General features: G+C 36.1%; 5 protein-coding genes across 13 annotated transcripts; 3 read left to right on the top strand and 2 right to left on the bottom strand.

Moving 5' to 3' along the window:
- Window positions 1-44,988: 44,988 nt before the first annotated feature.
- Window positions 44,989-52,897, top strand: KRR1 (KRR1 small subunit processome component). Its single transcript, XM_026699363.2, has 10 exons — window positions 44,989-45,126; window positions 46,331-46,506; window positions 47,287-47,421; window positions 47,576-47,701; window positions 47,850-47,933; window positions 48,727-48,783; window positions 49,957-50,127; window positions 50,711-50,788; window positions 50,912-51,005; window positions 51,813-52,897. Exons 1-10 carry the CDS (start codon window positions 45,057-45,059, stop codon window positions 51,956-51,958), a joined length of 1,137 nt encoding a protein of 378 aa, XP_026555148.1. The 5' UTR covers window positions 44,989-45,056; the 3' UTR covers window positions 51,959-52,897.
- On the bottom strand, window positions 52,238-58,246 carry LOC113435510 (glioma pathogenesis-related protein 1). 2 transcript variants are annotated; one of them, XM_026699392.2, is made up of 5 exons: window positions 57,913-58,246; window positions 56,029-56,274; window positions 54,848-54,957; window positions 53,087-53,169; window positions 52,238-52,874 (listed from the first exon to the last, which is right to left on the bottom strand). In XM_026699392.2, the coding sequence occupies exons 1-5, from the start codon at window positions 58,093-58,095 to the stop codon at window positions 52,735-52,737; spliced, it is 762 nt and encodes a 253-aa protein (XP_026555177.1). In that variant the 5' UTR covers window positions 58,096-58,246; the 3' UTR covers window positions 52,238-52,734. The 2 variants fall into 2 exon arrangements, with proteins under 2 accessions (XP_026555177.1, XP_087790595.1); XM_087934469.1 differs by having other exon boundaries at window positions 53,090-53,169; window positions 57,913-58,226.
- A 2,458-nt stretch (window positions 58,247-60,704) lies between these two features.
- On the bottom strand, window positions 60,705-78,558 carry LOC113435506 (GLIPR1-like protein 1). Its single transcript, XM_026699379.2, has 6 exons — window positions 78,240-78,558; window positions 75,394-75,639; window positions 68,322-68,428; window positions 61,866-61,954; window positions 61,451-61,483; window positions 60,705-61,127 (listed from the first exon to the last, which is right to left on the bottom strand). The coding sequence occupies exons 1-6, from the start codon at window positions 78,420-78,422 to the stop codon at window positions 60,973-60,975; spliced, it is 813 nt and encodes a 270-aa protein (XP_026555164.1). The 5' UTR covers window positions 78,423-78,558; the 3' UTR covers window positions 60,705-60,972.
- A 6,524-nt stretch (window positions 78,559-85,082) lies between these two features.
- CCDC107 (coiled-coil domain containing 107) lies at window positions 85,083-93,287 on the top strand. The gene is made up of 6 exons (XM_026699451.2): window positions 85,083-85,392; window positions 86,313-86,518; window positions 87,125-87,191; window positions 88,686-88,776; window positions 90,081-90,190; window positions 90,586-93,287. The coding sequence occupies exons 1-6, from the start codon at window positions 85,239-85,241 to the stop codon at window positions 90,858-90,860; spliced, it is 903 nt and encodes a 300-aa protein (XP_026555236.1). The 5' UTR covers window positions 85,083-85,238; the 3' UTR covers window positions 90,861-93,287.
- Window positions 93,288-93,376: 89 nt separating this feature from the next.
- Window positions 93,377-130,484, top strand: CAPS2 (calcyphosine 2). 8 transcript variants are annotated; one of them, XM_087934465.1, is made up of 20 exons: window positions 94,054-94,135; window positions 95,171-95,260; window positions 97,364-97,410; window positions 99,756-99,801; window positions 102,836-102,961; window positions 104,063-104,095; window positions 104,383-104,571; window positions 105,498-105,620; window positions 107,149-107,216; window positions 109,861-109,980; window positions 111,817-111,891; window positions 112,703-112,798; window positions 112,890-112,983; window positions 117,281-117,399; window positions 120,121-120,197; window positions 120,636-120,790; window positions 122,078-122,197; window positions 122,750-122,846; window positions 124,974-125,057; window positions 128,019-128,257. In XM_087934465.1, exons 2-20 carry the CDS (start codon window positions 95,198-95,200, stop codon window positions 128,105-128,107), a joined length of 1,821 nt encoding a protein of 606 aa, XP_087790591.1. In that variant the 5' UTR covers window positions 94,054-94,135; window positions 95,171-95,197; the 3' UTR covers window positions 128,108-128,257. The 8 variants fall into 8 exon arrangements, with proteins under 8 accessions (XP_087790593.1, XP_087790589.1, XP_087790592.1 ...); XM_087934463.1 differs by lacking the exons at window positions 94,054-94,135; window positions 128,019-128,257 and adding an exon at window positions 93,550-93,655 and having other exon boundaries at window positions 124,974-125,310; XM_087934468.1 differs by lacking the exons at window positions 94,054-94,135; window positions 104,063-104,095 and adding an exon at window positions 93,874-93,992 and having other exon boundaries at window positions 128,019-130,484.
- The last annotated feature ends 13,695 nt before the right edge of the window (window positions 130,485-144,179 follow it).

Genomic DNA, 144,179 nt, shown 5'->3' with positions numbered 1-144,179 from the left:
GAACCCAATAGAAATTCCTTGTCAATGGTAAACAGCACTTTAAGAGAGGGTGGAAACAGAAGGAAGAATGTTCATGCTTTCTACCAACTTTCCAATTATCCAGATAATCCTGAAGTTACCAAGACTTCTATTATGTTAAAATATGCATATTGATTGCATTCATAAAACTTACAGCCATTTGGACTCTACATTACTGTAACTTAGTTCTAGCCATACAGTACTAAGATGAAATCTTATGAGTAGTTTTTATTTTGTTTTGTTTTGAACAGCTGGTTTAGAGATCTCATGGAAACATGGCAGGCTTTCCAGATACAAACAGACAGATTGCATCAACCTCTCACTGATGCTATATATAAAGTATATTATTGTTTCTGCTATGGCAGTTGGGAAGTCATATTTTGGAGCCAGGAATAGATCGAAGTATTTCTGAAATATCAACAAATTCCTCTAATAACAAATCCACAAAACAAACTAGATACAACTTGTTAGATTGTGGGTAAGAGAAGACATGGGAGGCTCCGATCGATTAACTTCTTTATTTTGCTATTGCAGAACTGAGCTTGGCAACCACAGCAGCACCTTTTACAGCAGAGCTGCTTGCGGCTTAAACCAGTGAAGGCTGTTCAAATTCCTGCCGCCGTGGATCAACCAACCAGAGGTGAGTATGCTAATACCTAACACCCCTCCCCTCCTGGTTCGGTCCACCCAATCCTGTCCTTGCCTACCTTATGTAATCATGTAAGTAGGTGGGGCTTTTGAGGGTGCGACTGGACCTGCGTAGCTCAGTTGCGAGTTGGTCTTCAAACGGTTTGGGTGGATTTACTGTCTCTCCTGTTTTTCCCCTTGGAACCTCCTGGAACTTTCTGGCTGGGGCAGCCATGTAACAGTTTGTCTATTTTGGCTTGTGTGTCCCTGGGCCCTAGCTTTTGGAGGGTTTCCTTGGTGTAGCATACTATGTGTTTCATTTGTCCATTCATGGAAGGGTGCCCTGGTGCTGTTAGGGTGTGCCTTATCCTGTTCTGCTCTAGAAACCCTTCAAATTGGGTATCCATGAACTGGGGCCCATTGTCAGATATGATTATGTCTGGCAGGCTGTGTGCTGTGAATAGTTTTCTCAGATTTCTAATGACGGCCTCTGTTGTGGTGGACTGCATTATGCTGACTTCCAGCCATTTAGAATATGCGTTTAGAATATGTGTTATTTAAAATGTGTGTCCCCTAACTGGCCCTGTGAAATCAATATGTACCCTTGACCAGGTCCCCTGGGTGTTTCCCACTCGTGGGTGGGTTCTATTGGAGGTGATGACCTGGATTCCTGGCAGGACTTGCAGGTTGCTACCCAGGCCTCTATTTGTTTATCCATCCCTGGTCACCACACATAGCTCCTTGCCAGGGATTTCATTTTTACTATCCCCGGGTGTCCCGCATCATTATATCATCCTTTAGACTCTCGGGAATTATCACCCAGTCCCCCCACAGTACGCACCCTTTCAGTATTGATAGTTCTTTTTGCCTGTTCCTGAATAGTTTAGACTCTTTGGCTGTTTCCATATTGGGCCATCCCCTCACGACCCAGTTCAGTATTCATGCCAGAGTTTTGTCTTTAGCGGTTGCTCTTGAGATGTCTGTTGCTGTTGCTGGTGCTTCCTCAAGTGTCTCTATCAGGAACGTGGATGTGACTGGTGCTGGGTCTTCATCCAGGTTGGGTAGGGAGCATTGACTGAATGCGTTGGTGTGGACAATGTCTTTTCTGGGTCTGGATATTAAGTTGTAATCATAGGCATCTAGGAATTCTGTCCAGTGTGCATTCTGGGTGACAGGATGTTCGGTGTGGCTCTATATCCTGCAATGATTCCCAGTAAAGGTTTGTGGCCGGTGACCACGGTAAATTTCCTTCCATAAATGTATTCATGGAATCGCTTGATTCCAGTGACTGTGGCTAGGGCTTCTTTGTCGAGTTGACTATAATTCCTTTCCAGTCTGGACAAAGTCTTTGATTAAAATGCTATGGGGGCTTCTTTTCCATCCAGTAGCATGTGACTGATGATTGCGCCGACCCCGAATGGTGATGTATCACAGGTTAGGTAAGGTCTCACTGTACTGGATTAGCACGTGGTCTGATGTGATTATATATTTTATTTCTTGGAACACTGTTTCTTCCTTTTTCCCCCAGGCCCAGGCCGCCTTCTTGTCAAGGCATCCGTGGAGTGGCTCTGCCACTGTTGCCTTCTGTGATAAAAATATATTGTAAAAGTTAATGAGACCAAGGAAGGCTTGCAAGTCTGTTTTGTTTGTTGGCCTGGGGGCTTCTTTGATTGCTTTGATTTTACTGTCCATGGGGTGGATCCTTTCTCTGTCTATTAGATAGTCCAGGAATTCTACTTTGTTGGCTGCCACTTGGCATTTTTCCTTTTTTGCTTTTAGCCCCACCTCTTTGAATCGGCTTAGGACTTCCCTTAGGCGTTCTTGTAATTGTTCCTTGTCCTCTGCTGATAATGAGGACATCGTTGAAGTAAGGCAGCACCCCTTTAATCCCTTGTAATAGGCATTCCATGAGGCTCTGGAATAGTCCAGGGCAACACTGACCCCAAATTGCAGGCACTTACATTTAAAAGCCCCTTGGTGTATTACAATTGTCTGGGCTTCTGCTGTCTCAGTGTCTACCAGTAATTGCTGGTAGGCTTGTGTGAGATTGAGCTTTGAGAAGATCTCCCCCCGCCCCAGGGAATGTAAAAGGTGTTGCACCACAGGAATGGGATATGCACTCTGTTGTAGGGCGCAGTTCAGGGTGGCCTTGTAGTCAGCACAAAGGTGCACAGACCCATCTGGCTTTATAGGTGTGACAGTAGGTGTTTCCCATTTAGCATAGTCTATGGGTTCTAGGATTCCTTGGGCGATGAGCTTGTTTAACTGCTCATCTATTTTGGGTTTAAGTGCAAACAGGACTCACCTCACTTTTAGTCTGATTGGGGCTATGGTTGGATCTAGGTTAAAAGAAATAGGGGACTCCGAGTATTTGCCCAATTTTCCGTCGAACACATCCCGGAATTCCTCCATCAGATTGTCTTCCTATTCGCTTCAGTGATGCAATGTATTCCAGTGAGTTTGATTCCCAATGGCTTGAACCACTCGAGCCCCAGCAGGCTTAGCCGGTTCCAGTTGACGATGGTTAAGGGCAGGATTCTGGAGTAGTTCTTGAAGGTCACTTGGAATCTCCCTATGCCTATGATGGGAATCTTGTTCCCTTGATAGTCTTTTAGGATTAGTCTCTGTTTGCTCAGCTGGTCTTTGGTAAGATTGGGGCTTGGACATGGACTTTCCTAGCGTTCGTTGTGCTGGAATGGCCCACTGTCACTGTCTGGTGCATTTCACTTCTCGCGGGGGCCGACTCGTTCCGCCGGCTCTGGCTGAATTGGCTCTGTTGGCTCTCAGATTGGTTTTCTTGGCTACATGGAGGTGTGCTCTGTCTTTGTCTTCTGGTGTGGAGTTTGGATGCTCGGCAGGCCCTCGTGATGTGCCCTCGTCACTCGCATTGTTGGCATATAGTGTCGCGGAAACAGCATTCTGATCGAGGGTAGTTTCCTTCTCATCCTTCTCACACTAGAAATCCTTTCTCTTTCCTTCTAGACTTCTTTGGCGTCTTTCTGAATGGAGTTGGTTCACTTCCTTATCGTCATCCAATCCTGACTCAGACTTGAGGTCCTCGTGGTGAATGGCAGCGGCTTCTTTCAGTGGGGGTTGAGGTGTCTTATTCATTTTCCTCATGGCTGCAGCAGATTTGTGGGATGCTTCTATGGCCGATGCTTCTTCAATGGCCTCCTTTAGTGTTATTTTGGGCTTTGTCAGGAGGTGGCTCTGTAGTGCCAGGTTTCTGAATCCCAGGACTACACGATCCCTCATCGCCTCATCCATGTTCAGAAATTTGCATGCTCTGGCAAGTTCCCTCAGGCTCACAACGAAATTGTTGTTGCTCTCTCCAGCCTACTGATCTCTCCGGTAGAATTCATGCCTCTTGATTAGGCAGGACACCAGTGGAGTGGAGTGGGCTGTCAGGATTCTCTCTAAGTCCAGCCAGGCCATCATTTTTATATTGTTGGATGCCGAGAGAGCTTTGGCCATTTTGAAAATGGCGGGGCCACAATGTGTGAGGAAGATGGCTTGCTTACTCTGCTCCGAAATGTTCATCAGGTTGCCTCCTTCCAGGAACATGTGGAATCGGCCGATGTACAATTCCCAGTCCTCGGTTGTGGGATCGAATGGTGCGGGTGGCATGTTGGTTCTGGCCATTTTTCATTCTTTGTCCGGTTCATTTGCCACATGCTCGCTGGTCCCACTTGCTTCAGAATCCCATCTTGGTTGCCAGTGTTAGATCACGAGTAAGAGAAAATGCAGGATTGATTAACTTCTTTATTTTGCTATTGCAGAACTGAGCTCGGCAGCCACAGCAGCTCCTTTTACAGGAGAGCTGCTCGCGGCTTCCACCAGTGATGGCTGTTCAGGGGTGGATTCTACAGGTTCACACCTATTCACTAGAACTGGTTGTTAACATTCTAAGCAGTTCGGAGAACTGGTTGTTAGAAGAAATTACTGGTCTAATCCTGTAAGGAAGGCAGGAAGGAAACATTCTGGCGTTGCTTACAGAAACTGCCTCTCTGTTAACGCTTATTACATTCTTGGCAGGACTAGACTTCCTGTCTCTGGAACTTCTCTGGAGTTTTTTTTCCTCCTTTGCTGGTACTTTGCTTGTGTGGAGTGACCATTCAAAGTTACAATGGCACTGAAAAAAGTGACTTATGACCATTTTTCACACTTAAGACTGTTGCAGCATCCCCACAGTCATGAGAGGCCAGGCAAGGAGATGCATGCCTCAATGTGAGTGATATTGAGTTGGCCACACCCAGCCAATAACATGACCACCAAGCGATGTCAACCCAGTCACATGACCACCAAGCCATGCCCACCATCTAAGCCATGCTCACAAAACCGGTTGTTAAAAATTTGAATCCCACTGCTACGGCTGTTCAAATTCCTGCTGCCATGGACCAACCAACCAGAGGTGAGTATGCTAATACCTAACACAACTCTTTTCATACTGTCGCACCTAACATTGTACATGCAGAGATGTCTACCACATGATACATTACACTGTGTACAATACTAAATTGGTTTGAGAGCTTAACACCAACCATTTTTATGATATTGCCTAAACTTTTCTAAAGGTAGCACATTTGTTTCTGCACTTGTGTCTATCTTAAATTTTACTATCACTTTATCACTACATACTGAACTTTACTATCTTTTCACCTTTACTGAAGAGTGAAGGACAGATTTTACACATAATTTACCCCTAATTCAACTATCCACCCATATTTATATGCTGCAATGTCCATGGTCTTTGCTCTCATGTTTCCACTTGCCACATGAAATAAGTTCTTGGAAATATATGATGGAAGGAAAGAAACAACTGGTGGTAAGTGGAAGGAACACTGTCATTCTCTGCTGTGACATATCCATTGCATTCAGTTGCAATGATGATATCATGTCTGGAATTATGCTACTATCTCCAATGTATTTTTTCTAAATCTTTAAATGAGAAATCAAAAATCTTTCAAAAAGGGACTTCCGGTTTGGGTCTCTTCAGTGACAGACCGAAATCCGCGATCGTGTGCCGTTTTGATCTGTGCTCACTGCTGGAGTGCCCCGATCCTTTGGATTCAGGGCTGAAGCCACCCCGTAGAGGTGGTGAAGAGTGGGGAGATTGCTAGACGAGTGGAGGGGAGCTGCATCTCTCCTCCTTGGCTGGTCTAAACTCCTTTTCCCAAAGGTGGTTGCAGCAGTGGTCAGAAATGGCCACTTCAAAGAAGAACCCAACTGGATAAGATTGTGCAGGAGGAAGACAAAGAGGAAAGCAGGACAGACTGGGCTAAACAACAGAGAACATCTAAGCAAGGTACCCTGAATCTAAAAGTACCTAGAGGGATACTTCTGAAGGAAGATCTTTAAGTGGCGAAAGAGAGAAAAAAGGAGGTTAAAAACCCTTTCTTTACCTTTATATTGACAATTACAAATGGTATGGAAAGAAATTTATATTAATCTATTTTGACACTAATAGGCAACCTTAAGCTGAAATCTAAGTGTCAAAAAAAGAATAAAGATTTTTTCTTGGTCATTTTAAAGCCCTAAAAAGAAGAGTGGAGGCAAAAGGGTGGGACTTGGAATAATGGAAAAATGGAGTGCCACCTGGAAAAATAAAGAGGATTAACAGTGAAACTTTGAAAAGACTCCCGAGGATACATTATAACTGAAATCTTATTAAAAGATACAGTAACCCACAGAAAAGAAAAGTAAAGGAAAGAAAATAGAAGGAACAGTCTGGGATCATTTGGTGATTTAAAAAAAAGTTTTTGGCATTGGTTTTTTTCTTTCTTTTTCTGTTTTTACTTAAAGTCAATCGGGTAGTTGTTCAAAAGTGTTTAAAATGCCATCACTCCTGGAGGAATTGAAGATGAGTCTTAAAAAACCGAAAGAAGATGCAGAAAGGGGAGGAAGATCCCTTGGCTTCGTATTTGTTTTTTTTGAAATGGAGATCCTGAACTATGAAAAGCAAAAGGAAAAGCTTCAAGAGCAAGAAGAAGGGCAGGACAAAGAAGAAGCCATTTTCAATGATCAAATAATGCAAAGTGTGGTAATAAGGGGAAAAGGGGGGGAAAGGAGTTAAAAGTTTGAGATCAAAGGGAACAGCCAAATAGAAAAATAGTCTGAAAAAGAAGTATAACAGCAAAGAGAAGCAGAAAAGAAAACTACAGAAGGGAAAATTAGAGAGAGAAGGGTATAAAAATGAGAAAAAGGGGGGGAAAGCTAGAAAGGGAAAGAACTTATGAGGGACAAAAGCAGGAAATAAAGAAAAGGGGGAAACGTATTAGGATTAAAGGTATTTGCTCAGCTAGAAAACACAGGGACAATGGATAAATTAAGTTAAAAATAAGGATTCTGCAAAGGTACAAAAGATAGTGTTGTGACAGTAGAATACTATAATGAATTAGAAATGAAATAAGTAAATAATCTATGAGATAAAACTGTATTGTTATGTAATGGTATGTTTATTTATAATTAATGCAATAATAAAGAAGAGAGGGAAATATTGCAATTGTTTCTAAAGATTGATAAAATATTGAAAAAAAATGTGAAAGATTTATAGGGAAATTTAATGAAGTGCCAGATTGGGAAGCTCCTAACAGCTGCATCTTAAAAAGCTAACTTGATAACTAATATAAATCGTATTGTAAACATATTGCTATCCATCTGGGCCATTTCTTATCTTCTGTAAAAGAGAACATGAGGATTAATATACTTTTATAAGTGATCAGTGGTGTTTTGCTGTAAGTATAAAAATTGTTTAAAATCCCAGAAGAATGTACTTCTTGTATGTTCCAGCTCTGGACTCTATGCTTTATTAAGCAGCAACTAGCTTAACAGATTGAGAAATGATAGGATGTGTACTAAATGCATTTAGTTCAATTATATTTCAGTAACTTGGAAAAATACTAAATCTGAGATGCAATTGTGGATATTAGGCAAAGCAATCAAGTCAATGACACGAGCACTATAGTATAGCACGGTATGCTGCAGCCTTTGAAAGGTTTTACAGCATAATTGTGTGAATGTATCTTGAGACACATTAAGTCTAACTATGTTAATAGTACATGCATTTATTTCACTTCACCAAGCACATTGTCTAAGCAAGCAAAGAAAACAAATTCACACGACAGAACTGAGCTGTTCTCTCAGAAGACCCTCAAATCTTTATTTTTTGGGTGGCACCAGAAATCCCTGTAAAATAGACTAAAATAAAACTACAGGCCTCCAAACATCTTCCTGAACTGTGTAAAAATGGAAAAACTCAGACCTATCTATATGCCTGGTCTCATCAATAAAATAAAATAAAAGCCTGTAAACATGGCTCTAGCTACCAAAACGTTGCCTATAAGGTGGAAAAATTCTATAATAGAGAGAATGTTTCCTCCCCTCTCAACACACACACACACACACACACACACACACACATATTTTGGTTTTCTGTCAGGCAGGAATTCCCTTCTCCTGATAAAAGAGAAGAGCAGCAATTTAGGGGCACGAGGGAATAGGCATTTCGGTTGGCATCAATGAGACGGTAAAAGAAATGGAAACAGCTGGTAGTATTCAGGAAGCAGGCACAGTGCCTAGCAGACTAGGTGGGAACATGAGACAGGTTGGCAAGATCATCAGAAAGAAAAGCATTAGGTGACTTTGTTGAAGTGGGAGGTGGGAGACCCCCGTTTGAAGAGCTCAGAGGAACATCAGGGAATGGAGAAGAGATCTGGATTAGATGAACCAGGATGGAACAGGTACATGTTTACTTATACACTTATTACTGCTTTAACAGATTGTTTTTAAATGACCTGCATTTATTTATTTACATTATGCCTTGATTATTTTTATTAGTAACTCAAGGTAGCAAACATGTACAATACTCCTTCGTCCTTCTATTTTCCCCACAACAGCAACCTTGTGAATAACTGTGCCTTCCTTAGCAATAAGCAAGGTCAACGCAATAACTTTTCTGTTTGTGAAACACTGTTATGGTGCTCTTTCCTCCAACCATTACTATCATTTAGTGAACTCATAAAAAAGAATGCGGTGGAATATTCACAGTGCAACATCAGACTACGTCATCCTTTGTGGCAGGTTAACAAAGCTTATTTGATCTGAAAACAAAAGAGCAGATTGAAGCATGCATGAAGGCGGTTGTGGAACTCCTCATTTCTGCAGCTTCATCACACATCACAAAGCAATGATGATTTGTGATACATTCTTGAATGCCTTATATTCCCTCGCCCTTTGCAGGAGAGAGCTTTTACAAAGATTACTATTATTTATTTTCCATTCCTCACCTCCAAAGGAGGATTTTGTGCAAATCCTCCTTTGGATTGAGGAAAGTGACCCCTCCTCCCCCATCATTTCCCTTACCACCAGCCTTTGGTCTGCAACAGATGAAAATTATGCTGACATTCAGCAGGCATCTGGTTGCTCCCTTACCTGCAGTGGGATCCACCTACAGACACTTCATGCAAGAAGATATGTGTTCTACAGTATGAAGCAGTTCAGAGATATCAGCCTAAATCTAATCCATCCTACCCCCCTGGCCTCTTCTAAAAGACAAAAAAACTAGTATTATTTCTTTATGCATTTTATGGGTCAGGTGGAGAGAACAAAGGCTTGTATAGCAATGAAACACAAATGTAACCCAGTAACAGACCACTTATGATGCCATTACTGATGTTTTCATGTGCCTTAGTGAAATTTATCAGTAGGAAATCATTTCTAGACAAAAAGTTCCCATCCCAAATCTAGGATCTGTGGCCATGGCCACAATGAGAGTTTATTCATTATGAAGGATGATTGTGTACAGGTAGTCCTTGACTTAAAACAGTTCATTTAGTGACCGTTCAAAATTACATTGGCACTGAAAAAAGTGACTTATGATGATTTTTCAGTTACAACCTTTGTAACTTTCCCCGTGGTCATGTGATCCAAATTCAAATGCTTGGTAACTGGTTTATACTTATGACCATTGCTATGTCCCAAAAGGTCATGTGCTCACCTTTTGCAACCTTTTGACAAGCAAAGTCAATGAGGAAGCCAGATTCACTTAACAAGTGGGTTGCTAACTTATCAACTGCAGTGATTCATTAACAAGCTGTGGCAAGAAAGGTTGTAAAATGGAGCAAAACTCACTTAACAAGTGCCTCACTTAACAACAGAATGTTGGGCTCAATTGTGGTCATAAGTCAAGGACTACCTGTATTGACAAATAAACCAAACATTACAAAACCTATCATTTGTACTTGGTCTTTGAATGCTTCCTGTTTCTACCTATAGATATTCTCATACAAAGCTATAGCAAAATGGCAGATAGAATTGACCATGCTCATCCACAACCAGATTTTCTGAAGATCAAACGCAGGAGTTACACCTTCTGAAGTTTTTTTTCTGCATAAGGTCCAAAGCAGGACAGTCATGGCTTTATGCCATTTCGAAACCATGCAAATGAATATTTGATGAATGTGCTCATCCACTTTACACTCCAGGAATACTAACCAATAAAGTTCCAGACATTGAAGTTCACTGTGTATCTACTACCTGCAGCAACTGTACAAGATTAAAAAATTCCCGTCAGTGGATTGTATAAGATAGGGGAAGTTGATATTTCAACTTGAATGTGGATTGCTTGCTTAATGATGCAATATTTAAACTGCACGTTCAATCAGTGGCCTGCAGGTAAAAAAAGAAAGGATCATTTAAAAAATATTTTATAAAATGCAATTGAATATATATATTGTCACCAGGGTTCTCTATATTATATTAAGGGCTGTTTGGTGAAGTATCTCTGCATAAGCAAAGAAAGCAAAGAAATGTACGTACTGTATAGGTTAATGGAGAGCACATGAGAATTATTGCTGACATTAAGCTATAAATACATACAGATTGTTAATATAATTTTCTTTGTGTATGTTTTTTTCTCCACTAAATAAACTTGCATCCAACAAAATATTCACATGCTTTTCTCAAAGAACATATGAACATCGTGAGTGTTACAGATATTTGCATCTACTACTCTGGCCAGATACCAGAAAAATTCTGAAAATTTCATGATGTATAGTTTCTGCTTAATATATATATTAATTATTAAGCATTTGTCTTTTATTACCTCTGGAATGTATTTTGAATGTATTATATGAAGCAATTTAGAAATAATGCTTTGTTTTTTTATATTGCAGTAATTAATATGGGTATGGGCTCTTAAACAATTGTTGAATGAATATTGGATATGTGGAATTTTGGGCTCTGTCTATTACATACATACATATACATATACATACACACACACATACACAGACATGCACACCCACCTACCACACAGACACACAGAGACACTCTCATTCTATTCACCTGCATTTCTGTTACATGTTTTTGCTAAGGGCCATAATATTTACATAACATAAGATGCATATTTTAGCTTAATATCTTTTGAATGTAATCTGGAAGATGCCTATGTATTCTTAAAGGGCCTCCACATAACAGCCTTTCTTTCATCCCCCGACGTCTGCAGAAACCAGCCAGTTGTGGACCTTTGAAATAAGGTTGTTCTCCCGGCACATGCTATTTGCATGAAGTGGAGTGCTTTGGTCATCATGAACTAGAACTTGACAGTGTATGGTATCTGCTCAATTCCTATTGGCCATTTTCAGTTGATGCAGACAAACCCCTTCCCTCCCAGTGGCCTACAGTGGGTAGAGACTGAGATGTGGATCTTACAATGACAAATACAGTGATAGGACCCCTTGAAATCACATTTGCCCTCCAGTCCCAAATCTGGAAGGAACATCAGCAGCTTTGACAGCAGGTTGACTCCAACCAATGAGCCAATACAGATGCCAACAAGAATAGCAAGTCATGCAAGGGATCGTGGAGTGACCCAATTCTTGTTGATCAGGCACTGCAGGTGATTACACCCCATCCCCATGTCCCATCAACAGCCAAAGCTGAATAAACTTCTGATAATCTCTTGGTCATCCATTCAGGGAAGGGCTGAAAAGCAGATGGTTCAATATGGTGCTTCTGCTGCAGCATTCTGTTTGTCAGACTTTAGGGTTCATCACCACTTCTTGATGGATCAGGCACTGCAGCATGATCTAGAGATGGGGTCCTGGGAAAGCAGGGTGGGGGTTGGGAAATAGCCTTTTGTGCTTTAATGGTATCCCTCTCAGATCAGGCTCTGATAGATAGCCAATCCCATCCTCTAGCTTTCTATTGGTAAGTCCCAATTCTGGTCTCGATGCTTTCCCCATTGCTGGGACTATGACAGAAATAAGATTCCTTTCTCCTTCTTGCCTGGTGGTTTCTTACCATAAGCACACTTAGCAAGCAGTTGCAACAGCTAGTTGTCCCTTCTGAAAAGACAGGGAGGGGCGAGCCCCTGACTATTCTACTGCCTCAGCAGTAAGTATTTTAATGTGTTTAGAGAAACTTGCAGGTGATGAGATGTGGGAGCTTTGTGGTTATTAGAATTCTACTTTTCCCTCCTGAATAGCCCTCTCTGCAAATGCTTTGCAAGACCAATCTGCTATTTATGAGCCTGTTTTAGAAATATAAGCACGTTAGGTGTTTCGAATACATTTGCTTACACAAGAGGATTCTGTACTCAAAGCCCATATATAATAAAGGTTTTTAAAGGCAAATATGTAAAACAAGTCTCTCTCTCTCTCTCTCTCTCTCTCTCTCTCTCTGTGTGTGTGTGTATGTGTTGCATGCATATTCAAGTCTGGCTCAATTTTTTTCATCTGAGCTAGAAAGCTATATCTGAAGTTATATTTATTACAAATGAAGACTAATTTCCCCCAATTTACCTTTCCAATTATTCACGTAGAATATTTGAGAATGTGATTTAAACCTTGTTTTTACACAAGATTGCATTAAATTCACTATCATTTTTCTTTGAGTAAATGTGGCATTTATTTTCAAAGTACTGGTCAAAATACTAGCAGAAAATCAACACTGAGGGGAGAGTGGCAGGGTGGGAAAGTCATAATTTGAGTGACCTATTTCACTCAAAATCTGTCTACAACTGCAAAAGTATTTTTTTTTCCAATGAGGTATTTTTGTAAACATTTGTTTTTAGATCAAATATGGATTGAAATTGAATGTATAAGTGCATGTAGAAATTGAACCTGTGGTATCTACACTAGTATGAAAAATCTTTTGCCCCGTATTGTGTTATCTTGAAGAACCAACCATTTCCTTTTTCTATTTCTTGATGAGAAAAAGCATTTAAAGATTTCCAACAACTGTGATTGTGGCTGAAGAAGACCTGCAATAATATAGGACAGTTAATTATTAACATCTCTCTGCATGGTTTGATATGCCAGTTTTATGATGTGCAGGTGGTCTCAATTACAAGATGAACGGATGCCCAGGTCTTTCTGGAGATTGCCGTGTATTTATTGAGTGACTGTTTATCATACATAACAAAATATCTCTTTCCTTTAAAATTTAAGGGACTGAATTCAAATTTCATTTCTACATTCTTAATTGAAGGGAAGAATTCCACACACAAATACTCCTCCCTCTCTCCTGCTACACACACTTTGGGCCAAAGAATTGCCCAAAACAAAAGAAGTCAGTGTGTTTTCACAGCTGCTAGTAAGACATCATGCATTAGAATCAACATGTCATATTAAATTGTTAAGAGTTAGCAGTGGAAATTTTTGGAAAGTATTAATGCTCGTGCTGATAAATTACAGCCCTAACCCACAGGGAATGCCAATTGTGGATGGCTTTCTCTCACAGGTAGGTAATACCATCGTTTGCTCTCCCTCACATCTTCTCAATTAAAAGTGAAACAGTAGCACTGCTCCTTGGTTTTTAAAGAAACTTTTAAATGAGGCAGAATAAGACTCAGCATTGATGGCTGCATCTAGTATGCCAGCCTAATTTTGTATCACCTCACAGCCATGAAGGTAGCATACTAGTGCAGTTGTAAGGAAGAAACATCAGTATCATATCCTTTTCTAGCCTCAGACCAACCTTCTTCTTGCTTTCATGGCCTGCAACTACTATGGGAAGCCATCATAATTGGAAACATTTTTTGTAAAGTGCAATAAATATAAAACTCATATGGATTTTCTTTCTTACAGCATAACACAGTTCACATTGATTCTGAACATAAAACTTATTCAGTTCAGTAGTTTCATTCTCTGGTAATTATGTGCAAACTAAACTACAGTACTTGCTTTTAAAATTGAGCAATCCAGTTTATGGCTACATTTCCAGTATTACTGGCAGAATATACAATTAAAGCTTTTGATAAAATGAAATGGTTTCTTCAGACAAAAAAGGAGGAATACTTTGCATTAGCCAGAGGATGATGGCATGTAGTTTAATTATGTGCTTTTCTTTTCATGGCTCCAGACAAAAAACCCACCTGCAATGAAACAGGTGAAGAGACTAGAATGGATATTCAAGAACTCTTTCTTGTCCTTTTATATATAGTAGGATATCCAATTGGGCCAACTCCATCCTAGCAGGAAGCCCATTTGAGTAACAGGAAATAGATGTACTGTGGCATCCAAGATCAATGCAACTTTGATTCATAAGCCATTCAAGTGTTAATCATGAAAGCTGCAGCTGCACGGAGAGAACTCTTGATGTGAATGCACCTGCTGTTCTCTCAATTTCTTTAAGTTTCAGAATCTCCAGCAATCTCTTTGGGCAATGAATAAATAGCAGAGCCCAATATTTAAATTAAAAATGCTCAATTCTTTCTCAGGTATAGACATTCTGGCAGCCTGTAAGAACTGTTTGGGCCAGAGACAATAAAACAGAAATATGAAGGCAGCTATTGACTTGTTTCCACTAGATTTTAATAGCATTTTTTTCTATTTAAAATGCTACTTTTACTTTAAACTCAGTGTTGCCATTTTTGTTGTTTTAGCAAGGAATTGTATCAAAATGCTTTAACAGAATGCGCAGAAATAAAAATTAAACAAAGAACCAAGATCTGTCTTAGTTATGTAATATGGGAATTGGACAGAACTATAATTGTAAATAGTGCTACGAATCTAACATTCAGTTATTCAGTATGTACAGAATGAGGATTTGTGGTGGGTTCATAGCAGTGGTGGAATTCAAATTTTTTTACTGCTGGTTCTGTGGATGTAGCTTGGTGGTCATGTGACTGGGTAGATGTGGCTTAGTGGTCATGTGACTGGGTGGGCATGGCTTGGTGGTCATGTGACTGGGTGGGCATGGCCAACTCAATGTCACTCACATCAAGGGGTGCCTCACCTGGCCCCTCCCCTCCCAGCCATTCCTGGTCACCCAGCCTCAACTTATTTACAGTTCTGTAAAAATGTTGTTCACCTTTCTTGACTTTATTATCTGCATACTATAGATGTTCTTTCATGGACTACTGAAAGGAGGAAATGGCTCACATGCTTTACTCAAGAGTGTGATAGGCAACAGGCTTTTAAGGGGCTGCCCCAAAGAAAGGGGGACAATATATTTTCCAAAGAAGCAGAATGCAAACAAGAAGCAATGGATGGAAACTGAACAGAGAGATGCAACCTAAAACTAAGGAGAAACTTTCTCACAGTGAGAACAATTAACCAGTGGAACTGCCTGTCTCCAGAAGTTCTGGCTGCTCAGTCACTGGAAGCTTTTAAGAAAAGACTGGACAGCCATTTCTCTGAAATGGTATAGGGTTCACCCCAAGGTCCCTTCTAAGTATTATTCTGACACCTTTCCCAGGATTTCTACTCAGAGTTTGGCATCCTCAGTTTTCTTGCCTGAGCTGGGGGTTGGACGAGAAGACCTCCAAGGTCCCTTTCAACTCTTGTTAAACACGTGTATTTTATGCTCTGGACTATTGACATTGAATGCATGTAAACCCTGAAAAATATGTGGTAGCCCTGGGCAAAAGAAAGGCAGAAAAATCACTCTAGGTGTAGGGACAAATATTAACACATGATATATTATAAAATATCATAAAATATTAACACATGATAAATAATGGAACAATTAAAAATAATAGCACAGAGTTTTATCTCTCTCTCTTCCTATTTTTTCTTTCTTTCTCTCCCTTCCTCTTTCTTTCTCTGGTTCATAGACATCATATATGTAAGGATGAGGACATCAGGTGTCAACTTTGCAGTAGTATCCAGGTAATTATGCCTGACTTGTCAAGCTAATGGAACAGAAATCTTAGCACTGGGGCAAAAACAAGCTGAAATCCCAACATGAATCAGATTGTTAAATTGAGTAACAGCACTGATACTTTTCATGATACTTTTCCTTAGGAATCATAGTATCTGATATTTCATGGCTGAAAATATAATTGAAAAGCAAAAGTAGTCTATTGTGCCATTAGAACAGAATTTGATTTCTTTAAAATGAAATTACCTTCGACACCTTAAATGCATCTAGTAGAGTTTCTCAAATGTCTAGAAGATCTATAATTATTTGTCCAAATAATTCTATATCTAGAAAAAACCCAACTACTGTATGTATCCTGAAAAAAACAATCTTGATTTTTATCTCTTTGCACTTATTCTGGATAATTGATTTAAACCAGTGGTTCCCAAACTTTTTAAGTCCACCACCCCCTTCGTGCTAAAAACTCATCCTTAGTGCCCCCCACCCAGGGGTGGGATTCAAATTTTTGTGGGCGTGGCCTAATTTTAGAGTGTGGCTTGCTGGTCATGTGACTGGGTGGGCATAGCCAGGTGACTGGCAAACCAAATCCAAGTGTTCTTCACTTGATGGCTGGTTGTTTAGCATATCTATTCTAGTCCAATTACCTGCTCCAGCAGGGTTAGAAGAGTGTGTGTGTGTGTGTTCTCCTTGTAATTTACCAGTACATTTTGGTTTTGCCTTCTTCAGAATTGGCACTGTAATACATTGGGGAAAAGTAATTTTTAGGGTGGAGATCTGGTCCAAAGCCTCAACAAAATGTGAGAGCTTCCTGATAGTCTTGACCAAGTTTTGTCCACAAAACAAAACCTTTAATAGAAGCCAAAGAGATTTCAATGTGCTGGCAAAGATGTTTCAACGTGGAAAAGGGCCTCAGTCTAAACTAGGCCTCATTCAATCTAATGCATCAGGTCTCTCTCTCTTTCTCTCTCTCTCTCCCTCCCTTCCTCCTTCCCTCCCTCCCTCCCTCCCTCCCTCCCAGAGTGGCTTTGCTCTACTTTCCCGATGCGCCTGCAAGGCCGGCACTTCGAACATGGATGGATGGATGGAGAGAGAGAGAGAGAGGCAGGCAGGCAGGCAGACAGACAGACAGAAAGATAGATAGATAGATCTATGTTGATAGATAGGTAGGTAGGTAGGCAGGCAGGCAGGCAGGAAAATAGACAGACCTTTTGAACGGATGTATGGATAGGTAGATAGATAGATCTATATTGGTAGATAGGTAGGTAGGTAGACAGAAAGACAGATAGGTAGGTAGATAGGCAGGAAGGCAGGCAGGCAAACAGACAGAACTTTTTGATGGATAGATGGATGGACAGACAGATGGACAGACAGACAGAATGTGATAGCGGCAGCATGTTGGGAAAGCAGTGGCGGTGGCTTTTCCCAACGTGCTGCCACATTCAAGGTGCCAGTTCTGATGCGGTACAACAGTCAATGGAGTGAGCCTGCAGGGCCGGTGCCTCGAACGCCCCACTGCCACCTCTTAGCATCCCCAAGGGGGTCAGCAGAGGGGTGCTAAGAGGCAGCAGGGGGTTGTTCAAGGCGCCGGCAGGCCCTGCAGTTTCACTCATTGACTAGCACCACTCCAGAGCTGGTACCTCCAATGCAGAAGCTGTGGCATGTTACGTGCTGCTACAGCTGCGTTCGACATGCTGCCCCTCTCCTGGCCCCCTTGGGCACACTAAGAGGCAGCAGGGGGGCATTTGAGGCAGTGGCCCTGCAGATTCATCCATTGACTGTAGCACCGCTCCAGAGCCAGCGCCTCAATGGGTGAACCTGCAGGGCTGGCTGGCGCCTTGAATGCCCCCCTGCCACCTCTCAGTGCCCCTCTGCCAGCCCCCTCGGGGATGCTAAGAGGTGGCAGGGGGCAGCGCGTCGAATGTGGCCATGGTGGCACATAATGTGCCACCGCTTCTGCATTGGAGGTGCTGGCTCCAGAGCGGTGCTAATCAATGGGTAAACCTGAAGGGCCGGCCAGCACCTCAAACGCCCCCCTGCCACCTCTTAGCATCTCCAAGGGGGCTGCAGAGGGGTGCTAAGAGGCGGCAGGGAGGCGCATGTCGAATGCGGCTGTGGTGGCATCAGCTCTGGAGCAGTGCTACAGTCAATGAGTGAACCTGCAGGGCCGGTGCCTCGAATGCCCCCTGGTGCCTCTTAGCGCCCCCCTGCTGCTCCCCTTGCCTCTTAGCACCCCCTTAAGGCAGCCCAACACCCCCCAGGGTGCGGTACCGCCCACTTTGGGAACCACTAGTTTAAACTGACTCCAAAGTATTTTGATTTTCAAAGAACCTTTCCATTGTTGAATAGATGAAATTTCTTTTACTGTTTATACATGCAACTTTGCAAGGCTGATTAATCGTTTAATTACAACCAACATGGAGGCAAATGCCCTTTAAGAACAATGGGGAATTGTAGTTTTTGCAATATGCCTTGAGGTAATGCCAATGAGAACAAACCTGTTTCCTGCATTAAACATATGACAATGACTCACGTGTTTATTTTTTGTCAGCTAAATGTTTGAAAGTAAAGCATAAAGATAAAACACATGCATGGAAGAATTAAAGAACAAAAGATATCCTCTACTTTGCTTGATAGAGTGGTATTGGTGAGTCATTGAATTTATTTCATTATTTTTACTCCACTTTCTGCCCTCCTTCCATTCCCTTTTCATTTGGTTTTATCTGGTGAGCATGCAGATATGAAAAACAACCAGCGTTGTTTTTCATTACATACGTTATCAGGACATAGACAACCATTTGTAATGAGAAGAAAGACAAGCCTTCACAACCATATTCACACTACAGCTGCTAATTCAGACACCTTCCTATTTCCACTTCAAGGACCTTAGCCTTTTGCCCAAAGAGACTCTCCCCAACCTCTTCCTTTTGCAGACAAAACCGTTATCCTCTTCACTGTAGTTTTGTATCAAGAAGGAACAAACCCAAAGTAACATACTGGAGGTTGAAAAGTTGCTCAGGTAATGTTGCTAATGATATACTCTTATTAATGGTTGCCACACTACCAGAATCTGGGAAATCCAGTACATCAAAGAGGACCCCTTCTGGAAATCCCTTAAAGGACAGGGATATCTGTGGTGTGCGTATGTCAAAAAGATTCAGTCAAGATTGAAAATGCAACTGCACAATCAAAGACATGCCCTTTTTTAATATGCATGTGAGGTGTACAATATCTTAACAAATGGTAAGGTTATGATTACATGATTCTACCTACTGCTTTGAATTTTTAGACATTGAATTTTTATATGTACAAATATCCCAGTACAGTATTCCCCAAAATTAATATTTTGATCCCAGATGTTTTTATGGAAATTAGCATGGTGGAAACTGTCATCCCATTCTCCTGTTTTTGCTTCAAGAAAAATCCAATCAGTTACCATTTCCAGAGTGCTTTTATTCTTTTTCTTCCTTCCTTTCTTCTCTCTCTCTCCCTCTCTCTTCCTTCCTTTCTTTCTTTCTCACACCTTTCTCCTCCTAGTTATCCACAACAACAATCCTGGGGGCAAGTTGAATTGAGAGAGAGTAACTGGCCCAAGATCACCCAGCGGGGTTTCATGGCTAAGGTAGAATTTGAACTCAAGGTCTTGCTTTGTAAGCTGGTGTCTTATCCATTATTAAACCAAACTGGTTCTCTGTTTGTATATTTCCCACTCACAAACTTTAGCAAAGATATTGCCTACCTGTGTTTTAAAACTATTTTCCAATCCCAACAATATTAAACTCTTTTAAGGGAATGGTCTCTCTCCAGCACTTTGTCCTAAAAGGGGTCCTTGGTGATCTCTGACCTTGGTTGTTTTCTTGCAGATGTTTCATTACCCAAACTAGGTAACATCATCAGTGCTAGTGACTGCCTCATGATTCAGACTAGCAAAAAGTACTTTGAGCTTATTAATTAATTCATACCCAAATAAATCTTTAATACAATAGAAATAGAAATAGAATTTTCCACCAGTAAATAATAGTTGTGGGCTTTTCCTATCCTACTAAGGAAATTACACTATAATGTTACTTGAAATTATCCTGGCTACTGTGAATTTGCTGACACAAGCTAACAAATAAAATCTGTATATTTACTGTCTCTGGACTCAGGAGGGCCCTTTTGGCATAGGTCATAAAAGTTAATCATGTGATAACTTTACTTTATTATTCAGTCCAGCACTCCTCTGGAGGAAAGAAAACATGGTAATATTAAATTCATTGCAAAATGATATTCCTGTGCCATGAATTTCCTCCCATATCCAGACTACTATTGTCCTGTTATGGTGAGAAATATCCACTATGGAATTAACTGAAATATTTAGTTTGAACTGATTATACTATAGGGATAATCTCATGTTATGCCCTCTACAGTATCCTTAAGTGCTCATGACAAGATGGGCTGTTCTGAACATAAATATTCCCCAAGAAATATCATCTTTAGGTTTTCTATATCAAATGTAAAGCTACCTATCTTAGTTTAGTGGTGAAAAATGTTAAGCAGCAAATGAACTAATCTACCAGCAAAATGATGAATAAGCTTCTTAATTGTAAGGATCAGATATAAATTTTCAGGAACATAAAAGTGGTAAAGGATATGGATTCCTAGCCAAGCGTCCCCTCTTGCTAATCAGCAACCTATAGTTTAGTGCTGCTACAAGGATCACTGAAGGCATACTTGGAAATGGAATGGGACAACTTGCCACAGCCAATTCACCATGGCCAAATCACTATGACCAACTCACCTTGGGATAACTCACTGTGGGGCAATTTAACAATTCTATTTAATTATTTAAAATAAATAAAAATATTTTAGTTTTTGCCATTCACATTTCATTATATTCCTCCTTTTGCATCTTTTCTTTAATTATTCTATTCCACTATTTCTTTGATATTAGCATAATTCTTCTCTTGCAGCAAGTTGGCTGTAGTGAGTTGTCCTGCAATGAGTTGACTGTGGCGAGTTGGGTGATGAGTTGGCCATGGCAAGTTGGCCATGGTGAATTGCCATGGCAAATTGTCATAAACCCACCTGGGAAGGGGACATTAATACTAATTTAATTATCTAGATCAACATCCACTTTCAAACTTTATGAACCAATCTGACACTGAAGGGAGAAGTGGCTTTTGTACATTATAAAGAAGAAGGAAACAAGGATTTATCTCTTCTGCCTTTCTTTAGAAAACTCCAGAGTTTTTGGCAGCAAGCAACAGCCGGAAATGCCTGCAGCTGGTAGCAATGAATGGCTAATATCCCTTTTCTCTTGCCCCAAAGGACTTCATTTAGCTACAGTATGTAACTGTGTAATTCAATTTTTGCTGCTCAGAAGTAAATCCACTGAATGATATAAGACTTGATTCCAAACTGGTATGCATAAATCTCAGATTTATAGATACTAAGTATTTCCAAACTGCCAATACTGTATTTCTTCTCTGTTTACCTGGCAAATTCCATCTCTATTAGGTTTTCTTAAGTGCAATGGTGCGGTGATCTATGGCATCCTGTTCAGGAGGCCTTGCTTTGAAAATGTAGTTCTGAAAGCCAAAAATAGAGTCAAACAAAACCCCTTATGTATGTGGCATAAATTTAATATGGATTCATCCATTAATCTAATTCTTAATATGCATATATATATTTCTATACCAGGAGATATCATACTATTTAGAAAATGTGTAAAACATACATGAAACAAACAAAATGTTAAGAAGTTATATTTATGTAGTTACTTACCAAACACATCTAAATTATATTAAAGTAACCAAAATATCTTTACAATCCCCAAGGCATTGAGTACCCTTAATGTTTGGAAATTGAAAGTTGAAAAATTTGACATGTCCTAAATTGTCTCAAATCAATATTGATAATGAAACATAGAATTTTTTCCTCCATTTAACAATGATAACAGCATGTTCTGGTGATTGTATTTGTATGAGGTACTCTCAAGACATTGCTTTCACCTCTTGTCTCCCTGTCTGAAAAGCCTGAACCAGCCAAAATAGTGGTAGTCCAGTTGTACATGGAGCTGCATAAGAGAAATCCTCTCTGCCTACATAGAAAACCAAATTTAAAAATATGTGACAGACCAATATAAAACCCTCTGCTAAATTCATTGTTGTTTATAAATCAGTATTTAGGTTCACAGAAGGAAGAAAGGGGTAACATGGAAACTTTCCATTTACTTTTTCCTGCCGACTAAGAACTAATATTATATTTGCCAAGGATACAGATATTGCTGATGTTTGCTTTTAACTGCATCTCAGAATTATTTTGACAAGTATTGCTTTTTTTTTAGTCTGAGCTATCTACAATTTTTCATACTGGGCTGCCGGCAAAGATAACCTATCAGTCACGCTCTGGTGCCTAAAGGCTCCAGTGAGATCAAGATCACACATTGTGCTAGGAACTGGGCATGTACACATATTAAGAAACTTCTCCATTACAAAGATATAGATGTTTAAGCTAAACAAGACAAATTTAAAAAAAATACTATGTCCACAGAACCAAGAGAAACTGCCAACCAGACAAAGAAAATGACCGGCCCAAGGTCAAATAGAGGTATATGACATTATAGCAAGCATTGATTGCATTTTTCAGTAGTATTGCTTCAAGGCAATATTATTTGACATAGAAAACCATGATATTTTTTCTCCTTGGGCTTTTGAATGCCAATCCAGAAGGTAGACTTTAAAAAAAGTAGACAGCTCCAGGAAACAGGTTAATGTGATTAAATTTAAAATAAATTTAATTTATTATTCTCAGTATTATATTTTGTTCTGAATAAATAGTATCACATTACATATTACAAATCAGAAAAAGTCTCTGGAGATCCTTCAGGACAGTATGCAAGGTTTTGGTGGGTGTAGGTGGCCTGAAGCTTTGAATTGTGCACTCCTTGTCTCATAAACCTTAATGGTTGATGCTAGACATGCACGAGTTTTTGTTTAAAATTTCTAAGATTAAAAAAGGGGAAGGGAACATGCTTACAGCATAACCATCTTTCTGGAATTTTTCCACCTGAATGTAGAATCTAAGTCCCATATGTTGGAACTTAGATTCCCAGAAATCCCAACTAGGACAGCTGGAGGACACAGCTGCTTGGGATTCATCTGAATTTTTGACCAGTGAGGATAATCTTAAAAACGATTAAAATATAATTCCACAAACTATTTGATAGTTCCCGAGAAGACTTTTTCAAATATACTTACAAAATCTAATTATATTTTGCAATTAATGACTGAAACATTGACCAGTATAATATTAGCTATATTAAAAAAACAAAACAAGACCATACATTAGATGAAGATTATGAAACAATAAATTATGCATGCTAGGGCACTTGCAATTTGCTTGATTTTCTGCTGCACAACCAATTCTATTACAATAAACCAGAAGAGATTTAAGAGTTATTGTTCTAAAGTGGGTAGCTATTGATACCGAAATGGAAAACAAATTTCAGACAATGTTGTAAAGAACATGTGTGAATTCGCTGACAGAAAGTTAGTGGAAAAATTTCCTTCTTTTATAATAGTATATTTTTACATCACTGACATTTATCAAATGTGTTGATCCCTGTGTTATAGAAATTAAAAATACAGCATAAAAGGGTCCTTACAGATGAAGCATATCAAACTGAAGGCCTCCTTAAGACACTCCTCTGCAGCATTTCATTAGCTATGCTTCAAGTTTAAATGAATGGCTGTATCATTTTCTCTCTCAGTCCCATACTTAACGTTTTCTAAATGCAATCTAGCCTGTTTTCATTATACTTCACAGGGCAAAAGAATTATTAGAATCCAGATGCATTTAATACACTAAAATGTAATTTCAGAATTTTATTTCAGATACTAGGATCTAAATATATCTCACTGGTTCCTCCTGCAAAGCTAGTTGGAGAAAAATAATAAAATACAAAGACCTGCAAATAGAAGTAGAATGACTGAGGCAAAAGAAAGCAAATATTGTACAAAAAGTAATTGGCACCTTGGGTGCAATCTCCAAACAACTGGAACAACACAATTAGCATTGACAAAACCACCATTAGTCATTTGCAAAAGGCAGCTTACATCCTGTGATGATGCCTTTAACAACATCAGGCAACATTTGCCTATTCCAGGTCCTTGGGAATGACTCATTAGGTAGATAAAAATGCCAAATCTTATATAAACATTTGGCCGACTGTGTGACCAATCATAATAAGTAATGGAAATTACCAACTAAATTTCAGTAACACTTTGGAATAATAAAGGTCCTTTGTTCCGGTACTATCAGAGTTACTGGTCAGAGGCAGGATCAGTAAATAAGTCTAGCTGGGATATTAATCTAAGAACCCATAATTTTCATAGTTTTGGAAGATAAGCAACAATAGAGCTGATATGACTTGTTATAAACAGCATGAGCAAGCAGGTTATAGGCAGTCTGCATCAATGCAGTATTTCACTTTGCAAATGAAACTGCTTCAGCAGATAGTGGAGGTGGGGGTCAGTCTACCTCAATCATAGATTTCCTTTGTGAATAACAGCTTCAGTGCATGTACTGCAGATATGCAGAAAATGCTGTTGCTTGTGCTCTGATGGTGCTGCTCCACTGAACAGAATTGGAGTAATTCTTCATTTTGCTGAAAGGTTTCAAGGCAGGGTTTCATTCAGACAGCTGATGAAGGGAATACAGAATAATAGAGTTGGAAGGGACTTTGGAGGTCTTCTAGTCCAACCCCCCGCTCAAGCAATACCATTCCAGAAAAGTGGCAGGTCCAGTCTCTTTTTTAAAGCCTCCACCCACAACTTCTGGAGGCAAGTTCTTCCACTGATTAATTATTCTAACTGTCAGAAAATTTCTCCTGAGTTCTAGGTTGCATCCCTCTTTGGTTAATTTCCATTCATTGTTTTTTGTCTGCATTGTTTAATAACTGTATAACAAACAGGGCAAACATGTCGCTACCTAAGGCTTATGCAGGAGCTTGAAAAAGCCTCAGCTCTTTAAACAATAGCAGAGAGATGCTATGCTCTCTCTTGTGCATAGCCCAAAGCACTTCTTTTGAGTTATTTTAAAGTATGTGCTATGTAACTGAATGCCCTGCGGACATTAAAACTTCACATAAAGCAAAACAACATTCCTGCACAACTGATAAGCCTTACTGAAGAATATGAAGAGTTGGATGTTGGACTCATATGCTTCCACTCTAGAAGAAGATACAAAAAGATATACGGGAAGGAACCCAATTCAACATCAGCATCATTTTAAGAATGAGGAGTACCAGAGTCATTGAGAGACAATCATCAAGCCCTTGTACTGTTTTTTGTGTACAATTTTTCCAGCTGAACTATACTATTATTTAAAGTTAAGCAGTGCAGCCATCCATTGATGAAAACACTGCAGTTTTCGTCAGTGTACAGGAAAAATGATGCCAAGATTACCAGTGATCTTTCAGCTCCCCCAAAACAGGACAATTTCTTTGTTTGAAAGTAGATGGATCTTTATGGTCCAAATAAAAATAGACACAATTTATTATATAAATCAGTAGCAGCATAAAATGACTTAGTGTTTCCCAAATAAAATCTTAGTTTTTCCCAAAGAGATTTGGCAATAGGAAAAAAAAAACTCTTCCCATTGTTTCATGTTTCAGGAATTTCTAAGAGAATGCTTGCCTTTGTTAAGATTAATATTGTGCTTTGCTCTATCAATTATTTTCATTTATCAGTGATGTCGTTATGTAAAATTTTATTGGTTACTTGATATTGTATGGTTCTAAGAAGTTTTGAGCAAGTAAGTAGTCTTAATGAAATGTTGTTTAATCACCATATTGAAGTAGATTTACAAACTGATGCATCATCCTGTTCCAAAATAAGAAATCAAATTACATAATTGAAATTGCTTTGGATTTTTGATGACTTTTCTGCTGTGCTTGGGATTTTTCTTCATAATGCGTAGATACATTGTGTTGCAATTTTGTAAAGCATTACATTATACAAACTGTCCTTCACAAGCTGTGGCTAATCTAGAATTTAAAGATGTTAAGTATAAAGTGGTATGAAGTATCCAGTCATTGCAACTGGTATTTTTTCCCTTCCCTGAAGAAGATATGGTCTTTGTGTTGTCTAGTATGTTGTCCATCTAAATATATCTCAGTGTAGTTAATGAAAGATGGGAGAAAATGCTGATGTGCTGTCATGATGCCATTCAAACAGATATCCACAAAGCATTTTTGGATATATCGACTGTGGCTGTTAAAGGACAAGAATCCCAGTGAGAAAGCCTAGAAGCTATACATTCAGGCTAGACTAAATTACTAACCTAAAAATAGCTTCCCTAGTTTGTTTGGGCTTGCTAGGATAGAAAGAAATATATAACCTTTAGAGTGGCTATCATTTTCAACTATTCAGGATAAAGGAAGATGCTGTAGTTTCTTCCTTATCCTGTACAAAGGTAAAATTGTGGCTGCAGTGAGTAAATTGCTGCCTGTCTCACCCTGCGTGGAATGGCTTTTACACCCCAGGTCTGGTCTGATCTAGGAAAACAAGGAATGTGAAAGGACAGTCGCCTTTGGGATGGCCAAGTGCATTCACAAAAACAGTTCGTGTTGTCTTCAAGTTCAGCTCACCTCCCTTCACTGGGCAAAGCATAGAATACCCAAAGCAGCTGGCATTGCTCGGAAGGTGATGCTTTGAGGGAGAAGGAAGACCCTTATTTACAAATCTGTGCACTGAGTGAATTGAAGTGCATGTCAGATCTAATTTGCAGGGAGTTTGTTCAACCATGCCCACCACCATCCTATCATCTTGCTAAAAATCCCAGAAGATTGTGCTGTGCTTTTATAGGAAGACCGAAAACAGATCTATAATGTCTGATAAGCTGAGTTTCTGAAATAATCTACTAAGTACAGTAGCTGCATACATACTTAGTGTGTGTTATTAGAAAATAACACAATTAAAAATAGTCTAAGAGTATGTGAAAGCTTTGAAAATACCACAAAAGTGTAGTCTACATTTGAAAACATCTCCCTGGGAGCAAGTTTATTTTGTTAAATACATGTTTACAGGAAAAAATTGTACCTCCAGAAGCAATTCCTGTCTATAAATGATTTTAATGGGCTTTGTTCTATTCACAGACATATGTTTTGTGTAATATGTAGCCCAGTGGATTAACTGGAAGATTCTAACTAGGATTTCCCAATTTTCCTTACCAAAAATGAATTAACTACACGCACACATGTACACGTGTGCACACACACACACACACGCATGCACACGCACACACATGCACACACACGCACACACACGCACAGAGAATATAAAAGAGTTACAGTATATAGGGGTATGTTTTAAAGAAATAGATGGACATTTTAATTGAATTCCAGACTAATAATTTAACTGCACAGTCTGGTCACTTTTGGTGGCCAGGGATCAGTAAAAAAAACTTTGGGGGCTTCTAAAAGCCATAAGGGTGGTGGTGATATGGTTACATAACTGAAGAAATTTGGTCATTTTTCTACTTTTGAGGCCAGGGTTAATCTTGTATGAGCTTAGAAGCTAAGCAGGGTTAGGCCTGTTTAATACTTGCCAAGGGTCTTGTAAGCTACACTAAGAGGTCAAAACTAATTCCAGACAAAGACAGAGGCCAACCTCTTTAGTTCTGCGGCCAAAGAAACTAGTGTGGCTGGAGGCAGCTTATGTAAGGTAGGGACAATCCAACTGGGACTGTATAAAATCTAATTTTATAAACACCAAAAAAAGGACCAAAGAATTAGTGATTTTGAACACACAATTTTGAGCTCTCAGGGAATTTGAAAAATGGGGCTGGGATGACACATAGCCTGCAGCCTGAAGAGTGCCTAAGCTGATCTCATGGAAAAAGCTTTGTTTAATTTTTATTCAACAAATTTATATAGCTGCACAACTCACATATAGGGGACTCTTATATCTCTTCTGTTTCTGTTTTTTTAAATACTTCCTTTAATTTAAAAGGAATTTCACATATACAGTATATCTGCAGAAATACAAATGATGTTCTTATATTGTAAATAGTAATAGAAAAATACCTCTAATGTCTTGAATAACAGTGACAGATACTTTGATTAAATTGATTTTGTTTGATAATGCATCATCAAGTTGATGTTGTCTCTTACTGAACACATAGATAATTTTATCCCATGATAACAGACCTCCAGTCTCTTCCTAACCTGATTCTTCAGATCTTGCAATGGTCAGCCAATTACCACTGTAATTAAATCCATCCATTTTGCAACCGGTTGTGCTCTTCTCTTTCTTTTTCCTTTCGTAGCATTAGAGCATTCTTTAGAGAGCGAGGCATTTCCATAATATATCCATAGTAAGATAACTTGAGCCTGGTCATTGAAGGTTGGAGTGTATTTATCTTGTACTGTACGAGGAAGAGTTGGAAGTCAATGTGTCAGCTGGTGCTCCATTCAAAATCCAAGAAAATAGTTAGACTCCATTATTTAGAGAAAAGATATCTTTTACTGGAAATCAAGTGGTAGCAACAAAAGAATTCTGAATCTGAGAAAATGGGCGCGTAAATCACATATACAAAGTGATGGCAACGTTTCTATCCCCAATAGTTCAATTGGCTCATCCAATTAAAAGTTGTGTATATCATCATGTGGGCATCTCCAAGTGGTGATGAGACCTCTGTCCGTTGACCTTGACATATTTTGATAAAGAGTTGCAGCTGTGCATAGCATAGGATAGGATAGAAGCCTAAGCAAGAATCTACCCCCCCAGCTTATACAGTTCTGTTTTGTAACTCACTTCCCATAACCATTCTCCCCTCCTCTCCCTGTTACTTATGACAGCCAAAAGATGCAAAGCAAAGGGAGAAAATCTTGAAGGCTGACATAATGCCCCCTTTTCCTTCTTTTTCTCTTTCCCCTTATATTTCATACCCCCTTTTCCCATTCCCTTTCCTTCCCTTAATTTCTTATTTTCTTTTCTTTTTTGTATTTTATACAATAAAAATAAATAAATAGAGAGTGAGGTATTTGTATAATGTATCCATGGTAAGATAACTTGAGCTTGGTCATTTGTATCTCTGGTGAGGACTTTGGTTTGATTTATTCAATGATCCATTTGTTTGTTTTCTTGTCCATCCATGATGTTCTTAGGAGTCTTCTCCAACATCCAAGTTATCAATACTCTTTCTGGCCTGCTTCTTCAAAACCTAACTTTGCTTCCATAGAATATCACAGGGAATATCATTATTTGCACAATTCTGATCTTTGTAAAGATAGATAAACCCGGTATTTGAATATTTGCCATATTTGAATATAAAGCCTTTGCAGCTGGTGTATCAATTATTAGTCTTGACTTTGGGTATATTTTTTGACTGTTCTTTACTACTGACTTTTATTTAAAAAAAGATTTTAAGCTATGCTCAATACAAGGTGAGATTGTTTTGGATAATGTTGTCAAAATACAGATTTCTCTTCCAAAAATATTTACATTTTAGGACTGAAGGATTGGAAAGGAAATATAAGGAGACTCCTGCACTGGCAAAACTCTTGATCTACAGACTTCTAAGTCTTCTGAATTGATTAAGAGTGACCAGTTTCACTGGTTCTGGGCACTATACTCCAGATGACCATGTATAACTTTTTGAAATCTCTGTCTTTCTAAGCGAAGTTCTAAGGCACATAAATGAATACATTTTCATAATTCTAAACAATATGCTGTCTCAAAAAGCTTTCGGTTATTTAACTGTGAAAAGGCATTTTTAAAAAGAGAGAAACAGTTTATGGAGACACCCTACACAATTCTGCAAAGCACCCAGCTGAAATGATTTGCAATTATGTATTGAAAAAAATTGGAAATTGAATTAGCATAGTAGTACCACCTCAGAGATTAACTATTCTGATAAGCTGCTAAACAGGAAGTATTGTATTTATTTATATCTCCTCCAAAAATATATGAGGTGTTTTTAAACTATTAATGTGAATTGCTCCTATGGAGAGGGTTGGAATGTGCAGCTGTGCTCAACCATCTGATCCTTTCAGGAACAGAGATGGGTAAGCAGGAACATATACTGCAAACAGGAAAAAAAATAGAACAGTCAACTCCAGCATAACATTGCTTTCCGTGGCATCTCTGCAAGACAGTTTACAAACATCCTGCTGGTAATCAAACTTCTAGAAAAAAGAACTTCCTTGCCTCTTGAAATAGTGAGGTAGTTACATTATAGCCATAGATAAAGATTGATAAAGTCTCCTTCAAACTGAGTGACTTTCAGTGACTTCACAGATAAATTCTTGTGGTTTTCTGTTTAACTTGCCAATGTGGCCTAACTTTGGGGATTTCTTGGGGTCCAAGGCATTGGGCCAGAATAGTTCTTGAACCTATTTTATGCAACAAAAGTTATTATTATCAGTAGCCTCAATTATATGTTGCTTAGATATTAATGCTTTTTGTTTGTTTTTCTTTTATTACCAGTATGTTGGTTTTTATATGGTACATATTTTCATTGTTCTTTCTCAGAACTTGATTCTTCTGGTCCACTAATTTTTTCACTTTGTCAAAGAATGCAATAAGATTTGTTTGGCATGATCTGTTTTTGACAAACTCATGTTGGCTTTTGGTTATGACTTTGCCTCATTAAACTAGACATACCCAACTCCAGCAATCATTCTTGATATGTTTTAACTTCCAGTCCCCTAATCATCTTTCTTGCTCCTTTATGCACTCTTTCTAGTCTCAACACCTTTTTAACATTGTGGCAACCAAAACTGGATGCAGTATCCAAGTGTGGTCTTATCAAGACACTAACACTTCACGTGATCTTGATCCCTCTGTTAACACAGCGTAGTAGAACTGTGTTGGTTCTTTTGGTAGCTGCAGCACACTGCTGGCTCATATTTCAGTGACTGTCCACTAGGACTCCAGGATCCATCTCACCATTACTACTATTGAGTCAGGTACCACCTATACTATACCTGTGCATTTGGGTTTTCTTGTCTAAATGTATAACCTTACTTTTTTCACCATTGAATTTTATTTTATTAAAGTGCCAAATATGTTAAGATTCTTCTTATCTTAAGCCTATCTGCTGGAGTGTTGGATATTCCTAAAGATGGATACAAAAAATGAGTTAAGCAGTTTTGCTTTCTCCCTGTTGCTTGTTACCTTCTTGCCACATTCTCCCATTAACAGACCAATTGTTTCCTTGTTTTTTTTATATGTTGAAAGAAACATTTTTAGTTATTTTTTACTTTTGTCACAAGATTTAGTTCATTTTTGGCCTTAGCATTCCTAACTTGAAAAGATGTCAGACTCAGGCTATTTGCTGATATTTTGCCTTAGTTATGTGCCCTTCTTTCCACTTTTTATACTTTTCCTTGTGCCTGAGTTCCCCTACTTCCTTACCATCTGTTTGAATCATCTACATGGTATGGCACACACTATCCAATTGTGCCCAGCCATTAAAAAAAAACCTGCTGCTTAATAAAAAGTCATTTCATTTCTGTATTAAGGGTCCTCCCCCAGTGCCTTATAAGCACATTACAAATATGCTCCAGCAACATATTTTTCCTGCCACATGTCCTTGTCTTTGCCTTCATCTCAACCCCAATCCATAAATGAGACAGAATGAAGTCATCCTTTGCTTGCCAACATTAAGCACAAGAGCTTTCAGCAGCATTTGCAAGATGGGTAAAATCTTATATGTTTTGCTGAAAATTCCCTTGGTAGCACAGATGGCCCATAGATGATAGAATAATCAAATATTTAATTGGCTGTTCCGGACTGTGGTGTCTCATTTCTGATCATTCTCAATTGCTGCTCTTCTGTTGTTGTTTCCTATAGTTTCTTTCTGTGGCTTTAGGCACTTGCTGGTGGCCTCACTTTCTACAATCTAGATATCCCTGCTGTGTTGCATGTTTAAGGGTGCAATGAGTTGGCCCATTGGCTCAGCCAATTCTGCCCCAAATAAATTGACCAGCAGAGAAGAAAGTAAACTGCTGATGGAGGGCACTGGCATGGTCAATTCATTCAGTTTAATTCATTAGCTTACAGGAGATGCTGTGTTGAAGAAAAACAAAATGAGGGAGAAAAGGATAAAAGAATTGAGGAGAAAGAGAAGCAAAGAGAGCCCAAGTGAATGAACAAGGAAGCAATAAAAAATTGGGACAGATCACTGATCCATGTAGTGAGAATTTTCAGCTTTTAACTAGTCTTCCAGTTTCATACAGCAGTTTTTTTTTCTCACCCAGTCTTGACTCTTAGCTCCTGCTTAAAGAGCAGATAGCAACTGTTGTCAAGAGGCTATCTTTGTAGAAGATAGAATTATTTATTGGCCAAGTGTGGTTGGACACACAAGGAATTTGTCTTGGTGCAAATACTCTCAGTATACATAAAAGAAAAGATACATTTGTCAAGAGTCAAGAACCATAGGTACAACAATTAATGATTGTCATATGGTATAATAAGCAAACAAATCATACTAGGAAACAGTTAATATAAATCGTAAGGATACAAGCGACAAAGTTACAGTCATACAGTCGCAAGTGGAAGGGGATGGGTGATAAGGAGTGATGAGAAGATTAACAGTAATAGTAGGGCAGACTTTGAAATAGTTGAACAGTGTTGAAGGAATTATTTGTTTAGCAGAGTGATGGCTTTGGGGAAAAAAACTGTTCTTGTGTCCAGTTGTTCTGGTGTGCAGTGCTCTATAGCATCGTTCTGAGGGAAGGAGTTGAAACAGTTTATGTCTGGGATGTGAGGGGTCTGTAAATATTTTCACTGCTCTCTTTTTGACTCGTGCAGTATACAGGTCCTCGATTGAAGGCAGGTTGTTAGTAATTGTTTTTTCTGCAGTCCTGATTATTCTCTGAAGTCTGTATCTGTCCTGTTGGGTTGCAGAACCAAACCAGAGTTATAGAGGTGCAGATAATAGACTCAATAATTCCTCTGTAGAACTATATCAGCAGCTCCTTGGGCAGGTTGAGCTTTCTGAGTTGGCGTAGAAAGAATATTCTTTGTTGTGCTTTTTTAGGACGTTTTTGATGTTAGGTGTCCCTTTTAGGTCATGTGATATAGTAGAAGCTAGAAATTTGAAGGTCTCTACTGTTGATACTGTGTTGTCTAGTATTAGAAGAGGTGGTAGTATGGAGGGTTTCTTCTAAAGTCTACCAACATTTCTACAGTTTTGAGTATGTTCAGTTCCAGATTGTTTCGGTTACACTGTGAGACAAGTTGTATAACCTCCTGTCTGTATGCCTATTCATCATTGTCTTGAATGAAACCAATCACTGTTGTTTCATCAGCAAACTTCAGTATTTTAACAGATGGATCGTTTGAGATGCAGTCATTGGTATAATGGGAGAAGTGCAGAAAGCACACAGCCTTGGGGCCCCCCTCTGCTAATTGTACAGGTATCAGATGTGATTCTGCCTAGCTTCACCTGCTGCTTCCTGTCTATTAGGAAATACTATTGTATATTCAATTTGGTGTGAGACTTATGATTTTTCTTAGAACACCCTTCTTTCAGTTGTTCACTTTAGTCACCTTTTGTTTGGATTGTTGCAGGTTTTTTCCCACATGAAACTAATCTTGAAGTCCATTCAGAACTTACAGTTGGTCTGGAACAGAAGCTCAAGTAGTAATGATTGACCCATCTGATGCTACTACTTTGAGAGCCATATTGGCTTCCAGGTTCAATTTAAGGTGTGGGTTGTCAATTTAAAAGCCATTGATAGCTTAGGACTTATATATATCCAGGATGATCTTTTCCCAATGATGTTTGCCTGCTCGACAAATTCATGTAGAGAAAACCCTTCTCAGGTCCTTTCACTCAGGAATTGTCATCTTCTGGACCCAGGAGTGGCCCTTTTCAGTTGATGCTCCTCTTCCCTGAGCAATGTTCCCTTTGAGATCCAGACCTCCCTATTCTGATGACCACCAAAAACAGAGTGTTTTACTAGGACTGAGGGTGAAATGGCATTATTTCTTTTTGTATTTTGGGGTAGTTAATATTTATCTCTGTCTTGTATTATGTTACCAATATTGTGTATTATACTTGCAAGCGTATGGTTCTATAGGTTGGTATAGACTAGATAAGTCATGTAAGTCCAGGCATATAACATATACTTAAGAAAAGCTTTTTAACAACTGCTTAAATTCCAGAAAGAAAGGAAATGTCATCCAGTTTTTTTCTTTTTCTTTCTTTAATGTCATCCTTTTATAAATAGTAATAAACACAAATATAAGTTTCCCACCTTTTTATGGTCTGTAAATTAAAAGATAATACCAGGAAGACAAGACTACGGTACTCATATATAAAAAAAAAACACCCTTGGATTTACAACTATTGGAAAAGTGAGTAGTTTAACCCATCAGAATAATACTGATTATAATAACTAGCCAAGAGCGTGGCTACCTTGTACATGCTTTAATTTTGATTTTCAACATTGGAAGAGAAGATTATTGTTAGCTTTTAAAAATATTGCAACATAAAATATTTCCTAGTACATATAACTTTATCCATATTTCCTTGAAAATATTCTGGTTTATCCTGGCAAACGTTCCCCAGGTAAATATTTATTGGATTATAGTTTTGATATCATTGTGGTTATTTTCTTAGAGATGCTACGCTACTAAAATGGCAGTCAGAATCCTTAGAACTTTTCCTGTTTCAGGAAAAGATATATTTTATTTAAAGGGGTACTGCCAGGCATGACATGTTTGCTGATGTGTGCTTGGAATCACCTTTACTTTCAGATTGTATCACTAACATTTTATGACTGATAAAATTTTATGGCTGATATGGCTGGCTGATTTTTGATTGTGAAAATGCTTAGCCACACACACACAATGAGACAAAACATATTATTTTCATCTTTTAACCAGGTCAACTCACCACTGTCAAAACTATTCAGTCCTGCTCAGGAGCAACATCATCAGATTATTGGAGTTGGCTCTCAGAAGCAATATTATTAATTCTTGATTCAAGTAAATTTTCCTTCAAGTAAACTAAACTCTGATGATTTTATGGGCATGTTCATGTCATTTTCTTGGCAATGGACAGAAATGATTGCCCACTGACTTCTTCCCAGTTATTTTTTAGCTTGTTGCCCTCACTCTATAGTAATTTCCCAACTGCATACTAATTCCAGGTGGTCCTCAACTTACAACAATTTGTTTAGTGACTATTCAAAGTTACAAAAGCATTGAAAAGAGTAACATATGACTGGTTCTCACACTTACCATTGCAACATACCCAGAGTTATCCAATCAGAATTTGGGTGCTTGGCACCAGCATGTATTTATAATGATTACAGTATCCAAGGGTCATGTGATCACTATTTGTGATCTTCCCAGCTGGTTTCTGACAAGCAAAATCATTGGGGAAAGCCAGATTTTTTTAACTTCCATGTGATTCATGTAAAATCTGCAGTGATCTGTTTAACAACCATAGCAAAAAAGATTATAAAATTGGGTGTGTTTTGCTTAACCATCGCCTTGCTTAGCAATGGACATTTTAGTCCCAATTGTGGTCATAAGTTGAGGACTATCTGCAGCTTACTGCTACTTAGGCTAGACAAGGCTAGCCTAACACCCAGAGACTCTCATATAAAACTGAACAAACCAAGGATCTCTGCAATATGTGACTCTAATCTATTTTTCATAGGTCCTTCACAGATTTATTCAATTCATCCAGTTATCTTCTCTGTTATGTAAGCAGGATTATTGTTATTAGTTTGTTATTTCCTCCAGTTGGCAAAGGAGGTGAGTAGGCAAAAAGACAAAGTGAAAAAATGCAACAGCTGCCCTTCATTTGATGTTTTAGTGCATTTTATGGGATGCAATCCTAGCTCTTTTGTTTTTCTAATGTCTTATTTTTATTAAGATAATAAATTATTTCTCTAGCTCGAGTGATTCAAATACTCAAAAACCATAACAAATCTTGAGGAACAAGAATTCATATTTGGCTTGGAAGAAGAAATTACAATTTATTACAATTCCCAAATCAGCCTTTTAAAGCAACACTCTTAAATAACAGTTTGATGCTTAGCCAATGACCGATATTTCAATTGAATGTGTGTTTATAGATATCGCTTAGATACTCCAGCAGTTGGAAAATTCAGTTACTACCAATGAACAAACTAAAAAAAACTTAAAAAAAAGATTTTTATTGGAAGTCTGTTCAGCTATAATTACTATCAAAACCCCTATTAAAGTAATTATGATTCACCAATTGAAAACTGCCAATTTTTTATGCGATTGCAATATGATTTAATTATACCCCAAAGGTTGAACAGTTGTTAGAAAGCTTCAGCACTGCAATCTAATGGAAGATTTTCTTTAACTCTCATTTGGATTAGTAGGAAGCTTACACAATGGTAGACCTTTCTTTCTATAAAATGCTACTCTAAATGCACTTACTGAAGAGCAAATAAGAAACAAGTCTCAAGGAAAAGGAATTGAATGGTGACTCCCACCTAGTGGTAGGGGAGAAAAAAATCACCTTTTATTGACAGTTATGCAATAAGCTTAAAAAGATTTCCTTTCTAAGCCCTCTTCCTGCCTTTTATTTTCTTCCTTCCAGACTGAATCTTTGTGAATGATTGGGAAAAGGAATATTGATTATTCCTAGAGCTCTTGCTTTTCAATTTTTGCAGCATCTCTCTTCCAGTCTCTAGATGTGATGAGTTAAAAATTTCCTAATACCAAGTCAGCTTGGTCAATTCAAACTCATTGTTTTTTTTTTAATTCAAATTTAACAGAGATGACAACTTTCCTCTAAATAACCCCTTAAAGACAATGCAATATTTTCATAATAATACTTACACATTTTTTGCAACTAAGTCCAAGCTTTATCAGTTTCCTCTGTTATATTTCATTTATCAATGCTTTATGTTAATGGAAATGTTTGTTTTGAAATGACATTTCTACAATTCAGCCAAATTTACCCAGGAATTTGCTCTTCTTCTAGATCAGGGGTGTCAAAGTTGATTTCATTGAGGGCTACATCAGGGTTGTGCTTGACCCCGGGGTGAGTGTGTGGTGGTGGGGGCATGGTCAGCTCAACATCACTTGGGTCACAGGCAGCCCTCCCAGACTACATTTTTGGTTCTGACGGCCTCCTGTAGTGTCCTGCCACGTGGCCCTCCTGAGCTCCATTTTTGCTGTGGGCATTGTGGGCCAGTCCTTCGCTGTTTCCAGGGTGGGTCTGCTGGCCAGATCTAAGCACCCCACAGGCTGGATCCAGCCCACAAGCCTTGGCTAAGCCACCCTATAGAGGTGGTGAAGAAGGGGGAGACCGCCTGCAGGGTTGAGGACAGCCGCATCTCTCCTCCCCAGCTGGCCATTACTCCCTTTCCCAAAGGCGGTTGTGGCCACCACAAAGAAGAACTCAACCAGAAAAGAATGTGCAAGAGGAAGATAAGAAGAGAAAGTTTTGGTTGACCAGGTCAAACAGCAAAAGCAACAAATAAGGCACCCTGGAATTGAAACTATTAAAAGAAAAACAATAGCATTGTTCCCTAAGAAAAATTTTAAGCTGCGAAGGAGAGAGAAAAGGGAAAAGATTTAGGTTTTTTTTTCTCCTTTTCCTATACTGACAGCTAAGAGACTTAAGCAAGGAATTGGAAAAAAATCCACTTTAACATCAATAGGCATTTAATGCTGAAAATAAAAAGTCAAAGGGATAATAAAGATTTTTGGATAATCAAAAGTTTTTGAAAACAGGAAAGGAGAGAAAAAGAATAAAAGGACAGGATCTGGAAGGGAGGAGACTGCCTGGGATTAAAAAGAACTTACAGCAAAATCTCAACAAGACTTCCAAAGGATACATTCTAACGCAACAAAAACCCCAGGAAGAGAAAGTGGAAAAAGAAATAAGAAGATATAACTTGGGACTGTTTGGATTACTTGATGATTTCTGGATTTTTGATTATTGTATTTGAATGACTAAAATCAATCGGGTGGTTGTTTAAAACTGTTTAAAATGGCTCCACTTTTAGACGAACTGAAAATGGAACTTAAAAAGTACAAAGAAGATGCACAAGAAGGGAGAGGTTCTTTTGGCTTCATATTTCAGTTTTTAGAAATGGAGATTTGTAATTATGAGAAACAACCAGAAATGCCTGCAGAACAAGAAGATTGCAACAAAGAAGAAGCCATCTTTAATGAATAAGTAATCTTCGATCGGGGAAAAAAAAAGAAAGGGGGGAAAGAGAATGGAAAGTTTAAGATTGGGAAAAACAACTCCCCCCCCGCCCGCCCCCCCCAAAAAAAGTAGAGTGAAAAATAAGTATAAAATCAGAAAGCAACAGAAGAGGGAAATGCAGAAGAGAGAACTAGAAGTAGAGAGACAAGGGGGTAAAAAGGGGAGGGAGAAGATGAGAGGGAAGAAAGAAAGGAAAAAAAGTTATAAAGGACAGAAACAAAATATAGAGAAACAGGGCCTATTTAGAGATAATGGGTGAAAATTTAATGGAAAAAGGGATTCTGCAAAGGTACATAAGATAGTATTGTTATATTAGAAACAGAAATAATTTTAGAAAATATGAAACAATGTATGATTAAAATGTTTGATAAAATAGCTATTGTAATTCAGTGGAATGCTTGTCAATAAATAAATGTAACAAAATGAATATTTAATGATTTACAAAACATATGTGAAGAGAAATAAGGGAAAAATTAATTATGGAAAGATTATATGTGTCCCCAAGGAAGTATGATATTTAATTGAAAAGAAGTGTTAAAGATGTTAAGATTTTAATGATTATTAATGATAGAACTGAATTGGAATGGAATGAGGGTTTATAATTACATATATTTATAATCCTTTTTTTTTTAAAGAATATAATGTGTATTATAAGAATGTACCAAGCAGAATTCGATTGGAAGTTATGTATTATGTATAAAATTGAAGGTCATAACCTTAAGGTATATATTGAAGTTTAAATGAGAGTTGAATGAATGTAATTAAAAAACTATGGGTAACTTTTAATCAATGGTAGAAACTTAAGGTAGATACATCAAGCTGTGGTGGTGCAATGCTTAGACTGCAGTATTGCAGGCAAACTCTGTCCACAGCCAGAAGTTCAAGTCTGACTGGCTCAAAGTTGACTCAGCCTTCCATACTTCCAAAGTCTGTAAAATGAAGACCCAGCTTGTTGGGGGCAATGTGCTGACTCTGTAAACTGCTCAGAGAGAGCTGTAAGTCTAAGAGAGCTGGTATGTAAGTCTAAGTGCTATTGCTTTTTTGTCCCTTGGTATTCTCTGTGACATTTTATAGAAGTGAAAGTTGAACTTTAGAGAAGCAGATAGGAAAAGTATTGATGCCTTTAAATTTTGATGGTGAGAAGAGTGAGAATACTATGAATAGCCAACATAACAAACCGATAGATCATCAAAAATCAACTCTGAGTTCTTACTTGAGGCTCAGATATCTTACTTTGGACATATGATGTGAATACCCAACTCTTTGGAAAAGGCTCTAATACTGGAAAGAAAGAAGGAAAGAGAAGGGGACAACCAATAGCAAAGTAGATGGATTCCATTACAGTGCAATGAGTGCACCTGTCAAGCCCGAAATTGACATGTGTGTAGCCATTTTAGTTAGGCTTAGTATATATTCTTTTTCTTACTTTCTCTTGGCGGCCATGGGGGAAAGGTTTCGACACATTCCTAAGTGGGGACGAGGGGAGATAGAGAGTTGTTTAGGCTAGGTGATTCTTCTTCCCGTGGGAAAACGAGCTGACTGTGCTCAGGCCCCTTGAGGTGGAGATTTATGACATCAAGCAATGTTGAATAACTTCTATTGGAGAATGTGACTTTTGGGGGTTGTTTCTAACTTCTAATGTTGTGGGGTAATTCCGGGTTGTGTCAGATCCGGAATTACCACGGACTTTGCCAATTTGATGTTTTCCTAAATAAAAGAAATTGTCTTGGAAGATGGACTTTGCACTTTTCTTTTAAAATAAATTTCGTCACTTGGAAACTTGGAAACCTGACAGCACCATTGGGAAACTTGAAAGAACAGATGTGGGATACATCATTGTGGGGGAAAAATATCTATATGGTTGCTAGGAATTGAAAACAATTTGTGATCATTCATCAATCAATAGGAGATAAGAGCTGCAACACATCTTTTTACAGGAGTACAGGAAGCAATTAAAAATTGAGACAGATCACTGATCTATCTAGTGCAGAATTTTTAGCTCTAACTAGTCTTCCAGTTTTATACAGGAGTTTTTTCTAACCCAATTTGTTGATGTCAAAACGTTTGGATCATCTATGGTACCACTGAACTAAGGGCTACCATGTCCCTCTAGTTCAGAGGGAGGCATTTCCACTAAAAATGTCCCAGTTTCTAGGAGCCCAGCTGGTGGAACAGCAGTAGCTGCCGCCCAAGCAACAGTAGGATTCAGTTTTAAGGGTGGTTGCAGCCTCACACTAGTGACAGTAAGGTAAACAAGTTCTGCATTTATTGCTTTTAATTACACAAAAAATCTTAAAAATGTTGTTTTAGAACTTCAAAAGAACTCTTATTAGAAGCTCAGTTTTCAGTATAGGCCGGTTCTTATTCAGAAATCATAACAATGAAAGCATCTTCAGAGTGTACTATTGCAAAGCATCCTTTGAAATTACGATTCGGAGAGCTGTACGTTTCTAAAGGGAAGGAATCGTTAATCACACTCCCCTTTATTTTATTTTATTTTATTTTATTTTATTTATTTGTCAATTGTTTATGAGATAAGTAAAAGTGTATACATAATTATGAATACATGAAATGAGTACATATAAGAAAAATAAAAGAAAAATAAAAGAAACAATAGGACAGGGACGGTAGGCACGTTGGTGCGCTTATGCACGCCCCCTACAGACCTCTTAGGAAAGGGGTGAGGTCAATAGTAGACAGTCTAAGGTTAAAGTTTTTGGGGTTTGGGGAAGAAACTACAGAGTCGGGTAGAGTATTCCAGACATTGACCACTCTGTTGCTAAAGTCGTATTTTCTGCAGTCAAGCTTGGTGCGGTTAACCTTGAGTTTGTATCTGTTGTGTGTTCTTGTGTTGTTATGGTTGAAGCTGAAGTATTCATTGACAGGTAGGACATTGCAATGTATGATTTTATATACCATGCTTAAATCAGACCGAAGACGGCGTAATTCAAGGTTTTCTAGTTCTAGAATTTCAAGTCTGGTGGCATAAGGTATTCTACAACGAGTAGAGGAGTGGAGAACTCTTCTTGTGAAATATTTCCGGACTTTCTCAATTGTGCTAATATCAGATACGTAATGTGGGTTCCAGACTGATGAGCTGTATTCGAGTATTGGTCTAGCAAATGTTTTGTATGCTCTAGTTAGTAGTGTGATATTACCAGAGAAAAAGCTACGTAAGATTAGGTTAACAACTCTTAATGCCTTTTTGGCTATGTAGTTGCAGTGGGCACTAGCACTTAGATCATTAGAGGTGAGTATTCCAAGGTCCTTTACAGAGCTTGGATCATCAACAAGATCTTGACTATTCAGCTTGTATTTTATTTTCGGATTTTTTTGCCAATATGTAAGACAGAGCATTTATTTGTTGAGATTTGAAGTTGCCATTTGTTTGACCATTCTGATACACAGTCAAGATCTTCTTGAAGGGTAGCAGTATTGTCTGTGGTATTGAACAGCTTTACATCATCAGCGAAAAGAACGCAGTTGCTCTTAATATGATCACAGAGGTCATTTATGTAGAGTATGAAGAGAGTTGGTCCTAGAACACTGCCTTGGGGGACACCACTATTGACAGGTACAGAATTTGATAGGACACTCCCAATTTTGACCATTTGTTGTCTGTTTGACAGGAATGCTTTTATCCAGTTATGCAGTTGTCCAGAGATACCATAGGATTTTATTTTTAGTAGTAGTTTGTCATGTACCACTGAATCAAAGGCTTTACAGAAGTCTATGTAGATTGCATCTATTGTTTTGCCCTGATCAAGTTGTGTAGTCCATATGTTTTTGCAGTGTAAGAGTTGCAGATTACAGGATAGCTTTTTTCTGAAACCAAATTGTTTATTGGAGAGTAGGTTGTTTGTCTCTAAGTGGAGGATGATGGATTGGTTAATAATTGATTCCATGACTTTACAGGTGACGCAGCATAAGGAGATTGGTCTGTAATTTTCAACTAGGCAGGGGTCTCCTTTTTGAAGATGGGGATGACTGTGGCTTGTGACCATAGGTTAGGCAAGGAACTGGTCCTGAAAGATTTTCAAAGATTATGCTTAGAGGTTCGGCTATGGCAGTGGATAACTTTTTTAAGAGATAGGCACATATTCCATCCGGTCCAATAGATAGGGATGGTTTTAGATTGCGTAGTGCTTTTTCAACATTGTCTTCTGTAAAATCGATATGTATTAGATCACTGTAGTTATCTGTGGTTCGGCTAGGAAATGCTGGGCATGATCCATTGCTGTTTACAAATACTGAGCCAAAAAATGTGTTAAAGATGTTGGCTTTAATGGTGTCGTCGTTGCAGTCTTTACCATTAGGTCCTATCAGGGTGGGATGGACCTTGAATCTTTTAGTTTGTTGTTTACAAAATTGTAAAAAGCATTGGTGGAATTGGTGCTTAGAAGGTTTTCCTCTTGTTTAATATGATAATTGGTGCATTCGGTCTTTATTTGGTGGCATAAATTTTTGTATCGGCTTTTGAAATTGGCAACGTGACCAGATTTGTTTTTCCGCCAGAGTGATCTCTTTTGGATTGAAGTTTCCTTATTGTTATGGGCAATCTGTTTTTTTGTTTTGTTTTGGGAGTAGTTGTTGGTACATATAGTTTGATGACTCTTTTGACTTCAAGTAAAAATATGTTGTAATGGTCTTCAACAGTATTGCATCCATTGAATAGAGATTGCCAATCAAGGGATGAGAGATCGTTGTTTATAAGATCATAGTTGCCTTTTTGAAATTATAATTGGGGATCACATCATTGTGGTGGTTTTTGTGTGGACGTATGTTGAGACAAAAGTCAATCATATTGTGGTCACTGCTGGAAAAGGGTTCTTTAGTTTGTATTCCGTAAATTAAATTCAAACTATTGCAGAAGATGAGATCGAGGCAGTTGTTTAGTCTAGTGTTGTTGGATACTAGCTGTTCCAGTCCCAGATTTGTAACAGCATTGTAAAAGGTTGCATGTATGGTTTCAGTTGTACATTCATTTAGGGTCCAGTCAATATGAGGCAGATTGAAATCACCAAGAAAGATAAAGGGTATGGGCAGGATGCTGCCCATGTTAGTAGTGTATTTAGCTTGTTTACATGTTCAATGTCATAATCAGGTGCTCTGTAACATAGTAAGAATCGAATTGTGATATTTAAGGAGAGTTCACAGATAATGGTCTCAGGAAGAGCAAGCTCCTGGGTAACTTGGATATTTTTAGATGTAAGGACTTTTTGTAGAAGATAGCAACACCACCTCCTCTACGAATTTCACGATCTGATCGGTAAACATGATAGTCTCTTACTGTGGTAATGGAGTCGGGAGAGATGCATTGAGCCATGTTTCACAGACAAATATAATGTCGAATTTAGCCATATTTAGTAGGAGGAAAAATTCAGGTATTTTATTTACAAGGCTTCTTGCATTGAGTAGCTTGCATTTAAGGCCAGCAGTAGTTGGAGTTGAGGTAGTTAGGGCGTGCGTGCCTAGTCTTGGGTGATGGTGGGTTGGTTGAGGTAGGGTTGTGGTTGAAGGTTAAAGCTGAGTTGCGGGATGTGTGACTTACTTTTGATACAGTCAGCATGGTAGTCAATGTACAGGTCCTTCTCCCCATTGTCGAGACGTTTTTGAGTTCAGTGCGGAGTACACGGGAGCGGGCACGTTGCTGTATGGTTAGGTCAGGGCGACAACGGAGGTTCTTATGGTTGGTGTTGGTTTTGGCGAGTGAATTTATAGTGTAAATGAATTTGCGTTTGCTTGATTCATTTTTGCAAATGACCCTGCAGAAGCGTGGGGTCACAGAGCCATCACTGTTTTTGAGCTCTCGGCCAATGCGGGAAATGTCAAGTATTTCATCAGGAGAGATGGTTGATGCTTGATAATCACTGATGATGTTTCGGACAGTTGTGATGTCATCATTATCATTGATGCCCTCTAGACCAAATAAGATGGCGTTTGGACGTTTCCGTTCACGCTCAACAGACTCTCTGATGAGGATTGGGATATCAATATTTGTCTGGGTTATGTTTTTTTGTGGATTGGGTTGTGGATTGGGTTGTGGTTGTTGAGTAGAGATGTGGTTTGTAGCTATTGGGTGTTCAGGTTTTTGCATTGTGTCTTTTTTTTTTGAGGTTGGATAATCTTTCTATTAAGGCGTCCAGGGATGCTACTTTGGTGTCAAGGGATGTTAATCGTGTTTCAATGGTATCGACTCTTTCCAACAGATCCAGTATGGGTCTGCATGAATTGCAGAGAAATGGAAACTCATTGGATGATTTTAGGTATTGAATCAATTGCTTGGGTAATCCCAAGCAGTCACGATGAGCGTATTTGTTACACAGAGAACATTTGATGGAGTTTTCATTATCCTTTAGAGTTTTGTAGCATTTAAGGCATGTGCAGGAGTCTTGTGGTTCATTGTTGGGGATTAAATTCTCTTTAGGTTGTGGTTTGGCATTGGATTTTTTTCTTGGCATGGTAGGTTTGTTAAGATAGTACGTTGATTGAATTAATTAATGGAACAATTTTGGGTAATCAATATAGCCAATATCACACCAATCAATCAATTGCAGTAATCTCTCTAGTCAGATAATTTCCTAAGCAACAATCAACCTAATCAATTAATTACACCAACTACTAATCAATTAATTACACTAATCATTAGTCACATTGTTCAATTAAATTCACTAAATCACTGATTTTACTAATCAATTAAATTACATGAATCTTGATCTTTAAAACTAGTCAATAATCACACTCTTTGCACTAAACACTCTAATCACAATAATCAATTAATACAATAAATCAATTAAACCATTAATAAAATATTTTATAGAATTGATTCTATAAAATTGATTCTGTATTAATAATGCCGTCTTAAAACTGATTCCGGATTCATTTTATTGCGAACGCAAATGACAGACAAATACGAGGTAGCGTTGGGAAAAAGATTAACCAGATAAATTTACCGTAATTCTAACTTGCCTAATATTCTACATTTGTATCTCTATGGTGGACTTTTGCGACCTCCTCCGTACTCCCAGGATCACCGCATCTGCGCTTCCGTTTTGTCACGTGGCGGAGGCGGAGATTCCGCGGCGCCGGGAAGTGAGAGCAACATGGCGGCCTCTGAGAAGGCTGAACGCCGGAGACGCCGGAAACTCCCGAAGACCGACAGCGCGGCTCCAGGTGATGCCATCCTCCCATGTCGAAGCGTGACTGCTAGTCGGACGTGCTATGGTGGCTTGTGCTTTTTTTTTTTTAAGGAAGCACTTGGGCATATAAGCTAATTTGTGTTGAAGTCGGTTGTGAATAGTGTGTTGAGGTCGTTGGCTGTTTGCTGCACGTTACTAATTACCGTAGCTGGGGTTCAAAATCCGCATCATTAAGAAATGCAAAGCATCTTTTGGCCGTCCGTATTTTTGCAGACCAGATAGGCTGTTCTTATCCTCTTTGTGGATGATAACTATGCAGTGGGTGTCATTTATTTATTTTTAAAATAAATTCATCTTAGACATTTATAGCCAACTTTTTAGTGTGTTCATATTTGTTTTTTCTTCAGTATATTTATTAGTTGCTGTGAATGCTCTTGGGCTAAAGTGCAAAATAGCTAAATTCAGAGTGGCTGTGGCTTTCTTTCAAGAGATGATGTATAAAGGCATATATATGGTACAGAAGTGTCGGCCCTCTAGCTTTTCTGTTATTATATATTAAAGTTCTATATATGGGGAGACAAAATACTTTTATATATCTAGAATGAGAGAGAACAGTCAAATCACACTGTTGTCTGAAAGAAAAGAGACACTGCTTTACTGTTACCTGTTTTAGGAAGTTTTTTTTTTACTGCAGCAGCAGCAGCAGGTCTTAGGAAATGCTCTGCTTTTACAATTTTTTCCCAAAGTGGCGGTGTAAAACATTTTGAAGATGATTGCAAGAAAATACATAGAAGTCCCCAGTTATTAAAAAAAAAGTTGGCTTATTTAGAACTTAGAATAACTTTGTCACTTTGAATGTACACTAATTGGCATACGTTAAAATGAAATTTCGTTGCATACAGCTCTCACAGGGTCTCTATCTTTTTTATGAAAGTCTTACAATGGCTGCATTTATAACAGTAATTGCTGGATTATGGTAGATTTGCCACCAACAAAGGGGGCAAATGCATCTCCTTGCCAGTTTTTTCTTGCTCCAGATTGGCACTGTCATAGCACTGCTTCCTTTTGATCAGCTAGGGAACCTCATTGCTAGATGCACACTTAGTGCTATTTTTTTTTTTTTTTGATGAGGTGGAATATAACTTGTTGCTGAACCTTCTGTTTCTCCGGCTAATAATCTTCAATCCAAATGTTTTTATGTTTGAAAGACATTGTAACATAAATATTTTTGCCAACAGGAGATGAATCCGAACTTCTCACTGTTCCTGATGGATGGAAAGAACCACCTTTTACAAAAGAAGATAACCCTAAAGGACTTCTGGAAGAAAGCAGCTTTGCTACTCTTTTCCCTAAATACAGAGAAGCTTACTTGAAGGAATGCTGGCCATTAGTGCAGAAAGCTTTGAATGAACATGTAAGAATCTTTACTTACACTTTCATAGAGGATTTTGAGGAAAATCACGACTTACCTGTATTGATGAATAACAGGTGTTTACTATAGATGATTCCCTTATTCACTGTCTACTTTGTGAATTCCCAAATATGCAAATAAAGAGGCCTGTAGTAATATGTTCCGCAAGCAAGCTATTTCTATATTCACTGCACAAGAGTTCCTATAATAGTGTGTATCATGTCAGTTATTTAGAAATAAATGAATTTCAGATGATTTATTAATAAGTTTGTATTACAAACATAGTTGAAAGCAAAAGGGGTAATACTGATTCCAAGATTTTGAGATCCCCAGGGCAGGCTGTAATTAATGAGTTACATGCCTTAAAATATGCCCATCTACTCATCCCCCGTTTTAGCATTTGCTTGATTCTTCTGGCTTCAGATTGATTTCCTAGGTAAAAAGTCCAGGATTTTTGAAGATGGCAGAGAATAGATAACAAAAGGAAAAAGTAGGAAGTAGGACCTGAAGATTTCAAAGGCTGCAGTTGAAGCCTTGTTAGGGCTGTGGTCCCTAATTGACAACACAAATCCAAACATTCTTCATATAAAATCTTTTAATTTAAAAAGGCATCTGCTTAAGACTTCTAAATAAAACCCTTACCGTTATGAAAATGTCTAATTCTTCTTTGTTCCTAGATACTAATACTTTTTTGTTTATAAATTTTACTGATCACATACATTTCTGAGATCATTAAGAATTTGTTCTGTTCTTCTGAAAATAGTTTGTTGTCTTATGCTACAGCATATAAATGCAGTTTTAGACCTAATTGAAGGAAGCATGACTGTCAGCACAACAAAGAAGACCTTTGATCCATATATCATCATCAGAGCCCGAGATTTAATAAAACTTTTAGCCAGAAGTGTTCCGTTTGAACAGGTTTGTTTTTCTGTCTTTTAAAACTTTAATTCTTTAATTTCAAGAGGTCTGATAACAAACTCTACCTGATTAAGAATCCCGATTCAGAAGTTTCTTAAAAGAAAATGAATATGTTATAATAAGATACTTGATTATATCTCTGATTTCCATTCAGTCTGTACGTGTCCTTGAAGATGATATTGCATGTGACATCATTAAAATAGGATCCTTGATCAGAAATAGAGAAAGATTTATAAAAAGAAGACAGAGACTTATTGGTCCAAATGGATCTACTCTAAAGGTATGTATTGTTCTTTTAACTTCTATGCATAGTTATTAAAATAGGTCTTCTGTAAATGTGATCTGAATGCTTGTTTTCATATTCAGTAAAATATGTGCCTATGATAATTGCATCCTGAAATGTATACTGTTATCTTGTTTTTATGTAGGCACTAGAAATATTAACCCGTTGCTATATCATGGTTCAGGGGAACACTGTTTCAGCTCTTGGACCTTTTAATGGTTTAAAAGAGGTAAGATCACCTTGGGATAGAACATTTTGCACATTCAATTCAAGCTATAATAGTATTTCATTTAAATTTAAAGAAAGAACCTATATACTAGTCCATAATTGTAATAAAGATTTGATTTTGGGAAATTACCAAATAAATCAGTAGTTATATTGAAGTTCTATTTGTTGTATTAACATAATTTTATGTAACAAGCTAAATTCTATGGTTATACTGTGCAAGACAAAATGTGATATAGATGGAACATTGTGTCGGAATGTGTTACTGTCAGAATTCTGATCGTTGCCGAACAGAATCCAAATTTAACGTGATCCAAATTCTTACACACTAGTAGTCCTTTGTGCAATATGTATAATAATCCTGTTCCAGATTAGGTCTTCAATAGTTTTATTAAAATTTTAAAGGATACATATACTTAAAGAAAATAACATTTTAAAAATAATCTTCCAGTGTTAGAAATGTAATCATCTAGGAATTAACTCAGGGTAAATAACCTGTATCCTACAAGTTACATACAGCCTTTACCATTCATTAGCAATTCCAGAGTTTTTTTTTCTTATAATCAGAGTATAAGATACCAGTTTTGCCTCTTAACATCCCCTACTCTCTTACTGCCCAACAAAAAATATCCAAAAGGAGAAATGGAACCTAAATTTCAGTTCTACACCTATAGGACTTGGACAGGGCAGAAACAGTGTACAGTATGTGGCCACATGATTGAAAAACTTTCCTCCCCTTTGGTTTAAATCATTAAAATTAATCAGTTTGCAATCTTGTCTTTTTAAAAAAAAAATAGGTTAGAAAAGTTGTTCTGGATGCCATGAAGAATATTCATCCCATATATAATATCAAGGTAAAATAAAAATAATTGATCTAAAATCATTTTGATTGACTTGTTGATGTATTGTCTTTTTAGCATCCCTTTGAACATGCTGTGTTTTGGGTAAAGGAGTTGTATGTTTTTTCAGAATTCTGCCGTGAAATTGATTGGATTGAATTGAATCCCAAACCAAATATTCAGTACACATCAGAGAATAATAAATAAACCCATCAAATAAAAATAATGATATCAGTTCTATAGAATGCAGGTTATAATTCTGACATTGTAAGCCATAGTCAGAGAACAAGGGAATGCAGTAATTTTGCATCCTGAATTGATTCTTAGCTGTTTTCAGTTTCTTTGCTGCTAAAAATGGAAAAATTCCTCCAACTGCCCATCCATGAAACAATCATGGAAGTTTTCTATACCTAACGGTCTTTCAGTCAAAAGAGTATAGATTTGCTTCTTTAAATATTTGGGATTACAAATTCATTTGAACACAAAATTTAGATAAATATGCCATTTGCTTCTTATTTTTTGCAGTTTATTGGTTCTACAGGTAAGTCCTTGATTTACAGCCACAATAAAGTCTAGAATTTTGGTCATATGTCATTGGAATTATTAAGCGGGTCACCGTATGACATGGCTCAACTTTAGGACCATGCTGTGGCTTCCTCCTTAAGTGACCATGCAGGTCATTAAATAGAGCATGGGGTACCTAAGGCAGAGAGGGAATCCTCATCTAGTGCAGCCATGTGCAAGTTATGGGGTTGCTATAGTGTGGCTGCTTCCATTTAAATGGAAATGGCTCCTTCTATTGAGGTCAGTTTCCTCTAGGAATGTGTGCCTTTGTTTTAACCCACAAAAGACAAGCCAAAAGCTCTCAAAACCATTGGGCTTAACAACCATACTGAAAAGTCAGCAGGTTGTAAGTCTTATATTTTTGTTCAGCAGTGTGATAATTTTGAATGGTCAATGAAGGAACTGTCGTAAGTCAAGGACTACTTGTTTTAATGATCTGGAGAGGAGGAATCATTAAATTGAGATAATTGTTACTTATACTTGATTATTTTCTCCTATGTTAATGTGTACAATTATTAAATGAGTCTGTATCTGTGATATATGAAACCTGATTTTTCCTTAGGCTAGATAAATCAATAGAGTTTTTCTTCTAACTAATTGCTTGATGTTTTAATATGTTTAAAGACACTAATGATTAAGAGAGAATTGTCAAAAGATCCTGAATTAAGATTGGAAAGCTGGGAACGTTTTTTGCCCAAGTTCAAACATAAGAATTTGAACAAACGGAAGGAACCAAAGAAGAAAAATGTCAAGAAAGAATACACTCCCTTCCCACCTCCACAACCAGAGAGTCAGGTCTGTTTAATCTGAAATTTTACTGAACAACCTAACGGAATTTCCTGACATATGATGCCTTTAGTACATGAATCCCAAACTATGTTGTACCAGATGTTTAAGAGAAAAGGTAGCCTTCAAATGTGGCTAGTGAGGGAGATGGGGTGTTTCAAAATGTGAATAAATAAATAAATGATAACTCTACATCATCTGGATGGCACAGGTTCCCCATTCCTTATTTTAGTGTATTGTGAAATTTAACCAATGTTTCCCTATGAATATAACCTAAAGATAACAATAACCAATTGCATTTTATTGGAAATAATTGTCTTTAATTGCAATATATATGTGTAATGATTTGCTACCCAAAATAACTTAGTAGGTTAAACTAATAGTATAAATTGATTGTGTTTAAATTAAGAGTTTTATGTTTAACAGTATCTTTTCAATTTTAATATCACTTGGCTTTGTTGTTGCACTATGAAAACTATTAACTTCTGATTTTTTAAAATAAGGAATCATAGCAACTGATTTTTGAAAATATGGAACCAAGGCAACAATTTTTACTGTGGAATTTTTACTATGTATCATGCTATTTTTACAGGTTGATAAAGAATTAGCAAGTGGTGAATATTTCTTGAAAGAAAGTCAAAAGAAGCGTAAGAGAATAGAAGAAATAAAGGTACGGTCCCTTGATTTCTTTGTTAATTAACAGTTGCTGGTTGTATCCAAAATGAAGATTGATTTGTTAATTAAAATATGTATTTAATTTTGTATATGCTACATGATCTTTTTTTATTGTTAGGCAAAGCAAGCAGAAGCAATTAGCAAGCGACAAGAGGAGAGAAATAAAGCTTTTATTCCACCTAAAGAAAAGCCTGTTGTAAAACCAAAGAAAAGTAAGATTGGTTTATTATTATTATTATTGTTTTATAAAGGGGAGTCTCTGTGTTGAGAGGAAGCATTTTGATCTGTTACTCACATAATAAATTACTACTTTCAGGGCTCTCTGTTGAGAAGGCTGAGGGCCAAAAATGGAAATTTAATGTGCTAAAAATATTATATTCTAATCCAAGAAAATACATTGGTTTTTGAAATACGTAAGGTATCAAGAATCTCTCTCTCTTGACATTTACATTCTGAAAATGTCTGAAAAGTTAATTTATAAAATTAAGTGTGATATGCAAGACCGAGAACTTATCCACCCCATAAATAGTATTTTAAACAAGATGGACTCTACTGTAGCATGGACTCTATCTACCTTTTATAGACAAAAACAATTACAAAATTATTTTATAAAGTTATCTTCACATAACTTCTATTTCTGTTTTCCCAGAGTTTCTACGACGACTGATTAAATATTAGGTATATTAGCTTAAGACCAAGCTTAATTCAGAGCATTAATAACTAGATTAATCTGAAATACTATTTATAGGCCTTGGAAGTTATTTAAATGTAATTAATAGCTTTAGATCCAAAATCTATCTAATGGTTGAATTTAAAGCTTACAATGTAAAATAATCTCTTTAGCAACATCTTTGTAGGACACGTTAGTATAACTGGATTCATTAGCTTAACATGTAACTCCTTTTTCGTGTTCTATGTTTTCATTTGAAAAGTTACTTTATTTGTTATGCTTGGAAGTGTTTACCATATCTCTTGGATAAGACATCTTCATAAGAAAAATATACTCTTTTATTCTGTAGCGACAACTGAAACAAAGATTGATATTGAAGCAATTAAAGAAAAGGTTAAAAAAGCAAAGAAGAAGAAGCTTGGAGCAATACCAGAAGAAGTTAAATTAAAAATTGCAACAGGTGAAAAGAAAAAGAAACCATCTTTAAAGCTATAGCACTTCACTTTTTGCAAGGAGGAAAGCTATGAACTCAGTTAATGTAGAAGATGAAAAGTTGCCTTCCTTGAGGGAAGAAGGGAAAAATACCTTTCCAATTTTTTAATCTAAAACTGACAGCTTGCTCTGTTGTATTTTTAGCAATATGGAAAATATTTCCATACATGTGATATCCATTAGAATAAACAGTTGACCTATAGCTATTGGTGTAAAAATGATAGTATACACAGGATTATCATTGAAAAGATTTTATACAGAGTACAAATACTTACCAACATACTGTTTTTATTTGTTTTATTGCATGGGATTCTGAAAGATAATTGTCTAATACATTACAAGAAATAACTGGTTTTCTGAGGGCAGCTAAAACATTTTCTAAACAAAAATGTATATTGCTTTATTGATGGTTTTGTTTACTAGGCTTTCATAAACTATTTATATATTTACTCAATCTTTTTGGAATGGGTCTTCTTTATGCTTTGTTTATATTACTGGAAAATTTGGCTTTCCAAATGCTGGTTGCATTTGAATATTGAGTTACTTTTTTCATTCAGATCAACAAAGAGCCAACAGTGTGATAAGCAGAGTAGAATGGTACTTTGTGAATGTTGTTGTCAATAAATTTATGTTCATTGCGTGTTTACCTGTTGAACTTTTTCTGCTACTTGTACTTTTTTATTCCTAAAAAACATTTTGAAAATGTATCTAAAAATCATGGATGTCTTACTATTCTTATCAATGTATTGTTTAATAACAAAAGTGTTTTTTGTTCCAGTTTATTTATACATATACATTCTGGGATAATGTTGCTTCAGAAAAAAGACAGTTGAAAAAGTTATTAAAAATGAAGATGTTCTTAGGACTAGAACAATGATGCAATAGGTATCACAATATGGCTTCTTCACCCATACTTCACCTACAAATAAATTTCAAAAGTTATTTACAGTTGCATCTAGGTTAATGACAAATCAATATAATCATACAAAATTTGTAAATTTGGGACTTCCTAGCTAGATAATTAAAGATTGGTATTTCATTCCTGAAAGTTCTGTTTTGAAAGGTTTTTTTTTTTAAAGATCCTAACTTGGGCCAGGAGATGAAGAAATTCATGCTAGACCTTTTACTTACCACAAAGTCTGTCTACGCAAGGCTCTCCGTAACATTCACTGCAAGTTACTCCTGATTTATATGGCCATGTTCGATAATTTCCACTGTGCAAAACAATAATTTTATCAGCTCATTTAATACAGAGACAGGAGAGAAGTTTGAACCACTCTTCTTTCAAGTCAGTGCTTTAACTGAATTATAATCTGAAATAATATTTGGTAAGTACTGGTTATTAAAACCATAGAATGGTGTTACTAGAAACGAACACAGCCAACTACAACAGAAGATTTCTTACATTTAAATCAATGAAATGGTTTAAAACAATCACTGACCACATCAGTGAAATCTATAATTACCAAAATAGTATCCATTAAATGTGTAGTTGAGAAATTCACATGCTGGGCTGAGCTATGGCCTGAACTTCAAGGTAACACGTGAACAAAGATTAATAGTTTAAAAACGCTTTCTTAGAACTTTTTGCTTTATTTTTGCTATGCTTGTTCTAATTCTATTGCTGATAATATTTGAAGTTTATTGTGTTTACACATGTTAAATGGTTCAGTGATGTTGGACTCTTTGTAGCAGTTCCCATCCATCTTGAACCTCCTGACTTTATATTCTCCAATGATGGCTTTTATGAGAGATTCTTTTAAGATGTTGGTTTTAGACTACTATATGTTTTTTCCAACAGTTTTTTTTTCTTCTACATTTATTTATTTATTTAATTTATATTGCCACCTACATACTGTACTGTACATTATAACTTGTGCTACTGATCTGCTCTCCAAAGTGGGAAGAAAGCTACTTCCTTTCTTAACCACATACTCCAAAATTACTAGCAACAGGAGGTGACATAGCATTAATTTTATTTCCACTTTTTTTTTGCTAGCAAGTAACGCTACAAGCTGTGTGGGCCTTATCTCTCTCATATGATGGTATTAAAAGGGTGAATGCCAGATAAAGGTCTCGAAGAAAGTATGTCATGGCACTATAATAATAAGGCACTAAGGCAGGGTCAAGATGTGTAAAATCAGAAGACTTTAGGAGAAGTCTTTTTCTCTGTTTCAACTACATTTCTACTTTTAAAAAAATTCCCAAAGTGCCTTAGTTCTTCACCTTCTAGATTCTAAAAAGATTCTAAAAATCAGAGTTTAGTAGTAACAAATAATGAAATCCATGAGAATTTATTTAATTGTTTGAAAAACTTATAATCAAAAAGATCTCCACAGTCAAGGATTATGAGTGAGTGAGTCTTTGGATTCATCTTCCCGTAGAATTTTACAGTTACTGCTTGCAATGCTTTTGTCCCTGACATTAACCAATCTTAGAGAAATGGCCCAGTAGCAGGCATTCCATTAGTGTTTCTCGGCTTTAGCAACTTTTAAGATGTACGAATATTGACTCCCCAGCCAATTCGAAAATATTAACCATACTCTTTAAATTGTAGTTTACAGGAAAGGATGGGAAAGGTTGCCCCAGCACTTTAAAAGGATCCAGAATATTAATAGGATTGATTTCCTCATAATTCAGCCCATTTCATGTAATTACAGTTAGAGTAATCTGGTATGGATCTGGTACATGATCAACCAAAGCTAAATTTGCATTCTGGAGATAGAACTCAACATTTGTTTTATTGTGGGTTTTAATCTTGAGTTATAATTTTTCATATCAAAGGAGTAAATGGATATTAATACACATAGGTATCAGTTTCTCAATTCCGAAAGAAGTTAGAGATTTTCCTTCTAAGATAATTTCTGACAAATTGCAATTGAAAAATCTTACCCAGGTCCATAATCACAAATGAAGTGTGCAGCATCAGATCCACCAAAGCCTTGTACTACAGGACAATAGTGAACAGCACAGCCTACTTTGTAGGTTTTTGCCCAAACCATCTGAAAATAAAAGTGGTATATTCTGTGGTAAGTGTACACTATGGTATATTCTATGGTAATTTAGTATGTAAGATTAGCCCACAGTTGTGCTAAAAATTGGATAGATATATAGCATTTTCTTTAATGATGATGACATGTTAATGTTCAAAATATTAACAAAATTAATTTACAGGCATATTAAATCAATCACTGACAGCTAATATATTGAAGTAGGCTTAACAAACATGAAGTACTCTTGCTGCTTTGCCTGATACAACTCACTGCTGCTTCTTTTTTCAGATCGATATATAGACTTAGATTGTGAAATTATTTTGAAAACACCACTTTCTCTTATTTTTTTCATACCTAAATACTAAAAACCTTTCAAAATAAACTCAGCTTTTTTACATACAGACTGGGATGGGGATAGAGAAGAGCATTTTTGTGTGACCAATCTGTAGGTTTATTATAACTGAAAAGTGTTTCCTTAAACATATAGAAAGTTGTTCCCATGGTCAGAGATCTGAAAAAATGAGATTCAACTTAATGTTTTCTCCCAAACTATATATTAAAAACAACAGATGAAAACTTCTCTGTGACTTTTATCATTCCATCAAGAATAATTAGAAATGGATGATTTCTGATTTATTGGCTAGAGCCAAAATACAAAGAAGGAAGATTTTTCGTGATTGGGCAAAGCAACAAAATAATACATCTCTGAAAGAGAAGATGTGTATTTATTTTTCCTTCAGGTTATTAAATAAAATGGATGCAAGAATAGCTAGTCAGCTGCTGTTAAGCTTGAGATTGGGTTTGATGGCAGTGCCATAGCAAATGCTAACAGTAAGGCACAAAGCCACTGGGTCATGGAAAAAGGGTATTTTTAAAAAGTTGGGATTGGTGGTGGCTCAACATTTGCCTTTATACATTGGTCACTTTTTTTGGCCTAGGCAATTTTAAAGTACAATTGCAGGCATGCCAAGTGGAATCAATCAATTTGGAAATTGTAACGACAGTGATCTAGATTTTTTTTTAAAAAATGACAACTGCTATTTTTAGAAATCATAATGCAAGATATAATTAATGACTTACCTGAGTATAATGCCCACATACATGTTTACAATGTTGAGTAGCATAATTGTAATATTGGACTTCATTGTACCAATTAGTGAGGGCTGAAGTTACATTAAAATACCAAATGCTTCCAGTCCAAATATTTTCTCCGACTACTGTGAAGTTTGGGTGGGCCTTCCCTGGTGACCGGAGATCAGGATTATGATTAAATTGGCACATATTTGCCCAGCCAAGAGCAGTCTTTGCAAGATCATGGTCCCAGCTCTACAAAAGCATAATATATATTATGATCACTTTATTTGGTAATCCTGGGTTTAAAAAATAATAATAATGCAATTGTTTCCCCATTTCACCGTACTACATAGAGTTGTATATAAATTTTATCCCTCGGTTCTAACTCACTTCTACTGCAGATTGGGGAATACTTAAACCAGAATGCTCAATGCCTCTCTGGCTTTGCACTGTTTTATAGTTTTTACAAAAACGAGCTAGCTGCCTGCTTATTCCTGACTCATCAACATGGATATGAATGTAACTATATAAATACATGTGCAAAAATGAAAAAATTGATGTTATGCATTGCACTGAACCATATGTTGTAGAATAAACTACAATTAACTAAGACAAATAAATCATTATGTAATCTGTGAATCCAAACTGGCATACTAGCTTTGAAGAAAAGTCAGAAAAGGCATTAAAATTATTTTATATAATATTTCCCTCTTCAAAAAGTAACAGCTTTTTAGGAAGAAGGGGGTCCTGTGGGACCATGGCATGATGTTCATTTTGCATCACACTAGTGATATTCTTCTCACAGTTGTTATTTAAAATTGCCTCAATAGCTGGTCACATTAAATGGGATACACATTTAATCTCTGGTTAGACACTGGTTCTCAGCCTTTCAGCTAAGATCAAGCATGTGTGTAGTCTGTTCTCATAAAGTGCTTAACTGGATCAAGTAATCCTCATGGCTTAGATTTAGCCCACAGGATATTCATACTTGTGTAGGATTAAACTGATTCTAGCCAGTCATTTGGGTAGAACTAGAACAACTAAAGACAAGGCAGTTGCCCCCATTTGCCTATGTAGACCACTAAGAAAGGGCTAGGAGAAACAGCCCATATATTCATTACACAGCTCCATGTCAAGGCCCAGAATGGAACATACATTCCAAACATTGAATGACTTGTGATATTATAAAGCATTGCCAACGTGTTTTTGAAGCCAAGGTTCATGGGATGCTAGTAGCATTTCTTGGAGAAAGTGGGTGAAACTTGGTATTTCCTAGATAATAACTTTAGACCCAATTGGTGTGATTTGCTGCACAAATCATTGGTAAGTTTAGTGACATGGTTATTCAGAGCATGGCTTTGATACAATGCCAAAGTTGCTCCAGAAAAATTGGCCTTTTTTGCACTATATTACATTTGCCAGACGTACTAAGGAACAAGACAGTAGTACTCTTTTGAGATTTCTATCCCATCTATTTTTTAAATTATATAATTATTTTTGAAACTGGCAAACCACCCAGCAGGAGACATATTTAAGGGGGGAGGAAGATTAGTGGTTTGTTTGAAAATGTGCCTTCTTGTTCAGAAATCAACAGATGTTAGGACAACAAAAAGGACCTAGAGGGTTAAAGTGTAAATGGTGTCTCCCACAGCAACTATTTTGCCAACCGTGGGAATTCTCATAGCTTCCATTTGGAATTGATGTTTGCTATACACTCTCAAAATTTCCAGCTTCAAAAGCAACAAAATTAGTATCAAGCCTTGTCAGAGAATTAGTTTCAGCAGAGCAAAATTCTCTTAAAAGAACTAGAAATATCTAAGCCAATTCTAAACCTGCAGGAAGTATGAAATGTACATTCTTCATTGCTACAGATTATGATGATTTCCTTACCATCCGTTTCATGTTGCTAGCTGGTGGGTCCACATTGGATCGGAATCTATTATGCACTCTGACACATTCTTCAATAAAGTGTGCATTTTCAATATCCGGTAACGTATGTTGGTTATAAAAACAGCAGCACACTTGCAGTTTCAGGAACAATAAAATACCAAAGATCAGGCTTTTTTCTGTCATTCTGGACTGCTACACAATGAGCCAAAATATTTTAAAACAAAAACCAAGTTATAAGAACTCCTTTAGGCTATTCTGTTTAACAACTTCTGCTTGGCTTTTATTTAATCTTTCTTTGGTTCCGTTGTTAACAATTAAAGGCACCCGGAAATGAACAAATACCTACAAGTTGAAGGCAGAGCCTAGTGATGGATGAGTCATTTTCATCCACTGAATTGTTCCTGTTCTTACACTCTTTTATAATCCTATCTTGTATGTAAATCTTAAGTAATGAGAGAACATTAACGATGTCCTGTGATTTATATTGGGAAGTTGTCTAATTTTTAAAAATTCATTGTTTTTTATGGTTTGCTTAAGTGTTGAAATCCAAACTTAAAATTAAATTGCTGGAACTTCAATGGTTTAAGATGTCAGATCTCATCAGTAAAACAAAACAAAACATAGAGTAAATAGCAGGAAAGATAATGAAACACACACACACAAACAAGGATAGTTGTTTGACCAATGAATTAATTACTATTTGCTAATTGCAAAGCTTAAACTCTTACCAAAAAATAAATTCAGAAATGCCCTGGTCACTTAAAACACCAGTCCCCAATCCCAATCCCAATGGAGAAACGTTGGTCTGCAGTATGCCAACAACTAGGCTTCACAAACAAGCTAAGCCCCATCTGTGGGATACAGGCAGCACACAAAACCACACCTGCTCAGGTCCACAGAAAAGCCTTTCCCTGGTGCCCAAAAGGTTGTGGGCCACTGACTTAAAAAGACCTGTCCAACACCAATTTGTTCACTCTGTTTTAATAAATATAGTGGCTTTCCCACTCATTGCAGGGATTAAGCCTATGTTAGGACCTGTCGAAGCAGGGGGAAACAGGCAGTGAGGACCTTGCTTCAGACAACTCATCCTCGGTATCATGAAAGGACTGCAAGTCATAACTGTATTTTTACTTTCTGGGAGAAAAGTACCTATGGGAATTTCACTGAAGCAATTACAACTTGACTGGATTTAAATAATTTGCAGTTCGCTACTCAATCTGGGGCAGGAAAATATCTTGAGCTGGGTCTGCTTCTGGTGATATAGATTTGGATATATTGTGATAGGCTTAATTTATTTGTTTTTCTTTATGGTACACTGCTCGTTTTGCATGGTTCTCATTTACTTTGTATTTTGTTGTTAGCTGCCTATGTTTTGGAAGTGAATAGATTGCAAATGCTGTTAACCAAGCAAATGAATAAAGGGTATTAGTTTCTTATATGGTATCTCTCTTCATCCTATCAATCTGTGTTTCTGTTGGGTGGATGAGTTGGGAAGGTGTGTGTGTGTGCGCGCTTTACCTTTTAAAATTCTTGATTTTCCTTATCTTTTAAAAATCCTGGTAACGTCCTTCATTTATGCTATCTTTAAAGATTCATAGCATGTTTTGAAGGTGAGGCATGCGATGAATAACACAATTATCCCAAAGGGGGAAAAAAAGAACATTGGTTTGTTGAGGCTCAATGATGGCTAGAAACAGTATACAGGAACTTGAAGATTTAATTTCCTGTTCCTGTCATGCAGCTTTTGCATGGATGAAATTTCTGCTCCTGTTGCATGGGAGATTGGTTGGGGCTGTGGAAACTGGAAGGGAGCATATTGCTTCTGGAATACTTATGGTAGTATAGTTTTCTCTTTCTTTCTCTCTCCCTGTTTCTCATCTCTCTCTCTCCTCCATGGCAAGAGCAACAGCGTCAGTGTCTTAGGAGAAAAACCGCGTGCCCCCCCTCCAATATTCCTCAGCACCAACTTTAGCACGTTTCACAAATGAGGTGCTGGCGGCAATGGTGCTGGTGTCCCCTCCTCCCCATTTGTAAAGCATACAAAGTTTAAAGGTGCTGCACGAGGGGCATGCTTACAGGGTGAGACCGCGCCCAACCACCTTTCCCAGGCCCGCTTCCCTGAGGGGGCACCTGACTGTGCTTATCAGCTGCTGAAGTGGCCGAGATGAGCAGGAGGCAGAGGTGGATCTACCGGTAGGTCGAGTTGGTCAGTCAGACAGGTGGGAGGCGGGCGCAGGGCAACTTGAGGCTGCGGCAATCGGATGGCGATCGACCAAACTTCCCAGCCTCGCTTCCCCAAAGGGGAAGCATAGCGGGGGGAGGAAAAGCAAGCTGTTGAGCCCCAGCCCAAGGCTTGCCATACCTGGGGGTGGAATGCAGTGGCGAGATGGCAATGGTAATGGTGGCAATGGCAGCGATTCTTTCAGCATCGAGGCTTCCAGGAGCAGCTCCCCACCCCGCCGCCCATCAGCTGTTTGTGTGGGCAAGGGAGGGAGGGGGGGCAGCCAGTGGTATGATTTGCTGGTTCTCTGAACTGCGCAGAATCATAACAACCGGTTCTATAGAACTGGTCCGAATCAGTAAAATCCCACCCCTGCTTAGTGCTATTCCTATTGCTAAATTATTGAGCCTGATCTTGTGTTTTCCTAAATCTAAATGCACTGCCTGAGTAACCATGAATCACACAATTGTGTCCTATTCAATAATCATATATACGTGTCTTCTGAACATGACTACTGGTGCAATCATACATACTTGAATTAAGGGAATTTAACATATACAGAAGGTATGTACAGTTTATCACATTAACATTTATTAATCACATCTCCCTTGTTTTAATGTTAACAAAACATGGAACATATTAAATATATTTTGTTTTACATTCGTATCATCAATAAAAAAAGCATTAAGAATTTGACAAAATTCCATAAAAACAATGACTTGAACCAAATCTACTTTAAAAAAATAGAACTAGAAAATAATGTAACAGTTCATGTAAATATAATCTTATGTTTAACCAAAGTAGTCAAAGAAAATTTTATGCATATAAAATACTGAAGATTATTTAGAAAAACTTAAACCCGGATAAGAGATTTGTAAGTAATAAACAACAGCAAATGCCAGAAACATTAACAATGGCCTTAAAACTGCAACAGCAATACAAGATGGATCACATATAATCCGCCTTTCAAATGGTGGATACCATCGTGAATAACCTAGGATTAAAAAAGAGAGGGAGTTATAAATATAATGATTTGAATTGAGATGAGATAATAAAACTAAAATTGAGAAAATTAAAAGAGGAGAAAAACTATGTAGAAAATGTAAAACAGTAATAAGTTATGGAATAGAACACAAAAATGAGCATGAAATTGAGTTTGTGTCTGTATGAAGAAGTGTAACCCAGGACCATGCTATTTTCAAAAAAAGATGTTTTATTTGTATTGTTTTTTGGGGGGTGAAAATCCAAATAAAACTTAAAAAAAAAGAGGGAGTGTAAAAGTAAATTTAAAATATAAAAGGCAATTGTAATACATACGCAAGCTGTTTTCTTTCTCGCGTTCAGAATTTCCTGTTTTTAAAAACAAACAAGGTTCAGACAAGCCAGTTAAAGCTTTTAGATTTTCTCTTGTTACATTTTCATTTCTTATACAAATGAATACATTAATAGTAGCAGTGATGCCACATTAATCAGTCTTTAAAATACAAGCAGAGCTATCAAATTGATAATGCACTGTTTACTCCTATTTATATAAGCTACTCATTTGGGCAATGGAAAGAAGCCTCACATACCTCTCTTTCCCCACTAAAAAGTAGAAAAAATTAACTCTGCTCTACCAAGATAAAATCTGAAAAGATTGAATATCAAAATTATTTTAAGAAACTGTAATAAAACTGTAATAAAAACTCCTTTTTCTCCCTCCTGGAACTATTTTATTCAGATATGTACTCACTACAGAGATTGTCTTTACAAGTGTCTCCTTTTGGACAGTTGCTGCATGGTTTTCCCTCTTTATAAGGGCGTACTCCACGGTAATTGCCCCTAAAAAACAGTAGATGAATACATTCTTAATCAAACCAATTACAAAGCTAAACTGAAAATTTAGCTGAAAATGTCAGTGACCTTACCTGAAGATCCCAAGTCAAAATGTCAAAATGTGCAATATCTTGCTACATGGCCCATCTTACAGAATTTCAATTATCTTTTGTGGGACTGCTAAATTAATCTTATAATTCTTGAAAATAATCTGATTTTTTTTAAAAAATAATTTAGCAACTCCATGTTTAATGTTTTTCAGAATAACAGATGTACTTGTGTCCAGATGTCCCAAAGGTGCTTTTTCAGGAGGAAACTGACCTTTTTTTTTTTAAAAAAAAAAAGATGTTTCATTTCTCATCCAAGAAGCTTCCTCAGCTCTGATTGGCAAATGGAAGGATTTATATGTCTTGCAGACAGTTGGAGGTTTATCTGTGTCCTCAGGGTCATCCGAGTAATGCAAATGGGTGAGGATCAGAGGTGGTATTCAGCAGGTTCTGACCAGTTCCGGAATAATGGAAATTCTGAGATGTTTGGAGAACCGGCAAATACTGCCACACCCACCAAGCCATGCCCATAGAACCTGTAGTAAAAAAAATTGAATCCTACCACTGGTGAGGATCCTTCTTGGAGTTGCTGAAAGGACTGTGTTATCCTGATTCAGCAGTGCATCTGCATTTATAAGACAAAAGCTATTCTTTTGAAGATAGCAAAGTCGAGAGGACAACTGGTTTGAAAGAGGGTTTCAAATAGGCCATCTATGTCAAAATTGAACAGTCCTCTCTCAATAGAGGAGGGATATAATATCGTCTATCTCCAGTCTACAAGTCCTTTTAGTCAGAGTTGAAGAAGGATGAGAAATGAAACATCTTCAACGAAAAACAAGAAAGTACATTTGCCTCTTGAAAACGCACCTTTGGAATAACCAAGACCTGGATGACTGACTGAGAAGGTCCATAGACATTGTGCACTAATGCTATAGGGCCAACACATAGCCTAAATTTGAAATCATTAAAGTCCCTTTACAGGTAGTCCTCGACCACAACTGAGCTCAAAATTTCTGTTATTTTGTTAAATGAGCTTTATCCCATTTTACAATTTTTCTGGCACTGTTGTTAAGTGAATCGCTGTAGTAGACAAGTTAGCAATCTGGTTATTAAGTGAATCTGGCTTCCCCATTGACTGTCAGAAGGTTGCAAAAGGTGACCACATGACCTTGGGACACAGCAATGGTCATAAGTATGAACTAGTTGCCAAGGATCTCAATTTTAATCAGATGATCATGATGCTGCTGCTAAGGTTGTTAACTATGAAAAACGGTCACAAGTCACATTTTCAGTGCCATTGTAACTCTGAACAATCACTAAAGGAATTATTGTAAGTCAAGGACTACCTGTAATGTACATTTTTTAAAAATCAAGCAGAACTTTTCCTGAGTAGATAGTTCTAGAGGTTGTTGGCTCAGTGCAACATATGAATTAAAGAGTGGCACCTGTAACACTACTGTTGCATTGGTTACCAGTCTGCTTATGGGTGCAATTCCAAGTGTTGGTGATCACCTTTAAAGCCCTTCATGGCATGGATCCAGGTTACTTGAGGGACTGATCCCACTGGGATTGGCCCATACCACTCATGCCGGCAGAGAAGGCATGCTGCAGGTCCCGTCTTTATTATTATTCCAGTTGGCGGGGTCCAGGAGCAAGGCTTTTTCTACTGTTGTGCATGCCCTCTGGAATATTCCCCCCCCCCCAATGTGAGGTTGGCTTCAACCCTTGTATCTTTTCGTAAGGGCCTAAAGACATTCATTTGCCAGTCAGCTTGGGCTCAGCCAAGGTGGCACCAACGATGGCTGCCTCGGTGAAATGCTCTCTAATGGTTTCTTTATTCCTTATTATTATCTGCAATTCACTACAGATTTCATACTTACAAGACCATCTGCTAAGAATTAGGCAATGTTTCCTTAAGGAGCAGCTTTCTGATTCCCCACCCCCACCTGTCTTCGCAAACATGGAGGAGATTCTAACCAATTCCCCAGTGCTATGGATTGCAACAAAAAAAGCAAAGAAGCGACCACGCCGGAAGAGAAAACGAGGTAAACGAGTGGGAATTTTAAACAGACTAAGGAACAGAGAGGAAAAAAACCCTCTCCCTTCAATCTTTCTGACTAATTTATGTTCACTGGCTAACAAGATGAAGAGACATCAATAAAACAAAGGGTGGAGGACTATGTTTATATATCAACAACAGTTGGTCTCAGGATATAACTGTAATATATAAGTTTTGTGATGAAAACTTAAGAGTCTTTACACATCAACTGCAAGCCATTTTACTCTCCACGAGTTCTCCTCATTTCTCTCAGTAGCTGTGTATGATACCTGTACAATCAGCACAGCCCCCCCTCCCCAAGGCTGTGTGCTATCTCCACTTCTCTTCTCCCTATATACCAATGACTGCATCTCAAATGATCTATCTGTTAAAATACTGAAGTTTGCTGATGACACAACAGTGATTGGTCTCTTTTGAGACAACGAATCTGCATACAGACAGGAGGTTATACAACTTGCCTCGTGGTGGAACCGGAACAATCTGGAACTGAACACACTCAAAACCATAGAAATGGTGGTAGACTTTAGAAGAAACCTTCCTATACTACCACCTCTTACAATACTATACAACACAGTATCAACAGTAGAGACCTTCAAATTTCTAGGTTCTACTATATCACATGACCAAAAATGGACACCTAACATCAAAATCATTATCAAAAAAGCACAACAAAGAATGTTCTTTCTGCGCCAACTCAGAAAGCTCAAACTGCCCAAGGAGCTGCTGATACAATTCTACAGAAGAATTATTGAGTCTCTTATCTGCACCTCTATAACTGTCTGGTTTGGTTCTGCAACCCAACAGGACAGACGCAGACTTCAGAGGATAATTAGGACTGCAGAAAAAACAATTACTACCCACCTGCCTTCAATTAAGGACCTGTACACTGTACAAGTCAAAAAGAGGGCTGTGAAAATATTTACAGACCCCTCACATCCCAGACATAAACTGTTTCAACTCCTTCCCTCAAAATGACACTATAGAGCACTGCACACCAGAACTAGACACAAGAACAGTTTTTCCCTGAAAGCCATCACTCTGCTAAACAAATAATTCCCTCAACACTGTTCAACTATTTACAAAGTGTACACTACTATTACTGTTAATCTTCTCACCACTCCTTATTACCCATCCCCTCCCACTTGACTCTGGGATAGTATGAGTTGATTGTACCCTATGACTATCATTAAGTGTTGTACATTATGAGTCTTGATTCTTAATGAATGTACCTTTTCTTTATGTATACTGAGAGTATTTACACCAAGACAAATTCCTTGTGTGTCCAATCACACTTGGTCAATAAAATATTCTATTCTATTCTATCCCAGTGTGGGAACAGTGCAATGGGGATGGTTGATTGAATAACAGATCCAAACCTCCTCCCCACTCCACCCCCACCTTCCCCATGTCTTTGGTTTTACGATTTGATTTTAATTTTTTATGTTTTAACTTAGATGTAACTGTAAGCTATCCAGAGTTACTCTCTGGCAAGATGGGTGCCCAATAAATTTTATAAATAAAAATAATTGATTTCAAGAATTGTTTAGTAATTCTAAAATAATAGATGCATTCTATTCTGCCATTCTTTCAGCAATGCAAATAAAGTACGTCCAGTTTTGCAAATATTTATATCTCATATTTTTTGTAATCAAAGAAAATGTAACAATAAAGCAGAAATACAAATTAAAGTGTATGTATGTATGTATGTGTTTGAGACACAGAGAGTTAATAGCCTCATATGAAAATTAATCAGATTGAATTCTAGATGTTTTTATTCTTCATGAAAATTATAGCATCTTTTAAAAGAATCTATATTGGGATTGTCTATTTGATTTGTGTTAATACCCCATTGTCACATGGGCAATTCATGTTAGAGAACTCACCACTGTCTGTCTTTAAGCAAAAGAAATCTATGGTTGGGAATTATTTCATTTGGATTCTTATACTAAATATGAGTCCATTCACGGTGTTCTGAAATATACATGTTCTGAAATATTCATCAGAAATATGACAACGTTCCAAACTCTTTGTAATTCTCCTCCCATGACTTCCCCTATTCTGCAGAAATGCCCATTGGCAATTGAAGTTGAAAGCCAACAGTATCTTTACTAGTTTTACTAGTTTACTCGTTTTTCACATTTTCAATTAAGATACAGTCTACTTGCTATGGGTCTTTGACTAAGATTAAAAGGCATAATAAATGACCTGAGCACTGAATATAGAGTTGAGGTAGCATTTATTTTGTTCTACTGCTCTTCAATTTCCATAACCTTCCTACCTTTGCAATCTTATAGCTCATCATTTTCTTCACAACAGGCTACCCAAGGCTCTCTCTTTTTGTGTTGTACAATGTCCATTTGGATGGTTAGAAAATTTAATCTCTTTATTTCATAAACCAAGACCTTATCCCTTCTACTTCTGACTGATTCTTTCCAAAGCTTAAAAGATTTTTCAGTGGATAGAGATGTAAATTGTGATGGAGATGTAAATATATTTAACTGTACTTGTTCACTCCATCAAATACCTGGCGGGCAAATTGGATAAGATTATTTACATATCTTCTTTCACCATCAAAACTGCATATTTTCCCATGTCTTGGCACAGTTGAAAATAGCACCAGATAGGCAAAAATCTGATAGATAGAAAATCTGACAGGATCAAATCTAGTTTTATAATTTATAAAATAGGAACTTTTCTTTTTTAACAGAAGGAAAAGGTTTATAGAATAAAGTTGCAAAATAATTCAAGTACATTTTGGAGTAAAAAAAAATTGCCACCTTTTTTCCATAATATAAATATAGTTATCAGATGCATGAAGTTGGACCAAAATTACTCAATGGTTAAATGCATTATCACATGACTGGACAGGATTTTACACCAATTGTTCATTAAATGAATAACCACATCATAATTGTTCATTAAATGAACCACCACATCCAGATTTGCCCATGGATTTTGTCAGAAGCTGGTTGGGAAGGTCGCAAATCACAATCATGTGACAACAGGACACTGTAACCATCATAAATGCAAACTGATTGCCAAGTGCCCAAATCACAATCACGTGACCTGGGGATGGTACAACATTAAGTACAAGGATGGTTCATAAGTCAGTTTTTTCAGCACCATAGTAACTTTGAACTATCATTAAACAAATGGTCCCAAGGACTACCTGTGCTAGCAATTGGGTTCTTCTATATAAAATACAATATGTATTCTACCATTGAAATGTGGTCTCTATCAAACAGAGATGACGTTTACTTATACAGTGGAACCTCACATCGCGAATGCTCTTGTTCGTGACCAAATTGGGTGGCGAATAAAAAATCCATCCAATTTTTGAATCGGCTCACAATTCAAAAATCAGGTATCAAACAAAATCGGCACGGAAAGATTCCCTTTCTGTGCCAATTTCCCCTTCAGTGCCATTTTTTTTACTGTGCACACACGCAGTTGGTTGTACTTCCGGACACAACCAAATTGGGTTGCGACCAGAGTCCGGGACAGATTACGGTTGCGACCCGAGGCTCCACTGTACATTTATATAAGATGTAGCTTTGAAATCCATATACTACTAAAAGTCTAATTGTCATGACGTAACTGGATGAAACAGTGTATCAAAGAGGAAAGTACCTCAAATGAGCTAACTTTCAGAATATATTCAAAATATGTATTCCTTCCTCTGGAAGGAAGGCTATCGCGCAGATAAACTGACTACTGTGGTCACATGATCTTCATTTTCAACATTCCGTGAGTTTTCCAACATGTCTTGCAATGCTTTGCTCCCTCCTCCACCCAGCAGCAGTCTTTACCTGCCTGTTGGGAAGGGAAAGGAAGTCTACACAGTGTCCATGCCACAGCCTGTGCATTCCCGACCATGCTGCCACCCTATGTGCCTTGTTCGACCTGCACTGCCCCCATGTGGCTTCCCTGACACATATAGCTTCTCTTGAAGGAGATAAAAAAAGGGTGAAATGGAGGGAGAGAGGGAGGGAGGAAGGAAGGAGGCAGGAAGTTGCTCCAATTGTTTCCCCACCCTTCTTTCATGGTTGTCTAGGAACTAAATATATTTTTAGTCATGTTCTTCCATTGTCTGAACATTTTCTATGTAGTCTCCTTATAACTGACCAGCTGATTTTTAAAATAAAGTTAATAAAAAAACATCAAAAAGTTGTTACAGACAGCAAACTAACTGAAAATAAATTGTTCAGGATAATATATGTAAATGTATGAACAGAATTTCAGATGTGTTTAACATGTCTTAACTTACGCTGGAGCGTAATTGCACACTACAATGTTATTATTTTTTTCCTTTCCATCCATGTAGCGGCAGTAAACAGCAGCACAGCCAACTTTGTATGAAGTAGCCCAAACTACCTGAAAAAGAAAGAACATCTATTTTGAATAATTTAAGTTTTTCTCCAATCTCTTTCTATTTTGATCTGCATTTGACCAATAAATATTTATTTTTCACTTTTGTAAACCACCCATCTTCCTCAAAGAGGGAGTTAATTACATTAAGATTTGCCTAAAAAATAGTCAACTTACAATCACAATTGAGCCCAAAATTTATGTTGCTAAGTGAGACATTTGTTAGTTGAATTTTGCTCCATTTTAAGACCTTTCTTGCCACAGCTATTAAGTAAATCATTGCAGTTGTTAAGTTGGTAACATGGTTGTTAAGTGAATCTGGCTTTCCCATTCACTTTGCTTGTCAGAAGGTTGCAAACGTGGATCACATGACCTTGGCATTCGCAACTGTCATAAATATGAGTCAGTTGCCAAGTACCTGAATTTTGATCATGTGACTATGGGGATGCTGCAACAGTCATAAGTGTTAAAAATATAAGTCACTTTTTCAGTACCATTGTTTTGAACACTCAATGAACTGTTTTAAGTTGAGGTCTACCTGTACTTTGAAGCTAAACAGTCCTTCTTTAAAGTGTTAGTATCAAAATATTTCAATTTGGCTGTATTCCACTTGAATTGGCATAGGTACACACACACACACACACCTGTGAGTTCTTACAAGCTCTTCAGAGGCTCTGCAGATAATCAGATGTGAGGATCTCTGAAGTTGAGCTTTAGAGAGCAGTTGGGAAGGTTGCTGCTACAGTACCATTCTTGCTCCACAGTATCATCCTTGTCTGGCTAGTAGGGTTCCATTCTTTGGCTGGTGATAATAGTATATGGGATTTTAATCTGCCACCTAGTCATGTGTAGTTTGGAATAGTGGCATTGACTTATTTCTGATGGCCCAAAACATACCTGATGTTTCATATCAGATCTGGTTTTTTTATTGTCTTGTAACAGATGTGGTAAGAAAGGACATTAACATCAATCCATTGCCATAGACAGATATGTTTACTTTCTTGTCTTGTTGGTGCCATCTTTACTACAGGGAAACAGGCCCAATTCAATCAGGCTGTTCCAAACAATTGATGAATGCTATGGGGTTCCAAAGGTTTGAAGTTTTCCAAGTATGTAGAAAGCTTCCAGCTGAGGCCTTGGCTACTGCCTAGAATGAATGGCTGTGGCCTTGGACATACCTCCCTGTGTGTTGATCCTAGAGTACATTAGTTTACTGAGGAGATCCAGGAGAGGAAGGATCAGAAGAGGCTGATCAAATATGAGGAAGAGCCATGTTAGGGATTACTTTGTAGATAAAGGACAGAGAAATCTCACTATTTATCAGAAAGGGGATTAGTCTTAGGTGATTTGGGATGGGTATGAACTGTTGACGCCTGAAGAACTGGAAAGGATTCTTTGTGCTGTTAGCTTAGCTACCCATATACTGCATTTGGGGCCCTTCCACATTGGCAAAGCAGCCAAGGAGGTGTAAATGGGTCCATGCTATGATTGTTTGTGGGAGAGATGGCACACAATGGTATGCCTGCCAGAATCAAAACCAATTTGGTTCCAACCTTCCCTTTTGGTTAGACTGTAGCTGCAGTCCAGGAACTCCAGAACTCTAGAGAAAGTGGATTATCTTGACCCACCTGAGTTGGGTTTCAGGCCAGGATTTGATAAGACAGATCACCTCGATTCTCCTTGTAGACTACTTGCAAATCTGCAATGGGAGTGATGTATCCATTCTTTTGCTCCTTGATTTCTCAGTAGCCTTTGATACCACCAACCACGATATCCTTCTGGACTGGCTTCAGGAATTGCAAAGGGAGTGGCACTATTTTATAGTTGTTCTCTTGTTTCCTTTAGGAACAATTCTAGTTTATTTCGTTTGGGGAGAAAGGTCATTCTCTAGACCCCACCTCTGTAGAGTACCATAATGTTCAATGTTCTCTCTCTTTCTATTGTTTCTATTCAACATCAACATAAACCCACTGTGTGATGTCCGACATCACTTTGGGGATTAGTATCATCAGTATATTGATGGTAACTACAGACAATGACTTTGACAAAGATAAAGCCAGATGTTATGCAAAGCCATGAAGAGAAAGACATGGCTTAAATCCAAAACAATGTAACATATGCACAAATGGCTAAAATGGACATAGTGCAACCAGACTTCCAAGACTCTATTACTATAGTCAATCTCAATAAAAGGAGTTGTAGCCTTCCTGTGGAATCAATTCTCCGTCTGGTTTGACAATAAGCAATTATAGTTGCTGAGACTTGTCGATATACTGTCCCAGGATATAAAGGCATGTAGAATGTGGAAAAACTGCCTCAGACTCAATCCTACCAAGAGGAAGTGGTTGTGGGTTCTAAGACCATTTGGTTCTGTTATTTAAGACATGTGATTAATGGAAGTAATAGAACTGAAGGAGTTGAGGAGATTTCTGTATTGCCTAGAATAAATAATGCTATTTTGAGCCTAGTATTACCTGGATAAGGGGAAGGCTTTTCAAGATTTTAACCCTCAAAGGGAAAAAGATAGCTGGTGGCCTGGTGGATATTTCTTTGGGGAAAGGATTGCAATCCTTTCCCCAAAGGGAGAGATGGACTTTTGGTCTGGCTAGCTAGAAAGTTATTTTTAAGTACAGACTTGTGCATTATATGCCTTAAGTCAGCAGTTTTGTAGTTCTCTGAAGCTTGAGGCGATAGCTTAGCTGACTTAAAAGCCAGGATGGCAACAGTAAAAATATAATGTGTATGTGGATAGATAGATAGATATGTGGATATGTGATTCCCTTCAATTGGGGAAATTACAGCATTTGTTGATGATAGATAAACGGAGAAAGTTAAAGTTCTCCTGTGTGAGGAGATGGCATGGCCAGAGAATTGCTAGCTAAAACATAGGCTGGGAAGAAGAAATGAGTAGTATTTTTGTAAAAAATTGATAGATCTGGTGATGCGTGGTTGGCCTTTGTGCATTCAAGCAGTGGCTCACTAATGTTCAAGCGGTGGCTCACTAATGTTGTTATGATGTAGTTATTCCAAAAGAACTTAGTTCTCTTAATTGATAGGAATTTAAATCCAGCTGAGTATCTGTCAGAGCGCGATTGTGCAGAGTTAAATACCAAAGTATGGAAGGGTTTGGAAGATAGCCCTATAGAGAGATGGAATGCCAAGAATAAAATATATCTATTATGAAGAATATAATAGAGAGAGTACATGAGTGAACTTATTTGGGAACACTAGCATTACTACATTATATAACGACAATATATTTGTAGGGGTATGTAAATGATAGCCATGCAAGCGGGGAGAATTTATACATTGTATAAAAATAAAGAAAAGGATCATGTGGAAGCAGATAGTAGGAGGAAGGGATTTGGCCATTCCAACGAATACAAGTAGATTACACTGAAATGCCAGCAGTGGAACTTTGAAGTGTTTAAATGGGTTTTAGTGTTTCTGTATGCAAGAGCAAGTGCTAAAATGACTGTACTAATAAAATAATACCTAGATAGGGATTGGTTGAATCTATTGATAGTGAATAGAGGCACACACTTCACTGTCCAGATGGTACAATAGGGAATGGAGCAAGTGGGGATAAATTGGCAATCCCACATAGATATAGAAGGACGGAGTGGCTGCATGGAGAAAATGAAACAACCTTTAAAAGAATTGGTAAAAAGGTTAATATTGGAGCTCCAGGTCTTCTAAACGAAGTGTTTGCCCTTATCCCTAGAAAAGATATGTGTATTTCACCATATGAAATGATGTATGGAGTACCATACCTGGAAATTCCATGATATGGCACTAAAGATGTTTTTTGTAAAGAACTGTATACTTGGGTTCTCCTTTTCTTTATCTTACCTCAAGAAAAAAGGACTGCTAGCTCAGTTTGCTGTCTATTGAGATTACCTCCCAAATTTGCTGTTTGTAATTCCAACCTGGTGATTGGATAAAAAGCTGATGTGAGCAAATACTGAAGCCTGGGACAGGTCTTGCTAAATCCTGCTGACCACTGAAACAGCAGTCTGGACAAACGACCTTCCGAATGGACAGTGAAGCAAGGCGCATAAAATCCTTTTACACTCACATTTTTAAATTTACATATATACTTAATTTATGGAACATTGGGAGATTGAGTTGCTCATTTGGCTGGGATAATAAACTTTTATATTATGCTCATTTGGCTGGGATAATAAACTTTTATATTATGCTGTCAATTATATTGACAAAAAAAAGATAGACTGGTGTAGACAATGGCTATGATACTAGAAGGAAGAAGAATTGGATATAAGTTTTGACATATAAATTACAGATATGAGGTGGGAGGGGGCCTAGTCCATTTATAACATTGCAACATGAAGTTGATAGTGGTTAATAACTTGTGTAAGGTAAGGATGGAGGCTTTTGATGTATTGCCTAGTTATCCTATGACATGGCAGCAGCTATGTTTCCATACTGAACCCGACAGTGATAATTACCAGGTGCAAACACCACTGACACCCACAGCTAAGATCCACCTTGGATGATGGATTACCTTTGGGTAGATATCCAAAGTGTAATCACACATATGATGTAGTCATCAGTTATAAGAGATGTGTTAAGAAGACTGGAAGAGATGTGTTAAGAAGACTTGTATAATCAATGTGTTGAATTATATGGTACTTATTCATCTTCCTATATGGGATTTAGAACTTTGGAGGAAGGATTATTTTTGTCATATATACTTTTGTCATATATATATATATATAGGAGAATGTTTTCTTGGGTTAGTGAAAGTGGCTCTTTCACCTTTTGTGTAACAGGAAGAAACTGTGGTTTCTAATATGATGTCCACTTGTTTTATAGGAGTTCCAGTGCCAGGAAAGTTTTTATTTGCAGAGGCAAATATTGCTACACAACCGAATTCTTATACTTTTTATAATTTGTCAAAGGTGATTACTTTATTTGGAGGTCCACTGAAGCCACATAAGTGGACTAATCAAAAGGAAGTTGTAATGGAAGTAAAACAATTTACCTACTGAGGATGTATTTTCTTGTACCAAAATAGAAGTGATAAATGCAATGGGACAAGTGTTATACCTAGATAGTAGTTTATATTTTTTGGTTTATATGCTTATGCATTTGTATATGCAATAGGGGGACCCTATGCAATATGCTATATGACAACAGGTATGGCAGTAGCAAACCTGAAGAACATATACATGTAAATGGAGTTATATTATGATATGATGAATGATGGTCTTTCTAATGGCGGTGGATTTTTAGGATAGACAGGAGACACATGTACACAAAAATGTACACAAAAATAAGGCAGAATCTAAATCTAGAGTAACAGAAACAATTATAATATACCCTCATCAACCAATACGATGGCCTGAGTATAGGGGAAAATTATCTACATTTGAGATATATTCTGCAGATTGTAATGGTACTGTGGTAATATTATCTAAAGTAGAGGCAGGGCGTTTAGGATTATTTTCTTAGGGAGCTATCTTTTGTAACCAGGTGCCTTATTGAAAAGTATAAATACAACATCATCAGCTATAGATGCTATGGCCAATGAGATGGGTGAAAAGGGGAATCTGATATAGATTAACTTCTCGTTATCAAATTTTACCTGGTTGGAAGACTTACTCATTTGTATCATTATCAGTATAATTGGCTTCATTTCTTGTAATCTGTATTCAATGTGTGCCTATATGTAATTATGTTAAATATTGTTGTAACACAACCAAGCCAAACCAAGGAAAAAGGAGATGGTTAAGCCACCAGGAAGTGGTAATTCACAGGTATAAACTGGTGAAATAGAAAAGGGGGATTGAGATATGTAATATTATACCTGTGAAAATATAAAGCAATGGTAACACCATTTTTAACCTCTGTGTTAATCTAAGATAATTTACTGGAATATTATGTAAGAATTCGATTGTTTTGTATAAAAGTTATATATTTGGCAGGTCATGCTGTCCTGTGTCATGTTAATGATGGAGATTACTGGAAATGAAAACAGGTAAACAAATTAAGGAAACAGATGGTATATAACAATAGGGGTGTTGCGTAGAGAAATACGTAACTGGATAGTGAACTCGGAAAGGAGCAGAGACTGTATATCTGAAACTGTAAACCCCACCCTTCCTAGGAAACATGTCTTCTGTGGCTCCGCCTATGAGAACACAATTCCCTTTGGCAAAAGCTCCATAATAAAGCTCCTATTTATTGTTCACAAGTCTCCAGTTGTATGAAAACCTGAATGGTTGATTTTTTATCACATCTCTGACCTTGGATGGAGTTACACTTCTCCATTTAAAGCTGGTATGAAATCTAGGGATCTTTAAAAAAAAGTCTTTGTTCAGCTTCATCTGGTGCAGCAGTTGCAGCCTTTCCTCAATTGGGAGGCCCTTCAGATAGCCAGTCATGTCCTGACTATTACAACACACCCTATATGGGACTGTATCAAAAGCAACCTGGAACCTTCAACAGATCCATATCTACAACAGTGTGAGAAGTTATGCACATGCTACATGATGAAACAACACTTCCATAACTTGCTCTGGATGCCAATTTGCTTTCAAGGTACTGATTACATCTATGAAGTGCTACATGGTATAGGAACTGGTTATTTGACTGCCTACCTCCTCTGGAGGCTATCTTGCCAGATCTCATTAGGTGGTTTACCATTTTTCTTATATTTCTTTTTCTTTGTTAAAAGTCTGGTACTATTGTTTGTTCTCTCTTAATATTGTTTTTATATCAAAGGTATTATATTCAGCACATAGTCATTTGGAGTTGGATAGCATAAAACCAAGAAAACAAGTGAGCAAATATTTAGAGATCAAATTAATTTTTAATTTCTCAGTTGCTTTTTACCATTCTATGATGGTAAATAAGCAATGTTACACAATCACTTACTAAGCAGCTGTAATCAGTATTCATACTTTACTGTGACAATGAACTATATAAACACAAAATTACATACTTACCTGGGTATAATGTCCACATACTTTGGTGCACTGATGGGTAGACAAAGTGTAGTATTTTACTTCACTGTTAAATGCTGCAATTGGATTCTCAATATTAATTGGCCTTGCGCTTGCACTTCCCATCCACATATTTTCTCCGGTTGGCTTAAATTTATTATCAGGATGGTACTTTTGATTAGGATTATGTTTCCAAACACATTTATTTGCCCATGCTCTAGCAATTCTAGCTAAAGCTAAATCAAATGTCTGCAAAGGATAAAATTATCAGTTAAGCTATTCATCATATTTATCTCCCTTAGTATATGCACAAATATCAAACTGAGACCCATCCAAATACTGAGGAATTTCCATGCATGCAGTTGACAAAGAAAAAATTTTTTTTTTAAATTAAAATCTGGAATTTTCCAGAAGATATAACATTTAAAACACTTTCAGAGATTATTCTTATTTATTTACAATGTCTATATAAAAAGTTGGTTTTGCATTTTTAAAACTATATTATAAAAGTAATATTTATAATTTTAATATATGTGCAAGAAAACATTATATATATAGATGCTTTGAATTACATACTGATTACATACTGAAGCGGAATAGTCTCCTGTGAAGATTTAATAGGATGGTTATGCAACAAACTGTTGCAATGTGGATTGATTTTTTAATTGATCAGCTATATCTTTTTCCAATATATTCTTTTCAACTTTCTATTCTTACCCTGTCAGTAAACCAGAATTTACACAAACTTTACTTAATATGTGTAGATCTTTTACACCCTTGCTTCTTCCAAGCTTTACTTTATATATCTAAAGAGATTAATGTAAGTACATTAAAAACATGCAAGTGTACTTCAAAGCAATATGGTTTCAAAATAAATTATTAATTTTCTTAGTGGATCATAATCTGAATATGAACTAGCATGAGATATTCAGCTAAAATATATTACCAGATGTGAAGAAAAAATATTGTGAACTATTACCACCTAGTACTGTCTATAAATCCAGAGTTGGCAATTCCCATTTTTAAAGGAATAAGAAAAAAGCTACCAGAACCAGGACAAAATTATCATAATTCTTTTTCTCTAAGAAGTTATTACTATGTTAGAAATTACTTCTGCTTTTAATTAGATCACACCCTTTCATTCTGCCATGAGCTCAGAGGTGGAATTCAGCAGGTTCTTACCAGTTCTGGAGAACCAGTAGCGGAAATTTTGAGTAGTTTGGAGAACCGGCAAATACCACCTTTGACTGGAGATTTTACAGTATCCTCCCCTGCCATGCCCACCAAGCCACACCTACAGAACCGGTAGTAAAAATTTTTGAATCTCACAACTGCATGGGTTGTATATTCCAGACCCAATATACAACCCCAACTACATGGGTTGTATATTTTAAAAATGCATTTTTAAAATGCATTTCAATGTTACCATAGATTAGCAGGAAGAACCGTAGCAATTATACAGGGTAGGGAACAGAGTATTCAAAGTTTGTTTTCAGCCTTCCTCTATGGCAGTAGTGACAAACTTCAATGTGGACTGCATACAACTACCAGCATTAGTTCTGTATGTTATGGTCAGTTTTGGTATCCATCTGTGAACTGAGAGATTTCCTACCACAGGTTATCTTTCAACTTTAAAATATCCCCACAATGGGCAAAAATAATATGTTCTAAAATGAAAAAGAAGGGAGCTATAAATAACTAGAATCAAAAAGGTAAATGTGACTGCAGCATGAGATAGAATAATCTACTCTTCCCACTGCAGAATTTATAAGCTAATTCCTTTCTTGCCTTCTGGTTTATTAAATGACAGTCACCAATCTTTTCAGGTTGAGACAGCTTGATGGAGTCCAGCAGCCAGACTCAATGCTCACTGAAAGTTACACATTCTGAGAGAACTGGAGAATGTCTCAAACTTCCGGCAGCTTGTTTGCTTTTATATTTAGATATGCTTTTAATGACTTAACATTTAAAACTTAAATGTTTTTTACATGATTTTAATCTTAACTTTTAACTTCTGAATGTGGCTCAGGGATTACTGGTAGAGTTCACAATCAGATGCTTATTGTTACCTAATGGAAACCTTATGTGCAATGGTTTGCATTTTTTTCTTAAATATATGCATTAATTTCTTTGTATTTCTTTGTTGAATTTATATACTCTTTTACTGTATAAATTGCATAGTGTAATTGCAGTTTACATGTAATTCAACACATACATACCCCAAAATACAGTAAAAAAAAATCATAAATTAATGAAACAATAAAACTATTCTTGTGAAAAGGATTCATCCACTTGTTTGGGAAAAAGTAAACTCCTAATACCGGTAATAGGCACTAGGTGAAAATAGGCAGGAAAATCCCTATGGAAAACAGGTAAGGAATCATGGCATGTAATGTTCCCCCTAGGACTGCAAAATTAGGTGGAGGTAAGCGCGTTCAGATTTGCTGGTTCAAGCTTGGAAACTTGCAGAGTGACTTTGCCCCCGCCCCAACCTTTCAGCCCTGGTTATCCTATACTGTGGGAATGGGATTAATTTTGGAAGGATGATTAAATTGAATCTCCTGGAGAAAAACGGGGTCTGTTTCTTATTTTCTTGAGATACCGCTTTTCCCCCTCGTTAAGCTCCTCCAACTCGACGGTCCCACAAACTTTCGCCACTATCGCAGGCACACCCCCGAATGACTATCGCCCCCAGGAAGCAGCACCTTCCGCGGGCGAAGTTTTCTTTGGCTGTCGTTTAAGGGGCGGCACGCTAACAGGCAGAGAGCTTCTCTTTTCCTCACGGCCTTTCCCTCTAACGCCCCCGGGCCTCCTGTCCTCGTTCACCGGCAACCCTTCGAACCGCTCACCATGTACAGCATGTTGGAAGCAGAGGGGTGGACTTGGCTGCGGAACTTGTTGTGGACGTCGATGTATTGCTTGATAAAGGTGCGGTTGTTGATGTCGGGCAAAGGCGCAAATTTAGTTCTCACTTCCCCGAGGAGGAGCGTCAGCAGCCCCGCCGCACCCCACCACCACCAGTGGCTCCTCATGGCCCCGACAACGGTGACCTGGCGGAAAACTGCGCGCGCTTTAATGGTCCTCCTGAGGTCGCCGTCCAGGGACTTGGTAGCCCGGCGCTCGGGGTTTTCCCGAGGGAGTGGCCTGCTAATCTTGTAAAAGCTGTGAGAAACGATTGCTTTGGTCTCTAGCGCCCTCCTCTCCTCCTCGGTTAGGTTTGCTAGCCTCATCTGAATGGTACAAGGCTTACTTGGGAGTAAATTCTACCCTAGTCCTTGAAGTTTATTTCTCAGAAGTCATACCTGAATTCCTCTTTGTTCAGTTTTTAATCCTAGGCAGGGCTTAGTTAGCAGTCTCCTAGAAATAACTCAGTGACATTTTTTATCTCTCAGATGAATAATACACTATGTTTTATTAGTAGACATTATATCTGGAAAAAGAAGAGCCTATTGCTTTTTTCTAAATACCCTTTTCTATTTTGAAAAAAAAATCAGATCTGTCAGATGAAGCTCCTCTGAATGTCACCAAATTATCTGCCTCCCATTCTTCTCACCTGTTCTCTGTGGGAGGCTGTTATTTTGAGTTAGGCCTGTAAAATGTGCTGTATTTAGATATATGTATGAATAAGCATGTCATATTAAGATACTGTTGGAAGTCAGAGGACATCAAATGAAAGACATGACTAATACAGGTAAGTAATAGAAATTGACTGGCGAGATATTATCTGCATTATAAATACATGCATATGTATACTCCTACTGTATAAATGTTGGAGAAATGTCATATACCTTTAGTGATTTTCTTCTAAGGAAAGTCACCCTCCTCTTCTAGGAGATCAATGTATATGATCTTCTTTCAAGAAAAGTCACTCTAAGACTCAAGATGCACACAACAGGCTGGATAGCAGCTGAATATGCTAATCACTTTTTAGTTAAATAACATAACATGAAAATCACAGCAATCTATAAGTAATAACATGGCAATTCAACTAATGATAAAGAGGAAACTCTGCATATTGACAGTCTTATTGTAAAAATGGTAGTTCTCCAAAATGTGTTGCTGTAATTCACACAAAATTATAATCGGATATTGCAGTAAAGGCCTTTCCATCCTGTTAAGGGCTGAAAATAACACCTAATTACATCTATTATATCAATCTTTAAAAAAAACCCTAAAATTTCACTATAAGGGAAATCAGGTTATATCTCTCTAAATCTGTAGAGAAGAATATGAATAATACCTGATTTAGATCTGCTTTTCCTCCGTTTTATCCAGTGGTATTTTCATGGGTATCTATTTGCTCTGAGAGAAATAGAATCCTCAGTTATCAAGTATTAATACTTTGTAAGACACTGGAAGAAAAATAATTTTGTATCTTTTAAAAAATTTCTATTGCAATTCAATTAATGGAAATATCTCAAGTATACTTTTCTATTTTATAGGGTGAGTTTCAATAAGGGTGAGCAGTGCACAATCCTACCACCAGTCTATTACGTCTGAAGAACTTTTGTGGCCTTTTGAATTCTATCTGCAGTTGTTTAAACTAGATGAACAAAATATTGCCATTTTGAGCTGGGAAAAACATAACTACAGTGTTATCCCTAAAACGAACTTTTTGTATTGTTCATTTTATTGACTGTACTTTTATTGGTCAATGGTTGAAATAAAGTTCTGTCTGCCTTACTATATTTTCTTTTCTTATTATTGATAAAGCAAAATGTATCCTGTTATTGGTGAGTGCAAAAGAACCACAGCATAAAATAGACTGCCCATATCAGTCCCTCTTTTTTGCTTCTGTTGCAACTCCATGCAGAATCAAGTAATTCTGATCGTTGGATCACCAGCCACTACAGTAATGGATTTTCTCCCTTAGCTTTGCTGCTATCTTCCTTAGCAGGTTACTGGGTAGTAGGAAAACACCCAATAACTATAGCATTGTAGTATAAATGGGTTTTGACAATATTGTACAATTATGTTATTTGCAGACTCTGCCTCAACTTCAGTAGGCTGATTTGTCTGGCCTTCCTCCCACATGCCATCTGGGCATCTGACAATTTCATAAAAATGTGAAATAAATAAATATATGAGATTGTCTCCAATCATAAAAATGTTTCTACAAAAGTGTTTAATGAAACAGTACCAAACATATTGTAATTTTGAAAGGGTAATAGACACAAATAGACATAGTGGTAGAGCAGTTTTAAGGGGGAAGGAAAGAGTCTTCCACATGATTGTGCAAGAAATTAGGTTTTGTATAGCTGGAGAATTAAAACTGACTTGATACTAGTTGTGTTATTTCCCAGGAAGAGAAGAAATTGAAATTGACAAAATATCTATAAAAGCCTAGTTTGATACCCTTCAATATTTTCAAGTTATTGCAACAAGCAGAAGCAAGGCCCAGGGCATCTTAAAATGTTCCACTGACATCATTCCAGAGTTGCACAGATAAATTCAAATATAATAGTGGAGACCTTCCGATTAATCACACCAAACATTTTTTTGAAAGCTGAACCAAATTAAATTGCAAGCACTAGAATTCATCTATAGTAATCACTTGACCTGGATTTATTTTTTTATATGGAGTACCTTTACAATAATATCATTTATTCTAAACTTAGTTATGTATGCATATTTTCTTCTGCTAGAAAATGAATTACAAAATATATAAAGCTATTTTTGCTGAGTTATTGTAATAGCTATCATAACTATACTGTCTGAACCCACATATTTATGTTTTGGTTATATTTATTCATTCTTTGATAAAATGATAAAATGATAAAATAATCTGAATATTATGTCCACATACATTTGTAAACTCCTAATCTTAAATTTAGAATTTTATTTTCTCATAATTTTTTTCAATGGCACCATCATTGTGAATTGCTTGTCTTGAGGCATATTCTCTCCACAGATTTTCTCAATTATGTAGTTTCAGGATTCCGTATACTTCCAAGCATAATTTGTGTATCTGCAAAGGATGCAAGACCCAACTTTAATTACATTTTGTCATCTGTCTCTGTTAACTGCACTATCAAGTCTTCAACCTTGTAGATCCATAAAATTAGATGTTTATCTGACAAAACTGTGGATGTTCTAATATTTTTAGAAGTAATTTAAAAAGTGCTGTGAAATCAAATACAATCGTATCTACAATTTTATTTTAGATCTTTTGAAATATTGTAGCACCATATTAGTTTTTTATGTCTAAAAAGTTTCTAATAAAGAGTGAAACTTAACATTTAAGATAAAATTGAGGAAAGCAAAGTAAAATGTTGATATATTTTCTTAATTGAATATATACCATCAGCTTTTTATAAATCTGTGAAATTTTACTATATCTTAATAACCTTTCAAGTAAAGTTTTTAAAGGGAATTTATCAATAAATGCTGTTGTCAACAAACCCAGGCAAATCAGAACTCTGAGACTCATATCTCTCTCAAAGAACTTCTTTATTAGGCACATCATATTGGCACAATTAAATGTAGAACCAACTCTGAATAATTCCCGCTGTTTCGGTATAGTTAAAATAGTAAATGATCCCCTCCCCAGGTGTCACTAGTCAACAGTAATTGTCTAATTAGGTTCATTGCTGGGGGTCCTTAGGCACTCCTCTCCGTTCTCATCCGACACCTGTGGAGATGACCTTGGTTCTCACGAGAAAGATTGGTGTTGTGTCTGACAGTGCATTCCCGCCCCGGCTCCCCCTGACAAACTGTGTGGCAATTGAGAACCAAAAAAATGGCTTCTGCCAGGTTCAGTTTGAAACTGACTGCTGTTCTGTTTCTACTTAGAATTAAGAGAAAAAAAGGGAATACATTCACCAATTCCACAATAACAATGTTCCCCTCTTCCCCAGTGGTGGGATTCATTTTTTTTACTACCGTTTCTGTGGGTGTAGCTTGATGGGCTTGGCTTGGCTTGGTGGGCGTGGCAGAGGAAGGATACTGTAAAATCTCCATTCCCTCTCCACTCCACTAACCTGCTTTCCAACTCGGTTTTCCTGTGCAGGACAACCTGCTTTTCCCCCTAGTGAAATAGTAAAGGCTGTTCTGATAGTCTAGACTCTAAAGACAAATAGCTGTCAAAAAGATAAAGAGGAGGGGAGATGATAAGTATAGTGGGGAAGAGAGATGATCAGTATGAAGTGGCTACAATAATGCCAAAAGTTTGTGTTGACATTACAGTGAAACAGAGATAGTTAGGGTGGAGGCTGAGAAACCTTTTCAGATTTGCACATTTTGAAGCTATAGTAGAACACTCTAATATCAATTTAAGGAGGGAAATACTACGTTAAAACTAATGTATCTAAGAATAACTGCATTGACTTGGCAAAGGAAATGATTGTTGCATCATTTTTTCCTGTGGTTAGGCAATTGACTGAGGGATGTATATGTATGTGTGCATGTGAAGGTGGGGGAGGGAGGGAGGGAGTGTTTTAAAAGTAGAGTGAGATAATATAAAAATGGAGCAGAGAGTTAACCCTTTGGGTGACATGGCTGTGGGTGGTAAGCAAGATAGTTGTAGGTGCATTAACAGCATTGTGGGGCCTGGGCAAAGCAGTCTACTGGGGCCCCTATGACAACTACTCACAGGAACAAAAATATAAATAGTTGATAAAATTAAACATATTTGCATGTGTTGGAAGAAATATTCTCTGGGTTCAGTTCCAAGTGGGGAAAAAGACACTGGAAACATGGAGGCTGCTTGGAAGGTTTAATGGTGTACAGGACCACATGGCCTTGAGCTTCAGAGCGAAAAGGAAGGATGATCACATGCTTCAAGGTGAAGGAAGAGATCAAGAAAAGGGTAATATGCTGAGAGTGCCTGGGTTTTATAACCTGGGATTTGAATTGAAGCTTGTTTCTAACTGCTTGTCAGCAGGGGTGGGATTCAAAATCTTTAACAACTGGTTCTGTGGGTGTGGCTTAGGTGGTGGGCATGGCTTGGTGGTCATGTGACTGGGTGGACATGGCTTGGTGGTCATGTTATTGGCTGGGTGTGGCCAACTCATCACTCACATTTAGGTATGCCTCTCCTCGCCTGGCCTCTCATGACTGTGGGGATGCTGTAAGAGTTGTTAGCATGAAAAATGGTCATAAGTCACTTTTTTCAGTGTCATTGTAATTTTAAATGGTCACTCCACACAAGCAAAGTACCGGCAAAAGAGGGGAAAAAAACTCCAGAGATGTTCCTGAGACAGGAAGTCTAGTCCTGCCAAAAATGTAATAAGGGTTAATGGAATGGCAGTTTCTGTAAGCAACACCAGAATGTTTCCTTCCTGCCTTCCTTACAGGATTAGGCCAGTAATTTCTTCTAACAACCGGTTCTCTGAACTGCTTAGAATGTTAACAACTGGTTCTAGCGAATAGATGAGAACTGATAGAATCCCACCCCTGGTTGTCAGACTCCCATGAGGCTACGCAGGGGCAACTCTGTAGGCTGTCCTGAGTTCCAGGCTTGGTTGAGCCTTGCTGGATGATGATGACTGAAAGGGCTTTTGAGCAATTGCTATAGCTTTACCTGGAGATCTTTGTTATGTAAAGTATTCTGGCCCAGGCCTTAATCCATTAACAAAGGTGGGGGTGAGCTTCTGCTTCTGAAGTGAGTTTCTGCTTCTGAATTTCTATTCTTTTTAGAGGAAATATTCTGCCTTTTTAATATTTCCCAGGATATTTCATTTTTCTAGGAGAGGGGTGGGTGCTAACTTCCTACACATTAGTGTTAATTAAAAAGTACAGTAAAATGTAATAAATATGTTGCTGTATTTATATGATACAAGGTGCATACAGTATGGGGTCCCTGTGCTCGTGGGGCCCACGGGCCAAGTGCCCATCTGATCCATGCATGAAAACAGCGCTGTGTATGTGCATTGGTACATGTACATATTCTCCAAAAACAAATAAGGCTCTTGTTTTATCACTTTATAGCCCCCAGAGTGAAGGCTATGTAAATTTGCCCAAAGTTTGCACAGTATGTAGTGTTTAATATTCTATAGATGCATATCTCATTTCAGAGCAAGTATTTTTAGATCCTGTCTGAAAGCAATGTGTGGCCAAAATTATATTCTAAATATCAACATATACTGCTTGAGCTGTGGTGACACAGTAGTTAGATTGCAGTACTGCAAGCTACTTCTGCTGACTGCCAGCTGCCTGCAATTTGGCAGATTGTAACCCACCAGGCTCAAGGTTGACTCAGCCTTTCATCCTTCCAAGCTCAGCAAAATGAGGACCCAGATTGTTGGAGGCAATATGCTGACTTTGCTTAGAGAGGTCTGTAAAAGTACTGTGAAGCGGTATATAAGTCTAAGTGCTATTGCTATTGCGTTGTTTCTGATATCAGCCACATTTTCCAGTATCCATAACTATGCTCTATGACATTAACATTTATGCACCCCCACTATTAATAGCCTTTAGCTTCCTTCTGCATTTACAATAGTGTGATAATGAACTGAAATTGAATTCTGATTCCAAAACACTGGAGGATTAATGATCCTGTTTACCTTTTTCTCATCCGTTTTATTGCAGAACTCCATATTTATAATATACTTTCACAATTGTCAGCGGTTTTCGCTCTTTGTGAACAAAAGTGAGATTTCATGCTAAGATGCATAGATAGCTTCCGTTGAATTCACTGTCCCCTTCCTTCCATTTATCGCCACGCCAACAGGGCCTGGAGCCCATTAGGGAGCGCTGCACAAAAATGAACCGAAGAGGATGGCCTTTCTTCGCATATCTGTGGTTTGTTTGTCTTCCGCTCCCCTTTTCCAGCTTCCGTCCAGCCAGTATTGGTTTATTTGAGTGGCAGTAGGTGGCCGAGGAGGGCGGTTTTGCCCCTACGTGATCCCATGGCGCTTTCTTCGATGCAGCAGGTGTTGGTCTCCGTCGTGCTGGCGCTTTGCCTTTTCGCAGTGATGCCCAGGATATTCAGTGGGGGAGGGAAGTCTCCGCGGAGCGCCAGAACCTCCTCTGGCCGGCCAGCCCCTCACCAGCCCCGACACGGTATAGTACCGGCGCCCATTTCTTCCCCGTTCTACACTCCGTCCTTTTGGGGCAGGCAAAGGGAGACCAAGATGCTAGGGAGGCGGCTCTAATTTTTCCCAAGAGGCTTAACCTTGAATAAATGCTAGCTCTGTTTTGGGTCGTTGGAAAGACTTAGGTTGAAATATGGAACCCTCGGCTTATTCCTCCAATGAATAAGATTTTGTTAACGAAAGAGGAACTGGTTATTGACGCCATAGAGCAAAGCAAATGGAAAGGCCTCATCTTAAACTGTCGCTTGATGAAATTGCCATAACCCTTCTGCTGATAAAAAAAAAAAACTTCCTTCTTTCCATGATTGTTTGGCTTGATGTCAGGGTTCTGTCTGCAACTAGGGGACTTCTGTTAAACGAAACTAGTCCTAAATTGCCTTATGGAGAAGTTCCTTAACATTTACACCATGTTCAACTATAGCTGGAATTATTGAAAGAAACTGGGCCTTCAGCTTTTCTTGGCCTCATGTCCCTATTTGTTGGGTTATTATATCCTTTCTAGACAGCCTGGCCAGTAAAGTATGTGCTAATGAAAAGAGGGTTTGTACTGCAACACATTTGGAAGGCACCAATATTGATCAGGTTGCTTTGGATAATTTAGAAGATAAACAATTGCCTTTTGTATTGTAGGGATGGCTTTTTCTGTCTTTCTCTCTCTCTCAAGGAAAAACATACCATGTTCTCTTTCTAATCATTCTTATCCCTTTTCCCACAAACTGTTAATAAAGCTAAAATAATGCAGGGATTCTTATTAATGTGTTTATCGACAGGAACTATCTATACTTATACTGTACTTCAACACATAAATCCCAGATTACAGCCCTAGTTTTTATTAACTGGCTTTGGATTTCACTGGCTCTGAATTATTAAAATGTTTTTTTTCTATAGGCAGAGCTGAGAAAATTCCACATACACCGACAAATTTTGAAACTTCTGAAAGTAAAACATATCAAAGCATCCAGCAAATAAAAAATGCAATGGAAAAGGAGTTGAAGACTGAAAGGACTAGAGGCAATGGCAGAGACTTTGCTTTAACCTTAATGCCACTATATGCTATTAGTGTGGGTGTGTTTGCTTTATACAAATTCTTAAAGGTAAATATTAAAAAAAATCAAATCTAGACTTCTAAGTGGACTTACTTTGTAATAAGCACCTTTTAAAATATATCTTATTTTGCCAAATATACAGTATCACATAGAAATTCAAGTTTTCTTAACTTAGTAAATGCTGAGGTAAAAGTTAAAATATCATGGCACATATAATCTAATAAAAAGTACCAGTGTACAGGAGGAGCGAACAATTTGAATCTCCAGGTCTGCTTGTATTTTCTGCATGGTTTTTGTGGCAGCTCCTAGAACCTTTCAAAATACTCTTTTTGAGACAAAAGGGGAAAAATGTATGTATATGTGATGTAATTAAATTTGCTATATTTTAATTGCATTTTGTCCTTGTTAACTTTTTGAAACTTGCATTATGCAATTGAAAGTATAATGAAATTATAATTTTATTATAATTTATTTCATCTGAATATTCTGGATTGCTATTGACTTAATTTTATTTAAGGGCTGAAACTAAACAAAACATGCTAATGTAGGAATGTTTTGGAATAATTATGTAAATATTTTGTTTATATAGTACTGGTACTTTTATTAGTCTTACACATTTAATACACTTATAGAGATTGTTTTATGATTTTATAGATGAAATCGCAGGAAGAAAGTTTATCAAAAAAAGAAAAAAATGCAGAAGAAAAAACAAAAGAAACAGGTAAGAATTGGGTCAAAATGTTTTGCTTATAGTTTTTACATCCTTATTAATCTAGTTAGAAATTTAACTTTATTTATACATATAAATGTATACATTTATACATACACAAGATTTATACATGAGTTCATTAACCACAGTTTCCCCATTTAGACAAAACAGTTTATTCCAGTTTTTATTAATGCTTCATTGGCAAGTAGAAAACTTTTTGTCTTCTAAGTACAGTTCTGTGGTGATAAATTCTCTCTTAATCCAGAGAACAATTTCTTATCCAATTGAAAAACAGCCAAAAGTTTAATTTACTTTGTGAGAATGTAAATGTATCAGCAAAGAAAAAAAAGTTATGTGGAATAGCATTTCTTTAACTTTCTTTTAGAAAGGCAGAATTCACATTGATCCAAATAGAGCAGATCAGTGCAACAACTTTTTGGAGACAAGAGACTTGATTTTTTTAGATGAGAAAATGGCATAGTTTAAAGCTTTAATGATTAATTCATGTGAAAGATTCACCTACCTGGAGAATCCTGATAAATAATATGTCTTAGACCTTGACATATTGTTCAACGTGAATAAAGACATTCAAGATGAAATGGCCTATTTACTAGGGAGAAATAACGTACTCCCCCCCCTCCGCCTCTCCCTCCCTCCCTCCCTCTCTATTTATTTAATAGTTTGCACTCTTACTTTCATTGTGCTGAGAAAAATACCAATAGTTATAGAGAAATATATACATGAGTTCTTTTCATTCCAGATATGCTTATTGTGAGATTTCTATTTCAGTTCCTAGCTGGAATGGAGGTTCTGTTGCAGAACATTGTTTTCAAGGTGGAATCATATCTGATTTCATAAACAGATAAGCTATTTAGCAAAGTTCTTTTGACAGTTAAACAATGACATTATCTCATTTTAATTTTAAACAATATTTTGTTTTAATTCTAGAGAAATGGTATACTGTATATACAAATGGTTTAATCAACGTTCTATTCAAATTGGAAAAATTATATTCTTTATGTGGAAATACTATTTGACAATAAGGTTTGGAATGAATATTTGAATAATCTTACATAAAAAACTGACTGCTAATTATGACAGTGTAAATATAACCAGAGAAATACAGTATTATACAGTAAATATTTCTAAGTATGTCTAAATGGGGTGTTTATTGTGTTGCTTTTATTGGGACTAGATCAGATTAAATTCCTCTTCTATGCATTGTGGCTTTGTCAGTAGTAATTTTGTTTGTTAGAAATGGTACTTCATTTTCAATTATTTTTAAAATCATTTTAAAAAAAATTTAAGGCATAAAACAATCTATTTTAGAATCCAGTAGGAATTCTTTCATGTGTATTTATTAGAAAAATGCTTTGTTTCAGATCCTACAATCTGAACAGAACTGTAGCTATTATACTTCCACTTCTGCCTGTTGCTTTAGTTTTTTGTTTAATCTTAAAGATGTTGTTTATGCTAGTTTTTAAAAAGTGTATATTATCACTTTAGAGCATCAACTTTTGGAATTGGAGCAACATCTTGCACAAACAGAAAAAATGTTAAATTCATTATTGACTCAGTTAGATCCACTTTCAAGCTGGTGAGTCAAATAGATGAAATCATTGCATTTCATTTAAATGTTATGTTGTTTATTTCAGATATGGGAAAGAGATCTGGGAGATCATATTTGTGAACTTAAAATAAGAACAGAATGCCAATATGACACGTTTCCTCTTATTTTTGGCAATGCTTATTACAACTGATGTTTTACCAAGACAGTTTTACCCCTTTTAGGGTAAAAAGGAATGATAATTAGAATTTAAAGATGCCAACATTGCTTTTTAACCATTTCTTTCAAGCACAGAATTTGTATTTATTTTTGAAAAACTTATACCACTGTCATATTACTGAGGTAATTTACAATTTATAACATTAAATAAAGGGGGAAAATAAAGATACTGTACATTAAGTGTACATTATTTCTTTTGCTATACCTATGTCTTGAAGTGTAAAGGTTCCTCTCGCACACATGTGCTAGTCATTTCTGGGTCTTGGGGGCAGTGCTCATCTCTTACAAAGCCAAAGAGCCACCGCTGTCCAAAGATGTCTCCATGGTTATGTGGCCAGCATGACTAAATGCTGAAGGCGCATGGAATGCCGTTAACTTCCACCAAAATGGTCCCTATTTTTCTATGCTTTCGAACTGCTAGGTTGGCAGAAGCTGGGACAAATAATGGGAGCTCACTCCATTACCCGGTGCTAGGGATTCAAACCACCAAACTGCTAACCTTTCTGATTGACAAGTTCAGCATCTTAACTATTGAGCCACTGCGTCCCTTTTTAGATCTCTTTACATACTTGTCTTGAAGTACAAGTATGTAATGATATCTATAGTTGCTTATGCCTTCTTTAAAGGAAATATAGCTGGATTCTGTTTCTGCATTATCAAAATCACTACAGATTTGTATTTTAGAACTTTTGCAGCAATGGCTTTTTAATATAATTAAAATAATGTAATGACTGACAAATTGAAGGAATTTTTAAAAGGCTATACTGATATTATTCAACAATTCCATTTAAAAAGGAATTAGATTTTAAGTTTAAGCAGGTTTGGATATAGTACTGTGTTTTAGTACTGTATGTAAAAGATCCTGGAATAGCTTTAATTCAGTGAACAGAAATATAATGAATTTTATATTAGGCTGGTTTTCACCTATACTGTGTGGAGTTGATTAGAAATGAGCAATGTAATCTTTGTTTGAAATTTAGTTTCATTTAAGTAAAATAGGTAATGTGGCTGATCTAAATTTACCAATAATACAAATGAATTCAATATTAAGTTAATGGAATTATAATTATTTTTCGTCCTGATTAATTCTGATACAGCTTTTTTTGGCTTTTCAGTATTAATACTTTGGCTTCTGATCAAAAAGATGAAATTATGGAACAACTTGAGTCCATTAGAAAACTGATGAAAGAAAGTGGATTAGACAAATCGGCCATGAAACCACAAGGTACTTTTGGAGGATTTTACACTCTGTAATAAATTACCACTAGATATCTTGATTTTTTAAAAAAACAGGTTTGTGCATATGAATTGGCTTGTTCCATTTGGTCTATTCTAAAGTTCCAAGCAAGGCCAGAGTTCTTATTGTTTCTTGCCCCCTCTCTACCATATTATATATGACCTTTTAACTGACCTATTAACTTGCTTTTAGAACAACAACTTGCTTTATGGTTTAATAGATAACATAAAAACTGGTGATCTATCAAACTATTTTAATGCACTCTCTATTGTAAGGAAAACAAAATACCTTGTTTCTAATTTTCTGGTAGTAAATTGGTATAATTGCAAAAACAGTGACCTAATTGTAATGTTGTATTTCAATTTCCTCTTGTGTGTATTAAGATATTAACCACCATACATGCCAAGAGAAGCTTGAAAATCTGATAGAGTCATTCAGCGAACATCCGGAAGTAAAAATAGATGAGGATATTTATGAAGAATGTGAGCATGATGCCTTATTTGAAGATATGGAAGACTCTTATGGTGTAAAAAAGTATCAGCGTTTTGATCATGACTACTTACTTAGCACAATGGAGAAAGCAAAGAAGATAGAAGTAGCCAATCAAGATATAAAAGAATTAGATACTGGATTAAGACGACGTCTTAGGAATGAATGAACGAGCTGTATTGGACATACTATACAACACACTTTAAAATTGTAAAATATATTCACAATAACTGCTGTATGTAATAAAATGATATATTTATGAACATTTCCTATTTATTCTGAATAAAATAATTTCTGCATATACTGCACTGAAAATTCTATCCAGTATCATAATCACAGTTTCATTTTTAAAGTTATTAAAGTATGGGCATGGGCATAAAAGATATTGTAAGTTTGTATTAAATGGCTCTGCAGAAATTATTTGCAACAAATATGGAATGTACGTGTATTACTTTAGTTACTTTACATTTCAGTGTAACTTTAGTATGGATTTTGATATTCTCTTTTTTTTTTGAAACAGTGGAAATAGGTTTATTTCTTTGAGACAAACTACTTATGTTTGAGACAAATTACCTACCTTTCATTAAATATCAATAAGCCTTAGATTTTATTTGTAACTGGTTAGTAATGAAAATATAAAATGGAGCAGTTAAATACAATGCATGCATTATGATAGCTAATTATATGATGAATTGCCAACCACATTATCCTGATTCTACTGTAATGCTTAATTTAGTAAGGGGTTTTGCTATCATTTACTCTGCTGATTTTTGCAGGCTATTGATACAAATTTTGAAGTTCCAAAATCCTCATAGATGACTGATTGACTGACTGTTTATTTGTTTGTTTGTTTATTTATTTATTCATTCATTCATTCCCTCAAAGAGGGGCTCTGGGCAGTGATATGACCCATCTATTTTCTCAAAATAACGTGAGAATAGTTGCTGAGTATTTTGGCATTTCCTGTAGAAGTCATAAAGCAGGACATCACCATAGACTCTACAAGGGTAGATTCTTTTTTCAAAGCTGGTTTTTATTGATGATGTTAAGGTGTCAAATTGAATCCCTATAAAACTTTTTGATATTCATAAATTGATTGAGGTACCAGGGCAATTTCCCACCTTGTAGAAATTCTGTGACATTGAATTTGTCCAGAATTTTTTTCCTTAAACTTTTATCATGGTGGGCTTATAAAATAAGGGCAGTAGTGACTCTGGAGAATATCCATAACAGCAATATGTCAACAGTGGCCCATTGCCGGGAAATTCAATAGCTACCAGAATGTTAGAAGAGTTTGTCTTATCATGAAACATTTAATTTTAGGTAATAATGGAGATCTTTTGTCCTTTATTGAAAGTTAACACTGGCAACATATATTTTATTGGATAATACAATTTTAAGATGAGAGTGGATTGGTCAGATCTAAGGCCTGCCTATACAATTGCTAAAATATTCTCCCCTCCCAACAGTTTCTAGTATAAAATCTGACAGTTTGCTAGTAATATCTAGTAAATTGATAGGACAGTATTATAGTTCTTTAAAAATACGTTGTATCATTCCAGCTGCTTTTTAAAATTATGATAAATATAACCAAGACCCATTCCGTGGTATATAAACTGTTTTAATTACATAAATCAAATTATGGGTTGCATGAAGTAGACAGCTCAAAATATTGTACATCAATCAGAATGATTTTGTATCAATTTGGAATGGATTATTTCTTTTCTGCAGCCTTTCTAAATTTAAGAACTATAGTAAGTCAAGTATGAATGGTTTCCCATTCCAGTATGAATGATCTCCCAATGAATAGACTTTAGCTGTCAGGATTTTGGGGCAATATGAACAAATAGCCAGGCTTAGATTATTATACTTTGGATACCTACAAAAACCTAGCTTTCTGAATAAAGCTCTAATGCTGGGAAAGGTGGAAAGAGAAGAGGATGACCAGCAGTCAAGTGAATGAATTCTGTTACGGTGGCAATGAGTGAAGATCTGAAGAACTAAAGAATGGGTTAGATACAATTAGGTTAGGTACAAATGTGGTCATGGAGACATCTATAGTTGTTAAGAGTTCACACCAATTTGGCTGTAAATTAATAGGTTCTGGGAGTTAAAATAAAGAACTTCAGGTTGTGGAGGATTACTTTCAATTACAAGTCCATATAATTCAATTTGATATATGCAATCACGAACAAATGATATGAATTTGTTGCAGCACATTTGGCATTTATTACGAGCTTACTATCCTTTGGAAAAACTGGGTAAAGGATGAATAAAGGAAGTACAACTATCTTTATAAAACATTGGAAAACTTTTATAAACTTTCTGCTGAAAATGGATAAAAATGAACTGATTTTAGGATTTGTTTAAAAGGTTTGTTTAAGGAAAGAAGAACTGATTGCAATATGAGAGGGTGAAAATGGTAATTGCTGTTTAACTGTTGCAAAGTACATCATAATTTGCTGCCTTTATATGCTTTGTTTTTTGTTATTCTTTACTTTTAATTTTCTTTTATAATATTTTTATATTTCTACTATGTTTCTGTAGTTGTTAAAATCTTTGTACAATCTTCTTTTAATAAAATTATTCATAAAAATAGAGAAAGGATGAGGAAGCTGGGTCTGTTCAGAATTATTCATTTGCAACACTGAGGACCCAGACAACAGTCAATTGTTTACGAAAAAAGATCCAACCAACCCATAAAACAATCCTCACGGATTCACAAACACCGGTCTAGTATAATTCTCATGATTTGCATAAATAATCCTTTAATGATTTTCGAAATTACCGGGAGCCCAGTTAGGCGGAAGAAAGCAGAACCTACACCGGACCAAACAGGTTCTTCCTAAATACAAAACCAGATGGAAATCAGGAAAAGGAAAACCCGGCTAGGGAGACTCTCCGTTAAGAGACCCTCGAAAAAAGGACTGCAGGAGCGAGAGCCGGGGACCGAGCGAGAAAAACGTAGGTGGGAAAAGAGAAACGTCGGTCATTCGCGTTCTCTTCCCGTTTCGAGGTCACTTTTTAATTTTCAAAGCGTGACGCCGGGGAAAGGAAAGGGTTTCGGCCTGTTTACTGGGAACCTTGGCAACCATGGCAGTGCGCGCGCCTCCCCCAGCAAGGGCAATGAGACGCAGATCGAATATTCTGCCATTAAAAAAACCAAAACAAACAAGACTTGCAACGCCTTGTTCTAACTGTAAGGTGAAAACAGTTGGAGATGCCTATTTCGCCCTTCGCTCTTCTGACTTTGTACGGCTGTTAAGAGTTATTTTTACAGAAACAAGCTGGGCCAGCTCATGTAAGAAAGAAACGTCTGTCTCTGAGCACAGAGCGTGTTTTCGGCGTGCAGGGCATTTTGTCTGATAGGTATTGAGCTGGTGCAGGAAAATCGAGCTTTGTCACTATCCGCGAAAGCCTCAGATTTGCTTAGTTCGCTAGGAAGTAAGTTGATTTCCTAGGCAGTTCTCAACACAACAGGTTTCTGTTTTGCTCTATTTTGACTGATAAAATATGAATACTTCCAGCAGGTCTTCTAAGGGCTAGAACTTACTGCTTTCTTCTTGCTGCCCAGCTTCCGATTTGAAGTTTTCGTGCAAGTAGGATATTAATTATTTTTAAATAATTCAAGGCAGAGAACATAATATTTCTTCCCCCTCCTATTTTCCCCACAACAACTCTGTGAGGTGAGTGACTGAGAGAGAGAGAGTGACTGGATCAAAATCACCCAGTCTTCTGGTTTATAGGCCAGCACCTTAAACCATTACACCAAACTGCCTCTCCTATGCCTCCTCTCTGCAGACAGCTGATCAGTTCTGCCTGTGCCTCTTTTGAAACTTGCACACTACAAAATGAATCTGGGGAAAACTCTACAGTATTTTGAATTGTTCTCTATACTGCCTTTTCCTATCATCCACACACACATATCTGCTTAGGTAAAAATATGAATATTATTGCTTATTAAGTCTATAATCTTTAAAGAGGAGTTTCCAACATACCTAGATGTGAACACAGCATTTGCCTGGTTTCTTTAAAACAGCCACATCTTTCTCTAATACCATATAGTGGCTTCAGATACTGTAAATTGAATTAATATTTGAATTAATATGACTTCTAATGGATCATCCACCTCTGGTTAAATTGTCAGTCTGTAGATATTGTACCTATAAGTGTTTTATTGTATGGCTTTAAGAGCAAAACCTTGTAGTATTATTTCTTAATTAGTTAATCTTTGGTTTATGTATTAAGAAATATATGTCTTTAGGGCCATTGGTTTAAACTACTGTATTCTGCTGATGGGATTGGAAAGTGATATGCATTGAAACTGTTGTAATAAATTAGGCTCAATGCTTTTGAACAGAATTTCAGTTCAGTAGAAAATATATTTAAAGTGAAAGAAATACCACTTTTATTTTGTCAAAACCATTCTTAGATCATCTGGTCCAGTAACTCCAGTAACTTTATAATTTTACTTTTCAGCTCTATTTTAAGTTATAAACAGTTCAGATGGACTTGGAGGTTAAAGGAATTGCTGCATCTCCAAAAAGACAAGTTCTACTATCCTCTCAGGTACATTTAAAATTAACTTTATAAAATTGAAAAATGAATGTTCATTTTGAAAAAGACACACACACCACAAAATCACTGTACCTTGTGATCCGAAATGTATATGCATCTATAACTAGAGAAACAAGGCTGTACATAATTGAATCCTGGTTTTGTATGTATATGTATGTGAGAGTTCCCTCTCTAATTAAACAAAGTGTGTCCTTCTGATTTGGAGCATGGCACTGAGGTAGGCCTGGTAGAGTGACTAGGAGTGCGGCTTCGGATATAGCCAGATATGAGACTTTGTGAGATTGGGCCAAGGGATCAATTGGGACTCCTGCTTGCTTATCTTCACCCCTGTAGTTTAGCAACCCTGCTTAAATTCTGTGACTTATAGTATCTGCTCATTTAATCAGGTTAGGTAGAGTGGGGATACTCCAGGTTCCTTCCCTTAAATGTTTCCATTTAGTGAGATCTAGGAAGCATACCTTTTCTGTAACAGACCCTGCTCTTTGGAATACCTTCCCACTGAGATCTGGCAAGAACCCCTCTCATAGTCCTTCAGGAGGTCTTGAAGAGCTCAAGATTTGGGGTAGAGTGAGGGTGAAGTCAAAAGTGGAATTCAGCAGGTTCTGACCAGTTCTGGAAAAACGGTAGCGGAAATTGAGTAGTTCGGAGAACCGATGGTAACCTTCCCCGAGGAGTGGGCAGGGAATGGAGATTTTATAGTATCTATCCCCTGCCATGCCCACCAAGCCATGGCACGCCCACCAAGCCACACCCACAGAACTGGTACTAAAGAAAATTGAATCCCACCACTGGGTGAATCCCAGTGAAGTTGATAGTTGATGTGTGGAAGAGTATATTATTTGGGCCCCGGAAGTTTCCATGATAGGTTTATTTTAGAATGTTTTGTTGTTTTTGTTGTTTATAGGCCAGCCAGAGTTATGGTGCATAAGATGGGTGTTTTCTAAATAAAATAATTTAGAGATTATTTTTGTTTAGCTAGAGGAATAATGTGTAATTTTTTAATAGGAAATGTTGAGTAATATTTCAGAAAAAACAGACCTGGAGTTGTTTTAGACATCTTTTTGAAGAGCACATCATAGATCTGTTTTTCTAGTTAAATGTTAGGAAAATGGAGAAAATAAAAGATATTTGCAAAGTAAAAGCAAAAAAGATCCATATTCCCAACATTGCATGTTGCTGGTTTAGATGTATAATTGAATTTCTCCATTTTTACAAGTACTGTTTCTTTTATATATATAACTATCATTATTTTCCAATAGCTACTGTTTTGTTGTAATGTATCTGCATCCTTAGGGTATACCAGTTATAGTTTATATAATCTATATAGTTTATATAATATAATCTGCAGTAATTTAGTTGTAATTTCTGTCTTGCTGTCTGTTTCTTACTTCTGTTAAAGGAAAGCTAGTGTTTCATAAAACAAGTGTTATTTTTTTGTGAAATGGCCCTAGTGATGTTTCAACCGATTATGTAAGAAACAATTTCGGTTTTAAGCTTTCTGATTAGAACAGGAAAATAGAGCATCTTCTGTAAGTAATTTTCTGCATTAATTTACTCTTTCAAATAACAAGCTAATGTACTTGTATCTGCTTGAAAGGGCAAGTTGATAAGTTTTCTCCCCAAATAATTTGAAAGAAATATATATATTATAATATTATATATTATCCCCAATCCAATATATAAGAAAATACCATGAAATAGTAAAAGGAGGAGGAAGGTTATCTGTTAGGGCTCTGGATACCATACTTCAGAACAAAATTAAATAACCTTAATTTTTATTTAGCTGTGTTAAAAAAAGAATTCATCAGAGTTTGGTGTAAGATGCGTGGTTATGTTTGAAATAAACTTTCTATAACTTTCTTGTTACTCCATAAAGTACCACTGAACTGACCAAAACTCTTTTAAGCTTCCACTCCTAGCTTCCATTCCTTTGGATTTCTCCTGAATTAAACTATTTTATAGTAAATTCAATATTCTTATTGTATTTCTTTGTTTCTTTTAATAATTGATTCTTATTTATGTTCACAGTTTCATTGAATATGGAGGAACATAAAAACAAACCAATAGGCAAAAGCTTTATATTCTTTTTTTCAGGGTTGGAGGCCAAACACCAGATTAAGCCATGGTCCACGACCAGCGGAGTAAGTATTTCCTTTTAAAAAATTTCTATGCAAATATGATAGTATAATAGAATACTAATATAAAGCAAATCAAACAGTTGAAGAAATATTTTTTTCCTTAAAATGTTGCTGATCTAGGAATGTCACTTTTTTGTTTGGCAGACAGCTGAGAAGGGATAATAGTGCAAAGAAAGAGATGTCCTATGTTCTGATATCAAATCATATTTATTTATTTATTTATATAATTAATTAATTTATATTGCCGCCTATTCACCCATGGAGACTCAAGGTGGCTTACAGAATATAAAACCATATTTAAAACAATAAAAACTAACAAAAAGAATCAAATGAATTAATATAGTACAATATAACAAAATCCTCCCCCAACTCCCAACCATCTGCCCCGGCAACAGCAGATCATACAAGCCATATAATGGGCTCCATCCTGCTCTGGATTCCCCAGGCCCGCTGGCAGAACCAGGTCTTTAGCGCCTTCCAAAAAAGTTCTAGAGTGGGGGCTGTTCTAAACTCTGGGGGAATGATGTTCTAAATCTTGTCAAATATTTCAGTGATGGAATTAAACTTGCTGAATGGTAAGTGGTAGTGTCAGATTCAGAAATTGTATAGTTTCATTAAAGGTTTCATTGGCTGGAATTTCTGTGTTTTTAAAATATTCAAGGAGACCCTGAAATTTCAGTATTTTTAATTAATGTCACATTGTTCGTTTGCTAATATTAATTTGAAGTAGCAAATTTCAAAGGGATATTGGCAAAAATTGTCATTTCTTTGCTTCTGTTTGCATGGAGTTCTGTGGTTGTCTAGATACAATTGAGAAGTAAAAGTGTAATATTAGAATTCCTCAAATATATTTTTACTTTTATATCTCATCTTTCTTCTGGTAACTTAAAGCACCTACTTTTAGCTAGTCATATTGATGTATTTTTTGGTTTTCTTTTTCTTGGTTTATTTTATTGTTCTCTTTATTTTACTTTTGCTTTGTTTAAATTTCCTTTTTATTTCTTCATTTTTTATTGTTGTAAATTAGCCCTATAGTGAGATGAGCAGCAAAATTTTTAATAATAATAATATTTTGTGATACATTTTTAAATGTTCAGTTGGCTGAGTTTCATGTTTAATAAATAAAAGTATAACAATATATAATAATAATAAAAAATAAAAGTACATCAAGAAGTTGCAGCTTCCTGCTGTAGCGCCAGCGGAGCTGCAAAAGACTGCACTACTCAGAATAACATACATTTTAAAAAGATACTTGGTTAATACTTAGGATGCTGGCAGCAACCCGTATCAACCATCAGATCCAGTCAATGAGATTTGTGATATATTTTTAAATTTTCAGTTGACTAAGTTTCATGTTTAATGAAAAAAGAGATAATAATAATTCTTTTTTACTTATTTAACAATATAGATCATTAATGTTAATAGATTAAGAGGTAATGCTTAATGTTAGGAGCAACAGAGTATAATGTTCAGTACTATTACTATTAACACTACTGTTATTTTAGAGTTTTGTATGTAAAGTTTATAAATATATTTGCATATGTGTAAAAACAATTTTGCACAAACCTATATAAATATATTTATTGGAAACATACTTAAAGATGTTTGGAAAGATTTGGGTGGGACTAAGATTTTTATGCATGCTAATAGAGCAGGGGTCTTCAAACTTGGCAGCTTTAAGACTTGTGGACTTCAATTCCCAGAATTCCTTCTCCAGTCATGTTAACTCAGGAATTCTGGGAGTTGAAGTCCACAAGTCTTAAACTTGCCAAGTCTGGAGACCCTTGAAATAGAGAGATATATTGTTCCTGTTAATGATATTTACATCAGGTATTGACATCTTTCAAATTCTGTGCTAGAGAATTTAGGAAAATTGCAAAGGTAGAAAGAATACTAGAGTTGATTTCTAATTAATGTTATACATTAGCAATTCTCTATTTTAAGATTGTAATTAATTGGTAATGTCTCAGTCTGTTTTCAGAGGGATCTATCTTATGTTACAAATTAATTGTGTTCTATATGTTTCTTAATTAAGATTCAAAAAGAACCCACATGTAATATACATATTTTCTGTATTCAAATGATATAACTGTAAGATGGTTTGCATGATAATAAACAGCCTCCTTACTATCAATTAATTGTGAGAAATAATAAAAATGGATGATATTGACTTGCTGATTTTTTTTTAAATGTCAAATACTCTCTTTATTTGCTTCCTTGAAAAAAAAAGTGGTCTGCTTTTTTTCTTTAATTTATTTTTAAAAATCAACCTTACTCTAAAGGAAAAAGATGTGTGACATCTAAAAATCAGAGAAGTATTATAATTTTAAATTTCTAATTCTCTGTAGGGTGCCATGTCTTGACTTGGGAAAGTTGGGAGATTCAGAAGATGAGGTAATAGCTATTTGTTTTTTTGGAAATTATTAAAAATATGCAAATACTAAATATGACAGTTGTTAGAATACAAATACTGGAACAGAAATGAAACCTGTTCTCATGGTCTACCTTAGCTATTATTTGCTGTTCATTTGCTAATTTTTCTGGATTTATATCAACTTTTAAAAAGAAGTTAATCTGCAGCTATATTTTTCAGTTAGCCATTTAATAAGTGAAAAACTCATTTTTTTATCATCTTATTATTAACTTTCAAAAGTCCAGATAAGTGTGTAGTAAGTACTATGCATTCTGAGAACAAAAGCAGCTGTCAGTAATGGCAATTTGGATATTAAGATTAGATTTATCCAGAGTATGGGGAAAATTGCTAAACATAATAAGGCTTAATTTAGGCCAAATTGGCAATTGTACTACCATGGCTGCTTGTTCTCACCCTAATTTCATAGTAATGGCCAAATCTGGCTTTAGGTTCTACCTTGGCTTACTTTCTATAATAAGCAACCAAGTCAGAGGATGATTTTAAAGTTTTAGATTTGTCTGATAAAGAGGGGTCTCCCTATGTATGCGAACACCAGTTTGCATACAGAACAAATAGATCTACAGAGGACACTACAGCCATCCTTCTTCACATTGCTCTGACTCATATGGAACAGTGAGGGTGGGAGGACTATGTGAGGATGCTTGTTACAGATTTTAGTTCTGTAACACAACTCTTCCACATAGATTAGTATCTAAGCTTATGGACCCTGGGCTTTCTTATTCAATCTGCCTTTGGATTATGGATTTCCTGTCTGGCCGCTCTCAGGGGGTCCGATTAGGTAATCATACCTCCTCAGCCCTTATTCTTAACACTGATTCACTACAGGGTTGTGTGTTGAGTCCCTTACTCTAAACTCTTTATGTACATGACTGCATTCCCACTCACACCAGTAGTACTATTATTAAATTTGCAGATGATACAACAGTGGTGGGACTCATCTCCAGGGGGATGAGTCTGCCTATCGAGATGAGGTGGACTGGTTGCTTTTGTGGTGTGGAGACAATAACTTGCTCCTTAATACCAATAAGACCAAGGAATTTATAGTAGACTACAGAAGGAATAGGTCAGACATCCAGTCCTTGGTTATCAGTGGAGACCAAGTGGAAAAAGTGGTCAGTTTTAAGTTTTTTTTTAAGTTTATCATAAAAGAGGACCTGACCTGGAGCACTCACATTGCATCACTAGTCAAAAGGGCCCAACAGAGATTATACTAACAGATTTCTCAGGAAACAACTGAATGAAAAATTGCTGGTGACCTTGTACCGCTGCACCATAGAGAGTATTTTAACTAACTGCATGTGTGTATGGTTTGCCAATTGCACAGTGGCAGATAGGACAGCACTCCAGAGGGTTAACATCATTGCCCAGAGGATCATTGGTTGCCCTCTCCCCTCTTTGGAAGAGCTTTATAGTTCCCATTGCCATAAGAAAGTTCAAAACATTCTTAAAGATCCATTTCATTCTGGGCACCCTTTTTTTGAACTACTACCATTTGGCAGATGGTACAGGACAATAAAAACAAGGACAAATAGGCTGAAAAACAGCTTCTATCCCAAAGCAGTAACTATACTGAATTCTACTGTATAGTGTATTAGCAATGCAGTATCGGGTTTTCAATTCAATTGTATAGAATGTGAAGGATGTGGGTTTTTGTTTTATTTTTATAGTTTTCTTATGTATGATGTACACTGAAGATGGCATTTGATTTTGTTGTATGAGGTGCAATGAAAATAAAGTAAACTAAACTTTTGAAAGGGAGGACCTTGAAAAATGGTTTATATTTACTTTTTATAGTTTATAGCACAACAAAGAACTTGTAAAATAAAATTAAAAGTTGATTGGTTTAGAAATAATCACCTGTCCAGTTACATCATAAAAATTAAAGCATACAGTAATATGTGAGCATAGCAATAGAAAAGAACATTGTATTAAAGTATTAAAGAAGTAAAATGTTAGCATGGGAAAACACATCATGAGTCGCATAGAATCCATTGTGAAAAAAATATAATTTCAGCTAAGTGAAACTTCTTAACATGCTCAGTTGAAAAAAAATCCTTTTGTTATTTAGCCTGAGAAACTTCTTATTTTGCAGTTAGTTACAGCAAGTTAAGCATGCTAAGGGAAAACTTCAGCATTCCATTCTTACAAAGTTATGCTGAAAATGTAAACTAAATTAAAGAAGGTAAAGCCATGTTAGTTTGGCAGTGCATCAGTACTACAAAACCCACCGTTCAAGTATTACAAAACCTAACTTACGTGGGCTACAACAGGCAGCATATAAATTTAATACATTATTATTATTATTTGTGTAAATTTTCCGATCATTGCTAGGATATTCTTTATACAAGTATTCCTCAACTTATGACCACAATTGAGCTTAACTTTTCTGTTGCTTAAATGAGACATTAGTTAAGTGAGTTTTGCTCATGTTATGATTTTTCTTGCCACAATTGTTAAATGAATCGCTGCAGTTATTCAGTTAGTAATGTGGTTGTTAAATGTCTATTGGATTACAATAAACAATAATACAATAAAACCAAACAAATCTTTAATTTCAGAGTTAATTAGATACAATTACCTGGTATCTATTATAAATGACTGATTTATTATTAAATTCTTTACACATAAAAATAATACTGATGAGTAGCAAATCTGAGCAAGGAAATTCCTTAAGTCATTTGCTTATCTGTACTGGTGCTGGGTTACTAGGATGTGTTTCTGTCATCTCAATCTGAACTTTCTCAATGTTTTAGACAAGTTTATTTGATTACACGTCTGGAGATTCTCAGTTGTCCATGTCACAGTTGTCCCAAAGGTGCTTTTCAAAAGGCAACTGGACTTTTTTAGTTTTCTTCTTGGAAATGTTTTGCTTCTCATCCAAGAATCTTCAGAACTGAAGAAGCTTATTGGATGAGAAGCAAAACATTTTAAAGAAAAACTAAGAAAGTCCAGTTTATTTGATTACAGTTAAATAAATGCTTTCTTATGTTTTAGGATGGAGATAATGGATCACTTTACAATGCTGGACGACCTCACACTGGCCCTCCACGTCTATCTTCATCTTTTAGGAGGGACACTCAATTACAAAATATTCACGCACAATATCATAACATAGAACAGGTAAGTTGGATTATGGATGGATTTATTTTCAGGCATAACTCTTCCAGAAACAAATTTCATGTAAATGTGTGTAACAGAACTACACTGAATAAGTGTAGTTAAAATTCTTAGCATTTTTTTTAAGGAAAAACTTATGTAATCACATATTAATGCATAAGTTTTCATTTCTTCAGAATTCCTAAATAGATAAGATAGTAAAAATTAGAAAATATTGTGAGAAAAAAAAGAGATTGATTCCATTGCAGCTGTGGGATTTGTCATGACCTTAAGATAAATAGGATGGATTCAATTTGTGCTCTAGTTGGTGTTCTTAGGCTTCAAATTTCTGAGTCATAATGACAGTTACATAAGCATTTTGTGTATTGGAATATCTAATTTGCTTATTTTGAAATACCAGTTACCATTCTTTGGATTTTTATTAAAAATAACTGAAAGGTACTGATTAAAAAAAACACCTTGTTTTTTAAATAATATTTTGGATAGTGGGATCATAGTTATTGTTTTATATATGTCCCATCCTGGTCTTGATCCAGTATGGAGTTTTATTTACGCTATGGATGTATTATATTCACTTTCAGAATCCTATTTTGAAACTCCATCTGCCATAAAAAGTATCAAGCCTCTTATAAGCATGGTTAATAGAGGCCATTATTTGAAAGAACCATTTATTATGATAAAATATCTGGGTGAACAGACACAGTGAAAATGGTCCACGATTTCCTTCCCCTAGATTACTAGATTTTGATACCAGAATTTAAAAATAGAAATCTTGCTACTGAGTTGCCATGGGCGAATCGGCGGAAATATAAATTCAATAAATAAATAAATACCTGCTTAGTTCTTTATCACAGCCAGCATGTTAGAATTGTATTTTCTCCTATAGGTCTGTTATTCTTACCTAGAAATACTTTTCCTTGTATAATAGCGCTTACTTTTAAATACAAATATAGGATTTCTAATTAATGTTGCTAATTCTGGTATTAAAATATACTGATTTTGTTCTTCATTAATAAAACATATCACATGTTGTTAATTAGTTTAAATAATGAATTTTTAAAAGATAACTATAAATATGTATTTTCTTCCCTTTTTATTGTATAGGCAGCAAGGAGACCTGATCTAAAGAAAATTGAAGTAAATAATTTAAGAAGTAAATGAATCACATTTTTAAATAACAAATATGAACTTCTTTTGCAATGATGGTGATGATATGTGTATATTTGTTCTACTACTCTGAAACAAATCCTATTAGTAAAAAATGTAACTCCATTTTCCATTTTTTTGCTTTAGATTTGCAGTTACATCTAGCATCTCTGCAAATCTGAACAATCTTAAGTTGGACAATTGATAAATATTTAAATGTTATGTTTAATTGATTCAGATACTATACCATTATTACTGTTCTGATTATTTATTTGCAGCTTTCTTCAAAGGAGCAAAAAACAATACCAGAAAATCTGCCACTCCCGACAGACTTATACAAGCTGAAATATCAGCAATATGAAACAGAAATGAAAGAGGGTTATAAGCAGTATTCTCAGAGAGCTGCAAAAAAGAAAATAAATAATAACCTGTTTCATGAACTTCCAGGCAAGATAGCTGAAAAAAAGGTAACATCCATATATTATCCCAGCATAACAACTCAGTCTAAAATATTGAAGGGAGCTTAGCTTCACTAAAGCAAATGTAGTGCATAAGGCTTTTGTTATGGACTAATAATGTAGGAGTTGTCTTTTTTCTCCAAAATTCTGCTTTTCCCAACATCTGCTTATTCAACTACATTTTTCCCCTTTGAAGCTCATTGTATTTCCCTCTTCGTTTTATAGTTCCATCATGTTCCATTTTTTTGCATTTTAATTTGGATATAGTTGCCTAGTTAATTTGCTATTTTTATTTTTGCCCTTGATGATTTGTGAATTTGCGCTGATAAGGACTAGGCTTGGTCTAGGATGGTTATAGTTTTTCATTTGGAACTGTGATTAAGCCTGTTGACATTTTGTGAAATTAAAAAGTTTTCAGCATGTCTTCTGACTGCTAGTTGGTGTTCATGGATGTGTTCTGCCAGTTTTCTGCCTATTTATTTTACATAGCGGTTGTTGCATTCATTTCACTGTATATTGTAGATGACTCCTGTTATTTCTTCTGGGGCTACTGGGTCTTTTGATTTGCTTGGGATGTTTTGAAGAGCTTTAGTTGGCTTGTGTGTTATGCTGATTCCCTGTGGTTATAGTAATTTCTCAGATATGTGAATATTTAGCAATTCCTTTAAAGTCATAGATAACGTTAACATGTTTTGCATAATGGATTTTTATTTATTTTAGTAGAAGCAGCTGCTGTATACAAGATTTATAAATGTCTCAGTATTTATATTCTTTTGAATTCTCAAAAATTCAAGTGAAGTTAGATATAGGAAATATGTATAGGTTATTTCCTGTGTACATTTTAGCAGCAAGGAATTAAAATGAAATAAATTGTAGTGATAACAGTCACTGGAACCACCAATTTCATCCAGATATTATGTTTTGTTCCCATATAGGATTTACAGCCAGAAAAACAAAGAGTGGATGAATTCACAATTCTTGATGAGAAAGCCCTTTTACAGCAAGGTTATACAAACAACCCATATACTATGCAGCATAGCATAAGAAAATTCAATGTTGTAAGTTTAATAGGATAAAGTGCTAAAAAATTAGCATATATAGTTATAGTTAAGCAATGTAAATAAGTATGATCAACCCAATATATCTTGGTATAGTGCCCTTCTAGCTTAAGTACATAGATGATTTTTTTATTGTGCACAGATGAAATGGAGCCAATTTGGTCTACTGTTTAACGCACCAGGCTAGAAAATGGAATATTGTGAGTTCTAGTCCCATTTTAACCATGAAAGCCAGGTGGGTGACTTTGGGCCAGTCACTGTCTCACTTACCCACCCACCTGAGAGGATTGCTGTAGGGAAATTAGGAGGAGGAAGATATATTGGATATTTGCCTCCTTGAGTTATTTTAAAAATAATAAATGTGGGGTGCAAATAAATAAAAAAATAAATTGTACTGCTGTTGAAAGTATTTTCAGTCCTTACTATTTTTATTTTCCATTAAGAATTTAAATAAAACGTTACTTAAACAACTTGAAACTCTGAGTTTAATTTGTATCAAGATAGCATAGAACCAGTTTCATGTCAGCATGTTCATGTTCATGCATGGTTTGATGACTGAATTGACGCTAAGAAATTTTTATTTATTTATTAGATTTATCTTCCTCCTTTCATTTAGGAAAGCAAGGCAGTATGCATAATGGTATGACTTATTGCTCTTCAAAAAGCTTCGTAAGGTGGTTTTCAGAGAAAATTACTCTCAAAGTCCTCTAGAGGGTTCTGTGCAGTGATGGGATTAACAATCAATTCACCCAGGGTCAGGTTGGCTGTCATGGGAGGCATGGCCCATCCCCGTCCCCCAGCTCCGCCACACATGTGGGATGAGCCTCCCATGATGGCCAACCTGACCCTGGGTGAACCGGTTGTTAAATTACTCTTCCCCCTACACTATCAAAGTGGATCCTGGGCACTGCGATGCAATGGAGAAATGGGAAACGGAGTTGCGGGCACGAGGGAAGAAGGAAGATCAGGGAGAAGAAAAAAGGAAAGCGGCCTTCTCCTTCCCTTGAGCTGGCAGCTCCGTTGCCCATTTCTCCATCGCAGTGCAGTACAGTGCAGTGCCCAGGATCCACTTTGATAGCGTGTGTGTGTGTAATTTAACAACCAGTTCACCTGAACTGACTGAATCCCCCCACTGGTTCTGTGTATGTGGGTAGTTTCCTGGTACAACTTTTTAGCAACTACACAATAAGTAAATTTTACTATAGTTACAGTTTAGAATAAATAATTATGTCTGACTCCAATTTGAAACAAATGTAATACTATTTTTAGAATTTCTTTTTGATGAAACCTGCTCTTAAATTAAACTTGGTTCAATAAAATGATGGTTTTTTTCATAGATTAAAATTCTGCATTAATTATTTGTAAAACCTTATAACAAGGTAGTATTTTATGTCTGTTTTATTTTTAAAACAACAGTGCTTCTTGTTGAGAGCTCTAAATTCTATGGTTTATTACACTTGTAGCAATACTGTTGAAATATTTAAAATTTTAAACAATACTTTTATTCTGTTCAATGGTTACTTTGCAGGAAGAAGTAGCAGCAGAAAGAAAAAAACAAGCTGTGGTAGAACAAGTGATGTTAGATCAGTTGTGTAGGTAAGATAATAAAATGCAAATTAATTAGCTAAAAAAGTTCTATTATATGGCAGGGCTAAGTATTTCCTTTGAAAAAGATGGTTCCTGACAAGCAGAAATACATACAAAGCTGTATTGTTGAATCATTAAAGTAGCCCCCTTTTTTTCATAATATTATGGTTGCTCCTGATCATCTTCACATATAGTTGATTTGCTGGGAAAAATATTGGATGTTTATGCAGAGATTTACAGCAAATAAAATGACCACTGCTAGCCCATAAACCATTGTTCACAAACCACAGTGGATTACTTGAAATTAGTTGATATACAGAGTCAAAAAAACAAATGACATTGTTATTTCATACAATATGTGAACCCAGTTTTTTAAGAGCAGAAGTGCATGCTTCCACGCACAAGAAATATCACAGTAGCTGAGCAACAAACAGATGGGGAGGGGGGAGCAAAAATATGTTAAATATGTTGGGAAGATTTGTTCTGTTTCTCCCCATCCTCCTACAAATCATCTGTTGTATCCTGATTTATTTACTTTATACTTCTCTGAACATCAAAGTTCAGTGGATCAGTGAATATGAGACCTGTTTGGGGAAGTGAGATAATTGGTTATAAAGGGGAATTAAAAGGCAACACTATTGCTTACTGTTGCCATTATGGAAACTTAGTGGGATGAAACCCACAAATGGAATAGAAAGCTAGAGGGATTTAAATTATTTAAAAGAAACAAACCAAATAAAAGAGGAGGTGGAGTTCCATTATATATAAATAATAACTATATATCTACAGAAATAGAGTACAGCAATGTTGAAAACTGTCTTGAATGCATATTGGGTCAATATATAAAAAGGGGAAAAATGACATTGCCACAGGCCACTCAACCAAACAGAGGAAATAGATGGACTTTTTACTAGGCTGTTAACTAAAGTCTGTAGGATGCACATCACAACCATTTGTCTGGAATGCTGTAGGGTTTCCTGCCTGAGCAGGGGGTTGGATTAAAAAACCTCCAAGGTCCCTTCGAACTGTTATTCCATTATTCTGTTATTCTGCTTACTACATGCCATATTGTTAATTGTGTGACTAGTTTATTTGTTGATTTATTTAAAAGACTTGAAAAAATTGTTAAGTGGCTCACATCAACAATAAAAACTACAGTAATAGAAATGATAAAATCATGCTACAACCATCCTTGTCTGGTGCAGCCCCCCAAAAATCATTCCTGGCTATTTAACCTCATTTTTTCCCAATCTTGGGCGAAGAACCAGCATAGCTTTAGAGATATAACACCCAATATAATTCTCTGTGACCCAACTGAAAACCCATAGGAATGTTGTGAAGGATATAATGAGCCATTGAGAAATCCATCAGGGTCAAAAGTATCACACTTTTGTTCGGGTTTTCCCATGTCATTGTAGTTGTGCTTTTAAAGTTGTAGCAATGTTTCGGCAGAATCTCATCTGCCATCATCAGGCTTCTGTATTGTATTCATGCGAACACAGTATACATATATATATATACATATACATATACATATACATATACATACATACATACATATATATATATATATATATATATATATATATATATATATATATATATATATTTATATATATATATATATTTATATATGTATAAACTCTCTTCATACTCTACATTAATGGCCTCTGTGATCATATTAAGAGCAACTGCATTCTTTTTGCTGATGATGTTAAGCTATTCAACACCACCAACAATACTGCTACCCTTCAAAAAGACCTTGACTATGTATCAGAATGGTCAAACAAATGGCAACTTCAAACCTCAACAAATAAATGCTCTGTCTTACATATTGGCAAAAAAAATCAAAAAATAAAATACACACTGAATAGTCAAGACCTTGTTGATGATCCAAATTCTGTCATGATCTAAGTGCTAGAGCCCACTGTAACTACATAGCCAAAAAGGCATAAAGAGTTGTTAACCTAATCCTGCATAGCTTTTTCTCTGGTAATATCGCACTACTAACTAGAACATACAAAACATTTGCTAGACCAACACTTGAATACAGCTCATCGGTCTGGAACCCACATTATGTATCTGATATTAATACAGTTGAGAAAGTCCAGAAATATTTCACAAGAAGAGTTCTTCACTCCTCTACTCATTGCAGAATACCTTATGCCACCAGACTTGAAATTTTAGACCGAGACAACCTAGAACTATGCTGCCCTCGGTCCGATCTAAGTATAGTACATAAAATTATATATTGCAATGTCCTACTTGTCAATGAATACTTCAGCTTCAGCCATAAGAATGCAAGAGCACACAATAGATACAAACTCAAGGTAAACCTCACCAAACTTGATTGCAGGAAATACGACTTCAGCAACAGAGTGGTCAATGTCTGGAATACTCTACCTGACTCTGTGGTTTCTTCCCCAAACCCCAAAAACTTTAACCTTAGACTGTCTACTATTGTCCTCACCCCTTTCCTAAGAAGTCTGTAGGGGGCGTGCATAAGCGCACCAATGTGCTACCGTCCCTGTCCTACTGTATTTTTTCTTATATGTATCCATTTCATGTATTCATAACTATGTTTATACTTATACCTGTTATCTTATAATCGCTTGACAAAAAATGATAGAACCAGTTCTATATTTTTTTTTAGAGCTGTGATAAGTGATCCAGAGCAAAATGGAAATTCAGATATTTATAAGATGGATCCTGTTCTCCCTGGATTAAGCACAGCACCTCTGCGCTTTAGAAAAAGAACATTACATGAAACAAAGTAAGATATGTTACACAATATTGCTTTATGGATAATGTCCTCAAAATTATTTTATTATGAATATTTTATTAATTTCAGATTGTGCACCTAAATATCTTGATATTCTGTAAATGAGAACCTCTATAAGTTTAAAAATAAAATCTGTTTTTTGTAATAGAAATGTTTATCTAACAATGGTTTGAATCTTTTTAAGACTTTCCTGCATTTCACTATATGTTTAAATTATAATGTATTGCTCACCATTTTGTAGACATGAAATAAATTAAAATACTATTACTCCCACTAGCCAAGAAGGCCTAAGATTATTAGTTTCATTATTTGTAGCTCATGCCTTTATGCAATTCGTTTGTAAGATATCTACTGTTATTTTGGAGCATTTTAATCATTTTTAAAATTAAAAATAGAAAATAAGGAAGACGTAATAGAAGTTTAAAAAATTAAGCACTATGATGAAATTAAATAGGTAGTGGTTTCCCAATCTACTAGAATCTAGGATCATCCACTCACACTGAATGAAGGGTGATCTGCAGAGTCAAATGTTGTACTTAGCATGAATATTTCAGATGTTCATCTATGAAATTAACTGCCACATGATGTGTTAGATTCCAAATTAACATACATTCATAGATGACAAGACTGTCAAATCGCTATTAATCATGTGACATCAATGTAGCATGCTTTTAAAAACCAATTGTTCTGAAAAAGCCCAGAATAGTGCTTCCGATTAGTATTTAATTAGACATGGCTAGAAATAGATTAATCATGGTTGGAAGCTGTATATGAGAATTAAATAGATTATTAATTCCAGCTGCTCTGCTATGTTCAATCTTTTTTATATCTGTTTTTATAAAATTGTAAGCCATCTAAAATTTAATATGCTCTCTGAATCTCTATTTAAGGTTTGTGATTTCTCCTCCCAAAATGAGCTAATCAGGGATAGTGTTTCAGATATATTGTCACTGGGTCTAGTGATCCATATGTATGATCCATACAATGTCCATACAATGGTTATGTTGATTTTTGTTGGTGTATTGTTTTTACTTCAGCTATAGATTACATGTACCGTATATTTTTGTTTCAGTTATTTTTTTTGGCTTTTTGCTGTTTTAATAATTATTGTTAGCTTCCTATAGTCATGAGTTTGAGACTGACTGAGATGAGACAGTGATATAATTTTAAATAAATAAATAAATAAATAAATAAATTCCTTCAGTTTCTTTTTTGGCAATACTGAATGGTGTTTACTTCTTAGCATACTTAGAATAATAATTTAATGTTACATATAATATTTGTGTAAAGTCTCCCTTATGTCCATTCAACTGTGTGTTCATACAACTGAGAACTAAGATTTCCTAAAATGTTCTAGGAATGTATTAAGTGCTGTGAATAATTTTATTAAAACATCACTTTTATTTTATTGAAAATATGAATTATTATGTGCAGTTGCATATGCACAGATATTTTATTAAATAAGTAAAATCAACTTTACTGCTAATGGTACTGAATCAGTACACAGTTTGAATCATTAGTAAGATTTTGTTTAGCATTGATATCTGCTAGAAAGACTTAAAAGGCTTCAGATTCTTGAAGATACATACACTCATAAGCAGAGAAAATATACATAATTCTATAGTTCCGGTGAAATATATAAACCTGATAATATTTTAAGCTTATTTGTAGTGGCGGTAATCAGAATTTATGTTTTGTCTTTGCTGTATCCTTTCATGATAATTCTATTGAACTCTATTCAAGAACATGTCTGTTCTACAAGCAGTTGGCATGCAAAACGACTTGTTTTACTCACATAATATATAATATTGTATATGTTTCTTACAGAATTAAGACTAGGTCAGCATTGACGGAAAATATGCTTTCTAACAAATTACGGTTTGATGGTAGATTATTATTAAGGTATGCATACAAAATTTTCTTTTTAGAAGTTGCTACTTCCATAACCACATTTTAGTCCAATTGCTTTCTAGTACAATAGCATAGCACTATTACACTTTACATTAGACTTTCATCCAATGTTACTTATAGCTCATGGTGACCTGCTGTATGCATATTTTATGAAATTATAAAGCTTCTAGCTAGATTGATGATAAAATGCTGACTTCCCTGTGTACGTAGGAGGGATAAACTAGTAAATAGTATTGGTGTCCTTTGATTATTGTGTATCTTGTGACTACAATAATTTATTCTGTTAATCTGTCCCCCTTATGTCATAGTTCAGCAGAATGATCTATTGCAGCAATTTTGGGTCAAAAGTATTTTTATCTTAAATACTAAATACCAAAGTATGTGATGTTTGGTCCTTAGATCTGTTAATTAGGTTGAGCTTTGAGGCACTGAAAGTAGATCACTTATACATAGTGGGCCTACTTGGAAATAACATGCATTCTCCAATTCTCATATTCTGATCAGGATTAGTGGAGAACTCTCAGTAGCAGAACACATTGGTTAAATTTATATTACACAAGTCTAGAAACATGAGGTTTGTTTAAAATATAAGACAAATTCCTTGTGTGTCCAACCACACTTGACCAATAAAGAATTCTATTCTATTCTATTCTATTCTATTCTATTCTATTCTATTCTATTCTATTCTATTCTATTCTATTCTATTCTATTCTATTCTGTTTTTTCTGTCTGGTTGGCAGTTAAGGATTCATTCTGCTTTATTTTTAAGAATAAAGAATCTAATCCTTTTTTTTCATTATAGAAATGGACGTGATGCTTGTCGAGAACTGATTGGATTTTACTTTACTTGTGACAAATCTTTAACTATTTATGAATATCGAAAGTTTGGTAAAAATAGGTATACACATATATGTAAAAGTTCATAATTTTATTTAGCCATTGATGCTTAGTAAAATCACTTCAAGTTTTTTTGTTTTAATTTTATGCAGAACAAATGCTCTACCATTCATTCTGAAGGGTATTTATATGCATCAGCGTGGACAGAAGAAAGGAAAACCATATACTCTTAATGATTTCTTTGTTGTAAGTATTCTGGATAGGAGGAAAGTATGAGAAACTTTTTGGGTACAGAAACTGCATGATTGTTGGGTAGAGATTTGAGCCATGAATGTATATGAACAAATAAGGGTGGAGAGAAGTAGACTGTTTTTATAGGAGTAAGGGGAGAAAATACCAAAAGCCAGAATTGGCCTACGTATCACTGATACAGTTTTGTTTCTAGAAGCTTTTTGAGCTGTAAGAAGCACAGAGCCTTCCTCATATTAAGAAAGGATGGTGTTTCCTCCCTGTAAACAGGGGCTAAGAAGATTGTGATGATCTTGAAAATATGAATATGCTACAAATAATCCCTTATATTTTAGTGATTTTGCTTGAAATAATTGAATATGAACAGGTCAAAAGCTATTTATTTTCAATGACCCTGACCAAAATTTTCTCTACCTGGCTAGATATATCTTTTTTCCTGCTTGTTGTTGTTCAGTTGTTAAGTTATGTCCGATTCTTTACTACCCCATAGACCAAGGGTGGCCAACCTTTTGCACCTCGGGACCACCAAACTCATAATTTTAAATCCCGTGGACCAGAGAGCCTGGGAAAATCCCCCCCAAAGTCTGTAGGAAAATCCCCCAGTCCATCCTGTTTTCCTACCGATTGATCATTCTTTATTTGGGATCGCAGGATACCATCTCTAGCTCCATTCTCGGGGGTGGGGGGGAGACTTTTGGCTTCATGCAAGGAAAGCAGCAGAAGCAGCAGCAGAAGTCTTTCTCCTAAACTCCGCCAGAAATGAGTCTTTGTGAGACCTGTCGTACCAGTGCAGCCTCTTAGAGCAGGATGCCTTGCAGGGTCCCTGAGACTCATTTCTGGTGGAGTTTGGGGGAGAGAAAGAAAGACTTTTGCTGCTTTCCTTACATGCAGTCAAAAGCAGAGGAAGAAAGAAGCGGGAAGAACCAGCCTGGTGGCCAGGTCAGGCGCATAGGGCAAGTGGGGTAAGTTCCCCGCTCTGCCCTTTCCCCTCTTCCCTCATTTCTTCCTGTTGTTTGCAATGCAAGCAACGCAAGCCTTGTGTTCCCATGGGCCATGTGGGCGGCTCAGCTTTATGTTCCCCCACAGCCTGGATTAATTGCTTTGGAGGGTATTTCTCTGCAGACCACCAAAATTTTCTCGCGGATCACCAGTGTCCCCAGCCCACTGGTTGGCGACCTCTGTCATAGACCATAACACGGCAGGCTCCCCTGTTCTCCACTGTCTGCTGGAGTTTGTTCAAATTCATGTTCATTGCATCAGTGACACTATCAGATCAGTGATATCTCATTCTCTACTGTCCCCTTCTCTTTTTGCTTTCGATCTTTCTCAACATCAGAGTCTTTTCCCAAAACTCCTCTCTTCTTATTAGATGGCCAAAGTATTTGAGCTTCATCTTCAGTATCTGTCCTTCTAAAGAACAGTCAGGGTTGATTTTCTTTAGGATTGACTGATCTGATCTCCTTGCAATCCAAGGGACTCTCAAGAGTCTTCTCCAGCACCACAATTCAAAAGCATCAATTCTTCAGCATTTAGCTCTCCTTATGGTCCAACTCTTAAAACCATACATCATAACTTTGACTATATGAACCTTTGTCAGCAATGTGATGTCCTTGCTTTTAATATGCTGCTTAGGTTTGCCATAGCTTTCCTCCCAAGGAGGACATGTCTTTTAATTTCATGGCTGCAGTCACCGTCTGCAGTGATCTTGGAGTCCAAGAAAATAAAATCTGTTTCTGCTTCCAATTTTTCCTCTTCTATTTGTCGGGAAGTGATGGGAGCAGATACCATGATCTTAGGTTTTTTAATATTGAGTTTGAAGCCAATTTTTGCACTCCTGTTTCACCACCAGTAAAAGATTATTTAGGTCCTCTTCAGTTTCTGCCATTAAAGTGGTATTGTCTGCATATCTAAGGTTGTTCATATTTCTCCTGGCAGTCTTAATTCTGGCTGGTGATTCATCCATCCCATCATTTTGCATGATGTACTCTGCATATTAGTTTAACAAGCAGGGTGACAGCATGCAGCCTTGTCATACTCTTCTCCCTATTTTGAAACAATCAGTTGTTCCATATCCATTTCTAACTGTTGCTTCTTGACCCACATACAGGCTTCTCGGGAGACAGGTAAGGTGAACTGGTACTCCCATCTCTTTAAAAATTTGCCATAGTTTATTGTGATCCACACAGTCAAAGGCTTTAGCATTGTCACTGAAGCAGCAGCTATTTTTCTAGAATTTCCTTGCTTTCTCCATAATCCAGCAAATGTTAGCAATTTAATCTCTAGTTCCTCTGCCTCTTTGAAACCCAGCTTGTACTTGTTCCTTATACTAATTTCTAATTAAATTTATTTCAAAGGTCATAGGCAGTACTACCCAGAACATTGTGGCTGGTTTAAGATTGTCAGTAATGGGTGGGCAGTGATACTTTATTTTTAATTATTGCTTTAATTTTTTTCTTGAATATTTTCAGGGTTTGTTGTTAGATAAATTATTAATATAGCTTGTTTTTCAAACCATGATTTAATGTATTTAGAGAATGCAGGCAGGCATTTATTATGATAACATTGCTAAGATCCACAACCAAAGTAATATTCAGAAAGATCTTACTCTAATTCTTTAGTTCCAAGCTAAATACTTATTTACTTATTTTTTAGTTGCTTGAAGACTACATATCTTCCCTTTGCCACAAGAGGGCAGACGGGCAGTTGAGGAAGATTACCGACCACAACTTGAACTATCTTTTATGATTAAATGAATAGGATTTCGTTGCTTCTTGAAGCGGTTATTCCCTATTTATTTAATTTGGTATAACATAAACAATTTTTTATCAAAGTGTTAAGAATCAAAACACATGCATTGGAACTTCTAAAAATGGAGGAATTTACTGGTGTAGATGGTTATGGCTGGTTTCTCCTGGGCAATATTGAACCTTAGGATTTAAGTTCATAGGCCATGGGTACTAGATCCTGATGCTAAACCTTGCCCAACAAAGGAATTTCTTTCAAAATATAGTTACTTGTCTCTTTTTTAGAATTCAATAAATTATTGCACATAACGGTATAGCAATGATGTTCATTAGAGGAACTGCATGTTCAGTCTATAAAGAAATGTGTACATAGAGTCATTTGTCACTGTATTAACTTGACAGTAATTTGGCTAACAAAATATTAGAACATTTGGAATTTATAGCAAAAAATCTTGGAAGTATAAATTTGTACATTAAACTGAAGAAGTGTTAACCACAGCAGATAACATAGTGTTTTATATCCTTAATACAATCATTCAGTGAATATCAGAGTGAAGAATACTTATGCCTCAGTAAACGCATACATTGGATGCTGATATATAGTCTCTGATGTGGCTATGTGATAATAGCAAGAGTCATGATTAGCAACCTTTGACAACTATTTCTACCTGTTCTACCTTTTGTGTTGATTTTCATAGATTAAAAATATACTATTCACACACCATGCATTCTATGTTATGTTTTGTCAACATTTGCATATATACAGGCCTGATTAAGAGAAAAAATAAACCAATTAAATGAAAAAATACAAAAGGTATTCATCTAGAATTACTTTATGAAAAAGTCTATTTGGATTTTGTTCTTGATTCACTGAAGATTATAGAGTTCTCAGAATTACATATTTTTTTCTATACAAAGAATGCTATAACACATCTGCAAACAACTGGATGTAGACTAATTGAATCAAGAAATTATTTACTTTCAATTTGTCAAATAAGTTACAAAAGAACTTGAGCAATTGAATGACTTAAAATATTTTCCTGGTACATGAGGAACAGAATTTTTCTGTTCTGTTCATATATTCTCATAAGGAATTTAGCTCTTAACCCTGAATAAATTCTGCTTTTCCTGGATCTCAAAAGGATATTGTAGTCTTGAAATTTATAATCCTGTACTCCAACTCTTCTCAGCTGTGTGATATTAAATCCAGAGGCAATAAGTACAACAATCAAAATAATGAAAGTTAGATGTTGTCTGCTAGAACACTGTGAGAGAAAAGTGGCTTATTTAGAAGAGATCATTTGGAGACAGAGGGAGAAAAGATAACTGAGGAGAGAACAGTAGACAGATATTGTCCATTTAAGATTAATGTTCTTGTAGAAAACTGAATGGATAACATAAAAGATTTTGTCTGGTATTGCATCATGCTTTCCAGTTTCTCAAAGTTAGACATATTTGAAATAATTCACCTCTTTAATACTGTACTGATATTTTGTAGAGTAGACTAAAAATTGACTACTTTTAAATCATTCTTATATTATTGATCACAGGGGGCAGACCTAACTTTTTTGAGCCTCCAGCATCCTGGCCTTCCTGAAAGTGTTAAGCAGAAACCATTGTTTACAATCCGTGTCACAAATATTGATGAAATGGCGAAAACTTTTCTAAAGTAAGTGGAATTAGACTATCTGTTCATGAATCCGCTTTGTTGATCAAAAATATTTTATATACCTATTGGCTTGAGGGTTTGTTTGTATTTCTCCAGCATAAATATTAATACCTGATTAGAGGTACACATAACAGAATGTTAATATATGACTATTTGTAGAAGATAGAAACTGCTCCAGAACACACACAAAAATGCATAAGTACATCTAACATTAATTACTCTTTCTAAAAAATGCAATTTTGAATTTTTTGAAGAGTGGTACAATACAATTCAAAATGGCATCTTACTTTTTTTCATTTCAGGTCAAAGCTAATTTTTCCCTCAAATTGCAGTTTTATATAATTAAAACAAAAAAAGAATTGCAGAACTATATGTAAGGTAGCTCCCTCAGAAATATTGAAACTATAGGTCCAAGAATTCCAAACCAGTTCTTAATACATATGAAGAAAATTTGATTAGTTAAGACTAGTTTAATAGTTTTATTTCAAAAGTGAAAATTGATTGGCAGTTACATTATTGTTTATAAAGGAAAATCTGTAAATAGAGGAAAAGACTTGCCAGTTTCTTACTGTAATGGTTATTTCATGCTTCTCTCTTATTCTTGTTGCTGTTTCTAGAACTTTAATGATAGTCTAATAAATGTAAGAGATTAGAAATAAATCAATACGAAATATTTGGGGTAATAAGAATAATATTTATTTATTTTTATTTGTCAAACATGTACAAGGTAACAAGTATAGGTATGAACATAAACATGAATAAAGGAAGTAAATTCAGATAAATGGAGACAGTAAGACAGGGACAGTAGGCATGCTGGTGCACTTATGTACGCCCCCTTTAAGGACCTCTTAAGAATGGGGTGAGGTCCACAATAGACAGTTTGAGATATATGACAATATCATGGTAGACAATATGCTATAATCTTCAAAAATAGTAGATTATAAGATATAGAGACTGAGATAATATATCACTTTGATATACAATGTAGTTTATTTGGCTTTGCCTTGGTATGTTTAATGAATTTAGAGATTATGAGTAGTAAATTGTAAGGTATAAGTCATTTTTTGGCTTAGTATATTTGCATATCATATGTACCTATCCTATGGTGGCTTGTTCAATAATCCATAATTAGGCAGTTTGTGGACTGGGTCAGTAAGTACCAGTAGGAGCAGGAATATTAAAGATTTATATAAAATAGGTGTTGGCGAGGAGTTTTGCTAATGTAACAATCAGACTTTCAAAGAAACATCTTTGGCATCTTATGGATTTCTCGGAAGTAAAGATAAAGAAGATGGTTGTGATCTCAGCTAAGCCTGGCATGATACATCTTGAATGGATGATTGCAAGTATCTGTGGGTCTTTTATTAAAAGAAAGTTCAGAAATAGTTTGTTCAGATTGTGGCTACTAAAGTGAAAAGTGGTAAAATGGAGGAAAATAATATATATTCAATATCTTCTAATACAGGGGTCTTCAAACTGGACAGCTTTAAGATTTGTGGACTTCAACTCCCAGAATTCCTCCTTCAGTCATGTTAGCTCAGGAATCCTGGCAGTTGAAGTCCACAAGTCTTAAAGTTGCCAAGTTTGAAGACCCTTGTTCATTATGGTTATTTCTAGCACTACTTGATTGCACAGGTTTTTTTGCCTTTCCAGATTTAATAGATTCATTAAATGTTTTTAGATAATGTCCGACAATGCAATTTTTTTCTGGTCTGGAATCCTATGTGACTGTGTTTAGTTGCCACTTTAATTTCCTAGAGTATTTCCATATTAATAGCCCTGTGATGCAGTGTGGAAAATCAATAGCAGTTCCAGATTGTTTTGGTACTGGTGAGGAGCTGTTGTTACTACCTAGCACTCGTCCTGGCTAAGTCAAAAGTGCATGCCAAAATAAACCAACAATGAAACACTAAAATGCACAAATCAAGGACCTGGACCTGGCTGTGATTTGAAGCCTAATTATAATGCAAAGTATAGTATAGCTTTGATACTATCACACAGTAACAACTCAAATCTATTAACACAAAATCCCCTTCCTCTCTCATATCTTCTATTATTCCTGACTAGAAAATATACCCAAATGAGATTATTGATTTAATTCTCAAGATTCACCTTGAACAAATTAAAACTTTGTTTCTTTTAATTCCTCAAGAAACAGAATATTTCTGAACTTGCTTTTTTCCAATACATATACTCAAAACTAGAATTTATAACTCATAACTGGAATTTATCTCTTTAGATTAGGTGAAATTATTTATCTACTGGACTGTTTCACCTGTAATCTGGTTAAAATGTAGCTTCAAAGTTCAAAAGAAGGGTCTGTACTCTATTATAAAACTATCAATTTGGGCTATCCTTTGCTCAAGCTGAGTGAGATTTAATAATCACATGTACTGGGTAACAAATAACCCCTGTATTTCAAAAACTGTCCAACCTCTCAAGAGTAAATACAGATCTCTTTGTTGCATCTATGAAGCCATCCTGCAATGCTTTACTGCCTACGTATATTCCTGCATAAAATACTTTCATGTCTTGCTACATTTGGGAGGCTAATTTTAAAACTTTAGAATAACTTTATTTCAAAGTTTTTAGATAATATAAATCCATATAAAATATTTTACAACCAGAAAATCTGTTTTTCCTAATTTATATGTAGAATATACATATTTAAGAAAATAACCTTCTGTATTTATGACTGCTCAGCAAATGCGTATATTTTAGGACCTATAATATGGAAAATGAGGAAAATCCTATCAAGGAAGAAGATGATCGGAAGAAAACTTTGAGGAATGTTCAAGGTTTGTATATTCTGTTTGCTATAAATTCTTATCTATGAGTTCTTTAAAAATATTTTCATGGAACCTACGTTGCATTTTATTCTATGGTAATTATATTTCAGTATACTTTCAGAATAGGCTTTTGATTGTAGATAATATAATTTTTTTATATAGAAAAAATAGTGAGAATTTTCTTTGATATTAGCAATGTTCTCTCAGAATGGGATAATTCTTTATATGTAGAACATATAAAGGATAAATTCTAGGATAAATTCTGAAAATTTCCAGTAATTTCCTAATATAGCAGGATTAGAAAATAATCCTTCAATTTATCATACTATATCATTAAAAGACAATATTGGGGCAGATTAGGTCACACTTTTACATATTTAAAAACAATTACTATACTTAAGAGAAAAAAGCATAATTTTAATCCACCATTTTAAATTTCTTCTCTAGATAATTTGAGAACAAAATTAAGTAAAAGAGGAGTTCGTATTGTTTCAGGACTAGGAAAATATTTCCGTGAACTGGACAAGAAGCAAAATAGAATTATTACAAAAGCAGACTACAGGCAAGCATTAAAAGCATTTCATTTAGAAGTGACTGAAGAGGTATGTTGAAATCCTTATATAAGCGAGTAGATATAATTTAATAGGCATTACTTCAACATGGTGGGATGTAATTCATGAACAATTTGCAAAGATTGAATGATACAATTTACCGAAAAGGAATAGGCCAGATAAAGTGGAAGGATGAGATGGCGTTGTATTGAAGAACATGTATAATTTTTCAGATTTGGGAATTTAAGAGACTCCAGTTAGACTTTTCATATGAGGAAAAAACATAATATTATTGCAGGATGGTCTATGGACCACCAAGTCAGGCAGAAAATCTTGATAATGCCCTCCAGGGCCAAAGTATAAGGCTTTCATAATTTTGGGCTATTTTGCATTGTGCTTTTTACAGTCATTATTTTTATTTCTTATGTATTTCAATCTGATGTTACCCCACATAAGTTTAATTAGCAGGTTAGACAATATGAATGCATGCATATATAAATAAGAAATATAATACTAAAAGCATTTAGTTACTTAGACATTCATGAAAAATAACTCTTGATCTTGGGGAACAGTACAATTGCCCCTCAGGCAGGACCAGCCTGCTGCTTACTTTTAGGCCATATTCTCTTTCTTTGATAGGCCCCCGTGGCCTACCTGCAGCTACTCTGGGATTTATGAGGCCTTCATTCTTGAAGTAGCTTCAAAGAATGCTGTTCTGTATCTCCGAAAACCATGTGAAACCATGCCCCATTCTTGCATGATTTTTAGAGGCTCCAGAGGATCCACAGCCCTCTCATGCAACTTTTGGTGGGTCTAAAGGCTGAATGCAGCACACCCCATTTTTCCACACTGTAGCCTCCAAAAATTGCACAAGAACAGGATACATTTCGAGAATAGTTATTGGTTGGTGAATGCTGGCATGTCATCCAAAACATAGTGATGTATCACTTTTGACATGCATGCTATAGGTTCATCTTCACTGTTCTAGCCAATAGGAGAGAGCTGTAACATAACCTGGAGATAAATTACTATTTACTTACCTGATTGTTGCTGATATAGTGAATATGAAGAAAGTGAATGAAGCTAGTTAGTCTTTCTCTTCCCTTCTACAACCTGATGGATTGTTTGATCTGCTGCTTTGGTGACACCTGAAACACCAAATATTAATGTTGGTATTTTAATATTTAATATCAGGTTTTTTAAAGAAATGCCCAATTTTTAGATGACCACTCTGAAACATTAATTTGGGTTTTGCTAATGTTTATGTCACAGTACTTACGTTGTTCGTTATACATGCAGCACTTTGTACAACAATTTGACTTTGTATTTAAAATTTAGGAATTTGAATCTTTATGGTTAGTTCTACATGAGGACAATAATGGTGAACTTGATTACACTGAATTTATACGTGCTATTCTTGGAGAAATGAATGAATACAGAAAAGCATTTGTTAGGAAAGTAAGTATTTTAAGACTATAATTCATATATTAAAAAGTTGAATACTCTTAATCTGTATAATGTTTCACTGATTTTGGGTGAGAGAATGTCAAGATTTGGTTTACTGTGAGAAAAAATCTTTCTTTGTCCTCTGAAGAAAATCGTTAGTGTGAAAATAAGTGAGTCAGTGAGAAAATTCTTTACTGTTTATGCAACAGTGGAAATGTGTTAAGGAATTGGTAGTATTGAGAAAAAAAATCTTTCAGATTTATAAGTAGAAAATATATTGTTATAATATTGATTGAATAAAATTTACTGTCCTGAGGAAAATTTAAAAGCTTACTTGCACTAATGTTGATTTCAGTTAGGTGTACCAATTTCTTCTTTAATTTCTCTCTTTTTCCAAACATTTAGGTAAGGTCAGTTATTCTACAAATATAGATTCTACATGTAGCATGTTGATTTAATTTTGTTAATATTACTTTGTTTATTTTTATATAAAAATACCAGATTTGTATAAACATTTTTTTTTTCATATATTTGATGCTCACATTTTTTTCTGATTATTTCTAGGCTTATATGAAGCTGGATTACAATAAAATTGGCAGGGTCCCTATGGTAGATATAAAGAAATGTTACTGTGCTAGAAAACATCCTCAGGTTGTAGCAGGTATCTATATACTACTAAAACTCTTGTTGTCATAACTAGGTGAAACAGTGCATTAGAAGGGCAAACATTTTTGAATCTAGGTACCTCAAATCAGCTAATTTACAGGTCTAAATCTGGGACCCATGACTCCCAAGGGAATGAAATTTGTGGTTGCTCCAGTGCTACTGGCTGTTACTGTGGTCATGTGATCTTCATTTTCAGTGTTCCATGACAGTTTCCCAGCCAGTTTTGCAGTTCCTCGCTGTAGTCCCCACCTAGCAGCAGCCATTTGCTTGCATCTTTCTTGACCTATTCCACTCTCCTGCAGATCCTACCCATCCCACCCTCACCTCTTATATACCCATGGGCATCCTTCCCATTCACCTGTTCACCCTCCCCAACCCATTCAACATCCATGGCACACACCCACATATCCTTCCAAACCTAGATGGCACCTCTCACACACTCACCTCTCATTCCTAACCTGAACCCTGATGCATCCCCTCTCTTCCTCCCACACCTGGCATTAGCATCTTACTTGACTGCTGCTCTTGATCTGGCAACTTTTGCTGGTTTCCCATCTTACTTTTCCTATGCAAGCTTCCCACAAGCAAAATGAATGGAAAGCTATCAGAAATTCAAGGGAAGGAGAAAGGGAGAGGGATGGGAGGAAAGGAGGGCAGAATGGCATGGAGTGAAGGAAAGGGGAACGGAAGGAGGAAAGGCAGGGAAGTAAGACTGGGAGGGAAGGAAGGAAGGAAGGAAGGAAGGAAGGAAGGAAGGAAGGAAGGAAGGAAGGAAGGAAGGAAGGAAGGAAGGAAGGAAGGAAGGGGCAATAATAGGAAGGGGTGGAAGAAAGGAGGAGGGGAGAAAGTAGAAAGAAAGGGTAGGAGGGAAGGGAAGAAAGAAGGAAGATCAATTTCTGATGCTCCCCACCAGCTTCTCACTAGGAAAGTCAAGGGGAAGTCAGCGGGAAATCACTGCCAGTCTCACTGCTTTCTTGCCTGTCCGTGGTCATTCTGTTTTTCTGTTTAGGTAAGGAAATATCTCTGAAATGATGATCCAATATGGCACAGTCTAATTACTAATGAAGTAATTATTGGTTTGTATTGCTACCATTTCTTAGGTGCAGAGAGATTATAGCCATTATAGTCATTCAGTTTAAGAAAGACTTTAATTTATTGTATCTGCTTTGGGTAATCCTTATCTTAGTTTATATATCTTCAATCTTTTAGGGCAAATTTACATCTGAGCTTCTAAAATTATTTGATTTTAAGATCCTTACCATGGAACTGTATTCTAATGGCAATTTATTTAGCTATATGGCTTTCCAGACAGACTGACATTACTTATTTTTTTCTGCAGATAAGGACTATTCATTATGCGTATATCATGTTTCCATTACATCAGCCTTAACGTTACTAAATAATTTGCAAGCACCTGCTTTTTCAGCACCTGCTTGATCATTCAAAAATATTATAAACATACCTTTTAAAAATGGAATGGAAAGAAACAAGAATATTTTTTTTAAAAGCTCAAGATGATTCAGTATGAGGTATTTAATTCATATGCAGTCTCAAATATTTGCCTGCTGAATGCAGTTATGCTGATAGCATAAGACAACATTCCTATGTTGATCAAAGGAATACCCAAGACCAGATTCATTTTTCAATTAGCTGCCAACATAATGATGCTATTTTCTTTCAGCATCTTCGGAAATCTTTACAACCTGAGCATGCCCAGGGCCTTCATTTGGAGTATATTGTAGTCTACTATATTTGGAGAAAGATATTGCAAAGTTTGGGGTGTAGGCTTAATGTATGAGACATAATTATTGTAAGCATCTGTGCAGTGACATTATAAAACAAAGCAATCCCTCTATTTTGTATTTATATACTGCTGTTGTATGCTAGTATCTAAGTAACAACAATTTGCATTGTGCCATGGTGATGCACATTTTGTCATTTGCCTCCTGGACTCCTACACAAGTCACTTTTACTAAGATATCCCTTGAATTTTCTGTCTTTACTTGCTTTTCTTAGGAAATTTTTAACATAGTCTGGAACACAGGTTTAATTTTTATTTTTTAATAGTTTACTGCAACTTTGACATACTCAGTAACAACTTTAATAGTAAATATTTTAACAGGTAATGCCACACAGGAAGAAATTAAATCTTCATTTCTCGAAACACTGGAGGATGCCTGCAGCAATCCCAGTGAAGTTTCTTTTGGTGAATTTGAGGATTATTATGAAGGATTAAGTATTGGCATTCTGGATGATGAAGATTTTATTAACATATTAAGGAATTCCTGGGGAATTTAGAAGTGAAAATTTTAATGTTAAACATTAGGAATAGAGACTCTGAAAATTTGTTAAATTCTAAATAGCTTTAATAAATTGGCCTTCCTCATCTGAAGGTACAATAATGTTTAAAGCATGGCTTGTTTCTCTTCCTCCAACATTAAAGTAGTATTTTGCCTCAGACAATATCACATGTAAAAGAATAATATGTTTAATCAATGAATTGTGAAACTGGGTATATATATATATATATATATATATATATATATATATATATATATATATATATATATGGATCTTTGGTTATTCGGGTTTTCTCCCACGTAAAATTGGAAGTATCTAGGCGACGTTTCGATGAAGTCTCATTCATCATCTTCAGGCTTGTGTCTTCAACTTCTCAGAATAATGTGAGCTTGCAGCTGCTTCTTCCTTTTAACTGCTAGGGGTGTGTGACTTGATTGGGTGGGGGTTTGGCTGTGTTCTGATTGGTTGGGGGTTTGGCTGTGTTCTGATTGGCTGGGGGTGTGTTCTGTTCAGGTGGGGGCTTGGTTGTGCTCATGTTAGTCTTAGTTGCTGGGGGATTTGAGCTGGTGAGCTGTGGTCCATTGGCTGTCAGTATGTTAGTGAGAGTGTGTAGTAGCATAGCTGATGAACAACACCTAAAAACCGAGCTACACACTCTCACTAACGTACTAAAAGCCAATGGATTCCAAAGAAAGACGATTACCCACCTAATCCAAAAAGAAACCCCAACCAAAATCCAAGACAGAGAACAAGAGAATGGCAAATTTCTCCTCCCATATATAAAAGGCACTACACACAGAATCAGCACAATCCTCCAAAAACACAACATTAAGCAGCATTCTGCACAAACAGAAAAGTATCCACCATCCTAAGAAACCGTAAAGACAAAATCAAGTTAGAAAACCAAGGAGTATACGAAATCCCTTGCACCGCCTGCCCCACCACATACATCGGACAAACCAACAGAAGAATAAGTGCACGCATTGAAGAACACAAGAACTCAATCAAAAAAGAAGAACCAACCTCTTCCCTGGTAACACCTCAAAGCCACAGGACATGAGATTGACTTTAAAAATACCAGAACTATTGCCAAAACCGAACACTTCAACAACAGAATAATCAGAGAAGCCATAGAGATCGAAAAACACCCACACAGCATGAATAAACGAGATGATACCTCCCGCCTACCAGCCATCTGAAACCCTCATTAACAAATGAGTACCTAACATAAAGGACACCAGACCCACACCCACAAGGGCCACACAAGATGCTACCACCACACTTCCACATAGAAAGCAGACTCACACCCACACAGATGATGAGACATGACCATGGACCAGAAGCCGTACCGCAGCTACATCACTACCCACTTCAAACCCCTCCGACCCGTACATGAAGCAAACGGACGCCCACCATGAAGATGTGGCACGACCACGAACACAAAGCCAAACAACAGGATTACAGCTCACCAGCTCAAATCCCTCGGCAACTAAGACTAACATGAGCACAACCAAGCCCTGAACAGAACATACCTCCAGCCAATCAGAACACAGCCAAGCCCCCACCCAATCAAGTCATACCCCCACTAGCAGTTAAAAGGAAGAAGCAGCTGCAAGCTCACATTATTCTGAAAAGCACAAAGCTGAAGACACAAGCCTGAAGATAATGAATGAGACTTCATCGAAACGTCGCCTAGATACTTCGAATTTTATGTGGGAGAAAACCCGAATAAACAAAGTTCCACATACAAATAACTGCGAAAACCTCAGAAAATATATATATATGTATATGTGTATATGTATGTATGTATGTATGTATGTATGTGTGTGTGTGTGTACATATACATACACATACACACACACACACATACACACACATACATGTAGGTCTAGGTGTGTTCGGGTCTTTTCCTATGTAAGATTAAGAGTATCTTGGCAACGCTTCGGCGAGGTCCCACTCGCCGTCCTCAGGCTGGTGCTTTCGCCTCGTGCCAGTGCAAGCAGAAGCTGAAAGCACTAGCCTGAGGATGGCGAGTGGGACCTCGCCGAAACGTCGCCAAGATACTCTTAATCTTACACAGGAAAAGACCCGAACACACCTAGACCTACATACCTGTACCCGTGAAAATCTATGAAAATATATATAACTTAAGAAAACAAATATATATATACATTTACACACACACACACACACACACACACACGATAGAACTATAATGTTGTGCTATGTCAAGGGTATAGTTAAATAATTGTATCACAAGTCATATATGAAGGCCCCTTATTAAAATGAATTTTTTTATTTTAGTTGTCCTGGTAGTGACTGTTTTAATTCCACAATATATAAGCATAGAAAAGTTTAGGTTGATTCTATCTATCCAGATAGAATAGCATGTTTAAGTGATTTTTTTGTTATATTCTGTTTATATGTTAACAAGATACATTTTGTTTTAGTTAATTTAGTGCAGTCAGATTGTACAGATAGGTCTTTATGAATATATTCTTAGAACTTTTTAAAAGCATATGAATGTACATAGAAACAAAAGTGTCTCATTGTGTACTTTGTAATTCACTAATTCCACTGTTTATATGTGTGGGGTTTGTACTTAAAATATATTATAATGTGCTTTTTAAATTCATCTAAATACTGTATCTAGATTTTTAGTATATGTTAATATTAACATTTAGTATATGTTAATTTTATATTGTAAACAAACCATTTTGAAATTACTGTATTTTGATTTTAAAAATGGTGTATTCCTTCAGTACGTTATAATTCAGTTCTACAATTATCATAATTCATTAACTTTGCTAAAAAGGATTCACTTTAAATTACAGTTTAATTGATCTTAACTCTAATTTGTTGCCAGAACCTTTTCAGAACCCAAAAATTGATTCATCTCTGTTAAATCCTGGACATGCAGACATGAAGTTTTGGAGATCATTTAGAATACTATGAATCAGTCTTATATGATCTGTGCTGTTTAGACATCCTCAAGGCCACATAACAGTAGTATTTGTCTTCACTTCCAAGTCTTGAGAGCTTGAACTTGGGAGGTTGGGAGGGAAAAAAGTCATGCTGTTTTAAAACCATTTCATGAATTGAGTCAAAATATATTCTCTGTAGGCTAAGATATTTGAAAAGCTCATTCAAGTCACAACAAACAAATGCTGCTGGGGTTGTGTGAAAGCTGTGTTCAGTTTGTTTGCAGCACATTTAATGTTTCACCTAAAGGGAAAAAATGGAATCTTTCTATACATACACTCATCAGGATGCATGTTGGGATTGTCTGAATGGGACTCAGGAATCTCAGCAAGGATTACTGTTTCAATCTTTATTGACTCATACATTCCATTGGAAAACAATGCCTTTCTACTAACAAGAGATGAAGGGAAATAGGCCGATGTCAAGAGAGTAAATTACTGAATGACAGGATTGAGGATCCTTCAGATATAATTTTCTAATTGAGCAGATTAGATAGCTGCCAAGAAGGTATATAAGGAACAACAGAGGAAAAGACATGCAGAGGGAGGTTTCAGAGCAATCAGTATTTATAGAAATAGTGCCTAGTAGTAGTCTTGGCAGCCTAGTTCAGGGTGCAATATGCTTTCAGTGCCTGAAGATGAGAATAACAGAATATGACTTTACTTTTTATTTAGCCAAATTTAATGTGATATTTTTTCAGAAGACTTGAATGCAAGAAGGGACTAATCTTAATGGATTTTATTAGAGCTCCCTGACAATAAAAGGGAGTCAAGGCAGGAGATACAACAGTGAGAACTCTGAATATTTATTTCTACTAAATTCTAAGTTTTGGAAATTAATCTTGCCCAGTTGAATTTTGCAATAGCAGCATTAATAAAATTTAGCACATTTTATGGCACATCAACCCCCCCCCTTAATCTGCTTAAGAACTAATCATCATTGATATGTCAGTAATTTCAGTGTCAGAAGTAGGTGAGTAATGCAAAGAATTTCCACAATGCCTTCCATATCTAGAATCTTTTCACTTTGCTGCTTGCCATTCTCAATCTGCTGCTCTCTAACGATGCTGAATTGTCCTTAGTGCAGATCTTCAGCAGGCTGAATCTGATTATTTTAAGTGTTGTCACTTAAGGGAGATTTTCTAGGGGCATTTATTTGGGGAAATGTACATCTATGACTACTTTTGGGTTATAGTGACTGGCATTTGCAACTTGCTGTAATTTGTAAATAGTAGAAAGCTGATTGAAAGATTACTGCTATCATGAACTTCAAGCCTCCATGAAACAGGGTAAGAAATATGTTTTTCATCCTGAAATATAAAGCAGATGTAGAACTGCTACTTATTTAAGGTAGTTAATGCAAATATGGCAGAAATGTTGAATTTGATGCAAATTTTACAACTTGGAGCATTTATTATAGAGCCACTGATTGATTCAGTGTTCTCAAGTAGAATATTCCTTGTTAGCTGATTTCAGTTCATAGATAATTAAGGACAGCGTTAAGTATAAAATACTCTGAATAATACAGTGCTAATGTAACTAAACATCAACGTGGATATTTCTAGGTTTTTTCAATAGTATACAAGTACATGATTGCAAACTAAAATAGTTAGCTATAGAGCAGGGCTTGATTCATTTACTAACTTCAGCAAAGTTCAACAATCCTCCCATTTGAAAAATGGTATCTGCTATTCTATATACTTTTACCTGATCTCCTATGTTAGTAGGAAAGTGGAAGGAGTTCATCCATCTGGGATATGTAGGAAATTTGAGCAGAATGGTTTTAGAAAGATTTGTTCTTCTTCCATCTTGGCCCCTATATTAATATCCAGGTTTCCAAACTGGAAGTCTGCTTAAGAGTTACCTTGAGGTAAGATGGATGGCCTATAAATTTTATAAACAAGGTAGGCAGTCTTGTTATTTGCAAAGATGAATAAAACTTAGACTGATAAGCTCCAATTTTGGCTTCATAATTCATAGATATAAATTAAATCTGGAAATTGCAATGGAAACTTATTTAAAGCTCATGACCCCAACTTTATATGGCCAGAGACAAAATTCTATTTGGTAATCTGCCACATAATCCGGAAATGGAACAGAAGAGAGGGAAAGCTAGGAAGAAGGGGATAAGGATAATAGGGATGTGGAGGGTGATATTTCAGCATTTTACCATGTTAGTAATCTAGTATTCTGTTTTCTAGTAATCTAATCTAATCATTTTTTAAATTTCCCAGTATTTAATACTTCATGCATATTGTACTCCAGCTTTATTTTAATTTCTGTGTAGTACTTTATCTTCTTTTATTCCTGTCTAACTGTGCAATGACTATATTAAAGAATTTATTGATTATGAAAATGCACTCTTGGTATATGTAGATTTATTCTGGGAATTGTTTTAATGAGCTATAGAATTAGCACATATTTCTTTTAAGATTTCTTTCTTGAATACAAAGGCAGATGAAAAATTGAAGGGGGAAAAATCCATAATTCTTGAAAAGAAAGACATTATGTTACATTTGTATTCTGATCATTTAGCTATGTATTCTAAGAAAATGTTCAACTTATAAATAGTTCTATGGTTTAACTTTTAAAAATGAATTAAAATTCAATCATCGTTTAAACATTAAATGATTAAATTAAAGTGCATTATTAGTTAAGTATTTAGTCTATATTTCTAAAGATACGGGGAAAAGCACCAGTTAGTATATATCATTTTTATTACAGTTATAAATGAGTTCTGTTTTTAGTGAACAGTTATTGTGATAACATAAAAATATACTTTATGTAATTCTTGGGACCTATTAACATTAGTTCGATTTCTGTGCTTTATTTCTATTGCAGAAGAAGCAGAGCACAAAATACTTTCTCTGTTTTAGTTATTTGGATAACTATAGAAAGTAAAATGAAACTGCAATTACGTGTTCTATGTATTTGTTAACAAATCAAATGATTTGGTTATAGATAATCTTAGTTGATCCCTATTGTAGGTTTGTTCATTTATGGTCCTGTATCTCAGTTATATCTTTATCACAGTACAAGTAGTCCTGCACTTATGACCAGAACTGAGCCTAATATTTCTGTTTCTAAGCAAGACAGTTGTTTAGTGAGTTTGCTCCATTTTACAACCTTTCTTGCTACAGTTATTAAGTGAATCACTGCAATTGTTAAGATACTTACACCATAGTTAAATGAATCTGGCTTCTCCATTGACTTTACTTGTCAGAAGTTTGCAGGATAATTACATGACCTTGGGACTCTGCAATTGTCATAAATAAATGCCAGTTGCCAAGTGCCCATGTTTTAATCACATTAATGGGGATGCTGCAGTGATTGTAAGTTGTTCTGACCCAAACCCTTTTCCAATAAAACAAGCACAAACCAAATGGAACAAAAACCTTTTAATGATTCTTACGAATCCCCGGTTAAAAGGCTGCTGCAAACTAATTAACTTTGATAAGCACAAGCTTTGCCAAAACTCTGTGAGTCTGCCAAGAATAACAGGTAAGAAATATTTCACAACACAAGAGTCTTCAAATACCAACTTAAGATACTGTAATGTCCATGAGGCTGAGTTTCAAAACATCTTTGCTTCCTGAAAAGAATGTCCGATTCACCGCTGGCTTTTATCTTCTTGAAGAAGGAGTCATTACCTTGCAGTCTTACTCCTGAGTCGCCTGTGCTGCTGCAGCTGCTCTTTCCTGCGAGCAACCCTGCATGCATGTGCACTTGGCACAGGCTCCTCGAGAACCTCCTCATCGCTGCCAGCCCCCACAATCTCTCAAGTCAGCAGTCCACTCCCTAATGGTCCTGGCCCCTCATCTGAGTCCTTGCTCTCCTCAGCCCTCCACACCTGCTGCTGCTAACCACAACATAATTATGAAAAATGATCATGAGCACCTTGTAACTTCTAATAGTCAAGCAGAAAATGGTAAGTTGAAGACTACCTGTACAGCCATACAACTAGAACAACTATTGTTCAAAGAAAAATATTCAGTAATAACAGTACAGTATATCTAAATGTGCACATCTCGACTGTCACATCAAGTAACTTATTTGAGTCAATATGAGATTACAATCTTCTAGCAAGTTCTTGTTAGTCAGAAAAATTGGAAATTAGAAGCATAACGTTAGAATTCCTATTAGTTAAACGAAGCTACATAAAAAATAATTTCAATAGCCTTTACTAAAGTCTGAATTAAATTAAGCCAAGATATCAAAATAAAACTGACAAAAGTATATTCATTTCAACCAGTGTTTGATGGGCAATACTTCTAAGAAACAAGATTTTGCAATATCTTCCTCTTAATAGAAATACAGATAGTTCTTGACTTACGCCATTTGTTCGGTGATTGTTAGGAATTGTGATGGCACTGAATGAAGGGACTTACAGCCCTGTCTGAAGTTACATCTCTGCGTCACCCTGCCGTTATGACCAACCACAATGTTGCTGCTATGCCCCCACTATCTTACTCCCCCTCCTTCCTTGCTGGGTCCTACCCCATTGAGTCCCAACCCTCCTCCCCAACCCTCATCATGGCTCTATCATTTTTTCAGTAATTCTTTGGAAAGCAGCCAATTGGCTGCACCACTTGGTGCTGACCCAGAAGTGGGGACCATTTGGGGAGTGGCCACAATGAATTGTGACTGCTATGAAATGGTGCCTGCTTCTGGTACTGTGCCATGCAACCTATCTACTGTATAAGAACCCAGAGGAACAGATTGTCCAGCTCTCCTTTCTGAATGTGATCTCGAAGATTCTGTCTTTTTTTGTCATTTTGTTTATCCAGTGCTAGCCATGGGCTACAACCTGGTTGTGCCAGTAGCCACCTGCTTCTAGCAGTGCTATTCCTTTGCAATATTTAACAGATCTGGGATATTTTGGAACTAACTACTGAATATTTTTTCTGTTGTTTTCCTTTCCTGGGTGAGAGGTCACATGAACAACCAAAGGCTGCAGAGAGGAAAGGAATGTTGATTTTGCCTTGGGAATGGCAAAGAAACAGTTAAGCGAGGGAATTTCTCAATTTTGAGAGATAGGAAAGAAGAAAATACCTCATCTTTGCTGTTGTTTAGCATAGGACTGTGTAGTGAAAAACTGACAGACTTTCAAGGTTTTGTTATCCTATAATTATAAAAAACTCATTCAAAGAGCTGACACAGACTTAATCAAGTGATGCTTTCTATGCTTTAGCCTGTGATCTGTCCAGCTAGGCTGGGTGTTTTGAACACACATTTAGTGTTCTTTTAAAGGAACATTAAACTTTTTTTTTTTCACAAAATAGAGCTAGCAGATTTCCAAAACATTATAAGTCCTGTGTTCAAATATAGCCCAGGTGACAAGTTATAGAGCAGAGAAGTTCAATGATGGCAACTTGTCACTTGGGAAACTTGACTAGTGGTTAAAGCTTGCTCCCAGACACTTTTTCAGAGTCACTCAAGTTCATCCCACCACGTGCTGAGGACAGTGATTAGTGGTCGTTTTCCCTGCCAGCAGATGGCACAGGGTGGGAGAAGAAACAGAGGCAGAACAATACACCAATCACTGGTTTTAAGTTTCTCCCCATGAAAGCTGTACAAACAGCACTGTCATTAGCTTTTCCACTAAGATAGATTACAGCTTGCTGACTACAGATTTGAACAAATGCATATTAATGTAACGGGAAGATTCACTAGATCTCTCTACTTGAATAGGCATTTATGTATACAACTGGACATGTACTGCTTTTCTCACAAGTCTTCAACTTGTGAGGTTAAAGATACAAGTTCATGTTTATGGGATTTATTTTATCAATGGTTAGATAAAAAGACATGGTAAAGAAAGAGATTAGGAAGCCTTACAATATAAAGTTATTAGATTGATATAGAATACAATATAATACGTGGTAAAGAAATAGATTAGGAAGCCTTATAATAAAAAGTCAATAGATTGATATAGAATACAATATAAAATATATAACCATTGGACGAATGTATAAGATTAAACTATAATGAAAGTTAGAATATCTCGCATAAAATGATGGAAAAATAGTTTAGTTGAATGATTAATGATTGATAAATAGATAAGCACGTTAGATTGACAAGGTGAGAATTTATACAACTTGTGAGTAATGACAAAAAAAAAGGATAGCACAAAAGATTGTAACCAAATGACAAAAAAAAAGGATAGCACAAAAGATTGTAACCAACTGACACACTATATGTATATAATTGAAAGATGGTTTTATGTTTTTATGTTTTGTTTGTATGTTTGTTGTAAAAAATAAAAACTTTTTAAAAAAGATACAAGTTCATGTTTACATGCAAGTGACTACGTACATATAAAAAGCTTTTCAGCGTAGACATCTGAATTATGCATGCAAATGCCGGTGTCAAGACAATGTTACAGGTCAATCAACAGAGGTCAAATTTATTGATGTGGTTTGCATAGTGATTTTTAATGCCTGAATAAGCTAAACAAATACTCTTATGTTTACAAAATTCTAGCCATATATACTCACATTACTAGGTAATGATTTGTTGCTCAGAGTAGCAAGAGGAAGTGTAAGAGTTAATTGATTGACTAGTTCCTCATAGTCCAGGATAAAACACATGTGAAGATACCATGCTCTAGTAATTAGGATCATACATGGGGAAGGATGCAAATTAGGTTCAGGAACTGAGAGACTAAGAGTCAATGCCAAAGTGATGTTGTTAGTGAAGTGTGAAGACATTCTATAGTTTGCAGTTGCCATACATTTCCCAGTTAGAAAATACATTATTAATTAATAGAAAACAGTCTTTTTCACGGGTAATTTGAGCCTTGGAGAACTTTGAATAATATATAAAGATCACAAGGACAGCTATGCATCTAGTTGTGCTTATCATTGATTGTAAATAAATTCCAGTATGAAGCTGAGGCCCTGCCTCAGCAACCCTTATTCCCTCATCTTGTGATGTCTGCAAAGAGAAAGCATGGATGAAAAATGTATTTCTTTGGACTCTCCTAAGTAATACTTCCAGAAACAAAAAATCGTAATTCACACAGATGAAGTCTGCTATTTTCTGTATGGCAAAGCAAAATGTCCAGTTGATAGGGAATGGCAGAAAACTACTTAAACTTCCCTTTCAGAATTTTGTGGAAAATACTACACTCCTTGAAAACAAGCAGAGCAATCTCACCACTGGTCCTTTGCTGTGCGTAGTTTTGTTTCCATGGCAGTAGACAGCTTAGTCCAAACACAGGCAGCTTTTTCTACCAAAAAATAAAGAAATAAAAAACTGAAGAGATGCAGTAGTGGGGGGAGGAGACACAATCCAGTGAATTATAAGTAGCGGTTCATATGCAAAGACTATATTCCTTGTGCTGTAAATGCTTAAGTGAATTATAACAAAGATTTCCCCATTTTTGGTATATACATCTGCATTATGGCTGTGCAAAGCATTCATGAGTGCTTTGCAGAGCATATTAGCATCATGAAAGGGCTTCTACTTCAAAGACTCTCCCTGGATATCTGTACATGAACTTGTATGCAGATCCAACATTTTTCTTAGAACATCAATGAAATAAGGTGCTGAGCATCCATATACACAAATAGACAGTTGGTGATAATCTTTAAAGTAACTGAGCATGTTTATCTTATTAATTAATTAAATTTATATACCATCCATCTCCCTTCTAAGGTGACTCTGGGCAGCTATATTAAAGATTTGAGGAGGGGTTCTTCACTTGACATTAACATGTTGTGTGCATCAGGTTTTTCAATAATTTTGTACGGCTTTGATCTGCACACCTGATTATATGCTTTATAGTCCAAATGCATATTGCTCTGTTAATAACACAGGTAGTTATATCATTCATTTTCCTGCTTTGTAACTTAAAAGAAAGGGGGGGGGGGAATCACTTTCATAATCTGTGAGGAGTTTAGTGGTATTATTATTATCACTGTGCTAATAGCCTCTTTCTGCTTGGTACCAAGAACATCAGGAATACTCTTTGGGGATTCAAACACCATCTCTCTCTTATTTTCTTTCCCCCCCTTTTTTTTACTCTCTTTTTTATCTCATAGAAGAAAATGAAAAGGAGGAGAAGGAAGAGAAAGTTCTAACATGTCTCTTAATAGCTTCAGGCAAATATTCTTGGCAGAATTGGCCTGTGTTTTCTGTCATTCTTTTCCTTTCTTTGACACCCTTAATTAATGTCTTCTTTAAATTATCCTTTTTTAAAACTTGAACAAACATTTGGCTTCTGATCAAGTAATACCAGCATAAGGTTCTTCCCACAGAAATAGACAAGGAAAGTAATAGGCCAGACTTGAAAAACTTAATGGACATTTAAAACAAAAAGCTGTAGTTACATCATTTTAAAAAAGAATACTATTTCGCTTTCAACTTACAGGAGTTTTAACATGGTGGTTCTAAAGGTGACTTGCACCAGAAATTATTATTAGGGCTGAATTCATGGAGCTATTTTCAGTTCTGTTAAAAGTTCTAGTTTCCGGGATGACAAAAAAGTAACAAAGCCTTGAAGGTGTCTGCTATTCTACCAATATGAGTTTTGATGGAAAGGGATCTAGTCTTTCATTTCTAAAAATAGGAAACATTGTATTGTATTCTCCCAATGTTGATTTCTATCATTGCGGTGGCTAAAAATATAATTTATTTTTAGGAAATGAAATATATTTTTAAAATATCTCAATTCTGTTTTTATTGTAATTATTGCATTATGTTATTTTCTATCCTAGAACAAGTTTGGTATATCTTTAAGGTACCAATCTAGAAACAGGGGACAGTGGGTTGCTATTGTCAATCACTTTTTGATACATTTCAGAAGTGTTTAACACTATTAACATTGGCTAAATTAGAACTGATTTACTCAGGACTTTTTAGATAGAAGAATAAGATAAAAGGAGGTATGTTTCTCATTTTAATTAGGGAAAAAAGTAATGTTGAATGACAAAAGATGAAACATTCTGATGATGTGGCTTGCATTTAACTCATAAATTTGAGCTAACCCATCAGAATTGTCTTTTGTTAGGCATTGGATTTGGTTGTCTTCAAATAATTTCACATATTGAAAAACAGAAATTCTAGGGGAGTTTTTTTTTTAGCAAATAATTAGTCTGATTTATCTGTGGAATATCATTAGATATCCATCCTCCCATTTTTTTCTATCATATGTTTAATGTTTATTTCCTTTAGTAGCAAAAATGAAAAAGCTGCACAGTATCTTTTGACAATGTTTCAGACTCTGAAACTAATTTTAGATTACTTTCCTCAGAAACTGTTGATCATAGCTGCAAATGGTTAGACATAATAACTGCAGGGATGCTGCTTTCCATGCTCTCCAATCCTTCCTCTGTGTACAACTGAGCTTATGCAGCTTCCTTGGGAAAGTGTGAAAAAGCTGCAATTCATTGTAGAATATTTCATGGCTACACTGTTGGGCAGGATGTATTTATGAAATGAGGAAGGGAATAGTCTCTTGTTTCCTTTGCTCTTTGTAAATGCCCTATCTGACCAATGCTGACATGATAAAAGAAAGTACAGGACAGCGGGAGGTAAACTGGTCTGAAAAGAAATAGATTCTTTCATTTTGGAAGCTGGAGAGAGCTGAAAGCTCCTCAATCCCATAGAGCATAAAACTGAAAGTTAAGTTGCTGAACAGCCAGCGGTAAGAGTTATACATAGAGGCAGAATTGGAGAGTAAGGAAAACAACACTGTTATGTATATGTAAATAATGTAGTTGGGTTGACAATATATAAACTACAAATATATATGTTTTTAACTTTAAGGAAAAATACTGTTATGTTTGATTATATCCATTTTTAACTTAATGTCCTTTTTCTGTGGCATTTTCTGTAACTCTTTTTCAAGTCCTTTATACTCATCCTCTAATGCCTTAGAGGCTAGTCTTTTCATGGTATTTCTTTTCCTTGTATAGTCTATTATCAAGCCTCTGGCATATGCCTTCATTGTATCCCATACATTCTGGATTGATGTATCTTCTTTTTTGTTTTCTCTAAAGAAGAAAGCCAGTTCTTTCTCCATCCACTGTGTGAAGTCTTTTTCCTTTAATATAGTATTATATATTATATATATTGGGTCTAATAGAAAAAGAAGAATTAGCACAGAAAATCAGAGGTGCTAAATGGAACTATTTTGAAGATGCAAATAAACCAGGTAGATGGTTAGCATATAAATTGAGAAAGGAGAAAGAATCAAGGAAAATATTGCAATTAATAGATGACCAAGGCCAAGTTTGCTACAGTAGTAAAGAGAAGAAGGAAATCATATGAGACTATTATGGGAAACTATACACACAAGAAAATATTGATGAGGAAAGAGTTAAACAGTATTTGCAGAATGCTAATTTACCCCAGATACCTAAAGAGATTGAAACAATGTTAGAAAGCAATATAACCATGATGGAGTTAACTGAAGCACTCAAGAAGCAAAATAATGGAAAGGCACCAGGCCCAGATGGACTTCCGGCTGAATTTTATAAAACACTACAAGAATTGTTGAACCTTCCATTGCTAGAAGTTATGAATGAAGTTATGTTAAAGAAGAAGATACCTAAATCATGGTCAGAAGCTTATATTACACTTGTTCCAAAAGAGGAGGCCGATCCATTACAAATCAAGAACTATAGACCAATTTCCTTACTAAACGCAAATTATAAAATTTTTGCTTCAATATTGGCAGAAAGACTTAAAAAATACTTAAACAATTTTATCCATCCTGATCAAAATGCATTTCTGCCAGAGACAAATTAAAGATAATATGAGAGTAATCTTAGACATTTTGGAATACTACGAAGCACACCCTGAAAAACAAATGGTTTTGATATTTCTAGATGCACAGAAGGCATTTGATAATGTGAATTGGCGATTCATGTTATTACAACTGGAACAGATGGGCTTTGCTAAAAAATTTATTCAAGCAATAGAAGTTATATATCATAAGCAAACGACAAAGGTAATGATAGAGGAAGAACTGACAGACAGAAAAGGAACAACACAAGGGTGTCCACTATCACCTCTGTTGTTTGTGTTAACCTTGGAAGTGCTAAACAGAAATATCAGAGAAGAAAATGATATAAAAGGGATGAAAATTAAACAGGAAGAATTTAAGTTGCAAGCATGATGATCTGGTTTTCATTTTAGAAGACCCACTAGAAACAGCATCAAAATTGACAGAAAAGATAGAAGCATATGGAAAAGTGGCTGGTTTGAAAATAAACAAAGATAAGACAAGATCTTGACAAAGAATATGCTATCAAGACAAAAGGAAGAACTGGCAGATCTATTGAAAATTCAGGTCACGAATAAGATTAAGTACTTGGGGATACATTTGACAGCAAGATGCAGTACACTAAAAGAGAATAATTATATCAAACTTAAGCAGCAGATAGCATTAGATTTGGCGAAATGGGAAAATGTACAACTGTCATTAATAGGGAGAATATCAACAATCAAGATGAATATACTAACCAGAATTTTATATTTGTTTCAAACAATTCCAATTAGGCTTGGAAAAGATTACTTTGAAGATTTAAATAAAATCGTGTTGAAATATATATGGCAAGGAAAGAAAGTGAGAATACAGCTAAAGCTTTTGCAAGATGCTAGAATAAGAGGAGGATTTGGTTTGCCTAATTGGGAGTTGTATTACCAAGCTACAAATTTGATGTGGGTCAAGGAATGGATAACATTAAGAAACACTAGATTGTTGTCATTAGAAGGACATGATCTGTTGTTGGGGTGGCATGCTTTTCTATGGTATAAAGGAACTAAATCACGGGTATTTTAGAGGACATTTTATATGGGAGTCTCTGTGGTTAAATTGGGAGAAGACTAAAAGACAATGCTATTTGAAAATTCCAATCTGGCTATCAACTATTGAAGCATTTTCTTATCCTATAATATATAAAAAGGAACAAACCGTTAGATATGGTGAAATATTGAATGAAAAGGGTCAACTTAAATCTATACAAAAATTAGAGGAACAAGGTATAAAGATGAATTGGTTTTCATATGTTCAAATACATTCAAGGTATGATAAAGACTTTAAAACAGAAGGTTTCTATGATAAACTGACTGATTTAGATAAGATTTTGACAGGTACTGATGAAAAGGTGATTAAAAAAATTGTATGGATATTTATTAGAAATTAAACTAGAAGAAGAACAAGTTAAAGAAACTATGATTGCTTGGGGGAAGAATTTTGGATATGGGATTGATCTAGAGAAATGGCAAAAATTGTGGTTTCAAAATTATAAAATGACAATGTCAACAGCATATGAAGAAAATTTGTATAAGATGTTTTATAGGTGGCATTTTCCCCTGACAAGAATAGCAAGAATGTTCAAGAACAAATCAGAAAAATGTTGGAAATGTCATCAGACACCTGGCTCATATTACCATATGTGGTAGACTTGTGCGGATGCTAAAAAATATTGGACTAAAATCCACACGTGGTTGGAAAAAATAACAAAAAAGCATATAGATTTGAAACCAGAGATATTTTTATTGGGAATTTTATCTGAAATATACAGTAAAGAATTGAAATACCTGATTGTAAATGTATTAACAGCGGCTAGGATTGTATTTGCTAAAAATTGGAAAAATGAGAAAACACCATCACAGGAGGAAATCATTAAGAAAATATTGGAATGTGCTGAAATGAGTAGATTGACATTTGAAATTAGAGAACAAGATGTTAATCAATTTTATAAAATCTGGGATCTATTCTATCAATGGTTAGAAAATAAAACATGGTAATTAAATATGTAGCTTCTTAAAAAATAATAAATATATAAAGATGTATTCTTTTCTTATTACATCTACAAAATGATTGTAGGATAGATTTGAGATGATAATATGAACTATCACAAAACAATTTAAGTAAAATATGATTATTTTGTAAAACATGAATGAATAAAAGTATCGTCAAATGATTGATTAACAATGATATTAATGTATTTAGTACTTGATTGAAAATATGAGAATATATACAATGTAATTGTAATTGAAGACTAAGAAATGGAAGCACAAAACAATTTGTAAAACAACCGGCACAGTGTACGTATATATATATGGAAGATGGCTTGATGTTTTTATGTTTTGTTTGTCTATGTTCGTCTTAAAACCAATAAAAATTAAAAAAAAAACTGTAATGTATTATGCTGTGCTCTGGTTGGTTAATTATGCTACAAGTTGCCATAAGAGGGAGCTATAGATCATAGTTTAATTCTCTTTTTCACTGATGATCTCTCTTGATACTGATACTGACTATGGACCGATACTGACTAACCCTGTTTATTTTGATATTCTGTTGATATTGAAGGTTATTTGTATTATTATGGTTTGATATTTGTCTGCTGTAAAAGACATGGAACCGGTAAGAAGACTTTATAACTAGATGTAAGAAGACTTTATAACTGGATATTTCTGGACTGTTAAAATGTGTATGACATGGATTGTTTATTGGACTGTGCTATTTCTTCAAGTAAACATTAATACAACTTGTTCAACTCTGTGTGGCTGTATATTTATTCATAACTGTTCTCATAAACCGTTTTCTGCGTGCATATCCTTTTTATACAAGGGTTACACTGCACTTATCCTAACAAACATCCCTGCTGATACTATCTGCAGCTGCAGCAGCATCAGAAGCAGTTAAAAAAAAAAACAGTGCCAAGGACATGTTGAAGCCTAGCAGTAGTAGAGCAGTAAGGTCAAGGATGGACTAGCAGCAGAATCCATCTTAAAAGGTCAGCTTTTGATGGGACTTGGTGGGAAAGGCTAGAAGTAGGTCAGCCTGAGATGCTTTTGAAGAAAGCCTAAAGAGGTAAATTGAGTTGTGGCTTAAGGGTAAGTGGTAAACCAATGCCAGCATCTAAACATCTAAAGATGCCACAGAAGTAGTGACTAAGCAAAGACATTAATAAATGCACCATTGTGCCTACCATCCCTGTCATATTGTCCCCATTTATTTGTACCTATTTCCTGTACTCTTACTCATGTTTATACTTATACCTATTATCTTGTAAGTGATTGACAAATCAAATAAATAAATAAAAACATCTGGTAGCAAGCAAATGTCAACTGTAAGCCAAGCTAAACTGGCTTGGATAGCTATTCAAAAAGGGGTGGAGTGAGGTAGTGTCATACTTTGTGGAACCCCTCAGACAAAGTTCTCAGGCTCAGAATACCAGTTAGTCCCAAGTGGATAGTAAGATGATGCAAAAACTCCTAAAAGGACATCTGTAGTGTGTGACTCCATTACTAGCTCTCAGATTACCCTTTTGTTCATCTCCTGCTTTGTTTTTTGTTTTTTTATCTTCCATCCTACATCTGGGTCATCCTCTTGTCCCAATTGCTTTTTTTAGAAAAACTCCTAACTTCTGGTTGCAGACTATTGCCTATTGTCTTCCTTCAAGCTGTATAAATGATGTTCCTGTCCGGTTCACGTTTAGTAAAAGGTGAAAGATCTATATGATTGGAAGAGAAGCCAGTCCCACCTAGCTTTGCTATAGAGATAAATAATATAGTACCTAATAAAGATAATTTGCAGATTCAAATATTTTAATTTAGTAGAGCAGACGGTGCCCATTTACTCTAAAAAGAAGGTTTAGTCAATTCAATAAGTCTGACTTGCACATAAACTAAGTCGAAGGGCTTTTATCTCTTTGCAGTGTAACATGTTTTGAGATACTCCTTATTGACTTTCCAGATTTCCTGATTATGTATCATATATAAATAAAAAATCTCATCTTCTAGTTTTAGTTTTGCTTATCCATTGTTAATAGGTATAGCATATTGACATTGCAACTATTATTAACACGTCATTGTTTTTCATTGTTAATACATTCTTATTATAACATACATGTGCATTTACTTCTATTACTTTTGTTACAATATTCTTCAATGGGTCTTGTGGTTAACACTGAATACTATTGTTACTTAATACACACTATGAACAGAAATTATATGCATATGTTTTGTTCCCCTCTGAATTCTAGTTAAATTCTACAAATTGCATTTAGTCTTAGAAAATGTGCTATTCAATATGTAAATTTCAGAATTTTTTAGTATTGTTGTTACCCTTGTGGTTCAATACATTATTCAAGTAAAGTACTAATAATTAAGCAAAATGAAGATAAAATGTATATAACTGATTAAAAGAGAAAGAGAAAAAAGTTAGAACACTAAAGCCAAGAATTAAGTACATATTTAAAATTACTAGTAAAACTCATTAAAAGTTCTTACATAGAAAAACTTTATTCCAATTTTAGTAACATACCAACCTTGAAGTGTCGTAGACAATTTTTAAATGTCTATGGAAATTCTCAGCCATCCAGGTCATTGATGTCTCAAAGATGCTCTTTTAAGAGGCAACTGGACCTCCTTTGTTTTTCCTTGAAGATGTCTCACTTCCCATCCAGAACTGAAGAAGCTTCTTGGATGAGAAGTGAAACATCTTCATGGAAAAACAAAGAAATCCAGTTACCTTTTAAAGAGTAGCTTTAGGCAATACTTTGATATATTTATCCATTCTGGCCTTTCATGAACGATACTTGTGGGTGGTTGTTTTTGAAATCAATGTTTAAAAATAAGTATATATTTTAATTTTACTAATTTTATATTGTACCTCGGAATATTGTATTTGTATGGAAGTGATACCTGTGGATAACATGAAAAAAAAAAAACTAGTGTGGGTACATCAGTTTCTAAAACTGTACTTACATATGATGATTAAATAATTAAACATTTTTTTTCATATTTTAGTTAACAAAACACTGTCATTTTTCCTTTCCCGCATGATTATTTATTGCTTGATTTTTATTACACTGAAAACTTGATTCCATAAAATGGCTATGGATTTAAGAAAACTTGTAGGAAACTTTCCTTTTTCTTCCAGGAAGAATTCTGTGCAATAGTGTTTAAATGCCATTTTTTGCTTTGATAATGCAATAATCTTTTTTTCCTCTCAAATGATACAATATTTTCTTTAAGTGGAGAAGCTGGTAGTCTTTTTGTTCCTTCAAATTACACAATTATAA

Source organism: Pseudonaja textilis, chromosome 5, assembly GCF_049901715.1.
Source record: "Pseudonaja textilis isolate UNSWEBS1 chromosome 5, rPseTex1.2, whole genome shotgun sequence".
In the NCBI taxonomy this organism is placed as follows: Eukaryota; Metazoa; Chordata; class Lepidosauria; order Squamata; family Elapidae; genus Pseudonaja; species Pseudonaja textilis.
Note: the sequence above shows the minus strand (reverse complement) of the source record. Positions and strands in the feature narration are given on the sequence as shown.

What these genes read in the sequence shown, in the direction of transcription:
- KRR1 (XM_026699363.2), top strand. Translation starts at nt 45,057, where the DNA reads ATGGCGGCCTCTGAGAAGGCTGAACGCCGGAGACGCCGGAAACTCCCG. An exon ending in GACCGACAGCGCGGCTCCAG is followed by an intron (nt 45,127 to 46,330) that starts GTGATGCCATCC and finishes TTTTGCCAACAG; the next exon opens with GAGATGAATCCGAACTTCTC. An exon ending in GAAGTGTTCCGTTTGAACAG is followed by an intron (nt 47,422 to 47,575) that starts GTTTGTTTTTCT and finishes ATTTCCATTCAG; the next exon opens with TCTGTACGTGTCCTTGAAGA.
- LOC113435510 (XM_026699392.2), bottom strand. Translation starts at nt 58,095, where the DNA reads ATGACAGAAAAAAGCCTGATCTTTGGTATTTTATTGTTCCTGAAACTG. An exon ending in TATGTGGGCATTATACTCAG is followed by an intron (nt 54,958 to 56,028) that starts GTAAGTCATTAA and finishes TTTTATTTTCAG; the next exon opens with ATGGTTTGGGCAAAAACCTA. An exon ending in TTGCGTAGACAGACTTTGTG is followed by an intron (nt 52,875 to 53,086) that starts GTAAGTAAAAGG and finishes ATTTATTTGTAG; the next exon opens with GTGAAGTATGGGTGAAGAAG.
- LOC113435506 (XM_026699379.2), bottom strand. Translation starts at nt 78,422, where the DNA reads ATGAGGAGCCACTGGTGGTGGTGGGGTGCGGCGGGGCTGCTGACGCTC. An exon ending in TATGTGGACATTATACCCAG is followed by an intron (nt 68,429 to 75,393) that starts GTAAGTATGTAA and finishes TTTCTTTTTCAG; the next exon opens with GTAGTTTGGGCTACTTCATA. An exon ending in TTGTAAAGACAATCTCTGTA is followed by an intron (nt 61,484 to 61,865) that starts GTGAGTACATAT and finishes TTTTAAAAACAG; the next exon opens with GAAATTCTGAACGCGAGAAA.
- CCDC107 (XM_026699451.2), top strand. Translation starts at nt 85,239, where the DNA reads ATGGCGCTTTCTTCGATGCAGCAGGTGTTGGTCTCCGTCGTGCTGGCG. An exon ending in CTTTATACAAATTCTTAAAG is followed by an intron (nt 86,519 to 87,124) that starts GTAAATATTAAA and finishes ATGATTTTATAG; the next exon opens with ATGAAATCGCAGGAAGAAAG. An exon ending in TTAGATCCACTTTCAAGCTG is followed by an intron (nt 88,777 to 90,080) that starts GTGAGTCAAATA and finishes TTGGCTTTTCAG; the next exon opens with TATTAATACTTTGGCTTCTG.
- CAPS2 (XM_087934463.1), top strand. Translation starts at nt 95,198, where the DNA reads ATGGACTTGGAGGTTAAAGGAATTGCTGCATCTCCAAAAAGACAAGTT. An exon ending in AACTTTGAGGAATGTTCAAG is followed by an intron (nt 120,198 to 120,635) that starts GTTTGTATATTC and finishes TTTCTTCTCTAG; the next exon opens with ATAATTTGAGAACAAAATTA. An exon ending in GAAAAGCATTTGTTAGGAAA is followed by an intron (nt 122,198 to 122,749) that starts GTAAGTATTTTA and finishes GATTATTTCTAG; the next exon opens with GCTTATATGAAGCTGGATTA.